The sequence below is a fragment of the Leptosomus discolor genome, chromosome 15 (genome assembly GCF_034619465.1).
Source record: "Leptosomus discolor isolate bLepDis1 chromosome 15, bLepDis1.hap2, whole genome shotgun sequence".
Classification (NCBI taxonomy): Eukaryota; Metazoa; Chordata; class Aves; order Leptosomiformes; family Leptosomidae; genus Leptosomus; species Leptosomus discolor.
The window spans coordinates 1,775,682-1,896,063 of record NC_141405.1 but is presented as its reverse complement, the minus strand read 5'-3'; the positions used below and the strand labels follow the sequence as shown (position 1 = coordinate 1,896,063).

The 120,382-nt window shown below is 39.9% G+C and overlaps 2 protein-coding genes across 7 annotated transcripts; one reads left to right on the top strand and one right to left on the bottom strand.

Annotated features, from left to right (window-relative positions):
* Positions 1-23,392: 23,392 nt before the first annotated feature.
* On the bottom strand, positions 23,393-32,698 carry PSMD12 (proteasome 26S subunit, non-ATPase 12). Of its 6 annotated transcripts, none has more exons than XM_086473391.1 (11): positions 32,590-32,698; positions 30,783-30,842; positions 30,414-30,542; positions 28,938-29,045; positions 27,874-27,978; positions 27,282-27,431; positions 26,973-27,107; positions 26,301-26,413; positions 25,747-25,921; positions 25,152-25,229; positions 23,393-23,837 (listed from the first exon to the last, which is right to left on the bottom strand). In XM_086473391.1, exons 1-11 carry the CDS (start codon positions 32,695-32,697, stop codon positions 23,628-23,630), a joined length of 1,371 nt encoding a protein of 456 aa, XP_086329517.1. In that variant the 5' UTR covers position 32,698; the 3' UTR covers positions 23,393-23,627. The 6 variants fall into 6 exon arrangements, with proteins under 6 accessions (XP_086329517.1, XP_086329518.1, XP_086329520.1 ...); XM_086473392.1 differs by having other exon boundaries at positions 26,973-27,098; XM_086473394.1 differs by lacking the exon at positions 25,152-25,229.
* A 4,549-nt stretch (positions 32,699-37,247) lies between these two features.
* On the top strand, positions 37,248-120,170 carry PITPNC1 (phosphatidylinositol transfer protein cytoplasmic 1; the record flags this gene model as incomplete). Its single annotated transcript, XM_086473828.1, is given in 9 exon segments — positions 37,248-37,331; positions 75,569-75,717; positions 79,997-80,085; positions 80,516-80,523; positions 92,160-92,231; positions 103,027-103,122; positions 112,248-112,403; positions 113,132-113,195; positions 119,883-120,170. Coding segments are annotated over 9 exon segments (978 nt in total), but the record flags the coding sequence as incomplete, so codon positions are not given.
* Between the last annotated feature and the right edge of the window lie 212 nt (positions 120,171-120,382).

Sequence of the window (120,382 nt, the reverse complement as noted above, 5' to 3'; positions counted from 1 at the left end):
AAATATGATACACATCCCTGGAGACATTGAACTTTAAAGCTGACTTCACAAAAACGCATTCTGATAACTGCAAGAGGAAAAAATATAACAGTTTTCATGTTCAGCAAGCAGCATACTATCGATATTTGTGATTATAGATCAACTATTATGATTTTCTCAAATAACTATCTTTAGCTCATTTTCACTCCTAAAAACTTCCTTTATACCTGATATTTTTAGGTTTTTAACTAAACTAAGGCAACTTCGAGATGTTAATCTGAAGGTCAATAAATGCATTTTCCTTATATGAAATATAATTCACTATCCCACTGTTCCCATTAACACACACCTAAGCCAGCAAACAGCAGAAATGTAAACAAGACTTTTCATATATTACACAACAGTGGTTTTTGTGTTCCCTTCCATTTTTAAAATTTGATTTTTGGTATCAATATAGAAACATAAAGGAATATTGACTTTTCAAGACAATTTTGACTTGTCAATCCTTCCCTTTTACAATGTTTACATAAAAATTTCTTGTACAACAATGTATCTTCCCAAAAATGAAGGAACACAAGCAGGAATATCTTGCACTTATCCTGATGCAAATCTGTGATATACGCCTCTTTCTTAATAACGACCTTGCAAAATATTGCCTTATTCATCCCTTTCTTTTCCTACTAAAAATAAGTCCCCAGTTTCAATCAGAATAGGAATAGGCAACTAGGTTTTGCATTTCCACACACGAGTAAATTCATTCATGGAATAATTCTATTAAAGACACTCAGCTGGATCACTTAAGCACATATTTTCAATTATATAAATGTTAGGCATTCTTAAGCTGTTTATGCAAGGATCCTTTCTCAACACAACTAAAAATTACATTGATTTCCATTTCACTAACGTTTTAGGCCACAGTGAATTTTATAAATCTAGGATATGCTTCAGTAGTAATAAAACAGTTAATTGAAGTTGTTCTCATGTACATTCTGTTTTCCTCCTAAGGGACTGAAAAGAGAGATTTCATGAACTCTGCTGTACTTTTGATTTCCTCACTTCCTGGCTGACATGTAACCAAAATTCCTTTGACCAAAAGTCTGAGCAGAGCTTCTATGTGTTTATTCCCAAAGAACTGATTATTCACAGATCCCATCCTAACTGACCTGGCCAGCACAACTGACAGGCATTTGACAGCTACGTTATCCAGCCCTTCTTCTCCAACACGGCACCATGTTGAAGAAAAACATGCTACTTATCAATTGTCTTATACTCGCTGTTCTGATAAATATTGAACCAGCCTGTTTGAGGAGAAGCTGGATTTTACAGGCCCGGCAGCAGCCTACTGCACTGCAAAGGCCACACAATTTCTTTGGTCAACTTGAAACCTTAGAGAGCCCTTCAGAGGGCATAACTGACCCTAAGCAAAAACCTGTGCATTAAGTGCAGCCAACAGAAGTCAGGACCAGGCTGTTTGGATGACTGGCTAAACTGAGTCACACTATCGGTATTTTGGAGTGTAATTACAAAAACCACTGAAGTCACCATGCATGGGACATGGTGATAGATAAGGAACCGCTGCAGTGTAATTTGTTTTAAAAAAAAAAAATCTAATTGTAACAAAGAAAACAAGGATATGGACAACATACAGAAAATTATACACTCAGGCTCTCTGACTTCATTGCAATTCCATTTCTATCCATACATGCCAACACAAACATGCACATCTATTGGGTATTTGCACCATCTACTTCAGACTCCAACCCAGGTACTCTCAACTGTTCCTCAGAGGCACTTGGCTCTTCCTGCTGACTCTTTGAAAACCTGTGCTCCTAGTTTTGGTCCCCTGAGCTGTGCCTAAATTAGCAAGTGAGACTAGATTACGTGAATGTGAATTACAACTGTGCTTTCTTAAAATCTAGTCTATTGTCGTACCTGACCTACTCATGTTTAAAATTATTTCAGAACCGTTAATATTTTAACAGTCAAGGAACAGAAACACTTGTCAGAGGAAATTTATTTTGAGTTCTAGAAATGTTTATTTTCAAAAATTTCAAACGTAAAGCTGGAATTTCTACATTCACTTCAAAAGCAGAAATTATTACAGATTACAATTGAAAGCTAAAGTATCACAAGGCCTGCACTGTATTCCCAACTCTCTTTGCAAATTACTTACGCATGTCACTTTTTCTGTCTGTAAAACCAAGATTAAAATACTAAGCATGTAACAGAACAAATGTCAGGATTATTCATTTTCTCAAAATGGCCTGGAGAACCACATGCCAGAAGAGTTCTAAATTCAAATTTGAGTAACAATTTATTCTAATAGCAAAGTTTAATACATCTTCAAAATCTTGAAGAAACAGTAAACAGGCATATTCCCACTATCTGAAGCTACACATCTAAAATAGGTGGACCTACCTCAGAAATAGAGGCACAATGTCTTATCAACAGAGCCTTTATTGTCAGCGGTAAATTCAAAGCATTTCTTCACTTTCAGTCATCTCACAGCAGCACCACTGCCTACAGAAAGGCTCCTGATTTATGCACTCAAGTACTTAAACACAGCGCCTGTGAATTCCACCTGAATGATGGTAAGCATCATGTGGACTAGAGTTTACAAAACTCTTCCTCACTGGCTAATCTAGAAATCTAACCCTGGCATTATACTTAGTACCTCCAAAAAACTCCTGCCTTTAAGCAGAAGAAAACGTATTGATCATACATTTTGTTGCAGGCCAAGTTGTGCTCAGCTTAGCTTTCACAAAATACATTTAAGAGATCTGGTTAGTTCCAACTGGTTTAACTTAAACTTTGATGTTCCTTTCAATGAACTGTGAGGGATATTTTTTTCTTCCCCTACAACTAATGATTTTGGGGTTTAATATTCCTAATGAGTATTTCGGGATTTTGGAAACAAACATGAAAAGAGCAACTAAAATCTCGTCTCCAAATAAAACTGCACGTTTACCCTCCAGAACTGCAGAGGGGGCTGGGAAAGGCAGAAGAGACAGCTTGAGGAGGAAGAGCAATAAACAACATGGCTTACACAGTCATTTATTTTCAAGTAAACACTACGCCTGCTTGGTGCAAAGGAGGCTTTTGAAGAATTACTCCATAGTCTGATGAGTCCAACTTCAAACTAAAAATCAATGTAGGAGGAGAGAACATCATGAACTAAAATTTTAGTGTTTCACAGCAGTTTAACTCATGACTGTGCACTTTCATGCTTCACAGCTTATCGATGCATTTCAGGGAATCAAAGGGTCCATACATTAAGATAATGATAAGTTAAAGCATGTGATTTAAAAAATTTCAAACAGATGCTTTTTCAATTCACTGTAAAGCATCTAGCCAGATAACTCTCGCTGTACTTCATAAACAAACAGATTAGAGGGCACAATGCTGTTCCTATTAATGTTACTGGCAAAATTCCCAATGTCTGCCAAGACAGAAGGATCAGATCCAAGGTCTCGCATGCCAAGCTGACAAACAGTAGACAAGTCAGTAAATATTTGCATATTTTAACCAGACATTAACATCTCTTATAAAGATTTATGCTAAAGCAATGATGTTCAACTTGCAGTCCTACAGGGAGACTGGTAGGAATTCACCGTCACTTGAATATGCTTCAAGAGCCACATCCTAGGACTCATAAACTGAAGCGAATGAATGAGACCCATTGCCATGGGGAACATGCAGGGGAAGAGCCTCTCCAGCTGCCTCCCATTACAATCCATAACCCTTCAAACAGTTCTGCTGTGAGAAATAAGCACCCAAATATTCCTTGCCAAAGCTATTCAGCTGTGTCCTCCTGTGAACAGCCTAGTGTGCTGCAGGAGAGGAGAGCAGAGGAGAAGGGTTTGCCGTTCCATTGCCTATTGCGGTCAAGCTGGCACAGGCTCAGAGAAAGCAGGGCAGGAATTCAACTCATTCTGCCCCTCTCTAAGGAAATGCGTGCAGTGACCACGCTGTTTTTCCCAACCCTTTGTGATTTTTTTCAGCCCTTCTCACAAACTGGAAAGCCTGGCCACCGCTAAATGGGACAGAATTTTTAAACGTGTATTAAATTCAGGTAATACATCAAGAAAAGATGGCTGTTTTATCATAACTTTCCAGCAATTCCTTTTAAGAGGCAAGGAGAGATCTACTAAATTTATTTTTGAGGCTGGTTGCTGTGTTCTTCCCCAGTAACTTTTGAACTTCAAGTCAATTGGAACTGAATTTCACAAAAGTCCAAAGGGTCTCAAAGATGCTGCAAGTTTTATGAAACATGTAAGACAACAGATAACAGACCCAGACTTTTTCAGTCCACCCAGGAAAAGGATAAGTTATAATTCAGCCTCTTATTGATACCAAGACATCAGCGACCCCATCAATCAGTGCCATGTGCTGCCGTTTACCCAGCAAGAGGGATAGTGCTGTACCAAAATATCACTCAAAGAAAAATCTTGTTTATTTTTCTTGCCCATAATGATAAAAGCCATAAACTGCATTCATTAGCTTAACTGCTCAAGGATCCATCCAGTAGTTTCCAGGTTTCACTAACATCGAGTTTCCAAACTTTTTAGACTACAGACACTAGCAGTACACACCACATAGCTGTTTGAAATTTGTTACTGGTAAAATGGAGATGTAAGCAATTCACAGATGAAGGCCTCAAAAATTTGCTGTTTCCATAATACAGAAAAGTAATATTTGGGGAGTCAAAAAGTTGGTACAGACACAATCCCTGTGACCGAAGAGTCTTCAAGTTCCCTCTCACTCACAATTATTAGGAAAAGACCGACAAGATACTTTAACTTACACAGATACGGAAAGATCTGGGTTCGTTTAATAAACTGGATTAATTACAATACATTGAGTATACCACACAATAAAAGTGGTAGCTACTGTGAATGTGCCAACATTACAGGTAAAAATCATGGGTCACTGAAATTCTATCTAGTTCACTAGAGTCAACTATCAATACTCTCTAAACACGGTGCATTTGTCAGTCCATGTAATAAAATAGGGCACAATACATCTATCTACAGTTAAATCGTATTATACAGTTGCTCTGGCATCTCTAGTGATCCCATCTTAAGGCATGCTTGAACCTCTAGATGTTATGTAATTGTTTTTGTAGTACTCCAAAATAACATTCAAGTACCTTTAGATTAGTAAAATAAAATCAAGTAGCTATTTATTTTCCTTACCTATAGTGATAAGATAAACTTATCTTTGCCTTAAGACAAAAATGCATTTTATTCAAGCCTCCAGGAAGGAATAAAATACAGCTGCACAAAATACAGAAGGCACTTACAGACACTCACAGAAAAAAATGCACTTTCCAAGTGTCATGACATATACAGCATAAATAATGCCACACTCAGAAATCTTTTAATAAAATGACAGTAGATCACGATAGTGCACTGTGCCAATGTGAAAGACTTAAGAGAACAGAAAGAAAAAGGATGGCACATCTTTCATGTGCAGGGTGCAGAAATGAATTATATGAAAGGTGCTTTTACTCTTTTTTCTTTTTAAGAAAAATACCATAGCAGAGATCTTAGGCACTCATTTATGGCAATCATGGCTGAAGTCAGTAATATTAGCCATCCACAGTGCTCAGAAATGTACTGCACACCTTACAGAACAAATACAAAAGTCTCCACCCTTGAGAGAGGACAATCTAATCAGTTTTCTGAAATAACTGAATTACTTTGGTTAATGTTGTACAACTCCAGGCAAAATGACCCTACTTTATATTCCAAAAATGATGTTAAATCTGAAATGAAGCATACGGAATGAGGAAAGCTTATTTCAAGGTTTTATTATACAGCATAACAGCAGCAAGAACTTCTGCTGCATGGCCTCTAAGGAACACGATGTGCTTGAATTCAGGAAGGGGGGGGAAATAATAAAGGAATTAAGAGGTTCACGATGCCCCCTATCATTAAATATTGAGATCCTCCTTCCACACTGAAAAATGAAAGAGCGCACCATAAATTAGGAGGGCAAGTGATCTCTGGCCACACAAATAGAGCCTTGAGTCTGATCCTGTAAACTTTAACGTATAGAATAAACACATCCACATTTACTGAAAAAGGAACAAGTGCCTGTGGGTGGTTTATCTTTCACACAACAACAGTAACAAAAATATAGCAGCACTTGAGATTAAGAGCAAATGCCTTCTGCATCTGGATCCTCACAAGTTCTTTAAATCACTTTACATACATCATAGATAGTAACAAGTTAGATTTTATTGCATGCCAGTTATGATTTCAGTACAGACACTTTATTAAGTAATTATTAACACGTCATTACCTTTACTAATCTCTTTTATTTTAATTTTGGAAATAGCAGCAGAAAGGACAATCTATACAGCCAGTGGCAGCAACACTTACACATGGACAAACTGGCTACTTTGGCTCAAAATCTGAAAACAACTCATGGCCTCAGCACTGGTAACTGCCCCATCCCTACCATCTTCACCTCCTGCCTTTAAAATGATCCTTTTTCACACAGCTGTCTGAAAATATTACCTATCTTGATGAAAATAAGCAAAATACATGGCAAGTCAAAGCACAACATCTACCTGGTGTGTACTTGCTTTGCCTGAAAGCCATCCATAACTGACAGACACAAGAGTCCCAGTTACACAAAGTCAATACATATACATATTGCACTCACGAAAATTACAGTATGAATACCGGCTTCTAAAGTTTGATACTCAAAGGCTGTCTAATGACCAAAGTATCTGTACAAGGTTAGGTTGGTCCTCCTGCATATCTGCATTATGATACTGCCTTTAACCATATTAGTCGCACACGACATTTTCCAAGGGCTACCTGGCAGAGTCAGCAGGCGGAACAGAGGCTGCCTGCTTAATGGGCATCTGGTTAAATACTCCAGCATCGGGCCTGGGGCCTTATTTACTGCATGCTACTCAAATCTCATTCTCAAGACTGCATTTTAATGTTTTCATTAACTTTTCAATAATGCTTACAAATACTGTGACTGAGCATTCACAAGCATTAAGAAAATATTTTCATCCTTCTGACATTTTTCCCATTTTACAAAGAATTAAGATATTAAAACACATTAAAGCCAAAAGTCCCTATAAATCTTATATTCAGATTAAGACAACTAAAAGTGATTTCTCCCCATTATGCTCTGTCCTGTACTATGCAACCCTTTATATGATCAAAGCAGAATACCCAGTGTCTGCAGAGTAACTTATGAGTATCCAGTTTTTCCCTACATCACAACATGGGAGTGTTCATTAGAAATACAGAAAATTAAGTGTAGCAAAGATTGGGCTTAAGTAGGATTTGCCTTTTTTTTTGCTCTTCCCTACTCCATTTCTGAAACACTTTCTAATTTATGCAAATAGTGAAACTGTATTCCAACAAACAACTGTATTAGCATTATAAAACCAATTATATGTACCCACACAGTATAGCCTCCCTTCTATTTCTTTCTAACACTAATGTTTTACAACCTCGATCTCCTTGTCCAGCCACATTTATTCTACATATTTTGTGAAAATCTGCATTTTGCATCTTCTGTTCAAATCCAGTCACTGCTTCCTCTGTGCTGTGTGAAGGTAGAGCTGGTAGGAGAGAGGAACTGGGTATCAGGAGTATAGAAGGGGAATTCTCTGTGTTCCCATTTTTGTCCAAAATCATACCAGGCAGGAATGCAGAAGCCCTAGCCTTCAAATTGTACAGAAATCCCATTTAGCTCAGGTTGAAGTATATTCACTGCCAGGATGATCTTTTAGATTTGTACTAAATGCTAATTTGACCAACGCTGAGCAGATTTTCACAGAGTCGGTAACAAGCATATCCTTGTCAGAAACACCATACTACACCACATCTCAACTTTTTACAAAGCGATCACTACAGGTCATTAGACATTTTTTTTCTATTTTATTGTGAACATAAGAATATTTTTCTTTGCCCAGTTTTTATAAAAGACCAAATCGTGTTGGCAGAACCCTTCACTCCCTCCACAGCACTCAAAAAGTCAGCCTGTGACAGGCACCTACCATGGGAAATTTTAACCCAAATAATTAAAATTTGGCAAGTAATAACCAACTAAAATGAGGAGTATGTCATAGTAAGCATCAGGTAACATAATAATAGGTGGTGCTTCTGCCCCACCTAAAGTTCTTTTGGCTCCTTCATAGAAAATCTTCACGTAAACAATCTTTCATAATAACCGGTTAACAGCAGCAGTTTGTATTCCATATACCTGTATGTTCTTACTGCTTTTTGAGAGTAGAGTTTCTCACACTTATCCAAGATGAGGGCATTTTAATTGAAATATTGTCCCATGGTTACCATTTTATCCCCATAACAACATCACCAATCACTTACTTCAAAAAAAATGCATTAGAAAAGTAATTCAATCTTTGCTTCTCTTAATGAAATTTGCCAGAGAAAAACAAAGGGAAAAATCAGCACTGCACGACCAGCCAGCTCACTGTGGAACAGCACCAACCTACAAGTCTCAAACTCAAACATACTTTGCAGAAGAATACAGTATTCATATTCCAAAAGCTGTTTTAAACATCATAATCCATAATTTTTAAAACTATTTTTAAAACTACTTGTGGGAGAATCTCTCTTTTAAACACTTGAATAACAGAACATGGCCTTGTTCCTAAGTGTCTCTGCACATTTCACATTATAATGTTTAGTAATAATTTTTACCAAAACCAAGTGAACACCATTAATATTAAGGACTTACACTACACAGTCATGCAATTACCAATATTCTTCTCCACCGAGTCACAAGATACTGCCAAAAGTCCTTTTTGAGAAATATTTGCTGTGCAATATATAGGTACATCTGTGAATATGGGACTAAACATCTGTCACCTCATTTTCAAAATGCCAAGCAAGTACAAAACTGTGTTCCCAAGGAATGCAAAGGGGAGTCAGAGAAGATTCCCAAGCATCATTTCAACACAAAACACATATCAGGATATTTACAAATGTATTTCAGAAGTTTAGATGCAAAAACATATCTCAGTTTTCCATGACGCTTATTGAACTTGCCAGGCATACAGCCCTGTCTTCAGAGAGCACCTGACCACAGTTTATTTGCCAAAGTTCACCAATTTAATCAGTCTCAGAGAATCAAAATTAGCAGTTCCTAACTTGCAGTCTTGTGTTCAATTCACAGCTTCCTCTAATACAGCTGTATTTGGATTTCAGCAATAAAAGTATTTTTAAAACTGGGAAATTATTTCTCACAGCATATCCCCTTTTGGAAAACCCCGTGCAAACTCCAAAGCTCAAGGGTTCAATCCCAGTTTTCTCTGCTTAACAGGGATATTGTAGTGATGCCGAAACAGTCTTTCTTCTAATGTCAAACTTCCATTTTCATACAAAAACGTTCTCCACTCTTGCCATGTCTCAGTATTGCAAAGCAGCACACCCCTATGACCAGGGGATCTACTTGAAGAGAGCTTTGATCACCAGTGCAAATGCAGATGCTACAGGTATGTATCAGTTTTACAGCTGGATAAAAAAAACACCACCCTCAGTTAATTTTCTGTTTGAGATGCAAAACATGAATCACTCTTTCAGGCCATTCAAGAGGCAAAAGAATGTAAAAATCTTCAGGCTGAATATCAGTTGTATCGCTCAGTTATAGCGCACAGTTCACAAACTGAACACAGAAATAAGCCAGAAAGTTGTGACACAAAACAGGAAAATTTTCTTTCAATACACCCAAGTCTTCATTGCAGCATTATAATGAACTTAAACTTATTACAGCAGTGAATAATAGTGTGACTGAGTTTTTTGTTACACATTTATACAGCGCTTAGCACAAAAGGGTCCTACCATAACAGATTTAATAACACCATCATGCCACCCACAGATACTCCAAACACATCTTTCCCAAAGCCATACCTATTATGTAACTGCGTATGATATTTTTGTGTGCTGTTTTGAAAGTTCAAAGCAATAGCTAACCTCCACCACTAAAAACTGCTATCTTTATTGTAAATAACCTTTGAAATTCATTTTTACATGATTATGCTTCAAACAGTTTAGCATAATATAGCTAAGCCTGGTTTGGGGAGTTGTCTTCTAACTCTGTATTTTAACAACATTAACCCTTCTGCATCCAGGTAATGCTTTTATAACGTCTCTGTTTCCTCTCCCGAAATGCAAACATAATACTACCAACAGGTTCAATTTTTAGACCTCTCCTGAGAACAGAATATGGATATCCAAGTCCTCCTTGCACAACAAACACTATGGGCAACACCATAACTTGTATCCAAAACACCACAAGTTTCCCAACGGCATTCACCCTACTCATTCCTTTTGAAACGAACATTAGAGATTCAGTCACGTACTTCAAACCCTGCTCAAAGAACAGACACCAGCAGGAACAAGTAACGATCCTACTGTGGTCAATGGCATAACTCTGACAAAACTTCGGAATAAAAGTGGTGTCTACCCTAGCCAAACAAATAGAAACAAAACTACAGCCAAGTAATATCAGCCAGTTCAAATGACAAAACAAACGTCCCGCACCATTCCAAACGTGTGAGTGTCTCAAGATACGTCCACAGCACAGTTACCTCAAAACCATTAGCACAAACAACTATAATCAAAAACATCACTCCAATAAAACTCCCACAGCACTCAACTACAGCACTGCGTTAGCGCGGACTAAGAAGTACGCCAAAAAAACATTACCCATAACGACCTCCCTGCGTAGACAATGAGAAAAGCCCAACAAAGTCTGGCCCCCGAGACAGCAGAGGAGCAGATGCAAGGCAGCTATCATGACTGGTCAACAGTAGTTGGGAATCCCAGCTAGCTGACGGGGAATTTAGTTGAGAGCAATGAAGGAACATTACTCGGTAACAGAAGCACACTGCCTGTCCCCGCCCCCACAAAACTATCCCAGGATAAAACGAAATTTTCAATTACAGAAATACAGATTATCTTACATTAAGTGAGAAGATATATAAGGAAAAAGCATTGTTATATATCCTGCCAAAACCACTACGCTTTTCATTTGTGGCATTCTCCATTTATAATGTCCACAAAGATTTGCTACTTTCTTGGTTTGCTGAACCACTAAATATTTTCCAGCAAATTAAACACTTGTGCCGCATTACTAGCGACCAAGATTCTCAAAAACAGCTCTTGTTGTGTTACGTATTTCCCTTTTGCCACAAGGTCTGAAGGGCTTTGAATGATCTTCTAAGCCTATTTAAGCAGTGTAACTTTTAGTGTTTTGACAAATACAGTATTTTTGCTATATATAACTATGAAAAAAAAAAAAAACCAACATGGAATTCACAGACAGAGATGATTTCTAAATAACACTTACCCTCACCACCATAAAACCAGCTCAGACTAGTCCACACACCGCTCACATTTCTACCCTTCACTTCCTGCCACTGCAACACTAAAAATTTCATACGTAACATAAATCTACTATTCTTTTTCTTCCAATGTTTAGTCATTACAGCTCTGAGAATCATTAGCCTTCCTACTGCTTACAAACAGGACAGATCATGAAATGTATTTCCCCAAACCACATATAAACCAAAGATTAAAAACATCCACCTCGGTCACATCATTCTTCATGCAAGTGGTACTTCCTGAGACTAACAGAAACAAATCGCACAACAGTTTACAATAACATCTCCAAAACCTCTCTTTACATAAAATCACTTACAAAAACTCTTGCTACCGACTCGGCAGCACTATGTACCTACCATTTCTTGGAAAAGCTGTACAGTTCAGTGTTGTTAATTCTAAATTACCTTCTTGCTAAAGTACAAGTCTTCTAACACCCGATAAAGACTCCATGCCTCTTAGAAAATGTGATCGTTTGTACTCATTCAGAAGCAGGATGGGGCCATAGTAACCACTCAAACTTTTTAGTCATGAAATGGAACCTCTCAATGTAATAAAATTACATTTAAGAAGGAAAAAGATTGAAAAGCATGATTTCTTATCTGGCTTTCCTGTCATAAGTCTTCAGCTTGGTATCTTGGAGGACCCTGAGAAAAGAGTGGGTAAATAACCCATGCATTGCTATTAAATTTATGACAATGAATTTGCATATAAAATTGTAGAGAAATATTTGGATATTACCTTATGGCCACATTAAGTATCCTTTAACTTCAACTAGCAGTGCAATGGATATGCAACAGAAAAACAAATTCTCACCCATGGGTAATTACAACCTCCCTGCTTAAATTCCTAAGCACTTCTTTTCCTACAGTAACATTCACTTTTCTGTGTTTCTCAGACATAAGCAAGTGCTTCTAGTGGCAGCCTCATGTTGTAAACATTTGTGTGAAGAGAAGATGAAAGCTCAGTAAGTAAGACTGGTTTTGAGTAAGGAGCTTGGGTTACATATCAATACCACCATAATAAAATCACCAGAAGCTGGCCTGTTTCTGTTGAGCAGTCTAACCCTGCAGACTCCTAATTTCACTGTCTATAAAGTTTAGTTATTTTCTTCCTCCACCTCCAAAATAAATACTAGGAGAAAAGAAGTGTTTGCTTGCCCAGTCAAAATCTCCAGAAGACCAAGTATTCCTTCTTTTTGTTTTTATTCCATACCAATGCTGTGTGCAAAGTTCTGGAAAAGCAGTCTCTTTTTCAATATTCTCTCTTTTCTTCCTTGCTGAAAGAATGGTAATCGCAGAAGTCTACCAAAGGGAGGAAGAAACCAAACATACAAAGTACGATGTCTTTAAATATATGTCATTGATATACATAAACACAAGTGCTGACTACTGCCAAAGCCACAGAAGAAATAGCAAGACAAACAAGAACAAAAAAAGGAAGGTCTTCTTTGTTCTGACAATCTAACCCATAATACTTCCATTTAAAGGGGAAAAATACACATACCATGTAGTGATAATGGGATCTTGCCTTAGGAACTCCACAAAAGAAGTGAGAAATTATTAAGCACCTATAATAGGTGAGCAGGAGGAAAGATAGGGGATATAAAATTTGATCTCTTCCCCCCATGATGAGCCACTAGCAGCCTCGCAGGAAGAGGAACGCTGGGGATCTGCAGCCAGGAAGAAGCCTTTAACCACGCTAGGAAAAGCACAAGGACAGGATTCAGGCGTACTGGGATGCTTGGCCTACTGATCCCCAAGGCGGGGGGAGTGCCAGCTGTCCACTACTCTATCCCTAAGCTACAGCAGAATGACACCATCCTTCCTTCTCCACGACAGCTCCCACGGCTTTCCCTAGTTATTCAGGCTGCACACAGGGCACCGGATTTAAATTGTTACAGAAGACCTTTCTAAGACTTTTCAGATTTCACTCCTGCTACCAGACCTATCCAGGTACCACTGAGCTCAGGAGGGAATGCCAGCGAGGCGAAAGGTTCAAGGGCTTTCAGCCAACAACATGAATCGCTCCAGCAATTGCTCCTGCCATTACTAAAATGAAAACACCTAGAATGAAGTGCAGTAGCATCATGTAAGATGCTAGTAAACAACAAACAGAAAGAAAAAACAGACTGAAAGTCAGAAAGAATATCCAGCTGTAACGGCAAAGGGGATTTTAGTAACAAAAATAATTGCCAACGATGGAGAAAATATTTCACCAGACTACAAAATTAAGAGAGTTGGAAAACATTAGTAATAGTACTGCCTAGCTCTTACATAGTCTCTTTCATCCACAGGCGTCAAGACTCTTTCCAAGTTGGTAAGATTCACTATTCCTATTTTAAATTCCTTCAAAAGGAAGCATAAACTTGTAAGTGATTTGCATCAGGCTGTCCAGATCTCTCAAGCACTAGGCCTGTACCCTATCCACTTGGAAGGGCTGCCTCTTCAAGCCTTCCACACACTGCTACTCACATTTTTTGAGATGGGAATTTCTCCCTGAATCTAACCTTTGAGCAGAAGTTCTCTCCAAACTACAGCCCTTCTCCTGCAACAAGATCTACTAATACAGATCCCAAAGCCCAGGAGCAGCTTCTCCGAAACCAATGAGATTTCACAAAGGGAAAGGATCCTCCATGACAGATCGGGAAGCAGAACTGTGACAAATTACAGATTAAGATGCTGCTTCCACATGTGTCTCTAATTTTTTAGGCTGCTGGGGAGAGACAAAAACCACCCCCAAAAAAACAAACAAACAAACCAACCCCACAAAAATAAACCAAAACCAGCTATTACAATCTTTCAAGTCCTAGAGCCATCACTTTAATAAGACTCTTTCATAGAAAAATTCCTTTGGCTCACTTAAAAATTCACCTATGAATTAAAGGAGGGGAAATACACAAGTATGTTTCACAAGTCAAAAGAGCTCACGGAGGTGAGGAGTGATAGTAGAAATGTGATTTCAGCTGGAGAGGACGGGGGGAATAATTTCTGCTTTCGTAACAAATTACAAAGAGAACTCAAATTTATCAGTCATGATACATAAAATGTTCCTTCACTCACCAATAAAAATCCCTGTTCTGCTCTTTAAAAGTTCAACAAAAAAAGCTTAACTCAGCTTTCACCACTCACAATTCCTACGCTGTAAAAGCCAAGCCTACCAACGTCTGATTCATCTGAGAGGGAATCCCTCGGTTTGCATCCCGAGGAGGGGGAGGGAACGTGGTGGTCACAGGTACACCTTCCCCTCATCTAAATTTCAACTGCACGCTCAAAATTAGCTCCTCACTACAGAGGACCAGCAAGCTGCCCAGCAGTCCCACACCGAGTTTTCCTTCACAATCTGCTATGACCCAAAAGTACTGAAGCAACCGAATTTAAAACACATTATTTTAAAACCTCTGTGTTCTACTAGTCAGTCTTGGAAAATAATGCAAACTTGCTAAGTATCACTTCATTTAATTTGGGTTTGTTTTGTGGGGTTTTTTTCATTTTTCCAAAGGAATGTGCCTTTTCTTAGTATAAATAAAGGTGAGGAAATACTTTATCCTTTGTCTTGTTTCAATTATACTATTTATTAAGAACAACAACATTAGAAGACCCCAACAATTCAAACACTTCCAACAAGACTAGCCATGATGCACTCAATCTGTCAATCGGGATATTAATTTTTAGGATATTTTTGTGTATTACAACTGAGTTATTTTATTTCTTCAATGAAAAGCAAAATATATTATGTTATTTTAAAACTTCATCAGAAGCTTGCTGTACCTCTGATAATGCAAAAATCCTATTACTTTGTTAACTCTTACTCATTTTGTCATTAATTGGAAAGCCACCTTGCAACCATTTCCCTGCAGTTACTTCTTAATTTCCATCAATGGTATATTTAATCATATTGCTGTAGCCAAACAACAACTGTTTGACTAACAATGCACTAAAGCCAAACAACTTCACTCATCTGGAAATTAATGGACATGACCCACCCCAAGAGGGGTCACATATCCTCCCCCTGCATGGGATTTGCCCTAAATATATATATAGTCTCCGCTGAGAGGACAGTATCGCAACTGCAGTATCAACTCTCCTATTTTCAGTTTCACAACAGTTGCATCGTACAAAAGGTGATCTCGGGATCTGTGTTAGACCTCCCAACTTCTAGCCACTCGGCCCTGACAAAGCCTCCTACAGAAAACAAAAATATAATCTCATCTGCCCATCGTTCGACTGCTCCAAGGGTTAATTTTACAACAGCTGTTAAATGCTTTCAATTTATCTTTCTATCCTTCAACAAACCCTACCTAAGCCTTTTTTTTTTTAACTTCTATTTTATTACTGTTATTTCCTGGCTGTCGCCAGCCGTTCCCTCCCGCCCCGCCCGGTACAAAAACAAAGCTGACTCCCACCCCTCTGCATCCCCCCACCGTCCTCCCTGACCGAGCACCCCCGGCGCCTGGGGAAGCCGGGCTTGTGCGAGGCAGCTCCGGCTCTCCAGGCTGGCCCCTCCGCCTGCCCCCGCCGCGCCAGGCGCAGGGCCGCGCCGGCCCGCCCCGCCGGCGGCTGCGGGCCCGCGGGAGAGCGCGGCAGCCCCGGGGCTCCGGCCGAGCCCGCCCGTAAACAGCCCCCGAGCGGCTGCCGCTGCAGGCCCCTCCGCAGACACAGGGCCCTCTCCAGCCGGCACCGCTGAGCCTCCGGCCCGGCCGGCAGCCCTCGCTCGGCCGCTCGGCCGGCTGCGGGGCACCGCGGGTCCCTCGAGGCCTCCTCGGAGCCCTCTCCGGCCGGGCCCGGCCGCCCTCGGCCCCCGCGGGGGGCGAATGGGGAAGTCCTGACTTACCTGTCATTACTTTCTACGCCATCTTGGATCCACTTGTCAACGTCCCCACAAAGCATTGTGGGAAAGCCCTCCCCCGCCCTCCTCCCGGCCCGGCGGCCAGCGGGGGAAGGCGGAGGGCGGCGGGGCGCTGCGGCCGGGACGGGGACCGGCACCGGCACCGGCACCGGGACCCGCGGCGCCGTCTGCGGCGGCGCGGGGAAGGGGCGGCTGGCGGAGGCCAACCACGGCCTCCAGGCCGCCGCTCTCCCCTCACGCAGCGGCGTGAGGGGGCACTGCCGCGCCGCTCGGGCTGCAAACCGGCAACCTCGGGTTTTTTTTTTTCCTCGTTTTCTCTATTATTTTTTTTTTTTATCGCCCCCTCCCCTTTCCTTGGAGTCGTGTCGCTGCTTCTTAGACGCACGCAGCAACGGGCCGAGGGGCGCGGGCGGAGCGCTGCCCGCCGGGGGAAGACGCGCTGCGCGCCCACGGAGCTGGCGCGGACTGTCCCCCGTTCCGCGGGGGCTGAGGTGCGCACACACGTAAGAGAAGGTCCCGCCCGGTAAGCTGCGAGACAAAGTCCGCCTGTGCTGAAAGCGCTGGGTGGTTTGTTTTTTTTTTTTTGTCGCGGTTAATCTGCTGTTGTGGGTTTTGTCGTTTGGTTTTTTTTTTCTTTTTCCCGAAGTTACTGTCCTTAAAGAAACTTGCGGAAACCTGGGTCCGTGCGCGGAGGCTGCAGCCAGGTGATGGAACAGCTCACGTTGTGCATCGTGTTTTAAAACCCCACCTGCTTTTGGTGAAGGACTGTTGGTAACGCGTCTCTGGCTGCGCATGAATCCCACAAACTGCTTTGCATAACAGTTTTATTTCCACGGAGTCATCTTCCCTGTTAGCTGTGTTTTCAAAACCTTTGGCAATCAGTTCGCGATACCTACGCAGTTTTGTAAACTGGCTTTTTCAAGGCGTTCCTGGCTCAGCTGTCGTGGCTGGGCGTCCCTCGCTGTGCACAGGCCGCCGTGCTTTAGGGCAAAGTGGACAAGAAATTGGGGAGGAGGCAGCTTACTTCAGGATCTTAATAAAGTTTATCAACACAGCAGGATTCCAGTGTTTTTAAAAAACTTTTCCTTCTACTTTAATTAAAATAATTACAAGACCCAGATCATTTTAGTATTGGATTTTCCTAAATACATTTATATTTAAATTTACATTTAACGCCTCCTAACTCTTTGAACTATAACCACCAGCCAAGCCTCTGATGCATTGCCGCTGCAAGAAAATACTTGTGCCCAAGAGTATTTTCAATATTCAGCAGTAATGCATTTATAAAGAGAGAGCTCCTTGCAAAAATGTAAATGCAGAAGGAAATAAATTTAAAGAAATTCTTTTGCTTTTGCAGCCCCAGACTTAAAGCAGTCCACTTTTTAATTCGACTTTATAAATAAGGTTGGGAGAATAGTTAACTGTTTCGGTGCCCTGCCAGAGGCCATGCCAGAAGGGATCGTGGTTGGTCCCAGGCTCAACCCAGGAGACGCCATTTCAGGAGGACGAAAACACTCCTGTGGAGCCTGCCCGAGTCCCTGTCTCTGCTGGTACCCGGCTGCCCACCTCGGACACCGTCCCGTGAGCCTGAAGGGCGTGCTGCGACTCTCAAGTGTCTTCCATGGGCACTGTGCAAGGAACAGGGCACTTACGGTGAATCAGATAAAGGTGAAACCATGTTTGGGATCTGACTTAACTTTGTGTCTTGTTCAGTCCAGATTGTTGAAGTGGAATTAGTCCTTTTATTTTGGATGTAGGTTGTGTTTGGTGCCAAACGAGCTTTTGTATTACTAGTAAATTTTTGTGTTACAAAATGCAGGGAAGGTTTTCTTTAAAAGAAATTATAATTTATTTTTTTTTAAATAAAAAAAGCAGTGGAAAATAGAATGAGTTTTATATGTGTGTGTATATATATATAAAAATATGCATACATCCTCTGGAGTTCAGTTTGGGGTAAGACAGAAATTTGCTGGGTTTATTTTTCATATAAAGTGTCATTAAGTTGTGAGTCCATTTGTTCTGACAGTATTTCTAGGAATATATTCCTGTGCTAAGAAAAAAATTGCATGGCTAGTGACTGAGTTATACAAGGAAGGATTAGTTCAATGACACCATTTTTGTTGCTATCTGTCTCTGTTGTTTTAAAGTTCCTAGATTGAAAGTACTGAAAGACAAAGACTGCTGTACAAAGATGACAACTCTGCACTGCAGAAACAGCCCAGAAAGGAGCTGGGGAAAGACTATGGCAGCAGGGGAATCCCCCGTCTTAGAAAAAGTGCTGTGTATAAAACAATATGGGGACTGTGCCCTTACACGCACTGCTTTTTATGATCTTCTTACTTAAATTAAACCTCTTAGCCCCCATATGAAGTGGGTTTTACTCTGTTTTGTGGACTGGTTAATTATATTGCGGAAACCCTAAATGGACGTGCCAGGGGCTACAGGGGGAGCCAGCAGTTCTGCGATGGGGTTGGCTGCCAAGGGCTGTTTTGTTCAAGTACTGTCCCTGACCCTGCAAGATTGGAATAACTATTACTTACATTTGGTGCCCACTCCAAGCTCTTTCACAGTCTTTTTTACCAGATAGAAAGATGAGGAGTGTTGGTCCTCAAAAACAACAGCCCCAAAACAAATTTGGGCTCCAAGAACTCATTAACCTTGGAAATTCTGCTCAAAGTGCAAATCGTACAGCAACTGGCCTAAAGGATGAGATTCCAAATCCAAAGGGCCTTAATATAACTAAAAATTGTTTCAGAGCCACTTCTGTTCTAAAGCACAGAAGGCAGAGTACGCCACCAGCAACCGGTTATACACTGCATGGGAAGAAAGAGACTTCTTGTGGGTTTTATTGACATGTTTCAATACAGTATTAAAGGATAATTTAAGGAAATGAGCTTGTAATCTTAGCTGCTACTGTGGGAGGGACTGCATGAGATGTCTATTTCTCTCTTCTTGATGTGTATTACCCCAGTGGAAGCTGCAGTTTTGGCTTCCAACCTTGGCAATCAAACTCATCATTCACAACTCTACAGGCTGAGTTGACAAGCCAGGTCTTCACTCAGCATTGGGCTGGGCACAGAAACAGACGTGTTACGTGCTGACTAGAATTGTCCAGACTTCCTAAGTTCCTGGAATCGCCATGTGCTATGCTCACTAACGCGATTTCACGACAAAAGAGCTCACAGTACTAGGCTTCTGCCCAAGAAGACCAGGAGCAGCTGGTCACATCTAGTCTGGGAGCAGAAGAAAAGCAACAGTATATGTTGCAAACAGAAGAAATGCCAAAGGCACAATGGGGAGGCATGAGATAGGAACAAAACCAATGAACCTCTGCTCAGCATCATGAGGCTCAGATCCTCAAAAGCCTAACAGTGATATTTCTAGGGACTCGTTATAATGGTAAGATTTAAAAACAAACAAACACCAACAAAAAAAACCCTCCAATGAATGCAGCAACACCAAATTCAATTCCGTTTTACATTTTTTAAGATTTCAAAACATTTCAGAGCTGAAAATTGCAGTTTTCTGCTGGAAGTTTAGAAAGCCTGACCTCCCAGGGACCATAACTGCAAGGAAGCCCTGTACAGGAGGCACTAACACGTCTAGTCTCCCTACCCTTAAGTCAGGATTCTGTAAATTACGACTGTTCACAGGGCTTCTCCCTATTCTGTGAAGCTAGGAGCCATGCCCAGGTCCTTGGAGAATCTAGGCTCCTTGCCAAAAACCAGGAGTTTGAAAACCTGGGGCCATGCAGGGCTGCTAGGCTCCCTGCCATGAAGCTAAGATCTGAGCAGAGCTCTGAAAGGTGTGGCACAGATTCTGGAAGAGTTGGGAACTCTGAAACCCTCACTTGCTGCAGGGCTAATGGAGAGCTGGTAGCCAAAAAGCCCTAGAGTCCTGGCTCGCCCATGAGCGGCGCACTTGGAATCACAGCTATAGCTTGGTTTCTACATTTTCAAAACAAAACTATTGTAATTATTTTAAACTTATGCTGCTGCTTTTTTACCTTTCTGCTCAGACTTTTTCTGTCACAGGAAATTCAAAAAATCAATTTCTGTCCTATGATGAAGTTCACTCCTGTTTCTGGGAACTGGCATTTTTTGAATTCCAATACAGAAAACACGATTTTCAATCAGCTCCACTCACAATATCTAACTTCAGAATACAGGAAAATACATTACAATTAACATGTAAAAGTAATAAGCACATAATAGAATACATTCATCACCGAATTGCCTCCCTGACCCTGCAGCCTAACCTCCCAACAGGCATCTTGAGAGCAGTGTTCACCTCTGAGAAACAAAACAACAGGAGGCCATTCTCAACAGAAGTTCCAGACTGATTGCAGTAATAGCAGCAATGTTTTTATTGTCTTAGCACACTGGACCTTTATAAATTTTTGAACTCCCTCAGAAGCATCAATCATGGGAAACTAACAGAAGTTAAGTGGTTTACCCTCTGCCACAAACAAGTCAGTCGTAGACCCGAGGTTAGATAGCAACAGTAATTCTTAGTCTTACTAAACAATAAAGCAAACTGTTGCTAGGCAGCCATTAATGTCTGATTATTAGGCTGAAAAGTAGCAAGTTTTGATTTTCCAGCATGAAAATTCCCCTGGAATTCCTCCAGAGTCCTCTAATGAACAGATGATCTCAACTTTAATCTTACTTTATGATTATCCAAGGATAACACTTCTTCAACATGGACTCTTTAAACACAGAGTTTGTGGAGCAAGTAATATTCAAAGTAATTCTTACTCATTTTTCCTTTGATGCACAAAATGAGAGTGTTGAGAAGCAAACAGCAGTAAGGGGGTGTTGAGGGTACAGCGAGGAGATAGGAACTACAAAGTTCAGATTAATGCAATAGTTTGATCCCACATTGTCAAGATCAAAGATCTTCAATCATAGTGCCTTTTTTTTTTTTTAAGAAGCCAGCATGCCTTTATGTTGACCTTTAAATTGTTCACGGAGGAGTTGTATCTGACATATATCTGCATTCTTGAGATGAACCAACACCAAAAGTTTACAGCTTGTCTTTTTCCTATCAACCTGAATGTGGCAACCTTTCCAGAGAGACTCAAGATACACTCCTTTCATTTTCATTAATAGTAGTCTGCCAACACAACAAACAAACAAAAATCTCCAGGCTAAATGAATAATTCTTTTCCAATCATTTGGGCTTACCGTACAGCCTAACAATTCTACAATTTTAAAACTCCTCTTTTAACTTTGTGAAGTGTGGGGAGGCAAACCCTGAGGGATTCTTGCTGCTGGCACCAAGTACGAGGTACACAGCAGGTGTATCTCACTGAGGATAGAGTTGGGTAGGGAGTTTGCCTTGGGTGGTACGTTGTCAAACCAAGACAAAGGTGGTGTTAAGTGAAGTCAGGGAGGACAAAAACCTATTTTGGACCAAAAGGAAAAAAGCTTGATCATTGTGGATCTTTGGTATGAATACAGACCATGAAAGTAAAACTTCATAATCTTTCTGAACAGAGTTTTAAGGAGATACCTGGACTGTTGAAAGAGTGCTTCCATGTTCTTTCCAATGCTGACAGCAAAAGGTAGTTTTGAGGGGAGAAAAAACACCTCCTCTCCCCAACAGACTCATGCTCTAAATGCAAAGGCAGCAGAGAAAGATATAGGTAGGCCAGAGAGGGAGTAGGATCTGCAAGAACCCCAGAGAGTAGGGCCAGGGAACCATTGAACCATTCCACTCTAGGATAAAAAGGAATAGAGGGCTGGCTGGTGAAACACATCCAGTATCACTTATCTCGTCCAGTATCACTTATCTCGTAGAAGTGTCACAGAATCCATCAGCTTAAATGCTTGGGGCTGAAGATTCCAGACCAGGTTTGCAAATGGAATATGATGGGTTACGATACGAACAGGGAGAGGCAGGTTCCCACTTCCCCTAATGACCCATTCTTCCCCTTTCTGGTATCTCTTGCCTCAGCTTCTGCAAGATTGATTTTTTCAATTGACAAGGTCAAAACTGAAGTTACTTTGTTCGTTACCCTAGCAGCAGCCAGTTTTGCTTATGCTACTAAGGCTAGCCTTGCAAAGGCCAGTACATCCCATTCTCAGACATGGCTGTGACAAGATTTTACCCAACTCATACAGTGTGGATTATAATACAATTTAGAAAGTCAGATGGTAAGCACTCTCCGCATTCTGAGCAGTCTGTTCCTCTTTCTCCCTTCCCTCACTGACAGTTCAGCTGTTTTTCTGTTGCTTAAATGCAGTGTGCTAGATCAGTATGACTTGATAAAGTTCCTTGCCTCCAAAATCACATTCCCAAGTTCCCTTTAAGCAATGTCTACATTTCAAATGCAAATCACTGCTTGGAGGCTTCCATCTTTTCCTGTCCCTTCACAGACTTCCCTCACTCAAAATCACTGTCTGAAGTTTCCTGACTTACTGTGTATTCATATGATAATTACCTGTGCTTAGAGTGTTCATTTGAAGGAAGTTCAGTGTGCTTTTAAAGAGACAGGATTTATATACATCGCGGTACAGCACTTACAATCATAGTTTCTACCTAATTAATTATGGACAGAATAGTTGGTTACAGCTAGCATTAAAAATCATTAAAAACCAGAGCAATACAATAAAAGTTCCACTGATCTTTACCATACTATTCATGCTTTTTTACTGTTTTAAAAAGACAGAACACGGACATGGGGAAGAGTCTACAGCTTCCCTCCATTACAAGTAGGTTGAAGCAAATAATAGGACATTACCTTGTCTGAATATAAACATTCAATTATGGGAAGCAGCAGCTTTGAAGTACTATCTTAGCTAACTGCATTATTGCTATTGTAGCCATTACAAACTGTAACGACAAAACAGTGGAAATTAGAGACTTGCACCAAGCAGACACAATTCAGGTAGATTTCTCAGTCAGTTCAGAATTAATTAATAATGTCTATCTGTGGTCCCAAATTACAAGAAAGCATTATTCTTAAGCATGAAGATCCAGAATTTTGTTCAAAGAATATCCTGACATAACATTACAATATTATCATTATAAGTTATCTCAACGCATGCTACTAGGATTTTATTATTTACAGTGTATCCTCTCAATCACAGCCTTCATTAGTCCCATAATGAAAGAACCACAGAATTATGTGTTAGACAGATAAAGGTATACATGGAAAAGAAGAAATCACAAGACTACCATTATACAGGCAATACAGGTTTATTATGTTCTTTCACCAATTGTAGCAAAAACATTTAACAACTGAATGAATAATCAAGGGAACTTAATTGTCAACAGGAATTTCAGAATTATGTTCTAAATTTTAGACCAGGAAGGCTTGACAGGGAGAAAACAAACCATATACACACTGTAGTAATAGTCTCTATTACGAAGATTTAATGCCTTCTTTAAAAGCACTGAGATTATTGAGGCACCTTACTGCAGGTTATGTATCATCTCCTCTTTGGCAATGAGATGTGTGGTTTTGTTAACTAGGGCCATTAGTGAGTTCAGCTTGTGAGACCAGTCATTGAGTATATTGTTTGGGTCCTTGGGCCTCTGAAAATTGATAATTCCTGCCAGCCTGTCTACTTTAGCAAAGATGGTCTTATTGACTACTAGGTTAGACAGGAACTCCTCCGATTCCTGTAAAGACAAACAGCACTAAGTCAAGAAAACAGCATTTTTATCTACAGAACATCAGAATTCCTCCCAAACAGCACTAAAGCACAGGACACAAGATTTTCTTTATACTTAACAAACACACAATACTTGAATATTACAAGTGTATATTGCACTAGCGCGATCTACTGAAAAGCTTTTTTTTTTTTTTTTCTTTTCACCTGTATCTGATTCTCTTTCACAAAATTAGAAGTTTTATATACTACAGCAACAGACTTTTACACTTTGGAGTACTTGGCTACACAGATACCAGACCAAGCCGTCTGACAAGCAAGGCATAAGAAAAATCTGTGTGGATTAGTGACTACTGTCAAAGAAAGTTTATTCCGAGTTTGTGGAAAAGAGCAGATTTAATTAAAAGACAATAACGCTTTTAATTTGCACTTGACATATCAATATACCATGAGGTATGAATCTCTTTGGAAAGCTCTTGAAAACACAAAGGGGTATGACAGGAAGACTACTCCACCCCATGTTCCCAAAGAACGACCATCTATAAACAAGGATATTCAAAGGGGAGAAACCCTGTATCTTCAGCCAATTGTAATCACTCATTGACGAGAACTTTTTAACGTGAAACACAAGACAAGAAGCTCCGGCATTTAAATGAGACCTTGAATATAAATGAATTTTTAAGAGCAGCTTTTGCCTTATGGGCGCATGCATCATGAAATTTGAGTTCTGCCTGGATTAAAAAGCATTTTCTAAATCCCATAAAGACATGAAAATACATGCAAGTATTCTTATTGACTAGTAAAGCAACAAACATTCAGATAATACTATTACTTCCAATAGCCTTTTACACTACTGCTCATAAAAAGAGCCCAATGAACTACATAAAGTTCAGTTAATGCTCCCTGTCAATCACTATACCACACTTTGTTCTTCCTGCAAGAGCTGAAAAGTGCTAGTGACACAAGCAGGGGAATTAAACGAAGGCTGAAGCCAGGACAGCTGCAAGGATAGTACAAAGACAGACACATGCAGATACAACAGATACTATGTCCATGAACATTCACAAACACACAAGTGTAAACCCTGAGAATTTTGTGCCAAGCAGTGTATTTCTACAACGCTACCTCTTTCTGCATTGTCTGTAAGCCGATGCAATGATGACCTATGGCATCACTTACAGAGCTTTTTAAGCTAAAAAGAGAACTCAAATTCAAATCCAAAGAGAACATTACTCTGCTGAGTACTTACAATTTTGCCACAAACGCAGGCACACACACGCTTCCACGCCCTTTATGAAAGGAGGAGAAGCAAAGCAACACTTACATCAACGGACAGATCCAGGAGCTGTGCCATTCTCTTCATTGTAATTCTGGTATAATATTTAGCCATTATTCTAATATTCTGGAATAAAAGTGTTCAGAGTAGAGGGTTATGTGCAAAAAATAATTGAGGCAGGCTGCAAAAATATAAAAGTCAATGTTAAAAGCAGCGTAGGAGCTGTAGTGCTCTAATGGCAGTCCAGCGTAAGGTGTGTGAGGGAGTTGTGAACAAACAGTTCTTTTGCTTGTAAAAGGTGTAAAAGTCTCTACATGACAAATTATTAAGTAATGAAATCAACTAATATTAACTTAACACAAAGCAAGACTTTCAAGCTTCTGCTCTATTGAAATGGGAATGCTACATCTCACAGTTTGAGTGCAATATGCTCTTTTCTGGTAACTGTGCCAAATACCTACCTATGATAAAGACAGACAAGCACATAAAATGTTGAAAATATAACACAACGGAAAAGGCAACTTATCTGCTGCTTTACTACATGCTTTTTTGTTTCTCTTTGTAACTAAAATATAGCAAGCAAAAAGCATTTTTAGTTGAGGCACTGAATACATAGCTAATGCTTAAAGACAAACATACTTACATGTTCCACAACTCTATTCTTTAAATCTTTCCACCTCTTTTCACCTTCCTCTGTACAGCCAAAAACATCTGTTGCAGGACTGTCAAGGGACCCTTCTCTCAATTCTTTCCCATATTCTTCAACTAGGGCAGTCCATCGCATCAATTCCATGGTGGTAAATAGTTTTAAGAGGTCTCTAAATGGTTTAGTAAAGTTGATTTACAATCCTGTATTATTGTACAGGACTTCATACTTAAGTAGATGAAAGAAATAATTTTAAATGTTTTCATTTTATTACCATTAATGTTCATTATTTTTCATGAATATACTCCAATACTTCGTGCTATCGGGCAGCTCAAGTCAGACTGTGTTTCTAATAAAGTTCTCTTACAAAGAGATACTTATTTTAATGTAGAACTTGCACAATCATGAAAATTTTGCAGTATTTTTCATGCAGCATTAAATTCTGAGATGCTTACAGCAGACTCAGCATAAACAGATTTAACTTGCACAGCTAGTTGGAGCCACACACTTTTTTTTTAACCCAAGAATTGTTTATTAGAAAGAATACTTACTTATACTTCGGGATTTCTTCTAGCTTTTTGTCACTACTAATTCTGTGCACCAAATCAGATTGTTCATTGTCATAAGGTGAAAGAATAACATAAAGAACAACGCTCTTCAGTGCCTGTTTAAGAGGAAAGAGTGTGGTTTTCTTCTATAATTAAACAGAGGAACTGAAAATACTGCTCACAGAGCTTAGAATTTAACATGTAAAAGGCTTAAGCCCAGTGTATTAAGAAGTTAAGGTGAAAGTGATGTAATCTTGCAGAAATGAACCTTCATTCGCAGCGATACATTTAAATTGATTCAGGTTAACTAGAATTCTAGTATTTAACACAAATACATGAAAAAAATCTTTTCAAATATGTAACATCTGTACTGCATACACAGCAGTACCATTTAGCCCACACTTGCACAGCTGTTTCCAGTTTCTGTAGTTGTATAAAACAGACAAGACGTTCTCAAGATTGCAAAGTCAGTATCATGAAGATGTTAGTTACAAATAGTCATTTGAAATCAACTTTATTGTATCTGTTTTCAACTAACCCATTTGTTAATATAGCCGTAAAAAAACCTATGCTCAACAGACTGATGAGCTATTTAATCTGCTGTAAATTGATCTGGTAATGAAATGGCTATTTGCCACATGAAATTCAGACATTTTGTATGTAATGGGTTTTTACCTGCTGCCACTTTTCACTTTCAGCCTGGATACACGGAGTATCGTAAATGGCTCTATAGTGCTTACAGATGGAGAGGTAGGAGCCTTCATGTTGATCCAGCTGGATCATTAAGTTGTAGTATTTCAACTTTAGTTTCTGAAACAGTATCAAAAAGTGAAATTAATATAGCTCCATTTAAGTCATTTAAATGAAATCCAACTGGATCCCAGAAAACAGCGGTATTCAAATACACTTGGACCTGAAGAGAGGCACGTCATATTAAAACTGGGGGGGGGAGGCAAGGAGAAATCAAATCCTCCAATGACTTACTTCTGTGTTTTCTTCTTGAAAAAATTTTGTATTAATTTTTTTGCTGATAATTTGAGTCCGAATATAGTCTTTTACGGCTAGACACAATCTCATCTGCTCCAAGATAAATTCTACACGTTCTTTCTTCTCCATTGAACCATAGGTTTCCACCTAAAATGAAAATGTAACTATTTAACTCTGTCAAAGTCAAATCAAGTGAAGTCCTAACTGTGCAAGAAGAGGGGGAGGTTCTTGAGGGGAAATACAAAACAAAACAACCCAAGAGAAAAAACAGCTATTCCAGAGCAAGTGAAAATTGAGAAAAGGTTATTCAATTTTGAATTACGGCTCCACTTACACCAAAAGGATCCACTAACACTAAACTCAATGCACAACGTAGAGAACTGAAATCTGTTTTCCAAACGGGAAATACTCTACCTGACCTAACCACGATACTAACAAAAGCAGTTAAAACTGAGTTACGCTCTCACGAATAACAATCTCATTCCAGGCATTTCTGCAGACATACCTGATTAAGTTTCTAAACAACAACCTAAGAGCAGTCAGAATTCATTTTTATTGCTGATGGGATCTGAGTTGCAAGGCGAGTTACCTGCAATTCCTGCAGAATAGAGGCAGCCTCTTTCACTTCACCGTTCTGTTCTTTTATTGTCGCAAGCGTCTTTGTCAGGCGAGCTCGTTCAATTTCCACGTATATCTGAAATCAGAAGCAGTTGTTTAAACACTGGAATTTTCTAAAGAGTGCAAACTCTTAAGATCACAACCCCACTAAGACATATATTTGATGTTTTCATACAATCAGTTCATTCTTTGTGTATCCACACACTATACTGACACTATCCACATATACACAGATAAAATATGATGGATAGTTGACACACCAGAAGTATTCAGACCAAACAATCTAAAGAATAATGTCTAAACTCATCTACCATTCTTTAAGCAAACTTAAAAGGATGTGTGCTGTGAGTGAAGTATTAAGATATTTTGTCTGCTAAAATATATTGACACAGACGTGAAGTTAAGACTTCAATGGCTCCTGTGTACTAAGTACTACTGTTTGCATTATTTCACTTACTCCTAACCAGCCATAAATCAACAATACTTGATTACTAACAATTAAGACTAACTTTGAACAGACAAAAGCCATAACATTAATACAAATTTCCCCTAATCCAGAATTGTTTGTTTTCTTAAAGCAAAAGGAATATTATGTAAATAATTAACTTGGTGTAATGCTTTCATATCACCTTCTGGTTACCATCACTGTACATAACACCTTGCTAAGTGCAGGAGAAATTAAACTAAACCTGCCCATTTCGCTAACAAATTCAAATATGTAAAATTTTAAAAGTGAAAAATAAATGGTATTTTAGAACTCTGAAATGTATTATTGAATGTATTAATAATATATCCAAATATCCATGTCACGGAAATATGACCAGTGTTTCAGCAAATTATTTAAATACGAAATCTGGAAAATATTTGCAGCCTTTTGAAAAGAAATACACTACTTGGCTTCCCAGGTTAATTTAAAAATTAGTTTTGCTCTTATTTGAACAAGATTGAAACATAACGTTAAGAAGCTATGCTTTTAAAGAAGGGGAACGTTTTTATTCTACCTTTTAGACATTCAGTCTTAAAACAAAATCTTACTTTTCCTTCTGTAACCATACGCAATGTGTCAATTAAGCGCAGTTTGACTGGTAAGTCTGTGATGTCTTCCACGTAAGTGCAGCACTGCTGGACCATTTTAGCAACTGCCTAGTACAATAACAGAGAAGAAAAACATACTGTGTTTTTAAAATGCATTCAAACTAACACTCAGAGGTAAGTACTAGTTTCATATCAAACTAAAGAGACTCGTTTCAACAAAAAGCATGCAAGGTACATCTCATCACTTCGATTCGCAAAAACGTGTAAAATGATGCAAGCGACTGATGCTAGAAGTCAAATGGGATGCTGTTCTGTCATTTCTTTCGTCTCAGTTTTTCCAATGATACTCAAAATAATTCATCCCATGCTGTTATCTCTTGAAAAGCAGTACTCCTCTTCTGCCAAATCCACACGACTATCACATGGACTGTCAAAACTTCTCTGTTTACCCTAAGACCTGCATGGCTAAAGGGAAGGCACATCTTCTCTTAACTGTGTGCACTCAGCCCTTCTTTAGGACATCCGTAAATTTTTCAGGAAGGGAAGGAAGAGGGGTGATTATTTCTGACTGATGTTTTTCCATCTCTGCATGTTCCCAAACAGGCTCTAACAAGTTAGCACCCTTCAGCGGCAAGCACAGGCATTGGAGTATGTTCTTCTGGTAACAATGCTGACAAAGCTGCTACACTTATTATTAAAATACCTACTTCTAAAAAAAAAAAAAACCCAAAATGGAATGAAATTTCTAGAAACTTCTTCCTCAAGAAGAAAATTCAGCTGAAATAACCCAAGTCTTCAGCCACGGCTGTGCAAGTTAAGAGAACTAAACCGTACCCTACTTGTATACAAACTCCTAATGTTTCTGCACGTTAAAAAGTAGGTAGCCTTTTTCTTCCCAAAGCAATGATGCCATTAGAATTACCCGTTGCTGACTTCTAATTAAGTCCAACTAAACGCACAGTGCAATAAACTTTGTACCTTCTCAAACGCAAGTGCTTTCAGCTATCCTGATAGCCAGTTTCTCAGACAGAACTGAACTCCAAAGAATGACAGTTTCAGAAGCAAGGATGTAAAGCAGACACCTTATCTGATCACAGTAAATTGCAGTAACTCTGTTTAACGCACACCTCATGGGAACATGAAAAATGAAGAATACGTTTACAATACAGCGGTGTGAAGATGAACTACCATCCAAAAGCACTGCTCTGCATGAAAGGAGAGAAGTCACAGCTGTGTTGCCAAGATGGCAAGCTGGACCACACGGAGCTTAGGCACAAGGTGAAAACAGATTCAATCCAGACAGCGGTTTCATTACTGCCTTCCATATGTCTACCAAAAAGTGGCAACAGAAGCTAATTACAATATATTCAGGCAGGTGCTACAAAGTCAGCAAAGTCCCCACCACAACGGGGAATAAAGATCTGTGATACAGCTCCAAGTGTAATTTTATTGTTTGTTTCAAAGGATTAAATTCACCTGTTTTAACTGACTTCTTCTCTTTGATAGAAGAATAATATTTTCATTAAGAGCATCCCAGTCTTTAGCTTCGTAACACATTTTCACTATAGCAACTAAGATACGGGATGTGGAGACCATGTCAGATGCCTGTAAGAAACAAACAACGTATTAGTGGTAGGATAAACAACCTGCAGACCTCTGTCACTTGCACGTCTATTCTATGAAGAGAAAAGAAATCGTTACATCTAGCCTTGTTGGGTTTATTTTTAAAGAAACGAACAAAAGAGAGAGATTGACACTCCCGTTTCCTTCATGACTTTAATGCAGTGGAACAAGGGGGGGTGTAGGACAACCCAGCATAAGCGTTGCACACCGTATGCTACTTACCGTTCGTGTTTGTTTTTCCAGGGAGAGAAGGTTTTCAATTACTTCTTGCAATCTTCCTTCCTAATGCAATAGAAAAGAACTATCATCGTGATTGAAGAACATAATTCAGTTTAAATTGGGAGCAGCTCTAATTCTCATGTAAGTAAAAACCATACAGAGCCTGTACACTCATTTTTATGTTTTTTTTCCTTAAAAAAATAAATATGCATAGAACTAACATTAAATATATGGTTCTACACACAGATTAAACTGGAAAGGTATGAGCCCCATTTTTGCCCAATCCATGCTCTAAGTTGTCTGTCTAGTGCAAGAAACCTAGCAAGTTTCAGACAGGTTTGGTAGCTCACACTGAGCTAGGTGATTTCTTTCCTAGCCAAAACAATGCTTTAAGTGAGAACAGATATGCAATTAGATACCTGGGACAAAAAATTGTTCTACTATTACTTTCATCCACATTCATCACATCTTAATTACAGCATATTATAGAAAGCATGAACTACATGCTTTTACAGTCTAAGCATGGAATTAGAATAGTCCTGCTTTGGGGGTTTGAGACCTATGTTTGCCTTTGTTTAGAGGAGTTAAAGATACCACAATGTACTTTTAGTCCTAAGTTGTAATTCCTAGCAGATATCTTGTTAAAAAAAAAAAAAAAAAAGGTTAATATGGGAGAATTTCTAACAGCCCATGGCAACTGTGGGGCTGCAAAAAATGGTTAGAAACTATAAAATTAATAACAAAAAAGAGAAAATTAATTTTGTTTATAAAGCATACCTAGCCTACTGAAATCTTTTAACTATATATAATGGTTTATCAAGAATGTGCTCTTACTGCCACAAAATTTACATGTTACACTGCAATGACACATGGTCGCGGTGTCCATACCTATGCAGAGCTGTGCCCGTGGGAGAGAACATCTGTGCCTGCTCTCCATACAATACGGTCTTAATTTACTGTCAAATGCAGTTTGCCTATCTTAAGGCTACTGCCTTCAGAATTCTACAACATGCTAGATAGTACCACACGTCTACCAAGAGACATGTGGATCAAGCAGAGCATTTGCAGCATGTAAGGAATCAGATGCTATCCTACTGGGAAAAAACACAAAGGCAACACCAGTCTGTCCATCCCGAAATCTGAGATGTGCAAGAATCTCTACAGTACAGAACAAGTCCATAAAAGAAACCTTAAGATTCACCATCCACATGATCACCTCTACGACCCCATCAGCTAGACATACTGCAGTCACCTATGGCTGCGTCCAAGCACGTCTTTGCTGAGCAGATGCGCCCTATCAGCCCGCCACGGCTCCGGCCCCCCACTCCAGGCTTTCGGGGTAGGCACACACCGCGTTAGAGGGACGCAAAGCGCTGCCTGACCGGACACAGGATCAATGACACTGGGAAGGCAGCGCTGGCGCACAGCAGTCCCAGGATGAACAAGCATCTACGTGCCCGCCCAGCCACGCTGCCCACGGAAAGGGGCAGCAGGGAAAAGCCACGTCCCTTCTGGTGGACTCGGGCCTTCCCCCCCTCAGCCACGAGCCTTCACCCTGACAGCTCCTCCGTCTCCCTCACCGCCCTCCTACCCACCCTCCCATGCCCATGAAGGGAGCAGTCCCTATTTCTCCCCTTCCCCAACACGGCCTGAGTCCTGGACCCCTCAGCACCGGATCGGGTGACAAGGGGCGGCCGCACGTCGCGCCGCACGTCCTCCCGCCACCGGGCCGCCTCCCCGAGCGCGGCCTAGCGCGCCCCACGCCATGACTCAGCCCATCCGCACTGCCGGGCTCTCCCCCTCCCCTCACCTGCGCCAGCCGCTCGCACTCGGGCAGCCGCTGGTCCACCGTCGCGCTGTAATCCACCTCCATTTTCACGATACGGCCATCGGCCCGTTCCGCGCCGCCGTCCGCCATCTCCCCGGCTCCGCACCGCGTCCCCCCTCGAACACACACCGGAAGCAGCCGGGCCCTGCGCGCAGGCACGGCCGGGGCAGCCCCGCGGAAGGGCCCCGCGCTGCGCCAAACAGGCGCTGCCGCAGCCACCTCCGGCCGCCGCAGGACCCAGGGCTGGGCTGGGGTACAAGGGCAGGGCCCGGCCTGGGGGATCGGGCCCTTCCGCGCTCCGCGGGACCGGCGAGGTCTGGCGGCTCTGGGCCTGGCTCGCTCGGAGCCGTGCCCCCGGCTGAGGGACACCCCACCCACCCCCCAGGAAGGGGAAGGATGGTGCCCGATGGTGCCCGATGTGGGGTGGTGGCTGCCCCATGGAGTCCAGTCCCGGCCCTCAGCTTTCCCTGCGGCCTCCTGCCTCAGCGGGTCCGTGGGTTTGGGGCACAGCTGCCACAGCCACGGTGCTGCTTGTTGCAGCTTCTGTGTCAAAAGCCTGAGACCTCGATAGGGCCATGGGGTGGGTGGTGGTGAGTCAGGAGGATCGTCGTTTTATGCAGTTTCCCCACATTTTGAGAGCACCGTGCCATGGTGACATGGTGGGCTGCACCGCAGTACAGCCTCAGTGGAGGACTCGGCGTGCGGTAGCTGGTGACTTCACCGTGGTGGTTTCAATGTACCTCGTGTTCCAGCCTTGAGTCATTTAATCATCTTGCATTGGTGAGGAAAAGGTAGGAGACACAATGGTTTTTAAGAGCACAAAGATCCTGATTTTAGACAGTGTTGGACCATCAACGTGTTTAGTAAGTTGAGATGTTGCTGCAACGCTTCTGTTTGTAGGTTGCCATCATCTCCCAACACAAACACTATTGAAGTTTCATTCACTGGAGAAATGCAGAGAATCTGGCTCATGTTTTGAAGGAAACAGCTTGGAAGGAAGCAATGATCAGTGAATGCCCTTTATCTTTGGATGTTATTTAAGACCCCCAGAAAAAATGAGTTACCATGAAGTTACCTTTTGTGTTGAGTTACTTTAGGACTATACTGCATATGTACCAACACGTTAACCTGTCAAAAGGGTATTTGAGATAACGGTTTTAAATCTTTCACTTACAGAATTAAGACTGAGTTACTACATCTGCTACACTGGTGTAAATTCAGAGTAATTCAATTAAGTGAATTCAGAACTATAATACTGTATTTTGCACTTGTGTCTGATACCTGCTTTCCAATGCAGACCATGCCCTTTGAGTAACTTTCTGTTTGAACTCAAACTTGATTTTAAAAGTCCAGTAATAGAGTTTATCCATTATCCTTACTCATTTTTTAGTTACTAATTGATCCAAGTATTGAAAATACATGCATGTATCACAGAGTGTATGAGTTGTTCTTTCCTAACTCTGCTCTGGCCATTTACAAATTTTTACAGAGCTTTGACTATTTTGAACTGTAAAATACCATTCTTTTAGCTCATAATATTAGTATAATTTTACAGTCCATTTATAGGGTGTGATGTCTTTCAGGGAAGTTAAAAGTCAGACACTAATCTAATTGAATGTATTTTCATACACAGTAATTTTGGTTCAGACAATGAATGGAAGAGGAAGAAAATTAATACTGCAACAGTTATCATCTTTTACCTGCACGAGTGTGCTGGGAGATGAGGAGGCAGCTTTTGCCTCCAGTGTAGACTTTCTGAATGGCTCAAAACCCCCTAAATTCTTATTCAAAAGTCCTTAGTAAAATACCTGAAGAGATAGCTTGACTTTTACTGTCTCTTATTGTGAAGTGACATTTTGCTGACTCAAGTCCAGCTGGAGTTAATGTTCAGCATGATTTAACATACGGGCTTTTTTCACCTGGGTCAAAAATGAAAGATGAGTGAAAAATTACTTCCTTTTACAACTGATCATAGAGAGCGTGTTGCAGAGGTAAGAATAACAGTTTCTGACAATTCACAGAAAACGAACCAAAATTGAGGCAGGCATGCTTGGCAGAAACTTCCTGGCTAGCTGGAGCTAGTTTTCTCGCTCAGCGTGTCCCCTAGAAAGCATTTGGTGAGTGTGCTTTGCAGAGTCCTGGGACAGTAGTCATAGCAGGGAGCTGTGGAGGATGTTGTTAGGGTCACTGTTTTTTTCCCCGTGTGTACGTGCAGGCAGCACAAGGCCGAGCTGTGCCCATGGCAATAAGTATGGGGTGACTGAAGAATGGGAAGTCCTTTTGGTTTCCATTTTAAGTACCTTCTGGATTTGACACACTTTCCACAGATCTGCATGCTTTGTTATTCTAAACAGAGAAAAGTGAAGCAGATGTTTTAGATCTGAATTTGGGTTACGTCTCATCTATAGGTAATATCACAGGCATTGCCTTGTTTGGGTTATTTTGCGTAGAAGTTTCAGGAACACGTACCACCAACGTGATGAATTACAGAGCTACCGTTCCGCTATTCATAAATGGCTGTTGTCAGGTTGGAGATGGAAGTCTCATTAACCACGTTGTTCATACCTCAGTTGAGAATACGGTGAATACAGCTCCCAGATCTTCTGCTTCTTTGTGTAGGTGTTTGCACTGCACTGGAAAGGCAGAGTGCGTGAAATATTGTGCCATTATTGCGACGGAATGGGAAAGTTATGACACTAACTCCAGGAGATGGCACTGTGTCCTCTCTGGGCTACGAATTACATACATCGCTTTGAAACGCACATTCAGAACCAATGAAATTCTGAGGGGTTTTTTTTTGCTCTTGCTTGTTATGAAACACGCATTTCATTGTAGACTTAAATTTCACTGTCCCGAATATGATTTTTCATCACTTTTATTTGTGCAAATTATTTCTATTTAAATGCAGATGTGTATTTTACCATTATCTGTACAACACTTTGTATTGTCATATTACTGCCACAGTGCTGCTCCACAGTACACGCTTCCGAGCCGTCTGGAAGGCAGGAGCAGCAGCGATGGGAGCAGTTAGGATTCACCTGAGGCTGGGTAACAGTTCGGGTTTCTCAGCTGGTTTCAGAATTGGGTTCCTGTGCATATCAAGTTGTAACTTAATAAGGAGTAAATGTCTCTGAAAAACACAAACACCCAAACGTACTAAAAAGCGGTTTAACTAAGAGATTACCCAGGTAGCGAAAGAAAAAAAAAAAAACAAAACCATCACAACAACAAAAAAGGAGGCACCCCCAACAGGACCCTCTCCTAAAACGGTTCTGGCTTTATTGTTCGACGAGGCAGGAGGCGCTTTGTCACTGAACTTTCAGCGTGGCAGTTGGAAGTCACTAGCTGAGGGGGAAAGAGGAGGCTGAGCTGCGTGGCAGAACCTGCCGGGCACAGCGGCGGGCGGCCCGAGCGGGAAACGGGGGAGGCCGTCACATCCTGTGCTCCGGCCGCCCCAGCGCCGCTGCCCTGCCCTGCTGCCGAGGGGGGCCGGCGGCCCCGCAGCCCCCTCTCCCCCCGCTTACACCGCCTTGTAAAGGCTTTGCAAGGGGCGTTCTCACCCGGAGGGCACTAAAATCCGCCCCCCCCCCCCCCCCAACCTTGAGGGGTGTTCGCGGTAGAATGAACAGAAATCGCCGTTTCTCCCCGCCTCGGTGCTGCCGGCGCCTCCTGCCCGCCGGGTAACCCCCTCCGCCGGCCGCCCCCCGCCGCACCGGGTAACCCCTCCCGAGCGGCGGCAGCGGCCGCTTCCCCGCCCGTTCCCCCCCCCCCCCCCCCCCCCCCCGCGCCCTCCCCGCTCCTTCCTGCCGCCCCGCTGATGTCAGCCGCGCCCCCGCCGGGGCCGCCGCCGCTCCAGCCGTTTACAGCCCGCCCGCGGCTGCGCCGGGAACCGCGGCCGCCGGGTTCTCCGCGGTGGGTGTCCCTCGTCGTCCCGTTCCCCCCTACCCTCCCCCCCTCCCCCCGGGCACAGCGGGAGCCGCGGCGGCCGCAGCCGCGTTGCGGTGGGGAGGTGGGAGCCGCGCTTGGCAGGCGGGGAAGGAAGCGGCATAAAAAGCCTTTGTCTGGGCGATCAGCATCGCCTCTTCCCCGCCGCCGGCGGTGCCGAAAGCCACATTTTTCGGCTCATTTGGTCTTTTCGCCGCCCCAGGCATGTCCTGACACCGCTGCGAGAGGCTGCCGTTCCCGTGCACTTCCGACGGATGTCTGTGGCCGCGGCGATAGCGGCGGGGCTGGCGAGCCGGCAGCGGGTGTGAAATTCCCGTGATCGCGATCTGGAAGAGGAAGAACTGGCAGAAAGGAGCAGTGGCGTTGGTTTTTCTCCGCGCTGGGTCAGCCTTCCTGGATGGTCGCGTTACTCTCGTGGGGACGCATTGTCAAGCGCGTACAGAGAAAGAGGCTTCATTATTTTCTCCCGTGATTGGTTTTCGTCGCGATCGTCGTGCAGAAATAACCACTTTTCTCCCAGTTTGCTGGTCCGCACCGAGGCAGCAGGAATATGCTCATGAAGGAGTACCGGATCTGTATGCCTTTGACAGTTGAGGAGGTAAGCTCCGCCACCGGTCATGGCTAGGCTGTTCCTTACCGAGGGTTTTCTCTTTCAAGGCGAGTTGAGGTTGTATTTGTTTTACTGAATATTTTTTCTTGGTGTTTTGAACTTGGTCGGAGATGATTGGTTAGAGAGGAATGTTTTTGTTGGAAAATAAGGGAATCCTGCAGGAACGAAGGTAAGTTAAGCGTATCCAAAGCATTGTGTCGTCCAAGTATCGCTTAGAAAGATTTTCTAGCCAGACTTTTAAGAAGGACCTTGTGCGTATTTGCAAGGGAACGCTTTGTGCTGAAGTGCTCAATCTGTTAAAGCGGTTGTCCAAAACCCAGATTCTAAATATATCTTCACCTTTGCTTAAAATACCCTTGCAGATGAACATGGCCTGAAACTCTAGCACAGGTAGGGATAGGTAGGTGATAATTTACTAGTAGAACTTTTTTGTCCTTTAAAGACTGAAAGTCAGGCTAGTCTTTGGCGGTGTTCAAAACTCTGTGTGCGGAACATGACGTTTTTATCTATCTGCAAACATCCTACCTGCTCGTTGTTTTAAGTAAGATAGTAGTAATACCGACGAGGTAACACCCGCGCTGTATATAGTTACTTGTGCCTGGAAATAGCGCTGGTTTCTGGGTGCAGTGGGTCCCCCAGGGCCCGGTGCTGCACGCAGGGGGGCTGGTGCCCGGGGCAGCCCCGGGGGTGCCGGTTGATTTATGCTGTAGAGGGGGACCAGCCCGCTCCTGGGCGCACCCTCTACGCGAGCCGGACCCGCACCGCGCATCTTGCGCGCAGCTGCCCCCCCCGGGTGTCTCTTCTACGCCAGGGGGCGCCCTGCCCGCGCTGCCCCGCGCCCCCGGTAACCGGGCCGCCGGGGGGGGGTTGCACTGCCCGCCCCGGGGCCGCTGCTGCGGCTGGGACACGCTGCGGGGCGGCGGCAGCCGGGGGTCCCGGGGGGGTCCCGCTCCAGCACAGGATAAGCTCCTTTCCGACCCCTGTCCCCCAAGGTTATAACAAAGTAGATTCGCTTTGCAAATTAACTTGCGCGGGTTTTGGGTAAATACATCCAGGTGAGTGGTTTGCCGCACAATTTTTATTTTAATTTTTTGCAATACGTGTAGAGGAATCCTCACGAGTATGACAGAGCAGTCGTTTCAGTGGTCTTTTTGCCTGTGCCTTCAGATGTGGCAAATGAACAGTACTCTAAAACTGAGAATTTAAACTGCCAAATATTTACTTCAGGCTGCTTAGAAATTTCTTCTTCTGGGAGAAGGACCTAAAACCACCACATACATGTGGGTAAATAGGCATAAGTTTAATTCCAGCATTTTTTCAGCCAAGTTATAAAGTGTACTGTGATGTTGCATGGCATTGTTCTCTTTAATACATAATTTTATTTCTTTATTGTATTATCCTAATGTAGACAACATTTTATCCAAGCCAGTTCCTGATGTCCTCAGACTACCACACTTAGTTAATAACAGTTCATTATGCCCTCAGAAGGGAGCAGATCTAATTTATTTTGAAAAATTATTGTTAAACAAGATTTCCAGATAGAGAAAAGTTCGAAAATCTCCCAAAACAAGAACGGCTGATGGCATGGTGAGGTAGAAGACAATGTTGGAAGTATTTTGCTCTCTAGAATGTTAACAGAATTAGTAAAGATACTCATGGATCTTCTAATTTCTCTTATGTCGAATCATCTATTATTTAATCTAGGAGCTGCAGCTGAGATGCCTTAATGAGGGACTTAGAACATGTCTGATACTTAGCATGAATTTCATTATTAATTATAAAATTAACTAGGACTAAATTGTGGAAGTGGGAGATACCTTATTTTTGTTAAGCTATTTACATAATACAAATGTCCTGCACTGTTATTTCTCATTGTGGTTCATCTTTGATGTTTCCTACAGCCTATGAAGGTGTTATTATCTTATTTTACCTTTTATTGCACGTTAGCTACCAATAATACATGATATTTTTGGCATCTGCATAGAAGGTGATGCATTATGCAGTCATTAGGAGAACATCGTGGGGCAACGCTCACTCTCCAAAAAACAAGAGCATTTTGACTCTTAAGAGGCCCAGACTGCAAGGAGCGAAGTAGCTTTGAAGTTCAGCGGACTTTGACGGAAATGCAGTTTTTGAAGGATATGCAACAGGATTGGGATGTTGGGCCCTGATCTACAATGGCACTTCAGTACCTGACTCACATTGATGTTACTGGGACCTAAGCACCTCAGTAGTTTTGAGGCTGTAGGTTTCAACAGATACATGAAAAATGCAGTTCGTTGTTACACAGCTGCATGGCTTCCCTTTTAGTCTTGTTTTTCTTACTCTGTTTTTTCTGCTGTTTGGAAGTTCTGGCTTTTGGCCTGTGCACATTACACATACATTCAAAAGTATTTCCTTAAGCAGTTTTCTTTTTTAGCACCGACTTGCTGGTTATCCATGCATAGAAGTCTCACAACATGAATGAGAAAGAATTCCATCCTTAGTCTGTGGTGTTGTGTGTCACCAAACCCAGAGCAGAGCAACTTCCCATGTCATTCCTGTGAAGGTAATCAGGCAAAATGGAGTGTTAACTATGTCAGCCAAGCACCTGTACCCAATCGTAGGCAAATTTTATGTGTAATGTGAAAAAATGTGCATTGAAATGTTGCAAAATGTCCAGTCTAGTACTGAGAAGTCATTACTTCTGCGTGTAGATAAATGTGCAGACAGCAGTATAGCGATTAATGCTACACTGGCTATTGGGACCTAAATTTATCTCTAGAGAGGCGTAAAAACCTGATAAATGTCTTCATAACAGCAATGCTGTCGCCAGGTTTGAAGAGTTTCTGGCACTGTTGTGGGTAGGAGATTCTGCATGGCTGGTCTTCAGTAGCTACTGCAGATTGTGTTCTTGAGGCATTCTTTCATTGCTTCCCTTGTTAGATAACACACGCAAATATTTATGGGAGTTTTGTTTGTGTACCTGTCAGCTTGGAGGCCAAATGCTTTCTTGCAAATAAAACATTTCCTAAGCAACGTTGATTGCTACAGGCTCAACCATTCTTGTGAATTTTGAGCTAGGATACAGGAACCAGAGGTGCATCTTTGTTCCTTGTCCAGAAGCACCAGGAAAGACAGGTTGTTCCAAGAGTGCTTGCTGAGATGCTGTGGCACCACACTGCTGTTCTTATTCAAGGCTGAGGCTTACTCATTAAACAGAATTTTTATTGGCAGTTATTTAAGACTGTTACATATATATTGTTGCAAGCTGCTTGATCAGCTTTAAAGTAATTTGAGGAAGGAAATGTCATGTTAACTTCTAAGCAAAATCATAACAACTGCTGTAAGAACTTTGCAAATTAAGTCAGAATATAGCTGTTGGTTGACAAAGCCAGCATGATTGCCAGTTAGAAGTCATTCTTTACCTCATTTGTGGTACTTTCAGGAGGCATGCACGCAAATGCAGTCCTTCTGTTAACACTGAGACCTTATAAATTAGAAAAAGCCATTTATTTTCATTAATACATAAAGCAAGTATAATCTCTTGCAGTAATTGCTTAGGATATGTTACCAGTCTTCATCCCAGCTGCAATTAATAAACGAGCCTGCCTCTTGCTTATTTTTCCCCTTGCATTTTCATGTGTTAGTTCATTCTTACAAATAGCTTGTTACATCGTATGAGAGAATATTCTAATAGGCGGCATTGTGGGTTCTTAAATATCATCAGTTAAAAAACCACATTCCTAAGCAAGTGACAAGAACACCAAGCAATTGAAAAGAGTGGAGATGCTAAAAAATGCTCAGATGTAGGTCTCCTTGCAAATCATAATTCCACAGTTCTTCACAGGAAGCGTTACATGGTTTTGTGCCTTTGAGATGCCTTTATCTGCAAATGTCTGATAAATCTGATAGGTCAGCATGTTACTGAACTTTTGTTTTGGAAGAGGCAAAGTGCAGTGGAGTTTGATTTGTGTGGAAAGTGATTATTTAGGGGAATAGGTGGAAAGACATTGTTGCTGGATCCTGTTGAAAATGGAGGTGTTATTGCTGTAAAATGCTAATAAAGATGTAAAGCTGGGCTATATGTATTTAAAAGCTGAACATCAAATAAAATAGGGTCATCATCACAGGGTTTTTTCCCCTGGAAACAGGGATGACCATTACCATTTCTATTAGTTCTGAACTGTACGTGTGTGGCCAGTACCTGGAGTCCTGATAGGTTTTTCTTTGCTTTGTTCTTTATTTCAACCAAGATTATCTCTGCGGAAGTTGGTGGAACTGCTCCCACTCTGTGCTTTAAATAAAAGCTAAGTTTGATATGTGGGGAGGATTGCCTGTGTGAGGTGTGTAGGAACAGCTGCATTGTCATGAATACAAACAAGCAAAGACCTACAAAATGTCCGTAAATGTAGATCATGATTTTTTTTCAACAAAAAATCCTTTCAACGTTAACAAGTTCTGGTTTTAGAGGAGTTGTGCTTGCTCCTTTATAAAATACCCAGTGTTTAGCTCATGTTGCAAACATTATGAATTTTCCCACTGTGGATTATTTACATAAAATTATTTCAACAACATATGTGTAAACAGTATTTGTATTCTCTGAATCTTGTGTACACTTCTTCTTTAAAAGATTTCATAGTCTGCTGTTTTGTGCCCAAGGGGTACTTGTTATAACATGTTTTATTCAGATTTAAAGCTCAATGAAGGCATTCGAGAAAATGGTTTTGTGCCATGGGAGTTAGCAGGTGTTCTGATAGTTAGACATAACTATGTGCATGCAGAATAGAAAAGCCTTTAGGAGGGTGTAAAGTGTAAAATACATTTTCTCTAAACTACAGTTATCTACTGTAGGACAAACTACATATACTCACCCTGCAGTTAATACAGGTAGATTAAATAATGGTCGGTTATGTACGCTTTTTTAATTTCCCAGCTACAACCACAGAACATATTTTTCAGGGATATGTAATTATATGGAACATTGGAAAAAGCAGTATGTTGGCTGTAAGCAAGAGGGCTATGAGCAAACATAAGGTGAAGTCAGCTTTTCAAATTTAGTTCAATTTAATTACTTGTAAATAAAATAATAGTTGGACCATGTCATGACCATGACCTCTGCAGAAAAAGTTTATCTGGTGGTTTTCAGCTGAAGTTGTCCAGCAAAAATGAAGGCTTATTGTGCAATTGTAATTTAAACTGCCAACAGCTATAATGCATCTATAGTCTTACACTGCTTCCTTTACAAGATACTAAAGTGCTATGAGAAGTAAAGGGCTTTGACTCTAGTTAATGATTCTTTCTGGATATCTTCTTACAAGAACATCACCAGACTTACCTTCTTTTTGCAATTAATACTGTGCAGGCATCGATACATTTGTCTGAGGAGTATCCAGAGTCAATTACTGATCTAGAAAAGCTCTTTCTACCATTATGAACATCTTTTTACCCTTCAAAGGAAATCATTGTGTAAGACTCTTGTTAGCGAACAGATCCAATCTGGTCTTCTGTGGGCGGTCGTGTCTACTCGCATCACAAGGCTACATGCCCGGTAACCTTAAAGCTTATGGACTGAAGAATCATTATAATGATAGAACAGAGAAAAATAGGTGGGAGAAAGCACCAGAAGTTAGCTTGTACCGAAGAAGAACAGCTATTTAATTTTCTTTTGATGCACAGTCTAGTTGTAAGAATGAGCAGATGAAAGTGAGAGCTGTGTTTTACCATGGGAAGAAAATAAACACCATGCTTTAGCTTGGCCTTCCTGTATTAGTCGTGGTCACCTGGAGAGCTATAAAAGCAAAGCAGTGCAGAGCAGATGTCAAATCTTTATTGAAGTCCACTACAAATAGAAGACCAAAAATAGCCAATTTTCTCCTTTACTCCTGTTTGCACATTTCAGTACCACTCTGTGAAAAAAAAAAAACAGGGCAACCTTTGTTCTTAAACTTTCAGTGTAAATCATTAAAAAAATCTTGCAGTGAGAAGGATTAGATATTACCCAAGGAACTCCAGACTCTGACATACATCTCTCTCCATCTCTCTTGCTCTGTCTCTCCCTGTCAACACTTGTTTTCTCCAAGGTTTATATATAACAAATAATACTGCACAGTTGATTTGAAGGTTTTGTTGGCAAAATATAGAGCCCAGTTTCGCATTTCTCATAAAAGAAAATGCAGCTTGTCAGTGTTTCAGGACATTTTCTAGCTAAAGCACTCTACAGAGCTTTGATGCTATCAAGAACTCCACGAAGTGTGTTTGGCTTTGAAGCATAATGTAAGTTTGGAAACAAAAGAGCAGGGAAAGACACAGAATGTCAATACTGGCTTTTAAGCTTAGTGCTTTCTGGTTTTGTTTTTTTGGTTGTTTTTTTTTTTTTAATGAATTTTGACTTGCTGAGAGCATGAAGGAAGCTCTTGTAAGAGTTGATGTGAACGCTAAATGATCAGCACTTTGGCAATTGTGGCCACTTTTGTTTATGTATCTAGTGATGAATGCAGATGCCTATATTAGCACCTATGATAACTCTGATATGTCAAATACATTTTCCCTTAGTCCAGTCTAATTTCCTCACCTGTCTAATTGTAAGGTTAAAAGTAATATAACTATACCAATTTTCATGTGCTTTTTGTCTGACTGCATATGTTAAAAATAAATGTTAGGTGATTTATAGCCCTTAAAGTGTATAAAGCCCTTTAGATATAGCAAGAGAAATATTTCCATAATAGCTAGGAAAAGTTAAAAATTTTATATTCCTTCATGAGTATTCAGTTTAGTCTGATAGGCATTTGTATTGTTACAATCTGTTAGAGATCATGTTCTTTTGTACAAAAGCCTGCCTAGTCAGGTAGCGGAAACCCCATAGTATAACAATGATTCATTCACGATATTCTTCTTTATGACTAGTGAGCTGACAAATATGTTCCCCAGGCTGTCCTTACAGAACAGTCAGTTGTGGATGCTGAAATACATGCAGGCTTTCCATCTTGAATGTCTAACCCAACACACAAGCAACCATTAAATACTATAAGGATGGAGGTAGATAACACAGACATACAAACCATTGAAATGTACTCGGTAATTGTGGGTGAGGGATAATTCTTTGTATCCTTGCTCATGGTAAACTTATTTATCGTTTAATTTTTTTTTTTCAAATAATTATAATATTAATTATATTTTATCTTCTCTGGTTCATAGAGCATCTGTCAGGACCAGCAGTGTATTTTGTAAGACTTGATACCAAAAAAAAGCAAATAGTGACATTGTATGCAAATTTGCTGTGGTAGCCCTCCAGTGCAGCCTGAAGAACTTGGTGTAGGCATATTGTGCATGTATTTAAGTGAAATTACCAATGTCTGCATGCATTTAGAAAGCAAGGAGAAAGATGCTCCCCAGGATTATTGACTAGGTTTAAAAAGGAGTGGAAAAAAAGGTAATTTAGATTTCAAGTTGTGTTAACAGGTGGGTTTACAGTCTGTAGGTGGGGGAAACTAGACTTGAACTTAACCTGTGTCTATATATAATGCTTTCAGTCTGGCCTTAGTCTTGTTTATCTCCTTCTCAGTTCATCATTTCTTCCCAGTTTTGGTTATAAGTGATCAGCCAATTTTGAATCCTTAAATATGTATTAAAATACTATTTTTATTTTTATAGAGTATAATGCAGGGTGCTAAATTGTAGGAATGACATTTTAATGGCTTTTCTTGGAAAAAAACCCTGTATCTTCCATCTCTTTCCTGTTTGTGGTCAGAAAATGCTGAAGCAGTTTTGGATTCTACTAGTTTTGTACTTCTGCAGTTCTAAAGCTGGTTTTCCCGTGCACACGCCTAGCTTTTGCATCTACTTAACTTGCGCACGTACTTCATTTAAAGCACAATTAGTCACATGTCCCGAGTCACATGCGTAAATGTTTGTAGACCGGGTTTAATAAAAGGCTTGTTCATACGCTCTCCAGAAACATCATGGTCTCTATTTAGGAGGTTTTGTGTCTGTTCTAAGATTAGTCTTGCCTAAGTGGTTTAGGAATACTTAGGCTCTGTGGGAATTGTTTTCTGTGACCATGCTGAGTATGCCTTATTTTCCATTTCATCATACCAGAAGTCATATTAGGCTTAATGTGTTGCCCAATTAATGACTTTTTTTTTTCATTAAAAATATTATTACAATGCATAACACATACTGTTGCTCAATCGCTTGATTAGCAATCACTCGCTGATGACAGTCAGAAACACAACTAATTGTTGAATATATTTTCATTTTTTTGCTCTCATTTTATATGAAAGTTATTTAAAAAATACAAAAAGAACGGTTTGTGCTAGCATCACTATGTTACTTGGGAGGTTACCAAAATACTGAAGTCCACTGTGAACCAGAAAATTGTATTTGTCGGAAGGGTAAAGACGGTGATCATTCTATTGATAAGCATGAAGTTCTTACACATGCCAGGCTGGTATGTCTCCTGGTCATATACAGATGGGGTTTTTTAAGGAGTTTCGCTTGGTAAACCCACTGAATAGTGGGCCCTAGTATGTATAATCTTGCCTTCTGAAAGATGCTTGACAAATTTATCCAGCTATTGATCTGATTTTTCAGGTTTTCTTTGAAAGTCCAAATTATCTGACCTGTAAGTAATATTTTAATTTAATAAATTAATTGTGCAGTGACTTGAAATAAGCCAAAAGTAACATAAGAAATATATACATTATTACAGCCTGAAGTAACCTTGCTGCTGCTTTTATCATGTAGATTTGATATAAAATTTATTTAAAACTTACTTCTTAAACTTACTTGCTTCACTCTGCATGAAAGGAAGATATTCAGTGGAATTTAGAACATGGTAATACCAATGAGTTCTGTTGCTGATGTCAGAGGGGCCAAGATTTCACCAAATATGTATGACAAAACACGGCATATTTTTAGAATAGAATTGTTGGGGATTTTAATCCCATTTTAGTTGCATGGTGCAAATCCAAAATAATTCCCTTGACCTCAGTAGATCCATTCCAGATTTCTATCAGTCTAATCAAAAGTAGACTTTAACCAATGGCTGTAAACTACAAGAAAATCTTGTTTTCAACAAGAAAGAAACAAAGCGGACGTCTCTAAACCTTTAGCCTTCTTGCCTAACCTGAAAGATGTTTTCACACAGTTGGATCAAGGCCCCGGATTTGTGTCAAACCTGTGATAATATCTTTGAGCCTACATAGAATTAAATGATTGCTGTCCTCACACCGCAAAACTTGGCAGTAACCTCGTCGCTCTCAATTTTTGGTCCTAACTTTGTAGAAACTGATTCTCTTTTCTTTCTCCCATTTTTGAGTCCTTGGTCATGCTCCCAAATAAGGAAGCCTAGCCAACCCTGGCAGGCAACTGGCCAGCTGGCAAAAATCTGCTGCTCGGAACAACAGCCTGCTGCTCTTGCTCTGCCTCGGTCTTGCAGAGAATAAGGAACTATACAGCAGAGTAAAACAATTGATAATTCAGCTCCCCTCTAAGTAATAAGCTCAGGCTTGAATCTCGGTATTCCCTCAGTTACCATGGATCTTTGCAGCCAGACTGAGGCTAAAGAGAGCGCTGAGTTCCAAAATCTCTCAAATGTTTTAGAGGGTTGCTAAGTTTATTTGCATTTCCAAACTGTTTGCTACTTGGTTAAGTCCAAGTTTTTTGGTTTGTTTTTCTTTTTTCTTTTTTTTTTTTTTTCTTTTTTTCTCCCAGGGATGATTCAGTATAAAAACATCTTTCCATATATCAAGGGGACTCTTAAACGTTTGGGATAGGTTCATTTTGGGGATGTTTTCCCCCCTATTAACTTCAATGGAAGCAGAATAAAGTGTACTATGGGGATTATTTGTTGTTGTTGTTAATTTCTTTTCCACTGTTTTGCTCTAGCTTATTGTCTTGATTTTCTCTGATTTTTTCAGGTGTCTGATCATGAACTCACTCAGAGTCAAGTGATGCCAAACTTCTAAATCTATTCTGAGTGGGTTTGAGATGAGGCAAACAACATTTTAGTGGAAATGTTATGTCATAGTAACAAATGCCTATGGATTAGTTAGTTTATTTCCAGGACCTCATGGGCTATACATTGCTATTTATAATTTAACTTTCTCAAGCAGCCACGACTGTGTTTATGTTACCATGGTGTTACTTGCCATACTTGAGGGTGGATAGTAAATGTGGTAATTGAAAATAGATACTCCCACTGAAATAAGTGTAACAGGTGGTTATGTTTTTATTTAATCGTGCTGCAAGCATAATACAAGTTAAATGTGGGTACCTCTAACCCTGCCTTTTTGCTAAGACATTTTCAGACATGCCAATTTGTCTTTAGTGGCCAGAACCGGAGTAAACAACACGAGTGATTTGTCTTGTGACAGTCCAAGGAATGTCAGGGGCAATCAATGAGTATCGTCTGCTTCAGAAAGCAAATGATCTTATGCGGGAGAAAGGGAGATGCTCTGATGCAGCGGGGGGGGGGGTCTAGATCTCCTCCTGCTTCTGGGGACTGTAGTCTGGATAAAGCTTTAATTCCTTAAGAGCATTTGAGGAACGGAGATTGCTGTTTCCGTGTGATTTCCTCATATTAGCTCTTTTACCTCATCTCATCTCTTAATTTCCTTCAGTTGTCCACCGTAAGGATTTGCACATCTGTTTTGAGGTCTGCCCTATCTTAATAAGTGGCTTAGTTTGATGTTAGCTTACATCCGCCTTCCCAGTGTGGGCAACACACATCCTACTGGCAAAACTGTTCAAACCATCCCCCTCTCACAACCATAAGAATAGCTTTTGATTAAATTTTGTTGACTCCCATAAAATCAGTTAAATGTTATATATAATATGTAAAAATGTATAATACATAAATCATATAATATATAAATACATACTTTTATATAGGAATACTTATATATTTTTCCATCTTCAGAGTAAAAGGACAGGAACGTATGGGTATTATTCTAAATTCTCCTAAATATTTAGGCAGGAAAAAAAAGGATTGTAGATTTTTCTCTCAGAAGTATTCTAAAAGGGGAAAATTAAATAATTCGAAATAGCAGTATTGTTTCACACTCTCTACTTATTGTAAAAAGTCATATACCCAAGAGTGTTAAGTAACGAAGTACGAACACTTCAGTCAGGATATTATGGTTATTATCAAAGGCATTTGTTAAATACATTTTAATAGAACTGTACAAAAGATGCCTAATTGGTGCAATTGTGTGAACAGTGAAGTGCAGAGTAGAGCTTCTTGCGTGAGTTGCACACAGCAGTCTCCTGTTGAGGATTTTTGTACCTTTTTTAGAAGTAGCTGTCAGACTTCCATCTTTACTCTGTTAAGCTTTGTATCAACCAAAGGCTAATTGGGTCTTCCAATTTTTCATATAGCTGTAGGATATAAAATGAATTTGCATCAGCAGGAGTTGCTGTGCACATACATAGTTTTTTCTCTTGAACTCAGTTCAAGGTTATTTCTCAGTTTTCCTTTTGCATTTTTCCCAATGAATAAAGCAAAGCCAAGAAAACATAGTGGTTCAGAAGGTGTCATAGTTTGGTTTTAAGCTGGTTTACGTTGGCCCAAAATGTTATTTAAACCAGTACCATTTCCTGTGTACACAAGACTGAAAGTCAGAGTTTATGTCTTAAAGCTTTGCAAGAAGGTCCTTAAGGCCTTTCACAAGCTTCTAGCAATTGCATTCCTTTCCACAGGTTGTTATACTTAAGAACTTTGTAGGCCTTTTCCACGTGTAACAATTTTGGACGTTAGACTTGCAAATTAAGTGAGCTACTTTAGTTTTCTAGGCTTACCTTATAGGTAGCAGTTGATTGACTTTATTGTTGCAGAAAAGCTGAGGACATTCCCTAGGGCCACTAACAAGCTTCCATGTAACAGTAAGTAGGCAGTAAAGCATTAGTCTTTGAAGTGTTCATACATATGTAATGGTAAGGAAAGAAGAAGAAAAAAACCTCAGCCTGGTAGCCAATCCAAACCTTTGACAAGAACAATGAGTTAAGAAAAAAAAGGTTTGAGTTCACAAGGTGTTTTTGATCAAATGAAAAAAAAATGGGTTACTGAAGCTGATTCATATACATTAGTAGATCACGTCTGTTAAGAGTTGTGTCGTAGATCCATGCATCCAAGTGGAAGTTCACTCTCAAGCCTCTGTTTTTCACTGTCTTGCTGAGTTACCGCTGCTCAGCTGGCCTTTCGCCTGGTCTCTTTGTAGATGTAGGACCTCTGCTTTCTTTCGGTGCTGGTACTGAGTCTGAAAGTCACAGCATCCTTGCTTAAACCTGTGGTGCCCTGGAGCTCCCTAAATCTTATCTAATATAGACTATTGACCTGGGAAATAACTAACTAGCATTTCTAACCAGTGTAGCCCACGTGGGTACGAAAGTAAGAGTCTTGAGTCCGTCTGCTGTTTTAGCAAAGTCTCCATTAGTTACAGACCGGAATTTTGTCTTGATGTTTATGAAAGATTTCCTATTGTGCTCTACCAGGCTTCATTTTGTTGAGTTTCTATCTGGTTATTCTGTGCTTTTCTTAAACAACTATCTATTAATATTCATTTTAACAGTCAAAATTCTCTGCATGAAATTGTAGCATGAATTTTGATGTTGGTGTTGATAGGTAGTTCCTGATATTGCCCCGCTCCTGCCCCAGTATCCGTTTCTCTGGTATCTTGCCTCTTAACTCCAGGTTTGACAATGCAGTGCAAATGCTCCATGACTCTTGATCTAAAACAAGATTTTAACCCATTTTGTCAGCTAAAAAAAAAATAAGTGAAAAGAGAACAAGGATGTATACAGAAGGCATTTTTCAGTGAAAGGAATTTAATAAATGATAATGTTATATAGCAATAGAATTCACTTGCTCCAGCAGGTGACAGTTGGAAGCATTTTCCATTTTTTGCAGCTGGAAATTTAAGAAAGCTATGCAGGAAAAGAAATGGACTTGTTGATTAATGAAAGCTTTGCCATTCTTTTAAGTATTTCATCAGGTAATCACTGAGATAAAAATTAGAGAGCTGTTGGGGTACGTTTTTGCCTTTCTTACTTTGCAAAACCCTTGTTTTTCTTTTGCACTTCCGACACCTTCCGGTCAAGAGTTTCAAAGAAAAAGGACTTTCACTCTATTTCATGTACATAGCAGTTCATCACCCCACTGATTTATGTGTGCAAATTATTTGCATGTATCAGATTTAGACATGTACAGCTTTGGAGGCTCAGTAGACTTTGCAAGTTGACATACAAAGTTAGCCTTAGTAAGTCAGCTGATGGTTGGTCCCTGGTGTCCTTTCTGTGGCAAACTAGTGTACTGTATCTGCTTACGATATTTTAGAAAACAGGGAAAGAAAAATTATATTATCAAAGTTAAAGATGTGGAGCATCAGTAGTCTTTTTTTTTTTTTTTTTTTACTATTTCCCATACCTGTATATTTATGCCAGTATAAAACAATTTTTCTTAGGCTTCAGATATAAAATATTTCTTTATATTACGCATTTGTACTGGTGAGGTGAAAAGTTCAACACTGAAGTAAAGAGTTGCTGGGTTTGTTCCTATTAAATCTTTAGCATTTTCTGATAAACTCCAAAAATATATAAACTCTTCTGTGAATCATTTCTTGATGAAAACCAGTCTTTCCAGTTTATCTGTCTAATGAAGTTGCTGGGGAGGTTCACATTAGGGAGTTGCTGTCGTGAAAATGCGAAGACTTGTGGGTGACACAAAGCCATTGTAAGTATGGGATCCTTTTCAGGTGGACTGTAAACAACTTTACAAATTAATCATTGCCTTAAGGTACGATGGCACTGTGGTGTGTATGGCACTTTCATAAGAACAAGAAATACCCAGCCCAAGGTTGAAGGTTCATGTACTGTATTGCTAAGAAACCACGCACTGGTAGTGTGGGAGGTTTTGCTTCCTCCCCCTTGACCTTTTGGGATGTTTCTCTGTAACTTCACACTTAAGTCTTGTGTCCCTAGTACGACTTTTCTGTGTTTTCGTGAGTAGAAGCAGTAACAGTAGCTGCATGATACGGACTAACTAGTGGTGAACTGGGGGCTGTTTAGTTCCTCTGTCTGTAAAAGACCGTGGTGAAGCCTAAATTTTCATCCCTGAATTCCTCCGTCTCGTGCGCTGAGGTGACCTCATGGTAAATTTGGGTTAAGGAATTTTAAGCTGCGGTTCCAGGTGTTCATTGCCACCAGGGTCAAGGAGATAAAGTTACTCAACTTTTCATCTAATCAAGTGTAGCTGTCAGCGTTGCAGGCTGCAAGTGATCGCTGTAACTCTGTATCCTCTCTGCTCCCTCTTATCTCCTTTTTTTTTCTTTGTACTCTGCATAATATGCCTCCCACTCCCTCTTTTAAACCCTTTTTGTAGGAGGTTAATTACAAAAATGGAGCTTTCCATCTTTGCTGGGTTCAAGTTATCATTTGTTCTCTTTCTATATTGTTCATTGGGGATTTTTTAAAGTAAGTTGTGGATGAGTGTGCTACCGTCGTTAATGAGGATGTTGAACGCTTTAAGACCTAGCACAAATTCCTGTGGGACTTCACTGGTGTCCTCTCTCCAGTGATAAAAATTACTTGTCTATTTATTTTACTTTTTATTGCATCTTTTAAACAGTGATTTATGTATGTAAGGACCTTTTGTCTTATCTCATGGCAAATTAATTTCTTTTAGAACATCTGGCAAGTGACCTTGGCAAAAAGGGGCCAATTCAGTATCAGAAGCCCCGTCAGCTAGGTCTGCTTTGCCTGCGCACCTGGTGACCCCTTCAGAGACAGGCATGGCTTCTCTTCATTAAAGCTGTGTTAACTTTTCCATCTATATTTATGCATCCAAGCTGTGCTATTCACACGTTTTTCTTTCCTTTTTTTTTTTTTTTCCTGAGTAATAGGAATCTCTTTCTTAGTTTTCTGTTCCTACATTGAATTGATGATAGTGAATGAAAAACATATGAAAAGCGAATTAATACAACTCTTGCACTACTTGCTGAAAGTATAGAATTTTAATTTAATGCCAACACAATATATTGTATTAATCGTAAGTGCAAAGAGACAGAATTCCTATTAAAGTATCAGCTGATATTTTTTTTTGGCATGGCTATCTGCCTTACTGCATTTAAGCACAAAACTTTGGTAGAGGATTTCTGATTACTTTTATTTTTTTAATGCTTATTCCTTGGAATCATTGACTATCTGGAGACTGCTTCTTAAAGCAAACCAGAGAGGTAGCAATAATGCTAACAATTGGGATTTCAGGGGGTTTATTAATATTTTTGGCAATATTTGTTAGTGGTGTGCAACAGTATTTCCGTATTATAAATTGTTTTGCCAAGTGCTGGTTGGCAGTATGTTGTGTTCCTTAGTTTCTGTTTGGACCTGAGTACTTTACTGATCATTCTGTCTCTGAAAGGAGTTAACATTTACTTTATTTTAGATACTAGCTCTTGTAGGATGCATATCATTTAAACTTATAGGATACTGTGTTGTGAGGCATGATTCTTTTGTTTATCTAGGCTTTGTCATTGCCAGTAGCAAACACTGTTCTGCTGTCGTTTCATCACCACAGTCCTAGTCCAATGCACACAGAACTGGCAGTCTTGAAAACAGAGATAAATTTCCTTGCCCATGTTTAACTTTGATTTGTTCTTACACTTTTGCTGTAACCTCCTCCCACTGACTGTAAATCAGTAAGTGAAAAGCACACCATGTACGCTGTCTGCAGCCAAGCGTTTGATATGGTTGCAATTTAATTGACAGCATTCCTATAGTATGCTGATAAGCAAGATTAGTGCCCTTCTTGGGTCCACGTCTACTCACAGTGAATTCAGTGGGAGTTTCCCTTCTTTTCCATTAAAAAAGAGAGAATTAATTGAGGGGGTGTGTATGAAATACAGGACACATTCTGTACTGAACTGCACTGTATAGGACTCCATTGGCTTTAGGTAAAGGGGAAGAGAATGTAGTACTTTATCTATCAGTGGGAAGTAAGGATATGTCTGCCACCTTGTGAATATTGAATTAAAGATTTAGCTCCATTGTGGTGTCTTTGGATTGTAATAATATGTTAAATCAGTTTGCAATATAATCAATGGACCAAGTTGATACCAACTGTGTTCAAAATGGTGATCAAGACAGGTAGTTTTGTAGTACTAACTTCAAAATAAATTTTGTAAGGTAAGATCTAACGTAAAAAAGGAAGTCGTATTTCTATGGCCTACCAGCTACCGTCATGTCAAAATCTTGCGGCCTTGGAAAACCGAATACATCACTCCAAAACTTCCTCTGACGTATTTCCATCTTTCACACTTACATAGGAGGTATATTGGTTGGGGATAATGGTCGGAAGGAAGCAAAGCGTGTGATCAAATGCTGCTGGCAACGTATTAGCATCTGAACAAAGCATAAGGTTTGCATTAAGAAGATATACTTTTAGGTTGCACATACCTATGTTTTGTTCCTGGAATGCTAAAGATCTCCCTGGTACTATTTGTATAATACAATGCCTGAAAAAAATCATGCCTGGTTTCATGATTCAAGCAAGTGCTCTTTGTCTTACTCTCACACAAAGTAGTACAAGTCATTTTTGCATTTGACATTCATATTTGTGTGTTCTTTAACTCTGTTCTATCAGAGGATGGAATTATGTTAGAAAATTCAAACTGTTTCCTAGTTACTCTTAGTAAAATTGTGGAACAGATGACTTGATAAATGATATATAACATGGAAAAATGGCACAAGATGAAGCAAATTTTTGTCCGGTCAGTAGATTTCTAGGAGAGATGAGCCTGGCTTGATAAATGCTAATATTTTTATTTTTTTTTTTATGGCACTTGTCACTTTACTGCCTCATCTTCTTTAGGAAGTGAGTTAATAGTAAAAAAAAAAAATTGCATGGACCTCTGTTCTGGAACTTGGGCGATTTTGTTGTCTTCTGTTGATATAAAATCTTAAACCCAGTGCTTTTTCAGGAGAAAACCTGTTTCCTCACAAGAAATTTAAGGCATCTCATGACCACAAATGCAGGAATCCTAGCAGTCTCAGTTACAGTCCACGTTCAGATAGGATCAGTATCAGCAAAATCAACATCAATAGATGTTGGGACCTTTTTGTTTTGCTGATCATGCTCTCTGGTAGCGACTGTATCCTGAAACTGATGGCCCGTGGAAGCCTTCACTGTCAGTAATGGGGAAAATATGCAAATATAATAATCTTCTGAATCATCTTTTATAAGGTGTTCCTGTAGTTGAGACAGAATTACAAGCCACCAAAAACATGCAAATCACGTTTATGTGAGTGACAGAGTGAGGGTGTCCCTGTGTTTAAATAGGGCATTACTCAAAATAGTACTATTCCAGCTTTCCATGGGAAAGTACTTTCTGTTCAGAGAGATGTTTTCTTTCTCTACCTAGATCAAAAAACACCATCAATCCCATTTCCAGTGAGGCACGCTTCTGTGGAATGTGACATTTGTTATTTCCCTTACCTGATAAGAGCTGTATACCTAGATTTCTACAGAACGTAACACGTTTGGTTTATTATTATTTTTTATGCTTGGAAAAGGGCTTGTGCGGGAGAACAAAAATTGATTTTCTGGCTAGATGTAGGAAAGGTAAATTCACTCTTTTTGAGCACCTTAATGCAGGGAAGGAAATATGAGTGAGGCTGTTGGAGTCATGAAATCAAGTATATGGTTGGAAATAATTCAAAGGTAACCTCCTGTGAGTATTTCTGCATCTGTTGAAAAAAGGAACAGTATTATAGCACACGACTCTCAGATGAAATTTTGGAATTTATAGTTACAGAAATGGAATATACTGTGCATGTTATAATCATGCTACTGGTTTGTTGAATGTTTTTGGTGGAATTAACAATGTAAAATTAAAATCTATGTAGGCTATAAACATTATTTAACCAGCTACCCTTCTGGATCTTCAGGCTTGATCTTCTTTTTCCTGCATGCGTGGAATTTGTACAGGCATCCTCCTCTCAGTATTCAAAAGTGTAATTGCAGCACAGATCTATCATTGCATATTTGGATAGAAAAAGAAGCTTTAAGCTGTTGTAGAACATAGGAACTGATGTGTCATTTCTATACTACTTTACATGGCTTCAGTTTGTCCTGTAACATAAAACGTTCTTATTCTTACCATTTATTTTTTGCAGTTTCTGTGAGCTTAAACATTTAGGATGATCCATCAATTCAGTTTGAAGTACTAAAGGGGATGTGTTCGTTGCAAGTATTAGCACCAGTGTATATGTCCTTCTGAACATCAAATTAATAGCTTGAGTCATGGAGGTTAAAAGGAATTTTAAGTGCTGCTTTAATGAGGACAGACACTGACACCTTCTGATACCTTGTATCGAATTTAAGTAGTATGCCTATCTGATAGAGTGTTATAGTGGTGCCCGCTAGTGCTTCCTTAATTATGGGCCTGTCAGCATTTCCATTACAAACCCCTATATTACAGCTGAAAATATCACTCCAGGATGAAGTTTTGTGCAAAGGCTTTCAGCCCTGAATGAAGAAGCTTTCAAAATTAATTTTGCTGTTTCTCCAATTCAAAAAATGAAGTTTTGCTGTTGCTTACTTTGCTCTGTATTAGTGTCTTGTTTCCAGGAAAAAACCCCACAGGGTCAAAATACCGATGTTTGTTTCCTGTAGCATGAATATAACACATTCAAAAGATAAGAACTGAAAGCTGAATGCTTTTATTTAACCACAAAAAGGAGGAGGAAAAAAAAAAAAGACAGCAGAAGCAGGAAAAAGTACCTCTGCAAGCTGCCTCTGAGTTCATACCCACTTCATTTGCAACCTGTCTACAAAGCTTTCAGTAGCCTATACCCTTTTTCATAGATTCCAAAACAGCAATGAGATTATAATTCCATGTTTTATCACCATAGACTGGTTTCAAAATCATTATTGAAGGGTTCAAGGACAAGCACTTAGAATTAGGAGGTGCCAAAATTAACATTGCCCATACAGGTTTGGTTTGCCTGCTTTTTGAATATGTTTTCCACAAAACTCGTTCCTGAAAAGGCTGGGTGGTGAGCAAGTGAACAATACTTTTTCTTTATATAATTTTTTGGCTTCTTTTACAGTAACTTCTTACCCATCTCTGAAGTTGGGACCACTGTCTATCATGGGTTTGAGTGATGCTTATCATTAAAATGTCTGAATGTTCTACTAAACATTAATGAATTTATTTTCATTACACTTCTGTAAAATTAGAAAATTTGTTCATTTTACAAATGACAAACATCTGTATTGAGACCTGACAGTTGAAAATATTCGCTTATTTTGAGTATGTGACACTTGGAACCTGATTTTTCAGAGTGGAATTATATAGCCTGCTTAAAACACAATTCTCATTGACTTTGGCTACTTTAGCTATCTCGTAAATACTTGGTATTTTTTTGAATCGGATCTCTTGTGTGAAGAGGGCTACCTAGATTATAAGGAACAAGGAGATAGCAATTGCTTGTGAAGAATTTGGGTTTAAGCAATTTGCTTTGTGTTACTTAGATTTCTTAATTTCTGTAATTTCTCATCCTTATGCATCACAACTGGGTACTGTTGTGCTGGTGATCCCCAGAGAATATGTGCTCATGTGGATTCTTCAATTCATATGACCTTGAGCTGGCACAGTTTTCCTTTCCCAGTATGTTTTTCAGCTGTTCAGCAAAGGGAGATGTAAATCATCTGCAGTAGTAGGTAACTACCTTAAATAGGGACCAAAAAACGGTAAATTATTTAATTGTGCCGTAGTGTTTATCTACACAAGTGCGTTAATATCCAATAAGCTATCCATTGCTTTTCCCTAACTCTTGAGTGCCTGGATTTGCAAGCTTGATAAGATTTCCTTAAGCATAGCTTCTGTTTGTAATTATTTTGAAGGCTTTTAAAACATTCTGAGGAAAAAAAGCTTGACTATATGGCCTCGTGTGAGCCACTGTCTGCATTACCGTCAGTGCTGGAACCTTGAGATGCGCTGCACGGACTTTTGTACTTGAGATAATGGAGGGTAATGGATAAAATAACAATTTAAAATGTCCGTGATGACATATGATAGAAGAGAATAAGGAATAGAAAAAACAAGTGTGATAACATACAAGGAAAACATATATCCTATATATATATATTATGATGTGCGAGAGGCTTGAGAGTATGCAATAAGAACGTAATATTTTGATATTTCTCCTGGAAAGCTCTAGAAAGCTTCTGTTGAGAATATGAAACTGTATTTGCAAAGGCTTAAATTTAAAGGTTTGTATTTAGCCAAGGGGCTAAATACGAATAGATTTTCATGTGAACAGCATAAGTATTTATGCAAAGACTACATGTCTGTTGAATTTCAAGTCCCTTTTGTAGCCCGCTCTAGGCATGAGAGCCTTCCAAAGGAAAAAAAATTGCAATATTTATTTCGAATACAGGGAATCTTTTTTTATTTAATGAATACTATTATTCTTACCAGCAACTGAAACATTCCTGAGCCGTTTTGATTGTGGCTTTCTGAGCCTAAAGTAGACACAGTAAAATATCCATGCAACTTAAATTCCACAGAGTTGTTACCACCAAGAGAACAGTCTCTTCTAATGGAAGTTGTCAGCAAGCTTAATGATAGGTAATCTGTTACTTTCTCTGCTTATACTTTAGATAGGTATCTCCTCGAAGTAAGTGGTTCGTTTTGATATTGCTATTACTGATGGCATAAATTTTAGATACAGTTCTGTTAACAGAAAAATACTGCTGCGTATTTACACAGTATACTGCGTATGTCAGTGTTAAAATAAACTTGTGTTTCGCTTAACTGGCAATGACCTGCTACAGTATCAACATCATTGCTAGGAATATAAACAGTACAGCTAGTAAATACACAACACGTTCACTAAACTGGCTTCACTGGAATTACCGTCAGAACAATATTTTGTTAAGTGAAACTGGCAGTTGCTTACGATATTTTAGGCCAGATTCATTAAGACAGTGGCTGTGTTCAGGACAAATACAGACCAGTAGGAGATGAGAATGGTTATTTGGCTTCAATTATAAACTCCTTTATCTTCCGTTCCAAAAAATAATAATAAAACAAAAGTCAAAGTTAGCAGAAGTTCAGAAGGAGCTAAGAGTATAGGTACACTTCTGAGTGCAATATTGCAGTCAGTTATCCGCACCTGGATTGTCTGCAAACGTTAGCCTGGGTGTTGGAAACACTCTAGCCAGGGTAGCACAGAGCAATTCAGCCAAACAACTTGGCACATGCTGAGCTTGCACTGCGGTAAATGTCTGTATTATTTTTCACTATTTTCTTGTTGTTTCATAGATGGATTATTTGTGAGCCCTTAAATCTCATCTTCTTTCAGCATCCTCTTCATATAACCTTCTAAAAACACATCTAATCTTTCATTTGAAGAAAATTTAATGTTGTTGCTCTTCTTTGAGCTTCTTACTTAGTAGCTATTCATACGGCTCCTTAAGCTGGTGGTGTTCTCTGAAAGGCTGTCTAAGATGGCTTTCTTCTGTGTTTTAGTGTATTTCTGAAAGGATAAAATACTACATTTTTCTTCATGTTTTTTTCTGTTCTTGCAGGGGCAATTGCAATTTTAGGAATTTCCATGAGGTGATTGTGGCATCTAGAAAATTATTTTTAAGCCAATATCCCATGGTAACCTTAGAATTCATTTAATGGCACTTTTTGTTGCTGATGTCATTGGAAGGAGAAATGTCAGTCAGATGGCTTTAATGAGACATTTGATCTATGGATGAGCAGAGAGGCAAGCATGTCACTGCAAGTTTCCCCTTGGGATCGCTTGCATTTCTAGACTTGAGAGAGTGCGTATTGTGCTCTGTTGTTGCCCTGAATGCATGTCTTCACGAAGATGAAATAGTAATACCGCAGTGACATCTTCCAGTTAACCACGTGGCAAATCTACTATAATGTAGAAAACTGTTTCACATCACACTGACTTCACAAACACCTTCGCTGCAAAATTAAAAGCACCCGTTTTGTAAAGGCTGATAGTTTTGTGATAGAAATCTTACCAATAGATAGAAAGAAAATCTAAAAATGGAATGGCAAAGAATAGTATAGTATTTCAGCCCTGCATGATTACCTTTAATAGTAAGTGGAAAACCAATGCTAGTTTTATCTTCCTGATGTAGTGAAATTACTGAATTATCCTTTCATTCCCACAGGTAAAAGAAAAAAAAAGAAATAGGAAACTTGATTCTTCATAGGTATTTATTCATGTGAATGAATCTTTAGTCATTCTGACTGTCTTTGTGACAGGGACGTCATTTGTTGAACACTTGGGGTTGTCAGGGCTTTGTGGCAAAGTAAAGGACTAGAATAACAGTATAAATAGCAAGCCTCAAATTCAAACCTTCTGGCTACAGGAAAGTATGTTATGTCTCTTTCTGTAGCATACGTCACGGTTTATAGGAAAAACATAAGGTCTTTTTTAAGAAAACAGCCTTATCGAATTAAGGCAGCCTACAGAAAGCTTGCTTGTCCGATTTGTGTGAGCTCTGGCACAGAAAACGAAGTGACCTTCAGGGAGTCAGCTGCAGTCAGTGGATTCTGAACCTAGCCCTGATGTCAGCGCAGCTCAAGAAGCTTCCTAAGTTTTGTTTAGGAGGCCACCAAGAGGCCATCAGATCTATAATGCTGTGTAGTCATCCTTTTTCTCTCTACCATATTTTGTACATAAAAAAGAAGTGGAGGAAGGTGGAAGACTGATACGGGAGCTGGATCCGCTAGATTTGTACCGCTTGGAGGGAACTGTGACACGTATTTGCTATATGTGGAATTCTCCGGTTAAGGCAGTATAGCCGGGTAACATAGGAAAACCAGCAAAGACTAATCTGAGATTGAAACTTTGACTTTATTTCCTCTCTTCCACACATTAGAATTCAGGTGCTATAATACAAATCTATTTGTTCTCAGTAACTCAGAAAGAAATAGGTGTTGGGAATCCTCTGAGTTGTAAAACAAGAGCTCTGACCCTTCACTAAGTTAAACTGAATTAAACACACTGTCCTTTTGGAAAGCTTATTCAGTTGTCAGATCTAAGCTTTTGTGTTCTGTGTTGATGGTCGTTATGTGTTTGTGTGTTAGAAATTATTGGAAGAATAAGAAAATAAAGCAGTAATCAGTCATGCTTCCCAGACTCTGTAATATCACTGAGTGCCATGGGAAAATGACATGAAAACACTGTATTGTCATCCAGCAGCCTTGAATGCAGTCTTGCGTCTTTGCTTTCCCTGAATGAACTTTGTTTTGCAGCACTAACTCCTCTTCTGTGTTTAGGCCTTGCTTTAAACATCTTGAATACTTTTAAATAGTATTTACTGATGCTGACATTTAAATTTAAAGAAACAAGTTGCAATCAAAAAGTTTGTTTTGTTTTTATTTTTTTAACACTCCACTGCATTATCTGTTCTATTTTATTGTAATACCGGGGGGGGGGGGGGGCTTTTTCTTTATGAAGTAACTTAATTTCTATATTTTAGTTGTTTGTTTGGTGTGAGTTATTTGGACATCCAGATGATATCAGGTAGCTATCGAGCTTTTCAGAATCATGATGAGAGAATGGGCACATGACAGGTTTAGTATAGTCAACTAGAGCGTACACATACACATGCATGCATCCCACTGGAAATGCCAGGTTTCTTCCCACATATTGCCCTGCTTGTCAGCATTTGTGCTCACAGCAAGACGACCATTTGGCTCCAACAGAAGTAACACTGCAAGCTTCCCACAGAGCCAAACTGAGAGCTGGCTCTCGGTGACAGTTGTGACCAGTTAAGACAGCCAATTTCTCATTACCATCCTTTCAATCAAAGAGTAGAATTTTATGCATTAATTTATTTGGTTTTAACTAATTGTGTGCAGCCTGGATGGAAGAAAAGATTCAAGAAGTACTGTTCAGCCTGGTTGGCTTTAGTGGTAGGGACTGGCTTTAATAATCCAAGGCTGGGAAGCAGGTATATCAGATCCTGATGATCAGGGAAGATGCAGCTGAAGAATATGCCTACTCTGCTGTGACACTGTGTAGCTTTAATTTGTCTTCTGAGGTGCTGGATAGCAGTTCAGCCATGGCAGTGAGGAATTCAGAGTGCACTGCCTGCCCAGATGGTTATCTGCATCTCAGGAGAATTGTGCAGTCCGCACCGAGCACAAGGCAAAACAACAACAAAAAAAAAAAAAGAGAGAGAATTTAGGTTCCAAAGTTGCATAATTAACCATTAACGTTCCTTATATATCTTCATTCTATGCAGTGGATGTGAGAGAGGGAAGAATTTGATGTTATAAAGATTAACGAGTGGCTGAAAGTGACAGTGTGGATCGCAGTAACAGTTTGCCGTGGGCTCCTATTAATCCTATTCTCTGAACTACCTAACTCAAATATTCCTAGACAAGCTCCAGACCCCAGGCCCTGCTTAAAATACCAGGGTTTTCCCTGTTTTGGCAAGACCTAGTAGGTAGCGTGACATCCCCTCCTTTCCCACCCCAAAAGTTCTCAAATATGGAAGAGAGATTTACATTAAAACAGATCTGAGAAACAGAGCAGTAGAGCACTGAAGTTTGTTAGACAAGAAATTCAACAGACATTTGCCTATCCTTCAAGCTGAAGAATAAAGCACACAGTTTAGCATTATCTGGCTAACAAAATTGATAGTTCATAAAGTTTTTAGACTAAAAAAATCTTTCATACAAATGTCTCAGTGTCACATGCCTGTAGAAATAGTAGAGACCACCTAAAACAGCATAAAAGCAATGTTTGAACTTAAAAGTAATACTGTTATGAATGTCTGGCTGAACCACATGTGTGTAAAAGTGTGTTAGACTATAATTTGATTACTGTCCGACCTGTGAGACCAGTTTGGGCACAGACATTTTTAGTGGGATTCATTCATGTTTTAATCTTTTCTTCCATCTTTTTCCTTAATTACACCTTTTTGTGTTTCCTGAGGAGTAATTTACAGCCACATAGCGTATGTCAAAGAATTGTATAAACTTGTCTGAATTCTTTATTTTTATGAAAAGCAGTAAGTTTATCAAACAGGCAGATGACGAACTAGAGGAAGGTCAAGCTATGTCAGCATGCAAGAAGTTTGTGTTCTTGCTGCCTGCTCTTTCTGCACGCTATAAAAAATAAAAAATGTTTTAGACAAAGAGCTTTCATTGGGTTGCCACTGCTACAGCAACCAGCAACCACTTCCTCTCCATGAGCTTGAACCAATGGCTTGTTGAGAGTTTGTTGTTTGGGTAGGAGGCGGCCATGGGGTAACAGGAAAGGGAGCACGGATATCTTTTTAACTGTATTTTTAGACTATGGTGAGGGTGGTTTTGTTTAGCTTTTGTGTGCGTGTGGTTTTGTTTGGTTTTCTCAGTTATTGAGGCCTATAGCAGAATGCTCCCCATTTTGTAGAAAGCCAACTTTATCTAACGTGTGTGCATTTAAAGTTTGAGCTGTGTGTTTTCCATTTAAACGTTGATAGGAGATCACAGCCCAGAGTACTTGCATAAACTGTAATCGCATGACTATTGCAGAGCACTGTGCTGTGCTCTGAAGGACTGGAGGAAGAAAACCAGGTTCTCTATAAAGAGATCTTATCTATTTATACATTTTGTTGTTACGGTTTTCAGCTTTATTCCCTGGCGCTACTGTACAGCGTGAACTCTTATACCCAAAGGATACGTTCCAAATGACGCAGCTGGCTCTAACTAATGAGGAAGTGGTTAACTTTGGAGTAGAAAGTGCAGAAAAGCTGTTTGTTCACTTACGTACAGAGCTCTCTGGAGTCAACAGGAGAGTCTTTCCATTGAGCTCAACAGGATCTGTTCCAGGCTTTTGGAATCTTCTCTCTGGCAGAAAGTTTGAACACCAAAGAAAATGCTTTGTGGTGGAAAGAAAGATATTCCCAGTTACGAATATCGAGATCGTGTTTTATTGGTTACTTGTGGTATGCCAGCTCCTGCAGAAGAGTGCATAGTCCAGCATAGAGCCGGGAGCTACTGATTCTTCTGCTATCGCTGGTGATCTTTACTGCTGTTGCTGGTACCCAGCAGAAGTAGGGCAGGAATATCTGTCCTAGAAGAGGGGTTTTTTTAGTTCTCTAGTATATTGTCAAGGCTTCATTTGTAGCATTGGATTCTCTACATGATGCATCTCTTCACAGATAAATTGCCAGATATGACTTACACCTCCTGTGTAACAAGACTGTAGGCATCTCTCTGGAATATAGATTATTTATTTGTTGTGTAAGTGCAAGAAAGTATATCATGTTTAACCCAAGCATTATCACTTTAACTCTGTTAGTATAGGTAACATCCTCAGAGAAAGGTAATTACCTTTCTGTGTGTATGCTTATAATGATGTATTTTGACCATGTGAAGTTTTGAGGGATTATGTTTGGACCCTTGTAAATGTTTGAGTTTTTAATGAAATTGTTGTAAGTTGGTTTGCATTCCTTCAGTTTACTGGATGCATCAGAATAATTTTGTTCTATTATTTATAATATATTATGGCAAACAGTATGCGTTATTTTGATCTCAGCTTTAAAATTTTCACTGACACCTTGCAGATACGGTAATTAAAAGTGCATGTGAGTGAATATTGCATTTGAGATTTCAGTAGCAGGATTTTTAAAATTCATGCACTATGAATATACAACATGTTTTCAACAGTTCTATTTCTCTAATCTTCGCAAGTACGATGAGCCTGTGTAATTCTTCTGTATTGGTTAAAATACGCAGTTTTGTTGTAGTTTTCTGTACCTCCCTCTGTACTGTTTCCAAGTTCTTGTTCCAGAGTCGGTGCTGGTTGTGTTTGTAATGTTCTAGACTTTCCTTACAGGATTTGTTTGGGGTCTGACACTGGTCAGTAAAAACAGATAAGCGCTTAATTGATGTGATGCCATCTGTCGAAAACATCTGGAGACCATGTAGCTTCACATTTCTGGATTATGATAAAATTGAATTACGCCTATAGAGTCCCTTGGCAGTAATTCTTTTACTTCATCCTCCTTTTATTCTACATGTGGTATTGAAAGAATGTCTGATCTGGAAGCTTTGGAGTCTGTCAGTCAGTCAGGAATGTGGTCCTTCCTGGAAACTGTCTGTTACTCTCTGTACTTACGTCAGAGCTTCCCATCTCTGTTGTGCTGGAAAGCAGCAGTTCTACTCATCTGTATATTATAAGAGTACCTGCACCTTCAAGGTGGGAAAGGTTCTGTAGTCTGTAATTAGTCTAGACAAAGACATTAGGTGGCAGGCACATATTGTCCCGAGCATCCTCACTTCTCCAGCATGTGCGCTCTGCAGATGTCACAGTTGCATTGCATTCTGCAGCCAACTTCTGGTTTCTTGCCTGAGAGTTACTCTGGCTGCAGTTTTCATTTTCCATAAGTCAATAGCAAGCCAACAGATTTCTACCCGAAATGTACTTACTACCTTTATTAGAGACTTCATACATGTAAAAAAAAAAAAGGCATCGGTGCAAAAGTAGTAATTTGCTGCAGTAGTGACTCATTTCAATATGGGCTTTTGTCACTTGCAGGTTTACAGGGTAGGTACTTAAGTTGCGAGTGTGTGTTCTAATGAACTAGAATGGAAAAATTGTAACTTCTTTTGGTATTAGTTTTGAGATTTCAGTGTATCTTATAAATCTGGGAATGGGAACGAAAGTGTGTCTTCGTTTCCTTCTTACATAGTTCAAGTCTTGCTCTCATGTACTTCCTTTCATCAGATGACTTTAGCTAACCTTAGTATCTTCATCGCCCAAATCTCTAGGTTAGATGCAGATGCAGGAGTGATCTCAACTATTTGCAGACACAGAATTGTATCTATCATTATTTTTATCCTCAGAATGCAGGCATGAAACAAGTGCATTTTAAAAATCAGATAGAAGTCAGTTTTATTTTAGAAGATCAGGAAGTAAGATGAAGTATTTGTGATAATCAAAGGAAATATTCTGGACTGTGAATATATTTTTGTTTCATTGGAAGCAGCAAACCAAATTTCACTTTCTTCTGAGTAAGATATCAGAAGGCAGGTTGGATTTGTCTTGTTCAGCTTCTAAATAGTAAGTACTAAATTATGATGCTTAGGTTTTTTCATATTAGATTGTATATCCCAAGAAAATTCTCCCTTTTTTGTATTTATAAGCAGGATTCTATTGTCTAAAATGCATCATAAGGAACTTTCTTGCTAAAAAACGTAATTGCAGAATTATTCGCCTCTGCGATTCTGACAAAGTTTATGGAATCCTTTGTAGTTTCTTTGGTGCTTCTAAACTTGAAGTTTACAGGAAAAAGTTTTTCTGAAAGCATCAAATTCTCTGTACTTGAAAGTTGTTTTTGGCATGAGAGAGATTTTTGTAAGTCACAAAAATGAGTAATTACTGAAGAAGAGTAATTAGAGGAAAAGAAGCCTGAGGGGAAAGAAGTTCTACTTAAACATTAAGCAAATACAATTAGCCATGCAAAAAGAGAAAAATAATTTCTAAAACTATGAATAGATGCGCATGTGTTTGGTCCATTCATCGTTAAACATAAACCTAACTCGCAAGTCCATTTCTGCACTCAATTTTGAAAGGGTCAAAGGATTTATGCAACTCTGAATACTCACAGCTTAAACTGAGCTGAATTAAAATAAATAATTTTTTTTTAAATCCTGCACTTCAGAGGAGTTAACGTTTGTGTTCAAACTCCGCTTTGTGGCTCAAGCCCTTTGATGCATTGCGTTGGCTGGCTGGCCGCAGCGCTTTCTTTCTCTAGCCGACAAAAATGTGTTTAATATGCATGGCACACAAGATAAATTTCTTCTCTTTTTTTTTTTCCCCCCAAATGTTGTTTATTTTAATGGAAAAACAGATAAGGATTTGTAGTAAAGCAACCTTCTTGATCACTGTCACTAATCTGTGGATAATGTTACTTTTCACTGAGGGAGATAGATTCGTGTGTCCCCCTGTGTGCAGGACTAGTGCACACCGCTGAAAAGAGAGCAGTGAGTGGTCAAGAAGGAAGGCTACGCTTTTCCATTCTGGCTTTTTTTGGAATATCTGAAGTGGAAGTCATATTTTCCTGCAATATCAGGAAAAGATTTTGGGTTACTAAAAAAACTTTAGTAACATCTAAGAAAATTGTTGAAGTTTTACTTCGTTTTACTGCATTCTAAGTTGACATTTTAAGCTATTTACTAAACAGCTCCTTGAGCTTCAGCCTTCAAATTAACTACAATCTCATGAATCGATTGCGGTTAACAAATAAAATATGCTTTTGTATTGACTTAGAAGAAAACATCAATAGTATTTGATAGTTATCGAACCAGTTTTGCACTGTAAGGCAGAGTGAATTGTGCCTGCAAAGCAATAAACTGTAATTAAGGCATCGCATATTTGTGGTTTAATCGGAGGCAGGTACTCACAAATGAGGAGCAGTAGATGTGAAGAGGTTCAGTATGCGTTACTGACAGACTGGTTATAAGTGGTCAAGTGACCACTTTTAGCTGTTCTTCCTGGTTTTGTGAACAGAGGACATTTTAGACAACCTCCTGAAAATTTGTATGTATCCTTTGTAGGAAATACGTGTATCTTCATAAATCTAAATAATAGAATATTACCGGTATTTATGTAAAAAGCACAAATGAAAAATTTAACCAGCTGACTCACTGTAAAATACTGTTAATAAAAACTGATTCTTAAAAATTGTATGAGCTTGAACACTCAGGATAAACAGCTGGCTTTTTTCAATAGCACAGCTGGTGTAGAAACATAAAATGACTACCATTTGAACAGGACATGAGCTATATTTGGCGAAACATTTGCATGAAAGCTGAAAATTTGCAGCTTAATTTTCATTTATTTTACTGTTCATTGTGCACCTATTAACCACAGATCTGGACCTGCGCCTATTGATTTCAGTGTCACTTGTTTAGGTTGTAAGCCGTTCTGTGCCAGGACACTGTAAATTTAGAGTGGGCACTGTTCCTTTAGCTGAAAATACTAGAGGAGGATACTGTCTTTCTGAACATCCAGCGTGTAGTTGCTGAACTGTCATTCACAGGAATTTAAACATAAAGTATCTTAAGGATGTAATTTCTTCCTTGAAAAGGCAAAGCAAACATGAAAGCAGTAAGAATTGCACTTCACAGCGTGTGAAAGTCAACTGTTCCTGCCGCAAGTGTTTGTGAGGCTACAAAAGCATCTTGGCATGAATTTGGGCAACACTAAAAAGATTGCTGATGCAAGTCAGCAGATGTGTAGTGCATTGTGAACCACAGATGCACGCAGGAATTAATTGAAAGAAAAATTTCAAGCTCAACTCTAAACTTTTAGCTAGTCAGATTCTTTATGTATTACTAGGATAAGTGACTTTATACCACTGAATTACTCATGTGGTTTTCTAGGGCCTCAAATCACAACAGTACATCATACTTACATTTAAACTTCAGGACCTAGGTGTTCATAGTTCTTGTTATACTGTTCCTGCTACAGCTTTCTATAGACCGTGTTCATCTGACCATTTTTTTAAATGAAATTACTTTAACCACTCATTGTATACTAGTTCAGAAGGTACTGTTGCCTTCCTGTTCTGTGTTTCCGTGTCTTAGCTTTAATTTAGTCTCGGAACTACTAGACAGGCAAATTACTACACAGGCAAGGTCGGTTCCCTCATTTGTACTGTGATGGAGCAATGGACATCCTGTAACAGCGACAGCGTTTTGCCAGAAGTTTAATCTTTACTGTTGGTGTAGGAAGTTTTACACAGATTACTGTCCTAAGCAATAATGGCATTAATCACATAAAATCATCTATGGACAAAATAACCGTTTGAAATATTTAACATTATTTAATTAGCAGGAGGACTAGTGCTAGTGAATACGGTCTTGATTTCTCATTTCTCTTTCTTCTGTGCACACTTTTCTCGTTACTGGATTTTTCTGGATTGTGTTGTTGTTCAATTCAGATGCTTCCTACAACTGATTTTCAAGACAAACTACATCTCTAATATGTTTAAACCCAGAGATAAAATGACACTTGGAACTATGGCACTCACGTAGCTGTGGCACCTCGCTAACAGTCTGTAATTAGATAAAGTCAATCATAGATTTTTGGTGCTATTTCTTCTTGTAACGAGTCAATCCTTCTGTTGTTTCAGAAGGTTGATTGGTCTTTTGTATAGGTAAAAATAGGTTTGCCTTTGAAGACAGTAATTTAGAAAGCCACCTTTGCTTCTGGAGCTCGTTTCTTGTATTTGTGCCTCAGGGACAGCCATTTTAAAACATCAGTTCAGAAAATCCTCTTTGCACTTTGGGTATTTCTACATGGCAAAGAGAATGTGGTGCAAATGTGCCTAGTTTGCTCTAAATGTCTTAGCTTAGAAACTAGAAGCCAAATAATGTATTAGTGTAGACTCCATGCTGCTGTTCAGCCAGGCTAAAGGAGAGTTTTTAGCAGTTGAGTGGTAGTCTGGGTGTCTCTGCAAGGCACTACACCAGGCTATAAGAACACACCCCTTCTGTGTTCTCTGTTTACTATTCGTGTTTTCCTTGCAGATTTTCCCAGCAATGAAAACCAGCAGTACTCTTTTCACATGACCCTAGGCCACAATATAGTTATTTAACCAGGAAAAATCACTATTTTAGAAATATAAACTGCTACCTTCACACTGGTAAGTTATGCTACATCAGAGAGACTTCCAAGTTTGAATTTACAGTGAGTTTATTTTCTTCCTCCACATGGCTATCTAGGCAAAGAGAACAGTTATTTCAGTGGCAAAAAGTTTTCTAACTCTGCAATGATTACAAGTCTGACTGATACCCCTCCATGGAAATGTCCTGCAGTAAAACCTTGAGGCAGTGGTTAATGAGAGATACTCACTTCTGTTGCTTGCAGAGTAGTGCCTCTGAGAGCCAGAAGTCCACCTGAAACAAAACCAAACCAAACAAGAACCTAATTCAAAAAGCAGACCGAGTAGGAGCCAATACAAGTCCACTAGTACATGAAACATCAAATACTAGCACCTTGTACGTTCCTCTATGCTAGTTAAAACCAATCTAGGAACGTTAATAATGAGGAAAACAAATCACCTTGTCAGAACCTGGAGCTTGTGTCATGGAACAGATTTTCTTAAATTATTCTTAATAGCTATGAATCATCATCTACACAAGTATGGGGATCAGAAGGCACAATCTTGGTGCTGTTATCAGCCAGCGTTGTAATTGCCCACATGCGAGGGCTCTGCTTTAACCTCCAGATGAGCAGGAGGACGCGTTAAGCTTCACCCAGTTCAGAAGACAGATGGAATGACGTCTAATAACAATAATAACACAAAGGATTTATAGTCAGTGAGTGAGATAAGAGAAACCACTTCTGTTTAAGAAATTACTGTTTAGAATTTAAAAAAAAAAAAAAAAAATTACAAATGTGTCTTGTGGTAAAAGGACTGAGCTGGAAATCACTAGATTGAGACTAGTTCCCTATTCTATCACAGATACCTTTTTTAAGGTTGAGGTATTAATATCTGCTTCAATTAATCAAATATAGAATAAGGATAATGCTTTCTTTGCCTGTCTTCAATATCTTAACTGTAAACTTTTCATGTTGGTGGCAGTGTGGGGCCTAGGTCTTGATTGAGACCTGAAAACAATGCTTTCTAACAACAAAACAAAACACAATAGGAAACTTCAGTGTATCCTCCTAAACAATGATATTTACTCCAGCAAGTACATTTTCAAACAAGTTATTCCAGACATAAAGTGTTCTGTAAAATAGCTGTTGAGAGATTGTTTGGAGTGACAGGCTGTGCATGTTTGGACAACTTACCTGGGGCTCACCAGGCTTGTCTCGTGAGGGTACTTTGAGGAGTAATCAGAACTTTCTTAAAAATATTTTTGAACATAGAAATTATACAAGTGCTGAATAATACTCCTGTTAATCTCTTTAGTAAAAAATGGCCTGAAATGAAGTCTTGGAACGCATTCACCAAGGAGCACACAAAGAGTCTTCCTAAGACTATGAATTGAAAATAAATCAGAAACGTATCAGTCAGTTTTAAATTGTTTTCTTTTAATGAGACAGCATTCTATAAATCAGAATTTCTTAATCAAATTGCTACTGTTTTGCCATAATCAGTGTCCTTGGATTCAGATACCACTGATGATGGACTTGATTCATGATGTTTTCTTGCTAGAAGTAAATCATTTATTGAGGCCATTGGCCTAAATTGAGGTCAATGACAGAGCGTCTGTTGCCATCAATGGAGGCAGGATTTTGCCCTTTTAGCTGCCTCGGCAAAGGAGCGCATTTGTGAGTGAGTACAGATCTGTTTCAGTTCAGTTGTTGCTGATTTTCTTTTTTTCCGTTTTACCTTTGCAATTTTCTGAGGACAGGACTAGGAGCCACTGACATGTTTTAGCTTGAATCACTGTGTGAGAAATACTTTCCATTGTCAAAAAGCAGTGCGCTGAACAATCGTTGCCTTTCATAGGTATAAATGACATTCAGCATTTTCTGGACTCCAGCTTCTAATTGCTGGGAGGGACCTCACTACTGACTTAGAACAATAAATTGTATAAATTGAAATGGCAGCACCATCCCTGATGGTTTAGTCTATTATAGAAAAGGAAATGTAGATGAAAGGGTTCAACAATTCTTTTGAATATGAGAATTGCCATATAAGATGAAGCAAATGATGAATCTGTTATGTTTTCTGTGAGCATTCAGATAAGAACTTCAAGGAATGGCTTAAAAATTTCAGATTCTGGATAGCTTTGGCATAATTTCTCCTTTGAGAGAATGTTACGTTTTACCTTCCATGTGAAGTTTGAAAGGTCGTACTGTAAGACTAGTATTAGATCAAAAACTGAGCAATAGTCAGTCAGGCTGAAAAAAATTCAGACGTGTTTGTACAAGGACTTCTTGTGCAGCTTCTGCTGAAGACAATGGGAGATCTACAAATGAAAGATGTGTAGGGTGGACCCTCTTTTTTTTTTCTTGTCTTTTTTTCCTTTTTTTTTTTTTCCTGCTATCTTAAGAACACCAAAAACCTGATACTGCTGTCGCTTCTCATTTTAAACAAAATCAGATTGACCATCATTATGCTGTTGCTGACATAAACCTTGTTTCTCGTATGACTAAACTCCCAATAGGCAAACACCATCTGTCTGTTGAAGGAAAAGAAAAGTCACCACAGAGACGAGGTCTAACTCATTAGGAGTTGAGAAACATTGAGTCTGCTACAAAAGCTACACAGCAATATCCTTAGAAATCTCTAAACTCCACATTCAGTGCATTTGTTCGCTGAAGTTCTTCCTTCGATATTGAAGAAATTTTCCCCTGTTAAGCTGAAGAGTTTTCAAACAGCTTTCCTCCAGGGCCAAATTCAGATCAGGTGCCACTGAGTCAAATTTTACTGACTTCCTTGAAACAGTATAAGGTCTTGGAAAATTATCTTACAGCTATGAACACGGAGATTCGGATTGATAGAGCAGCATAAATAATAGTGCTCAGTTTACCCTTGCAGGAAAAATAAGTATTGTTTACTGCTGTAAAATGTTTATTAGGTGAAATTTCTCCACAGTATTGATAGGAACTTAGAAAAAGCTGTGACTTTTTTTCAGGCATTTAAATTTCAGCAAGTTCTAAAAGACACATTTTTGCTTTGGATTTTATTCATGTAAATACAAACATACACTTTTAAAAAAAGTTGTTTTATCTGAAATAATAGTTGTGTACTCTCTGGTTTACTAAAGTACTGTAATTTTGGAAGTTAACTCTTTTTTTCATCCTGCTGTGGAATGATACTAGAATTTTATAAACTAGATAAAACCAAATTAAGAGCAACGAAAGGAGCTAAGTTGACTGCTTTAAAGTATATGTAAGAGTGTGTTTCTTGTGCAGAATACAGCTGCTTTCTAGCAGGACTGCACAGTCATTTCGGTAGTTACGAAAGGTGGATATTTGCAGTGGACTGGTGTCAGATCTGTAGGTGTGGAAAGTCATTGCGTGGGGAGAGGTGAGTAGCAGCAGGACTCCTACAGAGGAGTTGTCCAGCACCAGTTGTGGTACTTTCAGTTTTCTTCAGCATCTCCCAAGTGAGAAGCGCCACACGGAGCTGCCTTGGATACCTTCTGTGAGATCCTCGGTATAACTGGAGTGTGTGATTGAGTCTCACTGGAGAAGCAGAACCTTTCTTGAAGCACTGACTGTGCAACATCTGTAAAGCAATTTCTACTTGACAACACTGATCATCATCTGAAGAGGCTGTGGGTGTGCAGCTTAGCCACTCTTAACCGTGTACTCGGACTGATTTACAGTCTTTGTAGTTTGATATTTTGCTAGCGTTTTATGGCAGTATGGGGCCATGAAAGAACAATCTCCATTAGCAAAGCATGTGGTGGTGTTACAGGTGGCTATCTCTGATTCATGATGCTGGAGCAAATGAATGCTTTAGTACGACCCCATTGTTAGTTGTCAGTGTGAGCATACATTCATCTTGATGTTTCTGAGGCAGTATTTCCAACAGAAGCTGAGATGTCTGTATCTGACCATTAAAACTGAGAGCAAAATTGCAAAGGACTACATGGGAGTAGAAAATCAAAGCAGACAGTGATGTGTGCAGTTAGGAAACACTTTCCAGAGATGTCCATGGCAACTAAAAGTCGTAGCTTTATGGGATAACAAAAATCTCGATAGAAATACCTGCTTTATGGCAAACAGTAATTCCTCTCCTCACCTAACCTTTTCATGTTCCATGGGCTATAAATTACTGATCTCATTCTTTCCATTAGAAAATAAGCACCTTATCACCTTTCCTCATGTCTAACATCTTTATCACTCCACAGGCAGTAAGCGTCTTTACTCTCAGGTGGTCTAATTGATACTTATCTCATTAAAGGCAAAGCATTTTTTCTTAACTTGCATTTGGCTTTGAAGTATGTTGCTTTGATTTCAGACCTGAAGAACAGCTTCATGTGCCTTGAAAGTTCTTTTTCCAGCTGTACTAGTTGATCAAATAAAATATGCTGCCTCTGTCCACAAACTTTGCCTTGCCTGTGTACCAATGCATTCCTTTTTTGTTAGTGAAAAAAGAGAAGACAATTTTTCACCAAACTAATTAAAAGGTATATGTGAGGACTGCAGCTGTTCAGAACCTTGAAGATTAGGACAAAATGTTCAAATATGATGAGACAGAAAAGAAAAGGATTTGGTAGAGAGTAAGTAGATAACTGGATTAGCAAGAAAAATAATCTTACAATTTATCTCTTAAATGGGGGGATTTTGTGTGAAAGAGGTACCAGAGATGAAAAAGCTGAATATATAGGCAGGAGGTAGTGCCAGCATCAAATTGTTTAAATAGCATTATTCTACCATTTTATTGAATGTCTCTGGAACATTTCTAGGTAATGAGAGAGTAGATTCTCCAAAGTTATATAGGATATAAGAGAAAAAATGATCAGTCTAATTAAACAAACAAATAAACCCCACAACACTAAAAAAAGCATCAATTCTCTCTAATTTTGAGTAGAAAGGAGAGGAAGAAACATTATATACTTAACACTGAAATTTCCAGGCTGTTGTAATTGGCATAGCCAGCACTTATGTAGAGATCTACTAATTTTTTTCAAATGCTGCAAGTGTCACACAATTAATTGACCTCGCCCATATGACATTTGCTAGTTTTATGACAACTATCTATTTATTTCCCCCCCCCCTAGTTCTGTTTACTAGTTCCAACAAGTTTTAAGAGTGGGTTATGTTCTTCACTGTGAGGAGATGTTTGAAGAGAAGTAATGGAAAAAAATCCACTGAAATTACCTAATTAGATTAGAGGAAAAGCAAATAGATCTCAGGTGCCTCGTCCTTCCCGTAGAGCACCCTTTTGCCCTTAAAGAACCTTTTTATAAACTTCAGGCATTTTTAGTACTTTGGAATTATCAGCTGAAAGGTGCTTTTTTGAAACAAATCATTTGCTTCACTGTTGTAGTGTGTGGCTGGCAAGGAAGGGGAGGTGTCCGTTCAGTGTTAGGAGGAGGGAAATCCCTGTCCCTTAAGCGAACGATCCAGCAAGATGCAAGTTCTAAATTTCTTACCTTCTTGTGGCATGCCTGCTGCAGGGGAATGACATGGGGTTATATGGAATTTAAGAACTTCTGTAGGGAGCCCTCCATGATCCTATTCCTTATCATTTTGTTTAGTAAGACTGTCTTGTTGGCAGCTGTTAATAAGGTCTGTGATGGTTTGGGGTTTTTTCCCCAGCTAATTGCTCTTTTGATTTGGGCTTTTTGGGCTTTTTAAAGTATGTGATAGGGTTCCTGTTTATAATATGTAATAACCACAGGAATCTCAGAGATTTTTGAGGTCAGACTGTCACTATTGTTTTGTTTGCTTATGCTGAGCTAGTACTTGGCAGCTTGTGTAGCAGCTCAGCCATTCTCTAACTTAACAGGTTGTTCTTCATATGTGAAGTGATTGATGTGATTGACGTGATTAGCATGTATATGCCTAAATAAATTACTCTGGGGGAGAGGGATCCAAATGGAGAAAACTGGATAGGTCCAAAGACAGTTTGTTGTAAGAACTGTGGTACATTCAAGAATGAGCAAAGGGCTTATGTGCGAATAAAATCTCAGATCAGAAAATGTATGGGAAAGTACAGTTTTACTCTGAAGTCATTGCTAACAAGAGTTCAAGGATGTATGTTTTGTTGTATTTCTCTGGAGGCAAAAGCCCTGGTGTAGATGCAGACATACTAAGAAAAACATCAGTTGCCGTACGACAGTTTATTTCTCTGTGATAGTAACGTTGGGTTGACCCGCCTGGGTTTTGGCTTCCTAAGTAACTCGGGAGCCTATAGAAAAAGGATTATTGAAGTGCTTAAAGTAATTTTAATAATATTGCCAAATCACTCATCTCAAACTTCTTTTTCGAAGGACTTAGAGTCTACGTGGGTTTTTGCTTAAAAGCTGGTGCTCCTATTTCTGTGAATCAGCAACAGATATCCTGAGTCCTTTTGCAGGGCTTCAGTGTTTGGCATCATGTTGGCATGACAGGAGACTTCTGCGTCCCACAGCACTTGGAGTTTACCTGCTGATTAAAATCCCCTTGCATGTCAGCACGTGGAAGCCATGGATTGATTGATTATTTATTCTTAACTTATATTCTTACAAATGCAGTCTAAAAATAAAGGACTGGCCCAGTTCTCTACGGGTTTGTTATTTTTTCCACATTGGCGCCCTGGACTTAATAAGATAATGGGAGAACCCTGACTCATAGGTCTAAATGAAGTTGCAAGATACTGTTTGTCGCCCTTGAACTACTTTTTATTTGCACATACCACTGTATCATTGTATGATGTTGGCTTTTGAATACATGTGTGTTACATAAAGCTAATACATTACTCTTGGTTTTGCTTTGCAGTACAGAATTGGACAGCTGTACATGATAAGCAAGCATAGCCATGAGCAGAGTGACCGAGGCGAAGGTGTGGAAGTGGTACAGAATGAACCCTATGAAGATCCAAACCATGGCAATGGTCAGCTAACAGAGAAACGGGTCTATCTCAACAGGCAAGTGCAATAAAACTGTTTCTCTCAGCATGGGCTGCATTAAAAATTTGCAAGGAATACCCCTTCCAGGCAATAGCCTTTCTGTTTCAAGCAGAGCACATTCCCATAAGTACATGTCACTTCCTGGTAGCTGCAGGAAGAAGGAAGGTGGGATAGATAGATCAGTGGCTGGAAATAGAGGGATTAGTTGTAGTTTCTTCTAGAGTATCTTTCCCAAGAGGAAGAATTGTAACTTGAAGTTAAGGATGTGCTGAACTTTGTTTTCTTTTACACTTAATTGTTTGTTGTTTTGTTTTCCAAAATTGGGGAGGGGGGGAGCTAAAAACAACAAACACCCCACCCCCCAAAAAAAACCAAACCGTTAAAATGGTTTAAGGGTTTCTCACCTTGTAATAACGTCACAAAGCCAGTATCCCATTTTTGGTGACAAGAGATTTGCCTCAGCAAAGTTACTCGACGTTATGGATGACCATTAGGCTTGTGCAATGATGACCTTCTGTACCAAAATAATAGGCTTAAAGACATGATGGAAAAAATTGCTTTTGTTTCTCTGAAGTTCCATCATTTCTTAAAGTGAAATATGTGTGTCTTCCTGTGGTGAAATTATACTGATGAGGATCAAAGTCTCCACACTCGCAGGCCAGAGATGTTTTTATACATATATATATGTATTTGTGTTTTATGAAATATACTGCTCACTCTATTTCCATTTTTACTACTGCTGATCTAATTGAGTATCAGTGCTTTTCTGAAGTTCTTCTATTCCCCTGGGCCTGTTTCGTTTTATTGAACTTCTGCTCTACAGCATTTCATAGGGGGCATAGAAACACTATAGCTATTGCTTCTACACTGCAAATTACTCCTCCACTGCAAACCTGACATATCTAACCTTAACTCAGGCTGAACTGATTCACCAGTGGTGTTGTGCGCGCACACACACACACAGGTCCAGTAATGTACATCTTGCCAACATTTAATATTATTGTGATTGTAACTCTGTTCTCTCACAGGCTAGATACAGGACTTGGGAAGAATCAATAACTGTGTTCCTGTTGCAGAGCTCCCAGAAGGTGTGGGGGTTTTAGTGTTTCTAGATTTTTCTTTCCTTCATGTTAAAAAGAGATAAGGCTTTAAGTGTTAGAGAGTATATTCAGAATTACCACTTCAGGGTAGTTCAGAATAACTGCAAGGACTTACAGCGGCCTCCCTGGACTTAAAGGGGGCCTGCAGGAAAGATGGGGAGGGACTCTTGATCAGGGAGTGCAGTGACAGGATGAGGGGTAACAGTTTCAAACTGAAAGAGGGGAGATTTAGATTAGATATTGGGAAAAAACTCTTCACTGTGAGGGTGGTGAGACACTGGAACAGGTTTCCCAGAGCAGCTGTGGCTGCCCCCTTCCTGGCAGTGCTCAAGGCCAGGCTGGATGGGGCTTGGAGCAACCTGGTCTAGTGGGAGGTGTCCGTGCCCATGGCGGGGGGTGGAAGTGGATGATCTTTAAGGTCCTTCCAACCCAAACCATTCTGTGATTCTATGACTGTGTCCTAGAAGGCGTGTGTAAGACATACTTGGGGAGCATGTAGTTTCTGGTAGCGCAGGCAATGGAACAAAGGATCTGTTGCCCAGAGACAGGTACAAACATTGGCAAAGAAGAACTGTGTGCCTACAACAACTTGGGAAGTTTACCTAAAGCTGTGGTGGATGTTTGAAGTCAGGCTCGCCAAGTTTAATGACAATTATGAATAAGTGATAATCATCCCCAGATTTGCTATTTGAATCTGGTTTTGGTGTCCCAATACCACCAGGTGTTGCAGTACTGTTAAAGCTTTGTGGAAAGGATCAGCAGGTTTTCAGGCAACTGTGGATTTTGCTGAGAGGCCAGGATCTCTCTGGAAGACTTCGCTCAAGGAGACATGCTGCCATACAAGATGTGCTGAAAATCTTCTCCTCTGCCTGCCTTCCTTGGGGAACAGGACTCCTTACAGGAGCACAGTTCTCTCCCTCATCTCTTCTTCTCCCAGGGTCCACTGCCCTAATAAACTTTGTAGCTTTGCTTCACTTTCTTTTGCTCTGGACTGCTCTCTCCTGAAGAAATTTGAGCTTACATATTTCAGCGATGGTTTCTTGGAAGGATTTGTGCATTAGTTTCATTTGTCTTTTCTTGCCTGCTAGTACTTTTATTCTTGCAGAGGGTCTTATTGCTTACCAATGGTTTCAGCTGGACTGCCTTTAGGAAACACTTCCTCCCTGTGTGCTGAAAGACTGAGCTTCAGCCAGCGAAGGAAGAAATTTAAAAAAAAAAATAAAATAAAATAAAAAAGAACGTGATCCACAGATACTTGTGCTGCTAAAATAGAAAATTGTATTTTCTTTCTCTGAGTGGACCCCCTGAACAATTCATCTGTGTCTCTGACTGTTACTTCCTGGCAGCTCTGAGTGTAATGTGCATTCTGCTCATAAAATTATTTGTTTTGGAGATCTGCCATACCAGCAAAGATAGGTAGACAGGCAAATATGCTAAAAAACAACAGTAACAAAAAAAAAAGTGCAAAATGAGCAGCTATATTTTAACAAAGACATTACTAGTAAAATTTTCTCGTGTCAGCGTAAGCCTTAGTTATATTTAGAATTGTTTGCTGCCTCTTCTCTCTTGCTGGAGCATTGTTTTCAGAAGCTGAAGGTCTGCATCCTCTGGTATTTATTATTTAGGCATCAGGGTAAAGTTTAGCAGGGGTAAGGGAGGGAGCAGAGAGGTAGTCATAAAAAGACACTGACAGAGGGTGACAAAAGAAACAAGATCTTGCACAGTGAAGTCTATTATGCAGTATGTAAAATGCTGCTTAAAAGACTGTGCGCAAGAAAGGTTTATGTAAAGAAAAGAATCTGGTTTTGAGCAATGTCATCAAAGAGCAAAAGTCAATGCACTTGACTTTGAATCTTTAGATAACATATGCATGTCTCCATTTTGCTTCTGGACAAATCCAATATTTACGTGTAGCCAGATCGTCCTTAAATAAGCCTTGATGATACAAACTCTGTGTTTTCCTCAGAAATTTGGTAATATGGAAAGTTAATTTATTTTCTGCACACAGTTATTTAAACATAACTGTTTCAAACGTTTACACTTGGAAAATTGAAGTTTGAAAGTGTCTGAGTCACTTCACTGAAGATCAGTCTTAGGCTGGGTGATCTGCTCGACACATCGCCGGACTAACGCAATTTTAACAGAGTCCCTGAAGTACAGTGCTATTTATGGTCTCCAAAGGTCTGCTTTCCTGTGAGCGGCTCGTACTGCGTCTTTGTTCCTGGCAGCTTCAGTGACTATAACTGGTGTCATTAAGAAAGGGTTGAAAGATGAATTACCATGAACCTGCCTTTTTAAAATGTATGTTTGTTCATCACTTCTTTGGTGCCCTATGTGACCAGGGTTCTGGAAATGATCCATGGTAAAGAAAATGCTCCCACTCTTCAATAGCATTATTTAATTACCCTTTAATGATCTTCCCTTGTGCTGTATCCGTGGCTTTCATTTCTTGTTCTGCTGCTGTTGTACCACCACGCTGGTAAGTTCTCTTGACAGATTAAGCTCTGAGTTATGACATCAGTTCCATTAATTCTCTTCACTTTTGTGATTTACTTTTTCCCCATCAGCAAAGTGGGGCTGATACTACCTACCAGCCTCACAGAGGTGTTTTGAGTGATTTGTTAATTTTAATACAAAAGCTTCCTACTCAGGAGTTGGTGTTGGTAGTGTGGGAAGAACTGCATGCTAGGTGAGTTGAACGTAAGGGTTTGAGTGCCAGCAGAGGATGTGGAGGAAGAAGAAATAGTCTTTAAGAAAAAATGATGGAATCGGGACTGAAACGAACTGCAATCACATATTTACTCGTGACCTCTTGTTAGAGAGTGCCTCCCTGTGGTTAAGGATACTGGGAGACACCTTGGATGGTCTAACCTGCTGAGTTCATCCATGACCAAAGGTTTGAGGCCATAGATTCTTGAAATCTGCAACCTCAGTGTAAATCTGATCAGAGGTTTTTGCACTGGCACCATATTGCTGACTTCGAGAGGGGAACGGTCAGACTTGGGTTTGTACATACTTGTGGAGAAAGCTGAGACAGAATGCAGAGTCATGAGATGAAAATAGTGCTGTGAAATCTAGGTATTGGTGTGTCCTGTGAGACACCTGTCCAATTATGAGCATGTTTGGATGTACCATCGTCTCTACAATACTCAGAAGTCATAAGATATTCTAATTTTATATTTTCTTTTTATTTCCAGCAAACTGCCTAGCTGGGCTAGAGCAGTTGTTCCCAAAATATTTTATGTTACAGAGAAGGCTTGGAATTATTATCCTTATACAATCACAGGTAAGGAATAAAGCAGAGATGATTACTGACTTGTACTTTTTGGATAGTTTAGCTTATCTTCAGAAGCTCCAAGTTATGTATCGAGCCAAGTTTCTTTAACAACTCCTGTTGAACTGCATATATTTTTCCATCTTCTATTGACTGATATCCGCAAATAAAGATTATAGAGTATGAATAGGTAAAAGCTAGAGTGTTGTGTCTATGCAACTTCTTCCTTGCAATGAAAACATCAGGTGCTTAGATGCTGTGCTGACTTGTACCCTTTCTTGTTTTAGCCAAATATAAATCAGCAGATTATCTGACACAATCTTTTTTATTATTAATGTATGTTTACTGTAAGGACCTTGCATCATTGTTTTATTTCACATTTCTTTTTTTTTTTCTTTTCCCTCATCATTCTTTTTTTTACAAATGGACAATTGGAAATCAGAATACACAGTAAGTTTTTTCTTCCTCTTTTTATTCTAAAAATAGAATAAAGCTGTAAAATATAGTAGTGGAATCGAAACTGATTCCTTCTTAATATAACCATTACATAATGCATTCAGTAGTGGAACTTTATTTTAGCTATTTGTTTAAGAAATTTAAGGTTAAATTTGAAGTGTTTCTGTGGGGATGCTGTAAATTATTTACCTTTTTTTATCACTTCAAAATATTTTCATATATTTTTAGTCACTGACTGTAAGAAAAGCTTCTGTAAAACAGGGCAAAGCTTTTAAGGTTCCAGTTATTACGTGGAGACATGAGAACTGATTTTATTTTATTTATTGTTTTATTAACTTATAAAATGCTCATCTCTGGTATAGTATCTGGGAAACTGTACAATCTGTAGACAAAATTAAACATATTCTGGGCACAGTGCCCAGCAAAATCAACTATTCCCTCTAGCAGAGCTAAGGCAAAATATAGCATATAAATCATGAGAAAAATTGTTTTAAATGTGCTGGCCTTGATAAGATACAGTGAGTTTTCAGCAACCCTTGGAAGATGAGGAGGAGATGGTGAGGAAGTTCCAGGTGAAAGGGGCCTTTCAGAAACTCCTGCCTTGATTTAGTTTGCACTTCTGACTGCAAATCAAACGTAACCCACTTGTTTTTCTTAACTCTGCAGTGCGCAAAATGTTTGTGCGGATTTTTTTTAAAACCAGTAAAGCATACAGAAAGGCAAAAGATTTTAATGTGATAGATGTGGAAGAGGAAAAAGTAAAGGGATTTAAAGGCTTAAATGTGAAAGCTGGAGACTTAGAGTTGAAACTGTGATGACCAGGTTTGAAAATCCAAAGTACCAAACTGTGTTTTTCCTGTAGATACTTACTACATACTCGGCTTTGTTTCGTGTTTAAAATTCATTTGATTGTCAGAGGAAGCCCATAGTGGACAGTAGTAACGAGGGGACAGATTCTCAGCTATTTTTTTTCAGAAGATTTCTTCGGTAGAGCCTATCACAGTTTACATTAATTAAGGGTCTACTCTTTGATAGCAGGTTTAATCTTAGGCTGGGAAGATGACATGTGCTATGTCGCGTTGATGTCTGTTACTTACGCTCTGTTGTATGGTTTTTCTTTAACCGAGAGTCAATTTGAATTTTTTAGTGTGATTTTTCTTCTTTAATTGAAAGAGACAAGCAGGAATGATTAAAGGGGTGGTAGCAGACAGAAATACATGTCTGAGTTTGAACTGCAATACATTATCAAAACTAAACAGCAATGCTGTACTCACAGAATTTGAATCGGGAGGTGATCTTTATCTAATCTGATGAGACGACACCTGGAACACATTTTGGTGAAGGTCTGTAGAAGTTATGCAGCTACAGAGATGTTCAAGTGCATCAGCAAAAATGATTGCAGGGTTAAAGAGTCTTGTAAAGAAAAATTAAATTTGATCTACAAATGTAGAAGGTAGGCGAAGCAGTCACTAAGTGACAGTATAACTGCCTATGGGAGTTGGGGACTAATTACTCACCATGGTGCAAGGAAACAGAACTAGAAATATTGGGATGAGATTAAGGAAACTGTATTTCAGACAAAAATCTAAAATATATTTTAATGGAGCTGATAGACTATGAAATTAGGGAAATGGAGAAAATGCCTTTGCCTCAAACTGTTGAATCTAGAAGAAAAATTTAAATATACCACTGGGAGTAATTCCTGTCCTTGTCTGGAATATTTCTCTAAATTTTTTTTTTTTGCATTCATTAGAGTATTCTGAAAGAAAGAATAAACCCACAGATGTTGCCCAAAATATGTAAGATAGCTTGGAAACCCTTTTCTTAAAGATAGTAAATGTCCTCCAAAGGGTCTGTGGGACATCCTAAGAGTTAAATTGAGCCTTATTTCAAGGAAAACTGATTCTAAAGGCAGGCCAATAATTGGATAAATAAAGCATAATCTTATTGAGTCAAGTACATACTGCTATGTAGTATGTCCACACCTTACTTAACCTGGTAAGTTCCGCTCTAAATAAAGAGCAAGGACCTTAAAAGCTCAGTAGTGTTATTTCAGTGTATGTTAGTGATTTGGAAGAGGATGTGAACAACAGGCTGAATTTTGCTGATAGTCTTAAGGTTTTTCAGTTGTAAAATACGAAGGCTATTGAGAAATTGCATTCAAGCACATACCCTAGTATTCAGAGATTCAATGCAGAATAATTTCATCAAGCTGGTTTTCCTGTGAAATATTACAGATTTTGTAAATATGATCTTCTTAAGAACCTGAAATTAGGACATCTTCTAAGAAAAAAAGCTCAGCAGGCATTGAAAATAATTTCCAGAATATTGTTCTCTGCAGTGGAAGTATAGAAAGCCAAGAGTGATTGGCTGCATGAAAACAGGAATGGAAATGAAGAGTGCCATGATGTTAGCACTCTATAACCTGGCTCCAGTTACGATGGTATCTCCTTTAAGGAACAGCATTTGTTACACAGCAAACCCCTAAATTTGACAGCAAACAGCAGGTCTACTAACCAAGTCTCAACAACCATATTAATAATACATAAAGCAAATTACACCCTCGAGATAATGAGCTTAACAGAACTATTGCACAAGTGATGCTTTTGTGGTGTGTCATATGTGAACTACTGTAACGTCAGGAGAGCATTTTAAACGCACACTGTGCTGTGTGTGGAGGAGGGCCTCATTAAAACAACAATACAAAAGACTTCCTATCAGGAAGATGAGACATGGGTGATGTCCCAAGAAATGCCGTATCAAAGCCTGAACTACTCCTTGCAGGCTTCCTGCTGACATTGAGAGGGAGGAGGAAGTAGGAAAAATACTTTGGAAGCTGAAGCCAAAGGAAGCCATCCAGATTTGGGGGTGCTATTTTGAGAATTAGATACTCCTACAAAGTTCAAACCTTTGTTGTAGTGGCTGGGGCATTACTTAAAAACTGTATGTGAGAGAGTCTCTTAAACTTAGAACAGAGTTGCTTTGGTTTTGATCTTGTAATTAGAAACCCGACAAGATACCTTGCTAAAATAAATGCTTAACTTTTATTTATAAGTTCATTTAATATTGTGATTAGGTTGATGTTAAGCTCATAAATTTCGGGTACTGTATTTGGGATACAGCTGAAGGAAGCCCTATAGAAGTAACTCCCAGGGATTCTGCTCTTCGAGTGATTACAGGACTTGGGTACTGGCGAGTGCCTCTTTGTCAAGCTACACGTGCCTTTTTCACTTGGAGGGTGGAGGAAAGATGCCTTGCAGCTCTCCACAAACGCTTACATGCCGGCTGATCACAGCATTTGCAAATACGTATCTTCAGTGTAAAATATTTATGCTGTTCTTAGATATGTGGACAAGAATGACTGAACTTTGAGGAGGCTTTCTGACTTTTCTCTCTGAGGTTGTCCAGCTAGATTAGAAATAATTAACTAGAAAGCCAACCTGTCTGTATTGCAAACCAAACGAAAAAAGGATTGCACAGAACTAAGTTTCTTTACCTGCACGGGGATATTGTTAGGCAATAAGCAGCACAGAGCAAATATCCATTTGACCTGTTCAAGGGATGGTTGAGATTCTGGACAAAAAGAGCCTCACCAAACAAATAATCAGATCACAAACGTGTGGTGACTAAACCATGGTACAAAAAATTCATGTGATTGAAGTACCCTGAAAGTGAGCCTAACAAATTTTAGCTATCAGGTTGGAGTACAAAGAGGTTAGGAAAAATACAAACAGAATTTAAACAAACTCTTCTGAGTTTGAAGGTGCAGTTCAGGTGTTTACTAGGGATGATTTCAAATAGTTTTGCTGTCTGATCTGAACAGCTTCAGTGTTGTTAGTAGTATTTCAGTTCTGGGGCTGAAATTTAAAACCAGCTGGATAATTTGTTTTAACGCCTAAATTATGGCCAATTGTTAGTTTCACAATTATATCAAGCAAAATAAACACTAAAACTGGTATGGTTCACTCTCTGCAAGGAGGAAGAGCATTCTTTCAACCTGCCAGTGTCTCAAATTACCTTAGAAATAGGATGTAAATTCAGAATATTTATGAAAAACGGTTATGGAACAGAAAGCAGGAGACAACGATTCCTTTGATGATGTATCACAATGACACTAATTCTTCTACAGCAAATGACTGAGGCAAATAAAATTATTTCATCTGGTATGTGTCAAGGCCCCAGAGCGATAGTTGCTAAATGTTCCATTATTGACCTGCTGGTTTCTGGTTACTTTTGAGAACAGGCATGTTTTGTGCCTCACTTAGTCAGCTGCCAGTTTATCCATGAAGCAAATTATCTGGAAGGAATGTTTTTGTAATTGTTATTTTTATAATGAGGTGATTTGAGAAGGAAAAAAAGTTGTTTCAGATCAGCATTGCAAGGAATCTGTAGAGTTTTTTCCCTCTGTTCTCTTCAACTGATTACCAGTGCTTGAAATTTGGATGTAACCCATCAGTCTTCAGTGCACAAATTATTCTCCAGCTTGAGCAGATCAAGAGTCTGCATGAAAAATGCAACAGAATCTGCATTGCAAGATTGGAGCCTAATACAAGATTGCTACCAAAATTCCTTCCCTCTCACTCCCCAGCTTAGAAGACAGGCTGACGGTGACATTGCTGCAGTAAAACTCACACTTGGTTCCTTTCGAGATTCCAGCAGAAGGAAGGACCTCTGTAGTATTTGTCAGAGACAAATAATATTATTTTAGAAAGCTGCAAACCTCCATTCTCATTTAACAGCTTAATCCCATCGAAACAGAGTAAATTGAACTGCTTGGGAGAATTCCCTTTTTCCACCACTGGCTTATTATAAAGCAATCCAAACCCCTCTCTGATTCATGGGACTGTCGTTTTCACTTGAGCACGCTGCTTCTCGCTTCTGTTCTTTCTCAGTGAGGAGGTTACTGTTCCCAGGTGTCAAAGGAGATCCTAAGGGAAGGCAAAGCCAGGGATAAGTGCTGAGTTTCGTAGTGGTTGGAGGCAACTTGCTAGTCGAATGTTTCATCTTCAAGTTATTGTGTGTAATACAACAAGCAGTGGGTTTCTCTCTGAGCTTGTTTCTGAGAGTTTAACTCCCTTGCTTATTTTCAAGCCCTTTTTTTGCGTTGCTCTTACTCTTTCCACTCAACAGCACTTTTTCTGCTCTTTGCCACCTTCCTGTGCTTATCTTGCTTTCCACATTCTCCTCTCTTTGAGTGAGTCACATCTTCCAAATTCTGCCATCACCCTGCCCAGCCCTTTCCGTCCATTCTCTTCCGACTTTGTCATCCTGATTGATGCTAGCTTGTGCAGTAAGTAACCTGTGTGGCAGAGCAGCTCTGTGTGCTCACATGCAGTGCTGTCTGGAGTATTCCGAAGGTAGTCAATAACGTGGTGGCCATTTTCCAAAAATCTTTGAATATTCAATTAAAGAAACTATCTTTGTTCTTTCTGTAAATAGCTGAAGGAAATACTGTAATTTGAAATATGCTGTAGAGACATCGCGATTTTATCTTCACATAATCTTCTTGCGTATGAACTGTAGAGACGTGTTGTTTATCCGTACCGTGTGGGATCGTGGCTTTTCTGCCGCATCCGGCTCTCTCTGCTCTGTCCTTGCCATTGTCCGCAGGCATTGGCCATCTTCCATGTTACATCCCTCCTCCTGTTCCGTCCATCCTTCTTGTTTATAAATGCCCCCTGTTGCTCCAGGGCTGGTGCATCTGTGTCTCTGCCCGTTCCCCCTCCTTGCCCCTTGCCGTGCTGGGCATCCCCTCCTGCCCCAGTAAGGCTGGGGACCCTCTGCTACCCCACAGTCCCCACTTCCCCTTCGTCCCTTCAGAAGTAGGGACTCCCTTTGTCTTTTCCAGGCTTTTGATCTTCAATGAAGAAATGCTGTTGTTACCCACTGACTACCAAAACAGTGCCCAAAAATTTTGAATTCAAAGGGTGTGGTATCTACCAGTTACCCTGTTAAAGAAATCTAATTTTGCTTGGCCAGCCTCACCTGACTATAGCAGTTACTGTGTTCTTTACCTCTAGGTTCCAGTGAGATTGCTCTGTAAAGGATCCAGTTCCACCTGTGTTGCCAAAATAATGTATATGTGACCATCTAAAAAACAAACAAAAAAATCAGTCTGAAAAGTGGTGAGAGATCAGAGAACACATTTACATGAAATGTCTGCCTCTCCAGGCTTTTATGTTAAGGTTTAGGGGAATATGCTTCTGCTGCTTAAAAAAAAAAAAGTGAGATTAATTTTTACTGTACAAAAATAACTCCCAAGGATTGTGGATTAATATTCACAAGGAGCAGGAGAAGTGAGGTGCAATGGTGATGAAGTCTCTAGCAGTTCTTTGAACATTCTGCAGAAAGAAACCAAAAGGAAAATGAAACTGGCTGGAACGGTGTTGAAACAGCACACACTCACACAGAGCAGGTTATGGGGGGTAAAGAAACCTCAGTTACCCTCTGTCCAACGTATTTACTGGCAACGACAGCAATTCCCGCAGCCACCTCGGGTGTGATTGCTATGCAAAGGTTATTTTTACAGTCCTCTCCATAAAACGATTGTAAAACACCATATGTGTTTGCCTGTCTCTTTAAGACTTTGGCAAGTGGTTTGGCATACTTCGGTCCTACCCTGTTCTTGTAAGTGTTGCTTATTGCTATGGCAACACTAATCAATCATCGTGCTAAAAATAGGCTTTTCATTTTTCAAGAGGTTATCTGTAGTGAATTGAAAATGCAACTGCGGTCTGTGTTTTCCGTATGCTGCTTTCATTTCACTTTATTTTAATCTGGCGATACCCATGCTGGTGTGTGCTGATTACTGTCACAGCCTCCCGTTGTTTCACTGGTTACTCTCTTGAGCCTTAAATCTCTCCTGGTTCTTCCAAAAGCGGTGCCCAATGTAGAAAGTTTAAGAAAACGAACAAAAACCCCCCAGAATATTCTCCTTATTTGTTTTTGAGTGTCACAGGTGTCCTGGGTTGCAATGAATTTTTGAGGCGTTTATAACACATCTAAAAAACCTGGAGGTGACAATATAAAAGACGCCTCCTTTGAGAGCTTTACACAAGGAAACCTGGTCCTCGAAGACACTAGGACTCTGAAGATTTTGTCCTATTATGTAGCATCTAAGTCTAATTTCAAGTTAAAGATTCAATTTGCCACCCTTTTTTTTTTTTTTTCCAAAGAGGAACCTCGCAAGCTGTAGAGATAGTGAAATGGAAAACTGGAACCGGTGCCCTGCGCATTCCTGTGCGTGCGCAGTCTATCGATCGGCTGCCAGGTTTGTGCTGGAAGAACACACGCCCCGGGGGAGGCAGAGCAGAGAGGGAGCGGTGCTTTGAAAAAAAATATCTCCTGAAAGGTTTAGTACCTACTATTCACTCCCAAGTTTGAGTCGGGCTGTTGCATAACAGTGTTAATCCCCGGCTAAGTAAATACGCAGCCACTTGAGGAGGGGGAAAAAACCCAACAACTTTTTGCATGATGAATAATAAAGTCTTTTGAATGATGCATAAACAGTTTTCTGGTTCTGCCAGAGCCCTCTGCCAATTAGTCAGAGTGCAGCTGATGAATCATGAGACACATTCTGTGAAATGTTCAAAAATTTGGACCCTGCTAAGTGTTTCTGAAAGCCAGTGAGACCCCCCACAGCTGCTAAAACAGTGGTTGCCAGTCAGTTGGGTTTCTGAGAGATGTATTTGCAATGGAGTACTTTTGGTGAATTTTAGTTTTCATTTGTGGTAAATTGAGGTTACTATTTATGATCTCAAATTAGATTGTTACAGTCATTGCCTTTATTCTAAATACAAGGAGAGGTTGATTTTTGATAGCTTTGTGCTATCAAAAAAAGACTTTCTGCTCTCTAATGAGGTGGCTTGAGGTAAACGACACAATTCTTCTACAATACTCTGAAGATCCTCAGTCTTTTCTTAATGTTCCTTTTTTGAAAGACAAGATTAGAAGATCTCTTTTTTTAATTAGAGTTTAGATTCTGGGTCACAGGAAACAACAACTTGATTCAAGCAGTGGCTGCTGAACTGCTACAGGCAGCCCAACGCAGCCGTAAGGTCAATACATGAAATGGCTGCATTTCAAAGTGTCATGACCTGACTCATTGCTGGGAAACTCTAGACAGTGATTGAAAATAGTAGATATTTTTTAATAGCAAGGTAAAGGGGAAATCTGGCACTTGGCTTGATTCAAAATTTCCTCTGAAACTGTGGCTTCAAACCAACAGCACAAAGGCTTTTCATATTTTGCATTTTTATCCTTTGCTGTACCTGAAACTGCGACCTACAAGTGACTATTTTGATGAATAAAAATATTTTTGAGTATTAAAAAGTGTGCTCCGTCCAACAACTCTTGAATTTCTATAGTTAGATCGTAAGTAAAGATGTTTTAATCAGAACCAGGGATGAGGAGCTGCTTTGGTAAGGGTGTTAGCTTTGTATTGGCTGTAAATGTGGAGGGTGCCGTCCTGAAGTGCCTTCTGTCACGGAGTTTTCAAACCTGACAGTTAGACCATGAGAGCAGCACCGGGTCCTGTGGTGGACCCTGCTGCTACTTAAAGATCTGAGAGAACTGCAGTGCCCGGAGCCGTTAAGGTCAGTACAGGCAGAGCAGTTTCCGACAGACCACTAGGCTCAGGCCATGTAACTTAAAACTTTGCGAACTCACAAAGCTCCAACCTACAAACTCCATCTGCTCAAGCATTATAGCCTTGATGACCCTTCCACTAGTGGTAGACCACTGATGTCATTCTGTTTTCTGTTTTTATCAATGCCTAGATTTTATTTGGGGGGTGTTGATTTCGTTTAATTTTGTAGCAAAGAACGTTAAATTGTGGTCCTCAAATCAGGAGGGTGGGTACTTCACACACACTAACACGTAAGTAAAACACGGTCTAGAGCAGTAACCTTGAACTGTGCAGGCACGATGCTGGTAAATGCTCTTTTCCCAACAACTGCTCTAAGCAATTAGTGTCCTAGATAGTGTAGCGTACATCTTTACCATTTTCAGTGGAAATGTTCCTAAAAGCTGTTATTCAGAGCTAAGCATCAAGTCCTCGGCAGTGCAGCGCCAGTTACTGCGTTCAGTAATCAGGTAACTGCTGATAGAACCAAATATTCATTGGCGGTTCTCCTCTTGTCCCCTCGAGGATGCTTCCCCACAGGATGCAGAGGTCTAGGTGGTTGTCAGCAAGAGCTCTGCACACCTGGGCTGTGACCCCTGCAGATAAACAGCTCTGTAAAATACAAGGCTACCATATACTCAATTTTTGGGATCGATAACCCATGTTTTTACTACTCTATCACCAATGTAGTTATTTTCCAAATGCTTTAAAAACTGTGCAGTTTTTAAAGATTTCTCTTGTTTGGTTATATACTTTTTTTTTTAAATCTGCTTTTCATAATCCACGTCCAGTAGTAATTTACTTTTCAACCCTCCATGTTCTCCTACAAACATGGAAAACAACTGCAACGTTAGTTTATGCTGTTTGAATACAAATCCTCTGAGTGACACCAGACGTTGGGTTAGGACATGCTGGCGTCCCTGTGTCTCCTGGATCATTCCCTATTTTTTGGTAACACCACATTTATAACTTTCCTTACTCTAGGAACATTTGATTATAGAATTTTTTTGATCAACCCCTTTTATCCATCTGTTCTTCTAGCTAACGTTAATATAGTTCAAGGATGGTCTTTCCACCTTGTGGTTAACTTTAGAGATACAAATGAGAACCTTATGGCAAACCTTGGCTTCTTTCTGTTTCTCTTTTTTTTTTTCCCCCCAACTTCTCTCCCTGTAGTGCCTCCTGTGCACCAAGGCTTTGCTTTACAGATGCCTTTGGATGTCTGTCAGAATAGGAGCAACACACTGAGACACATGGTGAAACCTCAGTTGAGAGAATATCTGGATTATTTTTTTTTCTGTTAATTTGTGTTACAAGATCCCCGTTTCCGACAGACTGCTTATAAATATTGTGTATTTTCAGCTGGCACTTCCTGAGCTGTATGCATAGGAAATGTTTAATTGCCCACAAAACAGAGGCAGCGGGAGCTAGCAGAGCTGTCTCTGAACTTGCCCCATCCTGCACTCCGCATACTGCGGATTTTTTTTTTTTTTTTTTTGCCTCCCACATATTCCCACAATGAACAGTTGCATTGAAACCCATAGATGTGCTACTCCACAGAGGTCTTGAACAAGAGGCAAAGCATTTGTAAGCTCTGAAGAGAAGCCTGTGCGCTCTGGGCAGCGGCAGCACCAACGCGTTACACAGGAGTATTTCAGTGCGTTAATGGAAAGGCAGTTGATCCAGAAGCCTTCCGTGGCACCCCAACCTTCTTCTGGCAAAGCTCTCTCACCCATTTTTTTCAGCAAGGATTGATTCTAGGTGTGGTTGTTGAACACGAGGTACCCTGTGGTCAGAAGCAGATTGAATGATGACTTGTGGGTGATATCCATGGAATCGGGCGGATATTTTCTGCAGTCTCAAAGGAGATCGGTTCTCTTTTCCGTTCTGTTGCGCTACAGCCGGCCGCCTAAATCAGCTCTTTGCTTAGTCATCAGCCCCTCCCTTAGAAGAACACCCCAAATTTTATCAAGTCCAAACTTGGACCAACAGCAGTGTGAGCACTGAGGCCTGATAATGTCTTCATTGTATAATCCGTGTGTGCAGCACATCAAGTAGTCATAGTCTTTACCAAGACACTTCACCACAGGGCATTAGTGATGCGTCACACAAGGAACTGGCACCTCAGTGTCACTGGCGGTTAATGCAGGAAAAGACTTGATGCCTAATAGTAAAGGTGCTGAACTCCTTCGGAGTTTGTTAGACAGCTACTCTGGCTGCCTGTCTGAAAAGCTGATTTGAAAGAACAACTGTGAAATGCTGAAGAAAAGCTATTTGAAATATTTTTTTCTACTGCAATTCTGTTGCCTAGTGTTATAAATTCTAGTCTTGATAAACCAACTAAATTAAGCAATCCACACAAAAATAAATTTATTCCCATGTAAACCACAGAAATATTATCTTTAGTAGAAAAACGTTTGTGCATTCTTAATTTTCTTGCATTATTATCTAAAGATTGATTTGGGTTTAGTATAAAGGAATTTCCACAGCAGCTCATAATCCGTTGTCATTCCATTAATAGGAAATTATGCTAAAATTTGTTTCTCACTGAAAATTTAAAAAAAGTCCTCACACATCAAAGCATTGTTGTCTGTTTGGTTAGCACCTGCAGCTAGTGAAGTGTCTGTGGATAATTTTGTGGGGGATAGACTGGTCTATGATGACAGATTTCTAGTTGCTTTTGAGATCTCGGTGAACTGAATTTATAACAAGACATTCAGGACATTTTACGGATAGCAAGCGTGAAAACTATTGAATCTAGTTATTCCAGAGTACTTGTACTAATTTATTTATACCTTCATTGGAGTATTCAACTTCTAGGTAAAATCTCTACATCCCTCCAGAATCATGAAAACCTTCGCTCTTGTGTTCCGAGTACTTTTACTCTTCCTTTTGAAGTAATCTAGAAAAAGTAAGAGAGCTGATACCGAATAGGATGTACTGAGTATGTCAGCTGATGAAGCAAGGCATATTTTTTGATGTCAAACGTGTTTTTCTTTTGTTGCAGTGTTCATTTTTGCCTAAATTCTCCATTCATATAGAGACAAAATACGAGGACAACAAAGGAAGCAATGACAGTGTAAGTATGATGGCTTTTGCAAAATTTGATTTGATCCTTTTAGTTAAGAATGGCTTCTGTCTAGGGGTTGTACATCTTCCAGTCTGGGGAAAAGGCCTGATCAGGCTTTTATCTTTGCACCTACCTGGGTGTCCAGTTCATTGATAGCTTGCAGAGTAGTTACCTCCGAAGCACCGCGCGATGAGGGGTTCGTGTACCCAACTTCCCTTCTGCGTCTCACCTTCTACTTGTTACTTCTCTAAATGCAACGTAATTCACGTATGTGAATTTAGACCTGATGAACCTTTATGGAGAGAAAAGATTACTCCTTTTGTGTGTGTGTGTGATTGTATTCCACTTTATCTGTTTCACATTATTCTTCCTGAGTAAAGGGGATTGAATTCAAAGGAGCTGTTGGGAAGAGCAAACAGGAAACTAAACAATGGTCAGAGACGAGAGATCTCGGTAAACAGCTTCAGGGGAACAATGGCTGGACTGCTGAGGGGATGCTTTGGGCAATCCCTTACCAAAAGTTAAAAAGCTCTCTGAGTTAGAGCATAGAGGTGAAAAGGATAATTAACGATGCAAAATCCTCTCCAGAGGAAGAGTGGGAGAGAGTAGCCAGCAGCTGCTGGTTGGGAGATGCTGGGGAATAGACGGGACGAGGTCAGTCGGACTGTGCTGCCCTGACAGGGAGCAAAGCAAAGGGTAACGTTTGGTAAAGCCAGGCATGTAAAGATCCAACCCATGGATTAATGCACAGGTGTCTCTCTGTATGTTTCATTTAACATGCTCTAAACAGTCGTTTGGTGCAGACGTATGGGAAAAGGTTTCTTGTAGGTGTGAAACACAGGTTAAAATGTCTGGAAAATTGATCTGTAATACAGAGACCTAATGAGAGAGTGTTTAAACTCATCCTTGGGAAGGAGGGTGGCAGTAAAGCAGATTGAAAGGCTCTGTGTCTCAGACCCCTTCAAGTTTCTAGGGGTGTCCCTCCAGCAGCCCTGCTGAGGTTAAGGTGTTCCGCTGCCCAGATGGGAGGTACGTTTCCCGAAGCACTTTGGCCCACGTGTTCGTAGGGCTGACAGCTGTTGCGCTGCTTACGGCGGGGTAATTACATGGGAAGGAACAAGGTGTAATTTTGAATAATGCTTCTGGCATACAGACGCTTCCCCAACGGGAGTATGACAGAGAGCCTGTATTAGCCACCAGATACCAACAACTTTTCAGTCACTACTAGTCTAAGCCAGGTCAGCGAGAGAGGGAAAAAAAAAAAGAAGGGTATTACATGACCAAATCTCTGAGCGTTCTGTAATTTATGCACTTTTTAATGTTCGCTTCGGCTTTTTGGCAGCGCTGTGATTCAGAGCAAGCCCACACCTTTGGTTTCGGGCGGTGCAGATAGTTTCCTGGTACATTATAATGTCAGCAGTGAGAAGACACGTTTTGTACTGACACCTAACAAAGGAAGAGCTGAAGCTATTTAATCAGTGAATTTTCAAATTTTTTTTGCTGTGTGTCAGCCTTGTGGCTAAAATACTATGAACCAAGCGCTGAATACTCAATCAGTGAATTTAAGAATAAAGTAATGCAGAGGTAGGATACTCAGATGAGGTAAATCAAATAATCTCTACTCTGCTTGAATCCGGCTCTTCAAATGTAATTTTTACCGGAGTGCCAGTGGGGTAATGATACATTACATTTATATTGCGGTACCCGAGTCACAGACTAGGCAAATATTTACCAAGATTAACAGATTTAATTGACCCTTACTTGAACTGAGGTGGAGAAGGAGAAGCTGAATTAGGGGACTGCGCTCCAGCCCTAATTTCCATGATTTGGTAGTTCTGAGAGCTATGCTGCTCACCAGTGGGAACACATTAGAGCGATGGAAGATCTGCATTTTCTGCTCTTGATCCAGTGACGCAGATGTGGTTGGGACAGCACTGAAATGCTGGAAGGGCAGTAAATAGGGAGAGACCGAGCCTGTGGAGAGACTTCTATTAAACCAAACACCTGAAACTAGGACTGAGTCGATCTTGTTTCTGTTACTCAATGTGTAGGCTTACACCTCACTTAAGAAAACACGATGTGTGTTTCTCCTTTGTATCAGACAAGTTTAGATTCAATTTCACTATGTTTGCCCGGTCAGAAAACAACAGGAAACGGCATCCATTGGTGCAGATTTCCATAGATACGCTATATTTTTCTTCATTGCAACTATCAACCTTGGCTGGTAAAGAAATAATTAATCAAAAAATAAATCTGTAAATTTTGCAGTTGTCATGCAAAATATACTGAATGAATACTAATACTACGGTAACGAGGGTGATAATGCATGTCTAATAGTAACGATTTCTAGATATAGTTATATACAGTTTTTTTGAAGTCTTTGATCTAGTCTTCATTTCCATGCTATCTAATGAAGTAGCCATTGATTGTGAAAAGCAATAATTAGATATAAGGGTACTAAAGCTAATTCCATTGATCGGTGGAAGAAAGCAATATGAATGCTCTCGCGTTCCTGTTGTCATTTGGCAAGCTAGTGGTATGTTACTAGAATTATTTACCACGTTGCATTGGCTGGTAAAATTCTACCTAATTGCTGCAATATATCTTGATGCAAAAGTCCTCCTGATTTTTCTTCCCAGTTGTTGTGATGGAAGAAACTAGTGAAAGATAGCGATACCTGCTTTGGAATTTGATTTTTCTACATCTTAGACCTTGTAATCATTTTGACTGTTTAAATGCGCTTCAAGCACTGCTGTGCTGATCTGTCCACACAATAGTGCTTGCACAAACACAAAAATTGCCAAAAAGAGCAATGGCCAATAAACCCTTTATCTCGATAAAACATTGTGTGGGTGGTGGTAGTGCAGCGCCCTAAATCCATCCGGTTGTGATTTCTGGTGCTACAGCACAGCTGATTTGGCTGTTCACATGGCAACTCTCTCCTTGGAAAGACACCACCAGTGTTGGATGAACCTGTTAGTGCCTCAGATATTGTCACTGCCACCTCGCAGCTTTATAGCTTAGTGTCACCTTTATGGTGTTAGTAACTAGGCCAATGAGTCAGGCCATTCAGTGCTTCCTCCTATGGGTCTTCTTAAAAGCAAACATCTTAGTTTAAAGAGAAGTTTTATTTTTATTTTACTTCTATTTTAAATTACAAAACGGAATTTCTAAAAATTACAGTGTGTTGTAAAAGGTGAATGGCGCTGTAGGTGGTGTCTGCAGAGCACGTGAAAGCGTTGCTTCCCCGTGGCGTCGTTAGCTGCTTACCGGAGTCAAGGTTGCAGCGGGAGCTGCTGGGGGGAGGAGGTGCAGGTCCCTACAGCAGACAGCCTCAGCGAACGCCGACAAGCTATAAAAGCGCGTGTTAATCACTCCGTGCACCCTTTTTCCCATGAGAAAAATGAGCGATTAGGGAATTCGAATATAGATCCACAAAGTCTGTATTTTGGATATTAAAACCAGAAGTTAAATACAAGAGAATTCTTAAGGTTTTCCAATTAGTGAACTGTCAGAAATCACAGGTGGGAGTGGTGGGAGTTACTGCCTGTTTGTGAATAAATGATTAATCTGTGGTTTTCATGACCAGACTTTGTTAACCTCCTTTTTAATTTGGGCAGATACTACTTTCTTTTAACAGTCAATTGATTTATGTCAGTATTTATGTCACATGAGGCTGCCTCTATGCTGAACCCTGTACCGCTCCCACTGTTCTCCCGTCTCTATTCTTAATATTTCAGTGTATGCTACAGACACACATTTTGAGGGGGTTTTTTATATTTTAGTGGGGAATGCACCAACTTAGGCTTTCTGTTGATTGCAAAGGATCCACCACATGGCTCTGGGAGATACTGTACTCAGTGCACAACGATCCCACGTGCTGCAGCTCTGCGCCTGTTCTTCCATGCCACTGCCTGGTCCTGGTGAAAATTTCTAAATTTTCCGTCTGTAGCTGAAGGCAGAGGGAAGGTAGAGTGAAGGCAGACACTGTTCAAGCAAATCACTGAATCGTAGAGACATTTCAATTTGCCTGTTTGTTGCAGAAGGATCGTTATGGGGTTTGTTGTTCTGTTTTGTTTTTTAGTCACAGAATTAATTTCGGCTGATATTTGGGCAGTGAATTTTTACCATCTGATAGCGTCTGGGGAAAGTACAAAAGTACAGCTTGTCAAAAATAATCCAACAGTTGTCAGTAATGGAAATTCACTGCATGTAAAACTTGGGTTTTGTAGCATAACATTTTGCTCTGGAAAACTCAGTGGCTGGATCTTGATTATTAAAGAATAACGTGTAACATCTTAAAATAGCGCAGTCTGTCTTTTTGTTAAAGGGCCATGGTATTTGTTAGCAAGAATAACATCACTCTTAAGGGTAACGGAGGTGTGGGGTAAAGGCAGAGTTGTGTTTCAAGATGACAAAGTGTGAGTATCCTGGGGCGAGCTTTTCTAAGCGAGGGCTCAGTAATGCTGATGGTCCTCGGAGCTACAGCTCTAATTCTTTGTCAGCCAAGAGAAAAATACGTTATTGCCTTTCAAAGATAAGACAGTGTTGAAAAGCCATGTCTCAGGATGCCCACTTGCCAAACAAAAAAGAGAGGTAGTTCTGGGTTCCCTAGAGTCATGAATGAGCACCAGCATTACGTGACACATGAATAGCCTGAGCACGCTCAGACCAGCCAGCTAATGGTGGGTATTGCTTGATACCGACCGAAGCAGATTGCAGTGCCACCACTTAGGGTCAGAAAACCCCGTCTTGACAGTGAGTTCTAGTTCTGCAGCCCTACAAGTGACCGAGTGTGGCTCATTCATCCCACTTCATCCTTAGTGTCTGTCGCTGCAGTGTTGGTCGTGAAACATTTGGCCAAAGTAAAATACGTTTGAGGTATGGCCAGCGAAGAGGAAAAGCTGTTTCTAGTTTTGCTGGGTTTAGGGTGGTTTTTTCCCATATTTTTGTCTCCTGTCTTAGTAACAAGGAACTAGGTTGTAACAAACTCCAATATAGCACATGTAAATTAAATGTAAATTTGCTATTTAAGGAAACTGCCATGAAACAGTGATTTCAGCTGAAATGGATTCAGCTGTGCCCTGGCTTAGCCTCGCCGCACTACAGGATATCATTCTGCAAATTGTCTAAAGGACTGCTCGGCGTCACTGCAAAACGTGTCGCAATCAGCGCTAGGTCACTCGTAGGGATGATTTTATCTGCACCTGGGCTGCTTCTGTGTGATGGTACTGAGCATTTGTTTGGCACCTGTATCATTTGCAATGAAAAATCTTGGGTTTGTGAAGCTTTCCCCCTCCAGTAAGTCTCAAAAAATACAGGCAAACAAGTGAGAGGTTAGCCTGAAATTCCTTCTGTGCGAAAAGCTCTTTCTGTCGAACATAACCACAAATAGTATGTCCCAAGCACATATGGCTATCGCAGAACATAAGATAAGGCCCATACTGACAGAGGGTGTGAACAAGTAGTGTGGTTGTGCCTCTACTTTGCGATTTTCTAAATGAGCTACTGAAGTTCATCAGTAAATCTAGCACTTGAAATAGATGTGACTTAAAAAAACCCCTAAGCCCAGTAAATATTATTGATAGTCTCTTGTGGTCTTGGAAGGACAGCTACTTTGACATAATTACATAAAAATACATTTCTCTATTCAGAAAGTACAAACTTAAATGAGATATTTTATAGGAGATGGAATAATAGAGGAGTCGTGACATGGAGATAAAAAGGAGCTGGGAGCAAGGCGGCTGATAAGGATGTAGCTGCCTCTGCGGCAGACGGTGCTGTTCCCATGCTGTTCGGCGAGCCAGACTCACTGGTGTCAGGGAGAGGCACAATCCTTTTCTGTAGAAGAATTACGTGTGTCCACATAATTAGTTTTCACCAGTGAACAGGTTTGAAATGGGTCAGTTCCTGTAATCTTTGCCCAAGTAAATCTCAAAAGCAAATTAACAGACTTTGGGGGTAACTGAGGTTGGAACAAGACTTTACTGCAAAGTTATATACTGAATAAAACTCCACAGATTGAGTTCTGAGTAGGTGTTCTTTTATTTTAGACCAAATTTTCTTTCACAAAAGTGAGAGTTCAGGTGGACCAGATGACACAACAGCTAAAGGATGCTGTAGTAATAAATTGGAGACTAGCCGGGAGTCCTGGTGATGGCAATCTAAGGAGATCAGAATTTCGAGGTGGAGAGTAGGTTTTGTGCCAGATTTTATCTGTTTTAATAACTTAATATATATATATATTCTTGCAGTCCTTAGTGCGGTGATACCTCTAACTTTCACATACTATGAAATCTAGATTTAAACCACCCCACAAATGATGGATACAGACGTGTTCTACTCGCAGCACTCGTCATCGTGTGAATTGCTCAATACCTGCAAGTCGCACAGCCAGCCTACATCCCAGAGAAAACCCAAACACTTCAGTGAAATATCAATATTTGAATTAAAAAGAAGCACGTGTGTTGCATATACACGTTTAAGCTTGGGGGCTCCTCTAGCTGTATACCTTTTTTTTTTTTTTTTTTCCAGTTTTCTTGAAGCTCGATGACAATGGGTGAATCTGTACAATAGTGAGAAAGGCAGAGATAAATTTAATTTAATTTCAAATTCTAATGTTTAAAGGTATTTTTGTCATTCATGTCATAGCCTGCCTGTCCCACTAAGATGTCATTCTGTGATGTCTACAAAGTCAAGCTTTAAGTTTTTTGGGGCGTCTGTTAGCTTTGTTGGCAGGGCAGGGAAAATGGGAGGCGGAGGGAGAAGAACGGTGCTTTCAGGCATAGATGTTAACCCAAAGAAGGATTTAATAGAAGAGGAAATTTGATTTACAGTAGAAACACTCATCTCAAATCGCTACGACATGTTGTACGTTGAACAATGTAGTTATTCTGGCTTAAGTCTATAGAAGAGCACAGGTGCCTGATTGCTTAGCGCGTGGGGCAGTAGTGATGTGTGCTGCCGGACTGCCTGCCTGTAATTAACTTAGGGGTGCTCAGCTTTTTTGGAAAAAAAAAAAAAAGAAATCTTTTAGCTTTTATCTGTTTCATTTCTCTGCCTTAGCTGCATTTCTCAGCGATGGCCAATTATCTGGATCTAACATAAGTAAGAAAAACACTGAGATCTTCTCTCACCCAAAGCCTCACAAGGGACAGAAAAATAGCTTCCAGAAAAAAGCACACCCATGTCCAAACTTGTTTGTTTATAGTATTGAATTGTCTATATTGGTTGCCTTATGACTTTCATCTCTAACAAATCGACCTGTTACTTAACTCTTTCCACAGGAAATTTTATGCCCTGTATGTATTAGTGTTTAAAATGCACATTAGCTGCCTTATCACAGCTTCTGGCCACAAACTCCTTGTATCTAGGCTGGTAAAAACCCATTTTGTAGTAAAGACAGCGATGAACAACTTCCCAGCTGGTAATCCCTTGAAGGCTGCCTTTGCTCTCGATGGTAGAAAAAGAACATCACAAGGGAGACTCCTATGTTGTGAAACAAAGCCGAGCCAAGCAAGCACAGATTTGACCCCCGGAGTCCTGGTAGTGTAGATGGGGAAGGAGTTTGCCAGCATGAATGTAATCAATGGATTCAGCAGACTCTGGCTTTGTACTGTTTATATCCAAACTAGGTGGTCATTGGCCATGAAACTTAAATTTTGGATTAGCTACACCCGAAGGAGGTTGATGCCAGCAACTCAGCCTGAAGATAGAAGAAAAATGGGAAAGGAGCTTGTAGAAAAAATACTAAATTTGTTGTTGATTTACCCTCGTCTCATAACCTGACTTTCTGTTCTGACTTTGGCTACAAGGAGAAGAGGAGTCACTAGCCAAGTGTGTGCTCTAGGACATGTCATTGTAGGTCATGAGGAGAACAGAGGAGAGATATTTAAATACACCAGCACTTACATGTCTGCAGTATCCTGTGTGATCTCTTTCCTGAGGTACTAGAATCATCTGCTGGGGGGGGGGGGGGGGGGGGGGTGTGTGTTACAATTTTCCCCCAAAGAAACTGTTGACAATTGTGAAGGTGACCCAATTAAAATATTTCTTCCACTTTTTGTCATTCTGTGGGTGAATAATGATCAGTTTTCGTTCCTCTTAGGAGGGGAAATATGTAAATGTTTGGCTGTTGTAAAAAAGCTGTCACAACCCCCACCCCCCGCGACCCCCCAAAAAATCAAAACCTACAGCAAATAGGACACTTCAGCCTGAATGTTACTCTTTGTTTTCCATTTGATTGTGTATTTCAATCTCAGTTAATTACTTGGCTTCAAAATGTAAAGCCTGTCCAGTTCTTTCCAATATAATATTTAATATTCTGCCATTCTGCATCATCTTCTTAAGGATACAGATTGTTCTCACCATTCATTTTCTGCACATTTGCAAATACAGTTGCACAGATTGGGAGCCTTATGCTTCTTTTCGTGGCCTTTAATCTCTTCCTTTAAAACTTTTAAATTTCTCTAGTCTCTTTGATCACAAGCGCAATAAACCCGTCCTCCCTACAGGTTTTAAGACAATCCCGGATTATGTGGCTAGGAGAGGCAATAACAGAATCAGAGCTGAGAAAGAAATCAGTCTTGTTCTCTAATGACTTCTTATTTCCGCCTGCTGATAGAATGAGAAGATTAAATCTCTATCTGCAAATCTTGTGAGGATAATCAAAGAAGGGGAGAAGCATAAATGATTAGACAACAACTTCTGCCAGCAAAGGGAAGTGAGAATGTCATTCAGCAAACTTTTGGAGTGGAGGAAATGGTCAGGGGTAGCCTAAGCAGCAAATAAAGAGTAGTTGAAATGGTTGAAAAATTCCTCCTGGTCTTGACAGATTGGCAAAGGCATCTGTCATCCCCACTTCTGTCAAAGCATTTTAAAACTACATTACTTAGAGGTGCAACATGTGGATCAAGCTGGTGACAGAGCAGGGCACGTTTCTTCAGGTAATAGTCCCAATTTAGGTCCTTGCCACTGTGCAGAGATCTGCGTGTGCTTAAATTTATTAGGCTTGTGCTTAAGCCATGTACTGATTCAGAGCCTCAGCTGACCTGGTAATGTCCGTTTAAGAGAAATCTCCATTACTTTATTTAAAGCTCAGAGATTTTGATGAAATGCATCTTGTTCCAGAAATAGTTCAACTGATTTCATCAAGGGACTGCTGTGTATATCTGAATTTGTTTAGGAAAAAAAGCAAGCGAGGAAGCTTATAAAAAGCAACCCATGTTATATATATAAAACGTAAAAGTTACTTTAAAAATGTTCCCCAATTCTAAGGAAGAGCACTACAGGGGAAGGACCTCTCAGCTCAAATTTGTTCAAATAATCAACGTAGTTTTTTGCAAAACAAGGATTGGAGAAGGAACATGAGTACACAAATAAAACCAGACTGGAGATTCCCTTTGTTCTGTTCTTCTGCAGTTTCAGGCACACTAACGTTGCACATCCAGTTCGGTGGTGCCGTTTCTGTTCCAGTACTGTTAACTACCAAGACAAGCTAAAATTCTAGAGTCAAACTTCAGCTTTTTATTTATTGGAATTATGATTTCCTGAGCAATGTTGTTCTTCCCAGCTGGTATGCTTGTTCATTGTAGCCCATCACTCACTTCAAATGCGTCGAACGGGCAGCCGTGTTTCTTTCTGAAATGAGGAAGCAGCATTCTTGTTACTGCATAGTCGCTGGCATTTGGTATTTTCAACTGTTCCTCTAGGATGAGATGAAATTAGCAGAGCATTCACTACATTTATTTTTAAAAAAATAAAACAAAGATATTTATGCTTCCTGGAAACGTTAGCTGTAGAACATTGTGCCCCAAAGGAGAAAACACATCGTTAGCTTGTTACTGATCTTGACAGCATACACAACTTCCCTGAATTTTATGGCACTGATTCATGATAGCCTTTTAACTAGTCACTATTTCCAAGTCCCAGAATCGTGAGTAGGAATTTATTGCAGACATAGCCTAAGTCACATGGGTCACTAAGATGCCTAAATAATTAAATTACAGACCCAGGCACGGAAGCGTACTATGCTGCAGATGACAATGACCTGCGTTTTCGAAACATACCCCTCATTTGCGTAGAACAAGAGACTTGGTGTTCAAACCCAGCTCCTGAAGGACTGAAATGACAGTAAGCTCTACGTGCGCACAAACGGATGGTGCAAGTTTCCAGCTTCCCCTGAGGGCAGTTCAACCAAAATTCTGGTTCTCGGTATAACGGTAACGCAGCCTGACGGGTCCACGCAAAAGACCTGCATTTCATTATTGTCCCTAGAGTGAAAAGGTCAGAAACACCCAGAGTCCAGAAAGTCAGGGGTTTTACACAGTGATGGAATCGAGTTCAAAGGTTAGAGAGCACCATAAAACCAATCCTAGTTGTTGACTTTGCTATTTGTGACCGAAGCCTCCGCTCCTAAAAGTGCACGGAAGAAGAGCAGTGTGAGCGGTAAGTGCTGAACACGGTGTGTTGTATTTCAAGTCCACTGTCTCTTGATCTGACTAGTGGATCGTTCCAAGAAAAGCCTGGGGCATAATGCATCCAAACTGCTGTTAATCCTGCTTAGGAACACCTTGCTTATATGTGGTCTGGAGAACACCCATTTTCTTCCCTTTGATGTCTGCAGAAGGTAGAGAATGTGACTGTGTCCCTGCAGAAACTGCAGAGCCTTACATCAGAGGCTGTGCAGGCGCAAGCCTAAGATACCTTGTGTTGCACAAGCCCTTGAAATGGTTTGTAACCATTCCAGGTGGATTTTGTAAGGGTGGTGTACTGATACACTGTTGAATTTCTTTCCCTCTTGCAGATTTTTGACAAAGAAGCTAAAGATCTGGAGCGAGAAGTCTGCTTCATTGATATTGCCAGCGATGAAATTCCTGAGCGCTATTACAAAGAATCAGAGGTGAGAGAGAACTTGATTGTGAAACGGTGAAGAAGGGAATGTGGGAGGCGCAGGAAAGCCTTGATAGGAATCAAAACAATCTTATTTTTGTAGGAAATCTTGGTGGTTAGTAGTATTTAAAAAGCTCTCGATTAGAGGGGAAGCAGATGGAAACCTCCTTGTCTAGATTGCCTGACGCTTCCTTTTGCAGATGATTCCTCCAACCTTTTGAAATGCTTTCGTACCCCTATCAGAACATATCCTGTACCGGACCTTTGATATTCAGCTGAATTCATTGAAAGCAGAAAAGGACTTTTCTTGGAATCACGAAGCTTAGTTAAGTGTTTGCGGGTCTGAGCAGTTTTAAACATTACTGTTGCCCTGTTTTGCATCCCGCTGTGAATAATAAGTCACGCGAAGTGTCTCAGCCCAGGCCAAGGACAGCTTCGCTGCGCTGAGAATAGGGTTGACGCACAGTTGCTCAGGGGCGACCATGACACAAGACGAAGAGGGACTGGAGCGTGCTGCAGACTGCAGTAAATCTGCCAGAAAGCATCAGTGGCAGCAGACACGTTCACTCTCCTAAAGTTCCCTTGAAAACTGCTTCCATGTATATTTGATAGCGCACATCTCTGAAGAGCGTGGGGTTTTTTAGGTCAATGCAATTCACTGTTTTGAAATGAGCAACCACCATGCGAATAAGGATGAGGTCTCAGTGTTTTAACCTCAGACTTGAAAAATGATGGTTCACAAGTAGCTGGAGAGGAATGATCGGATCTGTGCTTGCGTTTAATTTTGGAGATATGATTTGCCTCTGGAGCCAAGTGTATATTCATAGCTGGCAATGAGCATGGCAGCTGTTTGACTGTACAAAATGGGACTACATAATCATTTTTAGGATAGAAAATGAAGACTTGCCAATGAATATATTTCTATACCATCGGAGACACGATTTTCAGACTAAAAAAGCCAGGTACTTGTTATCTTCCATTTATAGATCCTATTTCAAATTTTATGTACGGGTCATAAAACAAAATTGGGTCTACAGGAGAACAAAAAGTAATTTTATTAGTTTCCTTAGGTAATGAAACCCATCTGTTTCGTACGAAAAATTATATAACACCTCATGAAGCAGCTTATTGGTCCCATCATTTTATCTGAACTCCATGGTCTTCTGGTTCCATTTCGGAGTGACTGGTGCTGTTGAACGGCTCAGCGTTTGGCTGTGTTTTAAGGAAACCATGTAAGATTTCTCATCTCAGCGTGTGCACTTCCAGAAATTGTAAACACGAAGGTAACATCTAGCTTTTCAGCTTTCCTTCCCATTTTTAATAGCTAACTATAGCCAACTATTAAGCATAATTTCCATATGATTAATCTTCTGATATAGAAAACCAGCCTCATGTTGAGAAAAGAATTTCAGTCTTTGTGTTGTTATTTCAAAGACAAATCAGAGACCTGATTCCAAACAAAATGGGATTTTATGTGAGTTTAAACAAAAATAGTCCAATATCTGCTGTTTTTTCTGTACTGGTGGATGATTTGCATGTTGGCTACCAAATTCTGTTTCGGAATTCATACAAAATAGTAAGAACAACTTAGCATTTAACTGTCACACACCGTAATTGATGATGAATTAATAGTAGTTGAATTCGGTATCTTCCAAAGTTTACAAACTATGGGGGTTTTATGCTACCATATGATGAACATGAAGCCAAATTCCCATTTCTGATGAGGCCTCTTACATAATTCAGGGACTATAAAAAGATTTTTAACGTTCGTAAATACAATTTCCATCTGTTTTCAATCAGAACAGCATAAAAATGTAACTCTATGTAAATGAGAAACGGTCTGTCTGTGTTTTCCAAATAACAGTTTCAGTGATAACTAAAAACCATTTACCGTAAGCTTTTGAAAGGTATTTTAGTTACACTAATAACAGCAGTTTGGCTGCTTTCAGATCATTTAATCTGAATTGATTCTAAGTTTAAAGATTAAAAGTGAAGTACAATCCTCGGGATTTAAGAATTAGATCCCATGGGATAAGTGTTCTGACTCCCATCCAGAAAGAGCAATGAGAATAATTTTAACTTCAGGCATGTTAGTAGTCTCTTCATTTCAATGGATCTTTGACATGCTTAAAATGAAGTGAGTTCTGTGCCAGTGTCGGCGTACTTAGCAGCTTCTAGAAATGAGCTTTCAGTTTCTTTTATATCCTGATGGAAGTGCATCCCTCTTCACGTGAAATATGCTTCAGTTTTTAACAGCAGATGTTGTTATTTAGTTGTGTTACTGTATGTTAGGGAGGTAGCTTAAGTAATTTAAAACTTTCACACCGTATTTCAACTGTTTGCTCTTTGTTAGCGCTTACGAGTCTGCTTGTAGATGGGTGATTTCTGATATGATCGGGCAGCACTAATTACATAGTTGCTCCTAAGCTGGCATTTGTGATTTCCAGTATTTTTAGCTCAGTTATCCTTTATAAGCTGTTTGGGTCAATAGACCTTTCTTTGAGTTAGTGCATCAAATAACTCATTGATGGTAACAGAATGAACAACAGCAGCTTTCGTGGCGGCGTTCTCATTTATATAAAGAGAGAATACGGTTGTGTATATCGATAGAGGTGACAATACTGCAGTTACCCCGGGAGGGTTCAGGAGATATCCAAGCGACCCACAGCATCAGGCTCGGTACAGACAAGTGAAGCAACCGTTCTCTGAACCCATGATCTAAAAGACCTGTTTTTCTGTTGCCCTGACATGACTCTTATAAATAGATCTATATTCTTCCTTCCATTGTAACTTACATAATAATGATTCACACATAAAAAGACAAAATGTATAAAACATCTTCGTGTGTATAATATTCCATGGGAGTTGCGCAGCTCATTTTGACTTGGGCTGGTACTGATGAGCGAGGAGAAGTGTGCCATGAAAATGTCATGACGGTCAAAGGGAAAATGATCGTATTTAACTTCGTCCATACCTGCTTTTTCTCTCCTAAATACGAACTAAAATTGAAAAGTCAAAAATATAGTTAGCTGGAGGCTTAAGGAGAGCTGTTGTTTCACTGAGGAGCACTTTAAAGGAACCTCTGCCAGTAATACTGAGCAGTCTCTTGACCAGATTCATCCGAGTGATTTGGATTCCCTTAAGAATGGAGGGCTTATATGTCAGTTTATGCACAAAAGGACTTAAATCACCAAGTAAACCGTGAATCAGGGGACTGTTTTGTCAGCTATTACAAACACAGAGTCCAGTTCTGTCTTCCATGGAGGTATACTGATCGCTGCTGTCAAAAGAGTTGCCCTTGAAGACTGCAAGAGGTACAACTGCAGCAATTCTGAGTATCCCAAAGCAGGTGGATTAATTTTAACTTAATGCCCATCTACAAACTTCATGGTGAAGAAGCCACCAGAATAGTTAGCAGTGCTGCCACATCTTAAATAAAGCTTTTTTTTTATTTTCACATGGACCTAAAAATCCTTAAACTTTTAAGAAGTTTAAATGTGAGGTTCCAAATTGAGAAAGCTTGAATCTAGATCCAAGCTAATGGGTTTGCCTGGGTTTCTGTGCAAAGTCACATGTGTTTCCAAATCTGAACGTACATATTGCATTGAATACAGAATTCTGTATTTCTGTATAAAGAATGTACAAGCCTACAGGTAAGACTGGCTGTACATTTTGTAAAGCCATTTCCTTATGGCTTTACCATCAATGAATATGTATCACCAGCCATCATGTATTCCCCATATAGACATATATATTTATCTGAATTCTAGAAAAGAATAAAGCTGAGCTGTGCCGAACAGCGAGGGCCTCAAGTGAACCTTTCACTGAAATGAAAGATTTACTGTAGATGTGAGCTGCTGAGCAACATGTTCTTCGCGAACATATTCAAGTTCTCAAAATGAACAGTGGTTCGTTTCCTGTTTATAGCAAAGCAGTTGAGTTGGACAAATGGAATAAACTCTCAAAGTTACCCCCAAACAGAAAGATTTCATGCAGCTGCTGCCGTTTTCTTCTTCAATTGCCGGCTTTTGTGAGTTTAACACAGCTGCACTGTACTAGGTCCAGCTTACTACTGTCCAGGTGCTTTCAGCATAACAAAACCTCTGTCACATTACGGAGCCAGAAAATTACGGGAGTTGAAATAATACAGCTGCCTCGGCCCCCTCCGTGGATGTGGGCAACACGTCAGTACGGTTGTTCAGTACAGGGCACAGCAAAAACAGATGAAAATTTCCTTTTCTTACTAACTTCAGTTGTGAGCTTACATAAAGGCTCGCTGGATTATCATATTTCAACACCTCAGAACTGTCCCAGTATTTACAATTCTGAAGTAGTTAGCTGGCTCGTCCAGAAAGCACATTTTAATGGAATTTCAAAAAGAGGAAAAAAAAAGAAAAAAGTCTTTAAAAAATGACTCCCCATAAATGTCTATAGTAGCATCTTTACATCGACCAGTCTTTCCAGAGCCCTAGCTGTGTAAGCTGAAATCCAGAACCTAGCCACAACAGCTGATGGTGAAATGCCAGATCACGTGTATTAACACCATGAAGGACTGGTTCTGAAATTCAAGATCAAACACAATGGTCTTCAGCTTAAAGGGGAGAAAAAATTTGACTGCGCTTCAAAAGCACAGTAGTGGAATACATTGCAATAGGAGTCTGAAAAACTAAATCCGTGCATTGGAAGGAAGGAAGGAAGGACCTGTTTGTGGGACATCCGAGTACCTCCCAGTAAGAGAACAGGATGCATGGCATAAGCACAATGCACTTTCACCTCTGGAGAGCGTGTTCAGCTTGGGGATCTTTTTCCATGCTAAAATGGCCACACAAGCAGCAAGTAATTTTCAAGACCGATCAGTGACAAGGCCAACAAGATGTTCCATGAGGCTTCCAGCGTACAGACAAAGGAGATGTCACCAGCTGCAGAATAGTGTGGCATCTGGAAATCATGCCCGACACCATGGCAAAGCTAAGGGGAAGCATGCCCGTTCAGATTTGGAAGTTTTCTGTGAACAATGAACGCAGTTGATTATTTAAGTAATAACATTTCAGAATTAAATCTGAAAAGGCGTTGCAACAACCCAGTGCTGTGTTGTCAACATGTTGGTGTTTGCCTCCTGGAAAGGGGGTTACAATTCCACGTCTAATGCCCGTGATGTCTGCACTCCATGCGGAAGGTTAAGTAAATAATTGCTAAATAATGGAATCTCCAACAATAAGCATGTTGAGCCAGAACCCATGAGACGTGGCCTAAGTAAGAAACACTGGGAGAGCACTGAAACCACATCCATCACCGTGGATTTTGCTTTATTTTATTGTAATTTTACATTTTATTCTCAAATAAATAAGCCCAGCTCATGGGTAATGATGTTTCTGCTACGTTAGCAGAAGTGCTATTTTTAAATCACTCTGCACCTGGCAATAATGTACTGCAAATACAGAGTAGGTTTTGCTCCTCTGTAGCAAAAGGATTTGCCAGATGGGCTTTCCTAATAAATTGTGTCTGATAAAAGGACGAGAAGGTTATTTAAACAAAAAGATTTTAGCTATGCCATCACATTTAAAACAGATTGAGGATTTTGCCAGTAGATAAATTAAGGGGAAAACAGTGAATAGATGCAGTATTCTTTGGATGATGGCTTCTCTAGAAAGGAGGGCATGGGTGGCTAAAAGCAAAGGGAAAAAAAAAAAAAAAGGCATACACAAAATTAATGATCTAAATAACAACATAAAAATGGGGTCAGACCAAAGATCAGCTTGCCCAGTTTCCAGTCACTGGTAGAAGAGTTTCGAACACGCGTGCCACAGCTCCTGCCCAGGGAGCGAGCGTGCTTCCTCGCGCCAGCCTGGTGCCCGGGTCTGTTTTGCAAATCGCCGTACCTTTCCCAGGAAGGGGAAGGAGCGGCCATGATCCGGTGCAGGCGGGTGCTCAGCGCGTCCTCCTGGGGCCTGGAGAGATGTGAGCGTGGCACATGAGGCTAATTCGTTCTGTCGGACTAACCTAATCAGTGAGCTGCAGCATGGAAGTCCGGAGGAGCAGCAGTGCTGTGTACCAGCATTATTTCTGCTGGCATTTGAATTATCATCCCTGCTGCTTTTTTTTTTTTTTTTTTTTCAGCAGGACCTTATGTGCCTAATTGCAGAAGGGATTCCAGGCTGTCAGTCTTAATCTGGCAATTTGAAGCCATGACTTAGGCACATAAAATCTTTCTGGGTTGTGGCTTTCATGTCAAAGTTCTCATTGATTTCTGTGGGCTTTGGATCAGACATTGAAGAGCAAACGATTAATAGTCCTGGTCACACCAGAGGTCCTTCTGGTGTTGTGCTCCCTGTGGCTCCAATAGCAGAGGCCTAGGAAAGCTATAAATATATGCAAAATACAGAGATAAATATAGAGATTCTTCCCCTAAATACTTCCTCGTATGAACCATAGCACAAGCAATTGCTGAGCCGGAATTTGTATCTTTCTAAAATAGCCCAAGACTTTTAAACACCTAATTTTTTAGCATCCAGGTAAAAGGCCCAGTGATGTTAGTTCTATTTATGATAACAACTCACCTCCAGAACTCTCATGCCCTTTGAACTGATGGCCCAGAGATTAAACTCTCACTTTGCTTAATGTTGTGTATCTTATGTCCCACTACTCAGCTTATACAGTCTGTTCTAGCTCACCTGAGCAAGCACTCAGTAAAGTCTTTAATATCTTGATCTTCATACCGCAGTCTGGAAATCTGTTCCTCTGAATTCTTTCTGTTCCCTGGCTTCCACTCATCGGGCTGCAGTTTTATCGTATCAATACGTTAATGTTTCAGAAAGGCAGGAATTTCCCTAAAAGCTATTAGATAGAAGTTGCCCATGCTGTCCGTCATTGCCTGGCGCTTCGCTTGAAACCGTCCAGCCAATTTGTGACTAAACCTCACGTCCTTCAAGAAGAATGGGACACGATCAAGGGAAGCAGAGGTGCCAGCTCTGGGCGCTGTTAAAGGAATTTGCAACGAGCAGTGATGTCATGGAAGAATCGCATTGCGGTAGGTGGGTTGTTTTCTGGGCCACCAACTGAAGAACAGTTTCCATGATGAATCCCCTTGTCTGCTGGGTTAACTTCACAAAACCAGAAGAAAACGAAACAAACCGCAGCTTTCACAGCAGCCAGAGGGTTCTTGTGGTTTGAACGAGACACGAGTTTTATGCGTGACTGAGCAGTCATGCAGGGTAGCTGCTCGTTGTTTAATTTTTATTTATAAATTCTGAATACTTGATACCGACTCAAATTCATTACATTAAATCCCTTTGGCCTGCGCTGAAGTTATTCCATTATAGATCTGGTTGTGCGTGAAGGGAGAGAAGGTAGAACACTCGCTGTTATTAAAGTGCACATCTGAAATGCTTAACCGAGACAGTGGCTCCATCACACTAGCACCGTATGTGCATGTAAGAAACAGCAGACCCTTTCTTACAGGAAACTATTTTCCTTTGATTTTCCTTTTTAGAAATACTTATTTTACACTGGAACATTTTGCAGAAATATTTGCAACCATATTTTCTCTAATTATTTTTTTAATCATAGAACCATCTACTAGAATTTTACATATTTCTGAATATTATGTCTTAGTTCTTCCCTTTTTCCTTTTTCTTTTCATTATTTTTGCTATATTGATTTCTTCAGGCAATGATCAGTTATAAAACAACTCTTTCAACGGGCGGATATCCAGATCAATGTGAGGTCAAGCTGTATTGAGTGAGAAGATTGGCAACAGCATGTGACTATAGGTTGTGATATACGGTGGTGTGCTGCTCTGATCTATGGTGGTGCCGAATTGTCTTTTATGCTGATTTAACATTGAAACCTTATTATACTGTGAGCTTAAAGTTTCTATTTAGAAAAGAATATGTCAGCAATAAAAGCAATGACTTTCACAGAGAAGGAAGACTGTCACGTCATTAGAGCTTTGAAAAGGGCCTTTAATGACAGAGCTTCAGTTTATGGATAAACTCAGAAGCCGAGTCAGGAGATAACTAAACATTAGAAAAAAGGAACATTTTTTGAATGATATCTGTGCTCCCACTGAATGAAAGAAAATTAAGATCAGAGTAGTCTTACCAATTTTTTGTTAGTTTTTCTCCTGATTGTCTTCTGTTTAGCGCATTATTTAAGCACATGCTTAAATACACGTTTAACTGCTTTTATAACGAAGGATGGATTTAAAAGTTCTTCCCAGCTGTCAGCTTTGGGGAAGGCAGCAAAGATGAGCACTGGTGGTTATTCTTGAAGACAGATTTTAGCCCCGCTGTGAATTTACTGAAACTACATTATTTTCCAGTTTTGAAAATCGATGCTTAACTGAATTATTTCTATTTACACGACGTAATTAGCAGGATTGGATAGAAAGTGAAATGAAATTATAGCAATATGGAAAATAACACTTTGATAGATAAACCTGTATCTTGTACAGATAAAAGTCGACTTTAGAGATGAACTAATGTCCTTACTAGGTTTTTGGTCTTGCTGTTGTAATTTATTTGATTATCCAGTTTCTCAAAGAGAGGCAGGGTTGAAATTAGTCAGTGTTTTGCCCAGAACTCAGTTGTCACCAGAGATGGCTAAACTGGAGGAGTTCCATACTTGGCTGGCCACCTGGATATGCAAATTCACCTAAAATTGAAAATGGCATTCTCAGGGTCACACCAGGGTTGATGTGTCAACGCTCAAACTGGACGTGGTTTCAGGAAGACAGGCATAGGTAGAAAGTACTGGTAAGTCACACTGAGGGAGAAGTGGAAAGGCAGGCTCTGAAGCAGAAACTGGTTTTTTTTCTGAAAGGCCATAAATCACACTTGGAGTGCGTTGGATTGTAATGACTTGCAATAACGTATTTTCCTATAGCAGAAAATGTCCTAGGTGATACGATTGCCAAAGCGTCTCCAGGAACTTCAATTCGCTGGCTGTTGGATACAAGACAGGATTGGATTTTTGTATATGCTAGTGCTTATTTAACTCAATTGTGTGTTACTTTTTCATAATGTTTATTAGTAGCGTGTTTTCATATTTTATGTCTTACCAAAACATTTACTTTAGCAAACTGACAAATAGGACTTCCTCTCCTGCATTTCCCAGTATGTTTTCTTTGTTTTGCAGGATCCTAAGTATTTCAAGTCACAGAAGACTGGGAGAGGCCAGTTAAAAGAAGGCTGGAGAGAGACCCATCAGCCAATTATGTGTTCCTACAAACTTGTGACTGTGAAATTTGAAGTCTGGGGACTTCAAACCAGAGTGGAGCAATTTGTGCACAAGGTCAGTGAAACAGGAGCCATTTCTTACCCTTCACATGAGCAGAACTCAAGTACTACCCCGCACAGGAATGTAACTCTGCCAGCGTAGAATCTGCTTTCAGACCTCTCTTAAGCTCTGAAGGATCTGAAGCAGAGCCAAAGAGTTTGTCTCTGGGTATAAACTTGACAAAGCCCGGAGCTGCTCAGGTCTGAGGTTGAGAAAAGCTATCAATGACATTTTCAATACTGTGATAAATATATGAGCTAAGGTATTTATGAGTGTACATAAGTACCATACGTGTAGCCGTGATGTGCAAAATTTCGTACAACCAAGTAGTAGGAAAGTTTTCCTGTCAGTCTACTAAAAAATTAGTTAATGAATGGCCTAACAGCCAAATCAGTATTTTTCAGAGTATTGACCTTCCACATGTTTAAAAACTAGCAAAGAAAAAAGAAGACTTCCAGAACATCTAACTGCCCAAAGATTAATGGATCCTGTACGTGTTGCCAAATGGCTTCCCATGCTAGTCCAAGCCATGCTCATGTGATCCAGTGTCAGCAACAGATCCACTTCAGGTGGGAGGCTGGACTACGAGACCTTCAGAGCCAGTATGTCCAACTCTGTAGGGCATATCTTTTTAAACACAAAACAGATATTTTTCACTTTAAATTAAGTTGAAAGACAACAGTGTTGCTTTTCTAAAATGTTTCGTTGCTGCAGAGGTTTTTAACCTTTTCCTTGTTTCGCAGGTGGTCAGAGATATACTACTGATCGGTCACCGGCAGGCTTTTGCCTGGGTTGATGAGTGGTACGGTGAGTAGTCTCCAAATGCAGCCCGTTTAAAAGGGCTCATGCAAAGCTTGTGACAATTAACGACAGATTTCCATGTGCTTTCGTGGACCGTCAGGTCCTCGGATAAGTTGTTCATGAAAGAGGGGAACTCTGTTCAGTTTCTCTGGAACACACGGAGCTGGTTGGCAGCAGGTTCTTTGTCACAAGAGCAGGCTGTAGTTTAGGCAGCCAGTAGGCAGCACGTAGGGACGCCTTTCCATCCCGAGTGGCTCGGCCTGTCTGCGCCAGCCGCTCTGCGTTGCAGGCGGATAGAAGCTGCCCCTCCCACGTCATCTATATGGAGAACTGCATGCAGGTTTGAATAAAGCTTCCTATTAGGACTGCATTAACGTGGTCATGTCCATACTGCAAACACCTAAGGTCTCTGATCCGGCACAATTTCAGCTTTTTAGGAGAGTTTTAAACTGCTAACGTGGATTGCAGTAAAGAAAAGATGGAGCTCTAATGTCCATTCTGAAAAAGGGATATAAATGTAAAGCCTCCTGGGTCTGACTCAACAGCAGCTGCGTGCAAAAACTGTCCTGAATCCATGAGCCAGCTGTACGAATAGGCGCCTTCAACAGTGCAGAGTTATCTGAATATCAAAACAGCCAATTACATTCTGTAAACCAAGCTCACAGGGTGTGTGCTTTTTACATGTGTTTTCAGTAAGATGTATCCATAATCATAGAGACTTGTAGAATAGTTTCTAAGACATTCCCATAACATGTAATAGGAATTTGGGAATGTATTTAGAATGTTTATTTAGACCCTCCTTAGGCTTTAGAAAACACTGTTTGGGGCATTCCATGGCTAAGAACGACACTTGTCTTTCATCAAAACTCTGAAACGTTCTGCATTGCTTAGAAATAGTCAATTAGCCCAGCTGGTGCAAACACACACACCTCCAGTGACTTCATAAACCTGCATAATTTTACATTAGAATCTAACAGCAAACTCATTGTGCTGATTTTTTGAAAATATAGAAAAATTTGCTTTTGAAATCACAATGTTCTCGTAAATTGTGCTGTAATGGTCATAAAAATACTGAAAGGCTACTAAAAATATGTTCTATTTTGGGACAGCCATAAACTAGTAAGAGAATTTTGTATTCAGTGAGAAAGAGTTCATAAGAGATTTTTTTTTCTTTTTTTACCTGAAATGTAGTGATCCATTATTTTCCCTGTATGAAGTCAGGAAACTGATGACTTTAAGTAAAGAAGCCTGACTTCATGTAAAAATCGAGCCCACAGATTTGCCCCAAATCTACCCAAAATAGCTATTAAAGTGAGACATAAAGAAATGTTACTGGGAAGCAAAGAGTCACCTGCACTACAGCAGATATTGGCCATGGTAACAAGTGAGTAGTCATGAAGTTAAACGTACGGAATCGGTTTAGCCCGAAAACATTTAACCACAGATTTTGCCATCTTAACTCCGAATGCACCCTGTCAAAAATGCTCTTTCCGCAAATGAAATATTGTGGTACACAATTATCTTGTGGGTTTTTACTGTCATGGTGAGTCTTTTTCCCAAATAATATAGTGTGCTTTTAGAACTTAGTTGTCAGGCTAAGTACAAAACATAAAGAATCTGGGCTTACTGAAACAGATATGAATAAAGGCTAAGTCTATAGCAAGATCTATAACAAATCAGAAAGTGCAGACAATTTAGGTAACTGCGTGCTGCCTGCAGCCTCTGTAACACTGCAGTGTTCTGAAGTGTAACAGCTGGTAAGACTTGCTGACTAGAAACCGAGTATTTCATCATGCAAAACAAGTGAGATCCAGTTTGTATACAACCAGTTCAATTTAATACACGGGAGCTGTGAAACTTGTGGTACTGCTCTTGACATGTTTATGTGTGTAGGGAGAGTTTTTCAAAAATACAATTACTAAAGCATCTGTGTGCCTTCAATGTGTGTGTTACCATCTTTTGAAATAAAAGTTTGAGAAAGACTTGGAGATGATGCTGGTCAGCTAAACTAAATCAAATAATCAGTTTGGTTAAACTTGGTTAAAGAACATGTTATGTTCTGGGTATTACTGACTGATTGCTGTTACTGATACTGTAAGTATGAATGTGTCATGTCATTAAACTTAACTAAACTGTATTTACCTTTATTATTAAGAAACTCTATTTTCACAGTGTTACTTACTAATAAAGAGCATGTTCTCTGCTTGGCAAAGTGCATCCTTAGCATGTTACTGACATGGCTATGAGCTTGTTTTTCATTCCAGATAACAGTAAAGGACTAAACCAGTATGAGTTAGTGGTATTCCATGTTTCCTTTTGATCACAATTTTAGAGTGCATTTCATTTTCACTGATGAAGTATTACATTGTGCTACGTATGTAACAGCTAAAGTTATATCTTTTCTTAAAAGCTGTCTCATAAAATGGAGCAAGAGCCTCATATCACGTAACAAGGAGTGGTGTGATATAAGAATTCCCAAATCCAAGTGGCACATAATAAACTGGAGAAAAATGATAGCCTCAAGAGCAAAAACACAGTGTACATTACCAAAAGGGGTACCCATTTGCAAGTATACTGTGCTAATAAAATGCTGTTTAAGCATTTTACGAGTAAAAAGTTGATGGCTATTTTCATGAAGCTCTGAAGTTATCAAACTGCTGTAAAGAACTGACCAAAACTCTGACAGCCTTTGTGTTCACTTACACCTTGCTCTCGAGTAGATTTACTGAAAGCACAGGAATACTCAGAAGAGTAAGGTCACGAGTCAGTTAACTGGATTCTTTATGTTTTTACTGGAAGTGTGGTTTATGACAAATCTTTCTAAAATCTGTAATAATTGCTTGGCGTTACATAGCAAGCATCTAACAGATTATGCACTAGTTTGACAACATCAGGCATGCCTAGACAATGATAAATGATCCTACCGGCAGAATCAGCCTGATTTGTAGAATATCTCTAATTCTTATAATTCATTAAATTGCTTGAGGCTACAAAACCATTAATGTATCCACTGTTAATTCACTTACTGGTATAATTAAGTGTTAGTTTCTGGAATCTAAGCTGATGTGTGCACTAACAATAAGAATGTTTGCTGGTTATGAGATGTACTGTGCAAAAATAACATAAAATCTTTTTTAAAGTGCCTGGAAAGGTAAGTAAATATTTACAATATTTCTGTATCTGTCCTTTATTCCAAGGGATCTTCTAAAATCTTTTTAGAAGATCTTGGCCTTTGCCAAGGCCTGCACTTCAGTACTTTTTGCCTACCTTATGTTACACAGATATTCCTAAACAATTTCCACTCCTTCCTGTTCTCTGACTCCCTTTGACTTAACCTTCTTACACCTTCCTTGGCTGATATAACTACCTTTATGAGTCAATTTTCATAAAGCTAGTTGCTCCATGCTTTTTTTTTAAATCCTTTTTTGGCTTCTGCTGAAAGACTATGTGTTCCTAGAACCTTCTCCTTAAAAAAAAAAAAAAAAAAAATTAAGTTTGCACTGAATCAATGGAAAATGCCAACAATTTTGAACTTTTTACAGATATGACTATGGATGATGTTCGAGAATACGAGAAAAATATGCATGAAAAAACCAACATTAAAGTTTGCAACCAACATTCATCTACTGTGGATGAAATAGAGAGCCATGCCAAAGCAAGAGTATGTCAATTTTCAAAACATATTGCCCATCCTCAGCTAATACACCTGCCCAGATCAGAGAAGAGCATCCAACTGATCTTGCTGACCAGTCGGTGGAATTTTGGGGAGGTTTTGCTTCAGTAGGAACAGAATCTTTCTCCACGTAGTGCAATCCTGCCTTTCGCTTGCACTGTAACTGCCACTGATGTAAGAAAGGGTGGGGTTGGGCTCATATACAGCTCCGTTTCTTCCAGGAAAACACAATTCTCAAATTTCGGTTGGATGCATAAAGAGGAAGTTCAATAGGAGTTTTGCTTTCTGTTATTTGAATAGTTAAAAAATGCAGGAGTTCAGAGCGCTTCAGTCAAAAAGCCGGGAACATGGGGAGTGGAAAATTTCAATTGAACTGGTAAAATTATTTGCTTCACCAGGAAAAAAAAAAAAAAAAAAATCTAATTCACCCTTTTCAAAGTAATGTTAATGTTGTCATTGACTAGCTACCAGCAAGGTGAGAAGTATTTTCAGAGGTATGTAACAGCAGTTTGTGGAGAAGGGCAGGTTTCTGTGCAGGTTCTTTGATTCAGATTCTGGAAATTTCACAAAGTATTTAAGTTCCTAATTTGGGCACCTCAAGTAGAGGCCTAAAATTAGCAATTTTTACAATCTGCAAATAGAAAAGATGCAGTGATATTTGCTTTTGAAATGTTGTTATTCCATTATTTCTACTAACTGCACTGTGGAACTCATGATGGTTTTACTCATGCAACAAGTGGGGGCAAAGCCTGAAGGGCTTGAAGTCGTTCCTTTGTTCTTGCTCAGTAAAAATTGCCACCAGCCGGGGAAGAAGCTGTTTAAGTCATAACCAGGAGGGTGATTCTTGTGTTTGTAACGCTGCAGCTCCGTTGACATCAAGGTTGCTTCTTAGCTGAGCAGTAAATTGAGAATCAGTTCTGACTTTGGCTCTGTACTTCAGGATTTGGCTTTGAATGAAGCCTGCCCGCCTTCACTCCCATGTGGAAAAATTGCCATTGAGGTCAGAACAGGACTTGGTAGAATCATAGAATCGTTTAGGTTGGAAAAGGCCTTTAAGATTATCAAGTCCAACTGCTAACCTAGCACGGCCAAGAAATTTGTAATTAATGAAAAAAAAAAAGCGAGACTGAGCCTTCTTAGCTCAGGGTAAGGACTTGTTTTACTTGAGTGTGTATCAGATGGAATTTAAAGCAAGTAAAAGCTAAAAAGCAAAAGTCAACTGAAGGGACAATATGTCATGTCTGAATTTAAAATGAACATTCTTGGAGGCTACCACTTAGCACGACTTTAATCAGTCTCCACTGAAATGGCCAGTAAACTGAGAAATCTTCCAGTCCCCTCTCAGTTATCCAGACAGCTTTTGTTTCAGGTGGTACAGAAGTCCTCCTTCGAAAACAGCTGAAATGAATGCATGGGCTCCCTTTGATGTCAGAGTGCTTTTAAACCCTTTTGAGTTCAGAAACACTCCACACACTGTGAAAGGGTGTGAGACAAAATGTAAATCAGCAAAACAAGTTCAAATCTATGCCCAACACAAGTAGGTACAGTTCCTCCGAGACCATCTGTTTATTTCCACCACTTATCTCAGATTTGAAAACAGCTTAGTCCTCACTCCTAATAACTGGCAGCGTAGGCTGGAAAAGTCCCTGGAATGTCGTCTGCAGGGGAGAGAGAAGGCAGCTGGCAACGTGCGTGCTTTTGTTTATTTAATATGATGTTGTAATACATCGTGAAGCTTCTTCTGCATAACTTTTGCAGCCAAGGCTACAGATGTGTGCAGCTGGGTAATATTAAAAAGTATCAATGTACTGGAAGTGCAGGATTTTGTCATATGTATGGTAAGCACCACAGCCAGCCCTCTGTCTCAGACACCAAAATGTGCGAGAATTTTAAATTGATTAAAGTGCTAAGGTTTTATTTCTGGGGGTTTTTTGAGCTTTCAGACCTCAAAGAACCTATAAACTGGTTTAATGAAATACTTCAAATTTACAAATTTAACGTGACGTTTAGTGAAAACCATGACATTTGTTTCAGTGGGCTCAGGGACATCCTGCAGGCAATGCAGACGTGAAGCAGCAGGTTTCAGAAGAGTCTTGCTGGTTTTTTGCTCAGCTTCCCAGTTTGCAGCCGATGTCATTCGTTTGGGATTTTATGGAAAAAGTTTTGCACGGCTCAGCTCGGAGCACGTCTATGCTGGGGTCGCTCTGCCCTCTTGTGGGTTTTTACAGCACTGTGACACATTTGTCACCTGCGTGAGGAGACCCACTCACTGCTTTCCGTGGACCCGATTTTCCATTGCAAAGTGGCTTTAACCTCTCGTCTCATTTTGCCTCTATTTTGCAGGGAATTAAGCAGTGGATTTGTCAGTTGGCTGTAAATGTTTACGTACAGATTCTGGAGGGAAAAGTTGGAAAGCATGTTGTGGCTTTACCAAGTGAGAGGGAATGCTTTGGTAGTGTAAAAGCGGAACGGCCTCAGTGGTGGGCGTGCAGCTGCAGCTAGAAGTCACTGGAAGCTCCGCATGGGAGGAGAGAGAGTTTTTCATCCCTTGATAATTACAGCGGACGAACAAACCGATGACAACCCTCTTTCCCTGCTCGTGCTCATAATCTAAATGAAAAATAAACCCCAAACCCCTATCAGTTTTGTTTGAAGTTCTGAAAAATTCTACGTGCTGACTGTGTATCTAAATGTAGTCTTTAATTGCCTGTGAAATAGCTTGATTTTTCCAGCAATTACAGAGGTAGCCATCTTAATTCAGTTCAGACCCAGGTAGCAGAAGAACCATTAGTATGTGATTAATGTACTTGAGTTCATTTCCTTTACCTTGGCCGCTTATTGTGCTCCAGTCAATGCATTACAATAGGAAGGCGTTCATGTGGAAAATCGCTTAATGATATGCATGATAAGCAATCATTCCCTGATTTAGAATTTGGATGTAAGGAGTTTAACTGAGTTAATGAAGTGATCATTTGAAATGATTCTAACGTGCCTTTACCTTTCTTTCCTTCTTGTTGAAGACATGACAATGGATGAAGTCCGAGAGTTTGAACGAGCAACTCAGGAAGCTACCAACAAGAAGATTGGGATTTTCCCACCTGCAATATCTATCTCTAACATTTCCATGCCTTCTTCAACCCGCAGTGCTCCATCTAGTGCTCCGTCAACTCCTCTCTCCACAGATGCTCCTGAATTCCTAACAGTTCCCAAAGACCGGCCTCGGAAAAAGTCTGCTCCAGAAACTCTCACTCTTCCAGATCCAGCGAAAAAAACCTTTTAAATTAACCCAGCATGTTTCCTCCTGATAAGCCATGTCTACCGCAGCAAGAGTGACGTAACTCAATTTTTACAAAGGTCATGGTGGTTTGTTGGTTGTTTTTCTTCTTAAAATAATCTTACTGGTGTGGAAAGATTACTTCTTTCCTCAGACTTGATCCTTAAAACCTTCAGAGAAGTGCATGCAAGAGAACGTAGTTTATATATTCCTAAAGTAGTGTTTCAAGCCATATGGTGCATCTTA

Bases quoted from the DNA above. Each gene is read 5' to 3' on its own strand.
- PSMD12 (XM_086473391.1), bottom strand. From the start codon at position 32,697: ATGGCGGACGGCGGCGCGGAACGGGCCGATGGCCGTATCGTGAAAATG. The intron at 27,432-27,873 runs GTAACTCGCCTT...TTTTCATTTTAG, and splicing joins CTATTCTGCAGGAATTGCAG to GTGGAAACCTATGGTTCAAT. The intron at 25,922-26,300 runs GTAAGTATTCTT...TAAACCATTTAG, and splicing joins GAAGAAATCCCGAAGTATAA to AGACCTCTTAAAACTATTTA.